Source organism: Pezoporus occidentalis, unplaced genomic scaffold (genome assembly GCF_034315485.1).
Source record: "Pezoporus occidentalis ecotype Australia unplaced genomic scaffold, CSIRO_AGI_Poc_V1 ctg330, whole genome shotgun sequence".
In the NCBI taxonomy this organism is placed as follows: domain Eukaryota; kingdom Metazoa; phylum Chordata; class Aves; order Psittaciformes; family Psittacidae; genus Pezoporus; species Pezoporus occidentalis.
The window spans coordinates 80,639-219,119 of NW_026915269.1; the positions used below are offsets into that span (position 1 = coordinate 80,639).

Here is a 138,481-nt window from a genome sequence, read left to right on the forward strand (position 1 = left end):
GCAGAAGGTCACTTTCTGCTGCTTTCCTTAGCGATTCCCTGACGGGAGCATCCATAAAACACCTCTAACGCCATTAAGCAGAGATTTCCGAGGTACAGAAGAGCACACAAGGGGAAAACCCAGCGTACAGAAGAGTTCCCTGCGCTGGATGCTCTGTCAGGCAGCAGAGCGGCTCAGGGAGCAGCGTTCCCCAGGGATCTGAGCCGAAGCATGTTCTTCACCCCCGCGGTGCCCCGCAGCACGCCAAGGTTAAGTGCTTTGCCCAGGGCCATGGGCTAAGCCACACACGGAGCCTGCCCGAGCTTTCGGGAGCTCCTGGCTCCCTCCCTGCATTCAATTACGGCTCCGTCCGCAGAGGCTCAGTTACCGGGGGCCGGCTCGGGGGAGAGCCGGTTTCAAAGTCAGCTTTCGGCTGCCTCCTCCCGTGCAGAACGCGGCTGGTTCCTCCACGGGACCCCGACTGCTGCTCTACGAGCACCGCCTGATGAGCGGGCAGCCCCCAAGCCGCTTTCCTCATCTGGGGGTAGGGGAGGAGGAAGAAGCCAGCAGCAGAACTAGCCCAAGGCGACAGAAGCAAAGGACTGCCCGACACCCAGCCCCATCCGGACCCTCCCAGCTGAGAACCCCTTCCCCCTGCCAGGGTTTCAGCCACAGAGGAATCGGCTCCTCGCTCGGGCTAAGCGTGGGGATCAGCTGAGCCCCATCTTCATGGCGTGGGGGGGAGAGGCGAGGCAGGGCCCCACATCTCTGCCGGGGCTCGGAGCCTCCTGGGCACGGCGCCGCCAAGAGCCCCGTGCGCCGGAGCCGAGCACAAGCGAAGGCCTCACCTGCCCCTGCCCGCCGCTCCCGCCGCTACCGGGGCTGCGCCTGCCCCCGGGACGCCGCCATCGCCGCCCTCGCAGCGCCGAGGTCCCGCGGGGGAAGCGCCCTCCGGGCCCGCCCCGCCGCCGCTCGCTCAGGGCCCTCTCATCCCCGCGGCGGCCCCGAGCCCGCCCCGCGGGAGCCGCCGTCAGACCGGACAAACGGGTTCCCCCGCTCGCCAGGGCCAGGGGAGAGGCCGCGCCGGGCCCGGACACAGCCACGGCCGCGCCGTCGGGGGGAGGCGGCGGCGGAGCCGCTCACGCACGGTGCCCCCCCCCCGGGGGGAGGCTGCCCCGGCTCGGCCCCGCCGTTACCGGGGGCGGGGGGCGGCAGCGGGGACAGCCCCGGCCTCGGCAACGGCCCCGCCATGGGCCGGAGGAGCGGGGCTCAGCAGCGCCTCGGGGCCGGCGCCATCCCCGGCTCCATCCCTGTGTACCCGGCTCCATCCCCGGCGCCATCCCCGGCTCCATCCCTGTGTACCCGGCTCCATCCCCAGCTCCATCCCTGTGTACCCGGCTCCGTTGCCGGCTCCATCCCCGGCTCCATCCCTGTGTACCCGGCTCCATCCCCGGCTCCATCCCTGTGTACCCGGCTCCATCCCCAGCTCCATCCCTGTGTACCCGGCTCCGTTGCCGGCTCCATCCCCGGCTCCATCCCCGGCTCCATCCCTGTGTACCCGGCTCCATCCCCGGCTCCATCCCTGTGTACCCGGCTCCATCCCCAGCTCCATCCCCGGCTCCATCCCCAGCTCCATCCCTGTGTACCCGGCTCCATTCCCTGCTCCATCCCTGTGTACCCGGCTCCATCGCCGGCTCCATTCCCGGCTCCATCCCTGTGTCCCCGGCTCCATCCCCGGCTCCATCCCTGTGTACCCGGCTCCATTCCCGGCTCCATCCCTGTGTCCCCGGCTCCATCCCCGGCTCCATCCCTGTGTCCCCGGCTCCATTCCCGGCTCCATTCCCGGCTCCATCCCTGTGTCCCCAGCTCCATCCCCAGCTCCATCCCCAGCTCCATCCCCGGCTCCATCCCTGTGTACCCGGCTCCATCCCCGGCTCCATCCCTGTGTACCCGGCTCCATCGCCGGTTCCATCCCTGTGTACCCGGCTCCCTCCCCAGCTCCATCCCGGCTCCATCCCTGTGTACCTGGCTCCATCACCGGCTCCATTCCTGGCTCCATCCCTGTGTCCCCGGCTCCATCCCCAGCTCCATCCCCGGCTCCATCCCTGTGTCCCCGGCTCCATCCCCAGCTCCATCACCGGCTCCATCCCTGTGTACCCGACTCCATCCCCGTGTCCCCGGCTCCATCCCTGTGTCCCCGGCTCCGTTGCCGGCTCCATCCCTGTGTCCCCAGCTCCATCCCCAGCTCCATTCCCGGCTCCATCCCTGTGTACCCGGCTCCATCGGCGGCTCCATTCCCGGTTCCATCCCTGTGTCCCCAGCTCCATGCCCAGCTCCATCCCTGTGCTGAGGGACCCCGGCTGTGGCACAAACCAAGCCCACATCAATGGCGGTTGTGGCAATGGCCACCACCATCGGTGTCTTGGGATAGGTAGGACCACCCTCCTTGTGTTTTAAGTGACAGGATTTCTGTATCCCATTTTACTTACTTTATTCCACCTTCATAATGTGCTTACTGTGTAGTGTGACAGAGGAAACTGTGTGAGGTTTTGTAGCCTTTAACCGTAGGAGGGATTTTAACCCATTGGCCTTTGTAAAGGCTCAGAGTGGACTCATGGCTCCCAAGCCCTTTGAGGGAAGGGGATGCTCAGCCATTGAGACCAATGACTATCCATTTGCAATCCTTTTCACTGTGTTCTTCTTCTTCTTCCAGGCATGTAAAGACCTCAAGGACCTGATGGGGACGGATGTGACCAGCTCCAACTGTAAGTGTTTATCCAGTGAGCAGACACCCAAACACAGACATGGACCCACCCCATGTCTGCAGCCCTGGGGTCATCCTGCAGGTGCAGCACGAGCAGCCTCATCCTGCTGGTCCCTCACCCTCCACCCGTGCAGGATGGATGCTGAACAGTGCACAGTGCGGTGCTGAATGCACCCCGAGCACGGCTTTGGGGTCTGGGGGCTTTGGGGTCCTGCTTTTGCTGTTTGCAGGGTTTCTTTCTCCTCCAGAAGCAGCCCAACTCCGCTTCATACACACAGAATAGGGGCAAGGCATTGACTGGGGTGTGCAGGGTTGTCCAACACTGTCATCACTTGAAACCAGCCTCCACCTGAGCTCAAACTGTCCCGATTGAGCAATCCAAATGGGAAGGGAAAGCTTCTTCCTGGCCCAAAATGCCAATTGAAATGAGAAACGTAGTTTCTGCCTTCCCCGATGCTCTCAGTTTGGCCTAAATCAAACGTTATTATTGAGCAGGGGCAAGGGGAAGCAGGGGCTAGGGGAAGCAGGGGCTAAAAATCAGCTCAGCTGCGTGGCGTCGTGCGGGTTTGAATCAATCCACGTCAGATCCCTGCTCCCTTGCTGCAGGCTGAGCCGATCAAAGTGTGTTTGATCCGGCTGAGAGCGCTGGGGAGCCAGAACCCGCTCCCTGGTGGCTGCTGCTCCGCGTCCAAGTGCTCTTGGTCTGGCCCTCACAGGCAGGGAAGCGACGCCTTGGTGCGTCCTGCACTAGCAGCAGTGCTCCTTGAGCCGTGCTCCAGCAGCCTTTTCTATCCCTACACCTGAATGCAGCGCTGGACTTGGTGCCTTTCAGCTCCTGCCTCTTTCCCTGCCTGCCTCAGTTCCTCACACGGGATAATGAAACGCTTGGGCTTACGAAGCAGCAACTTCCTTCACTTCAGGCCCAGTTCTGGCCAGGGCTTTGCTCCATCACTTGTCACCTTTCAGGATGAGGATTATTAGGGCTAAAGAAGCCTTTAACAGTGATGATTTGCCATAGTCAGTGCCCTAAATATTCCTTTGGACACAAAGTGCTGGTCCATGCTGGAGGGGGATGCAGCTCTTCCATGAACGGTGTGATGGAGGAGCTGCCGCTGCACACACACCGTGCTCAGGTACCTCCAGTTCTCCTCCTGGATCTTTCTCTCCTTGGATTTCTTGCCACCGAATCTGTCCCCAGGTCTGGCACAGGAATAGTTGTTATTCCACAAGCTGACAGTTGGGCTTTGTTTCATCAGCCCAAAGTAAGCTGAGCACACGCTGGGATGGCATAACTTCACCGCAGGCTTAATACCCTGATGGGAGTTAATACCCTGATGGGTATCTCAGCCCCCCCGCCCGAAAGAGCTCTTCTACTTGAAAGGGGGATTCAAACAGAGTTATGCATAAAACATGGACAGGAAGAGGAGATGGGATATTGGGAAGTTCTTCCCTGGGAGAGCGGTGGGACACTGGCATGGGTTGAAAGGAGAAGCTGGGGCTGCCCCCGTGCTCAAGGCCAGCTTGGAGCAACCTGCTCTAGTGGAAGGTGTCCCTGTTGGAACAGGAGGAGTTTAAGGTCCCCTCCAAGCCAGCCCGCTCTGGAACTCCGTGGCTCTCTGCTCGCCCGCTTTCAGGACCGCTGTTGCTCCTCCCTCCGGCCAACAGATGGAGAACCACACCACCGCGTGGCCTCCAGCAGCTCCGCGCAGCACCCATTGCCTTGCTTGCTGGCTCTGAGGTGGCTGGGGTTCCTTCCCGAGCCTGTCTGCTCTAAAGGCAAGGTTCCTCCGTCCTTCCAACGCGTCGCAAGCCTGCCCTCTTCTCATCCCTGTTCAAGGCCAGCGTGGACGGGGCTTGGAGCAAGCCGCTCTAGGGGAAGGCACCCCTGGGTGAGCTTTAAGGTCCCTTCCATGCCACCCGCTCTGGGATTCCGTGTTTTCTGCCTGTTCCTGCCTTGGTGATGGGATGCTTCTTGCCCGAAGGGAGCATCCTTCTGGTTCAGCTCACGCCTCATGTGCTCCATTGGGCATCTCCGGCTGGGAGGGCTGGCCTCGGACGGATTCGGTCTCCTCTCGCATGGGTGCGTGCACTGAAGGGCACGTTTGGGCTGAGCTGCTGCTTTCAGGCACCCTGGGAGAAGGGAATTGGGCTTGGCTTGACTGGAGCAGCAGCAAAACCTCCTGTGCCCCAAGGGATCCGTGCTGTGCTTCCCTGCAGCTACTCGTGTGATCAGAACTCGCTTTGCGTTCCTTAGGACCATGAGCCCCGCTTGTGTACGGTGGTATCAGCCTACTCCTGATTTGCTACCCTGCTAAAAGGGGGAGAAACTACTCTGCCAGGCAGCTGTAGCAGGAATTCCATCCCATAATGGATCCCACAGGAGAAGGGAAGGTATCAAAGCTGCATCTGCATCCCTGGCAGTGTCCAAGGCCAGGCTGGACGAGACTTGGAGCAACCTGGTGCAGTGGAAGGTGTCCCTCTTGGAACTGGATGAGCTTTAGTGTCCCTTCCACCCACACCTTTCGTGAGCCTGTGAGAGGATTCAGCTTTATTCCTATCCCTCCATAACAAGAATTCCTGCAGGAACACTGCAGCAGCAGGATAAGTAGGAAGGGCTGGAGATGGTTTATCCATCACTTTGGTTTCTGAGCCAGCAGAAGGCTCTCACACAGGGAGCCCCAGTTCCCATTCCGGGTCTGGAAGCGGAATGGCACAGTCCTGGAATGAGACAAGAAAGTCCTCACTTGTCCCAGAGCATTCCCAAATGGCTGCAAGGAGAGGGATCAGTGCGTGCAGCAGTGGGGTGTGATGGAGCTGTTTGAAACGGCCCCTTTTGCTTCCTGGAGCCCCATCGAAAGGGGGTTGCCTTTGCAGGCCCGGATCTTCTGCCTTATATCCCATCTCCAGCTCCCCTCTGGCAGGTTAAAGCCATTCCCAACGTCCTGTCCCTACATCCCTTGTCCAAAGCCCCCCTCCAGGTCTCTTGGAGCCCCTTTAGGCACTGGAGCTGCTCTCAGCCTGCCTCCAGCGCAGCAGCTCCGTGGCCTCCTCTGGAATTGCTCCAGCCGGAGATCAAGTTCCCAGTCCTCAGGTGTGTGCAGGTCCCTGCTCCCAGGGACACAGACAGGTCTGGGAAGGGTAATTCTATCTCCTAAAGAGCTGGTTTCAGTGTGTGGACCTGTGGGATCGTGGCAGGACCCTGGAATAAGGGACAAGGGGATGATCCATGCTCATTCCTGCTCTTCCATGTGCAGTGTGACCCCCCGGCAGCACTCAGACTCACAGCCATCAGTGTGAGTGCCTCTTCAAGCACCCCTGTGAACAGGGGCTGTGCCTCCCTCTGGCAAAGGGAGCTGTTTGCGGGAGGCCGGGAATGTGGGACAGCCTCTGGAGCGTGTTCCGTGCTCCGGGATCATCTCCTGGCTCTGTGCACCTCTCGCCCACCTCCACCTCGCGTTGATTCACCTCCTGCTCACCCGTGGCTTCAGCTCCTCCAAGGAATCCCTTCAGCTCCCGTTCCTCTTTGCCTTGCTCATTCCCTCTCCTCCAGCCCTGCACGCCTGGATGTGGGTTTCCAGCCCCGAGGGAAGACATGGAATGCGTTGGGATGGAAGGGACTCGTCTCCTACCTTCCGCTCTCCCAGGTTGCTCCGACCTGGCCTTGAGCACAGTGCCAGCTTCGAGCTTAGAAGCCAAGGAACGCGTTAGCCTAGAGATAAAGCTGTCCTTCTGCTTCCAAACCTCTTGGGAATGGGACACGGGCATGTCCCGGCTTTTCCATAGCTCCCATGCTGCCACTTTGCATCTGGAATGGGAGCAGGCATTCAGTGCCCTGGAGCCAGAGCGGGAGGGAGGGATGCTCATCAGCTGCACCCCAAACAGGGTGTTGAAACGCCAAGCAGAGGCAGGGCTCCCAGCCTCCCACAGCGATATGCATGCCGGCCTTGGAATTCCAATGGATGGGGGGGGTTGCTGAGTGCTCCTTGGGGCTGGAATGATTTGAGCTTGGACACAGGGACGTGGCCTTCAGGAGAGGGGAAGCCGGCGGCAGGGAGCGTGTCCCTCTGTGCGTCCAGAAGGTGCTGCTGTGGATGCACAGCTCCAGGACATGCCGTTTGGGATGCGGGCTCGCGCTCCTCATGCTCTTTGGGAAGCGGGAAGCTCCCCTCTCCTTTCCTAAAGAGCATTTGGGGCTTAGGCTGAGGTTCCACTAATCCAAGTCAAGGCGATTCCAGGCAGCCCAAAGCATCTGCCTGCGGGAAGCTGGTGGTTTCTATGGCAGTGGGGGTTAACGGAGGAGGGATTTACACCGGGAATGCTCTCCAGTGTTACTGTGCCCTTCCGAGCACCTTCACCCAGTGTTTGAGTACAGTTAAGGCCGGCTGGAAAGCAAACAATGGGATCAGCAAAGGGTAGAATGGATACAGGCAGGGAAAAGAGTTTCAACCCCTTCCCTGTTTTGGCTGACAACACACAGCAGTGTCCAGTGAAGGTTTCTGTATCCCTGCGGATGCTATTCCTAGGAAAATGGGGAGGAAATCCCAAAGGATCTGACCCAGAGAGGATTTGTGTTAAGGCATTAACTTAGCTCCTTTGGCTGATGTGCTCTTCGTGGTCCGGTCACTACTTACTCCTAGTTTTAACGTCAGGATGAGGGATGAAGCCATCCCCAAGCTCCCAGTGCTCCCCACTGGGGATTTAAGGCCCAGCGAGGAGAAGCCCATCCTTGTGTCCGTACCAACGGGACTTGGGAAAGGAGCAGCAGTGAAACGTGGAGCTGCAGGCACTGCGATGACGGGAGCAGCCCCCTCTTAGGGAGGAGGACGAGGGAATGAGGAGGGATACAACCCTCTGTTGGGGGGATTCCAGAGGGAACCTTTCCGGGACACCGGTGTGACGGGGAGCACACGCAGTGGGGCGAGGAAGGCCCCGTGAGTGACCCCATCGCTTGTAGCTTACAACCACATGCTTTACGGCATAACCACACCAGGCAGAGCCGCCGATGGGAGACATCCGTGAGGACAAAGGCCTCCCACGCTGTACTTTAGCAGCCCGCCATTTTGGCTCCCGGCTGGGCAGAGGTCAAACCCACCCTTCCTTCCTGCCTTGCCTCCTTTTCCTCCCTTTCTCTCCAGGAAGAGGGCTCTCCCCTTCCCTTTGCCTCTGTGGGGCAGGCGCCAGGCCCAAAGATACCCGGACGGAGCTTGGAACCGGAGGAGCTTTAAGGTCCCCTCCAACCCAAAGCACCGCACGGGTGACTCGCGGAGCTCGCTGAGCAGGAGGTGTGGGTGCCAGGGGAGGCCACAGCTCAGCCCCCCCATAGCAGGGCCGCTCTCTGGGCGCGCCGAGGGCTTTGTGTCGGGGGGCGCTGGCACCGGCTGCGTCCCGTGCCGCTGCCTCCACGTGGCTTCGCCAACGCAAGCGCCGCAGGGATCAATGGGGGCCCTGGAGAGGCGTAAACGGGGCTGAGAGCAGCGGCAGCGCGGGCGGGCGGCGGGGGGAGCGCCCGGCCGGGGTCCCCCAGGCACGGGCCCGAGCACAGCGCGGCCCCGGGGCCCTCCGCGCCGCTCCCGCAGTGCGCTGCGACCGGGGCACGGCCACCGGGACCCCGCGGCAGCACCACGGCTGCCGGGCCGAGCCGGGTAGAACCGAGCCCAGCCGATCGGAGCCGATCGGAGCCGAACCGAGCCGGGCTGGGCTGGGCCAATCGGATCCGAGCCGGGCCGAACCGAGCCGGGCTGGGCCAATCGGATCCGAACCGAGCCCAGCCGATCGGAGCCGAACCGAGCCGGGCTGGGCTGGGCCAATCGGATCCGAGCCGGGCCGAACCGAGCCGGGCTGGGCCAATCGGATCCGAGCCGAGCCCAGCCGATCGGAGCCGAACCGAGCCGGGCTGGGCTGGGCCAATCGGATCCGAACCGATCGGAGCCGAGCCGAGCTGGGCCAATCGGATCCGAGCCGAGCCGAGCCGATCGGGGCCGATAAGAGCCGATCTCCCCCCGCCTCCCCTCCCCTCCCCTCCGCACAGCGCCCCCAGGCCCGGCGGTGCCCGCGCGGGGCGGGGCGGGCCCTGAGGCGGCTCCGCCCCGCCGCTTTGTGCCGTGCTCGCGCTGCCGGTGCCTCCCGCGCCCCAGCCCGCTCCGGCCGCCGCCGCCTCAGGGCCCGCCGGGAGCGCGCGTTCCCGTGGCCGCGCTGCGCCTCGGCCGCTGCCGGCGGGAGCGCGGGCGGGCCCCAGCGCCGCCCCTGAGCGGCGGCCCCGGGCAGCGCCGCCCCCGGCCGCAGCCTTCTTCCCCCCAACCCCCCCCCCCGCGGGCCAGCAGGCGGCGGCGGCGGCGGCAGGAGGAGGAGGAGGAGGCGGTGGCGGGCGGCGCACCTGGGCCGGGCCGGCCCCGCGGAGCCCCCGGTGGGGAGCGGCTCCATGGCGACCGCGGCGGTGGAACCGGTCTACGGGCTCTCGGAGGACGAGGTGAGGCGCGGCGGGGGCGCGCTCGTGTCCCTTCGTGTTTGTTTGTGTGCGGTTTTGTGCGTTCGTGTGTGTTCGTGTGCGCTCGTGTGCGCTCGTGTTTGTTCGTGTGCGTTCGTGTGTGTTCGTGTGCGCTCGTGTGTGTTCGTGTGCGCTCGTGTGCGCTCGTGTGCGCTCGTGTGTGTTCGTGCACGCACGTGACGCGCCCGGGAGCAGCGCCGGGCCGGGCCCGCCCGCGCTCGCCGCCGCCGCCATGGCGGGGTTGGGGTCCGCGGTTCTCCCCCCCCCCCCGCCACTTCCCGGTGCGGGCGAAGGTCGAGGGTCGGTCCGGGCCCTGCTCGCCCCGCCCCGGCCCGTGCCCGGCCGCAGCCGCGGGCGGGGGGAGCCGCTGGCCCCGCAGGTGCGGGGCGCGGTGCCCGGGGCCTGCGCCGGTCTCCGTTCAGGTCCGTTCGATGCCGTTGCCCGGCGGGGGCATGGCCGTGCGGGGCAGAGCCCCGCGGGAGGCCCGGGCTTTGTTTCGGGCTGCGCTTTGCGTGTGTTCGCTGTTAGCATCAGGTTGTGGTCACGAATCCCAGTGGGAGATGGCGGGGGTAAGGACGCAGGCTTCCTGTGGGATCCGCGGTCAGGATGGGGAGCAGCAGATCCTAGCCCAGAGGACGGTGGAAGCTGCCAGACGATCTGATTGCCTGTTGTGTTTGAGCAGCGCCGAATGTGGCTCTGCCATCGAATTCCTATTGGGAAGGAGGTTCTCTGCTTGGAGTGGGTGTTTTCCTGCGGGGGGGGGGGGCGGTGTTCGTTCTGCTTCTGTTGGTTTCTGAGAGCTGCTTTAAAGGAGGGGAGAGGAGAGGAGAATCCGTGAAGCCTTCCCTCCCTGCTTGTTCCCTGCCTGGCGGCTCGCTCTGGCCAGCTTCCATGGGCAGGAATGCTGCAGGTAGCCTGGGAATGCTGCCCGGGGCTGAAGGAGCAGCAGGTCCTGTGCTATGGCCCAGCGCTGGGGCACCCACCCTGGGAGCTGTGGCTGTCCCTCGGGGGGGGGGGCTGCTGGCTCTGAGTGTGCTCCCGGGTATCTTTTGTCCCTGCCTCCTTCCTCAGCATCTGCTGCTGCCCGCACGGAATGTTAAGGAGCAGGCAGGGCTGCAGAGCAGGGAGTTGGTGTCTCCACCGTGGTTCCATGGCGTGAATGCAGCCGTGAGCACCCTTCCCCTGAGGAGCAATTGGGGGGGGGGGTGTCCTTGTTCTCCCTGTGGCTCCCCGGGGGTGCTGGAAGCATCCCGGAGCAGAGCAGAGCCAGCTACAGACACAGCAGGAAGAGGGTGGAAGGGAGGGGAAAGAGGAGGGCAGGGTGTGGGGAAGCGCAGAGGTGGCACCGGCGCTGTTGTTTCAGTACAGCAACACCCTGAAACCCTGTTGAAAGATGCAGCGAAGGAGGGGAGTCCCTGGGGAAGGTGTTCAAGGGGGACACGGAGAGCAAGGCAGGTCCATTGCACCCCAGTGGAGCTCGGCATTCCCAAGGGACACCTTCAGTGGGGACGTGTGCCCTGCTGTCGGGTGATGGGCGCTGTGGGCCTTCCTGACCCAGCCGTGCATTGACTGCTGCCAGTTACAGCAGGCAGGTCCTCCAGAGCCTTCACGTGGCGCCGGGGTCCCCATCCTTGAGGATGGGTAGCGTTGGACACGTGGGATGTGGTGGGAGCAGATCCTGAGGTCATTTTTAGCCTGGGATGCAGCTCTCCTTGACATCAGTGGGGGATTTTTGGGAATCCAAGGTGGAAGATTCCCTTCCTGTGCCTTTGGAAGATGCTTTCCAGCCTGGAAGCTGGAGCACAGCTCTGGCTGCGGAAGAGCTCTCTCCAGTTCCAGTTCTCTTTCTGAGCTCCATTCACCTGCCAGGCCTTGCACTTGGATCCCCTGGAATTCCCAGCTTCCTCCCGAGTCGTGCTTCCATTCAGTCGAGCTATCCCGAAGGAGCAGGAGGGAGGATTGCACCTGCCTTCAAAGAGGGAGCTCTGCAGGCCCTCCCTGCAGCTTAACCTCCTTTGGCAGCCTCGCTCCTGCGTGCGTTGGAGATGGGAGGTGAATCCTGGAGGATCCCATCCCTCTGCCTGCGGCTTTGGGGCACCAAGAGGGCAAGGGGGAACGGCTTTCACGTGCCACAGGGGATACAAGGACCTGGGGCTTCCCGTCCCGGGCAGGGCTTGGAGCAGCGGGCTCCAGTGGAAGCAGTTCCCCAGGGATTCCTCGCTCCTGGACGTTGTCTCCTCCTCAGGACCCGGCGCTCGCGTTCCCGAGCTCTCCCGCGTGCCTTTGGGTGCGTCCAGGCCCAGTTATCCCTGTGCTTCCTGATGGACTGGGACTGGGGCTCCGGGAGCTCCTCCTGCCCGGCTGGCGCAGCCGTAGCGCCGGGTCTGCGTGCTTGGGAAGCAGGGAGAGGGGAAGTGATGGGTGGCATCGCCCCGCGGGGCAGAGCCGGGCGCTTCTGCTTCGGTGCTGCGATGGCAACCCACGGGAGTTCCGGGTTTGGAGTGCGCTGGCTTCCAGCACGGGAGCCTGGGAATGAGGCTCAGAAGGTGGAACCGGGGGAGCTTTAAGGTTCCTTCAACCCAGGGCCGTGATCCGACAGCGTTTTGGCCGCTGTTCCTGGCGCTCGGCATTCCCAGGATCCGTGTTTCGGGCTGGCCGTTGGAGGGCACTGTGTGATGGTGAATGCAAGCGCCGGGTTAGCGTGCTTCTGCAGGGATACCATTTTCCTGGGAAGGAGGCGTGGAACGAGCCCCGCATCCGCTGAGCAGAGCCCTTGCGCGGCTGCAGTCGCCTCCGTGCCCGGGCTTTGGTTTGCAAACAGGAGCGGGCGGGAGGGGAATGCCGGCTGAGCTCACCTGGGAATGCCGGAGGAGGGGAATGCCGACTGAGCTCACCTGGGAATGCCGGAGGAGGGGAATGCCGACTGAGCTCACCTGGGAATGCCGGAGGAGGGCTGCTCGCAAGGGACGCGGCGCCGGGCCGGGGGGGGGATGGCTTTAACCTGCTAGAGTGGAGGCTGAGGTGCAGAGCCCCGATCCCAGAGGAGCAGCTGGGGTTGGGAGCGCTTGGTTGCTTCAGCCCCGAGCTGGAATCCTCCGGGCTGTGAAGAGCAGGAGGGATGGAGCAGCCGTCCCCTTCGGAGGCGTTGGCCTGCTCACGGCTGCGGAGTTCCGACCTCCTGGGATCCCTTCGGTTCAAGGATCCCATAGGGCCCCATGCACGAGCCCAGGTTGCTCCAGGCCACATCCCAGCTGGTGGCTGCGCCTCCAGGGCTATTCGTGCTTGCCCACAGCCCTGCGTGCGGGCAGGACGTTGAGGGTTTGCCTCCCCTTTCTAGGACCGGGGGACCTTGCGTCTCCGGAGCTCCCAGCAGGACGGGAGGAGTTGCTCCGGGCCTTGGTGTGGGGCAGGGGTTGGTGTTCAAAGGCAGGCGGGAGCAGGCGGCTCTAGGGGAGGTGTTCCCATTGGAATTGGCTGAGTCCCTGCGGGAAGGCCCAGGGCCTTCCCACCCATCAGTGAGCGGCTCAGAGGCTGGTGGGTTCTCCTGGGCTTGCTGAGCCTGGAGCGGGGCTGGAGCTGCTGCTCAATACTGGTCCTAAAGGGATTCTTCTTCCTGAGCAGTCTTCCAGTCGTCTGGAATGATGTGGATTCAGTGAAGGGAAGCAGGGAAGAGTTTTCTGCCCGCACTGAATGGGTTTTAGGAGGGAAGGCCAGGATCCCACCTTGATGCTGGGAGGAGATTGCATCCGTCAGCACTGAGGTATCGAAGCCTTCCCGTCGGTGGGAATGCAGCAGGAGGCCTGCGTGCCAGGGAAGCTGGGATGGAGACACCATTAAGTACAATTGCCTCTTGGCATTCGAGGAATGACTCGGGAATACTGCTCATGAGAGCTTTCCTTGTGCTTCAGCTCAGCCGTTAGCGCCGCTGGGCAGTAGAGCGGCTTCCTTGGGGGTGAACAGAGTGGAAGAAGGCAAAGTCATTCCCAAAGGTGGGAAGCTTCAGTGGTTGACGTTCATTGGGCCCTCTTTGCTCCACCTTTGAGCCTACCCGTCGCACTGGGAGGGGATCCCTCCCCATCGCTTGGCTGGGAATGGTTCATCCCCGAGGCTGGAATCCTTTGGGATGGGAGCTTAGGGTCAGGGCTGCCTCCGGAGGTGCTGCTGAGGAGCTCATCCGGAGCCGGGAGGCTGCGGCAGCGTGGTCGCCCTGGAAGGCTGGAACTGCGGCAGGACCATGGATTCTTAACGGTCCCTGGGAGGTCTGGCGTCACTTCTGCCTGCGTAACGGGGTCATTCATGCACCAGAGCACGGAGAACGTGGAGCCGCGCATCCAGCTTCATGGTGGCCTGGTTTTGCTGGTGCGTGGACAGCAGAGGAAAGCCCCAGCCGCAAGGCTGCCGCGGGTGCTGGGGATGCTCGTGGTCCACAGGCACTGCAGCTCTGACGAGGGATGGATTGCGGTTACATAAAGATGCTCCTGGCAGCAGCTGACACGCCGTTGGCAGCCGGGGGAAGAGGAGGCTCCGTAAAGGGAGCCCTTTAGAGCAGCTCCGGTGCCGAAAGGGGCTGCGGGAGAGCTGGAGAGGAGCTTTGGCCAAGGGCCCGTGGGGTTTGGGCTTTGGCTTTGTCCACGTAAGAGTCCCTTTATGGTCCCAGCCCTGGGCACGTGCGCCAGGATCTCCTCGACAAAGCTTTGTTCCTGTGCTCAGCAGCCACACAGGAGATGCTTTCCCTGCTGCCAGGCAGGATTAAAGCCTTCCCTCGGCTTCTCCGGAGGGAGGCAGGTGGAGTTTGCCTTCAGGAAGAGCATCTCCTATAGGATCCCAGCCTGCTGGGCCTTGGAGGAGGCGGCTTCCCGTGGTGCTGGTGCTGCGGTGAGCGCTCCGGGTGAAGGCGCTTGGGCCCCGCTGTCCTTCCCTCGTGCTTTGCCTCCTGTGGGCAGTGTCCCAGAGGGAGATGTGGGCTGGCCCCTCGGAGCAGGTTAAAGCCATTGCCCTTGGCCTGGCCCTGCATCCCTTGCCCACGTTTCCCATCGCTCCTTCGGGCGCTGGAGCTGCTCTAAGCTCTCCCCTTGAGCTTCTCCTCACCCAGCACCCCAGGTCCTGCTCCTCGGGCTGCTCCATCCCATCCCATGTCCGGCGCACCGGGAGCTCTGTGTGCCTGCAGTCCATGGGTATCCGTGACCTGTTGGCCCTCCCCTTCCAGGCTCTTTGCACCCAAAGCACTGCCTCCGAGCTCCCTGCGGCGTTCCCACCACCCTGGCAGTGGAAAGTTACCTGTGGGGCCTATCTGGGGCTGCCATCAGAGCGGCAGGGCAGGGCCATGGGGCTGCCCTCCCACCCCAGCCTTGGGCTTCCGCGTCCCGGGCTCCGTGTGCGGTGCTGGGCCCCCCGCAGCGTGGGTGCTGAACCCCTTCGTGCGGCTCTAAACCGGCCAGGGGGGTCCTGTCCTGGTGCCTGCGGAATTCCCGGTGGGAATGTGGAGTTAGGAGGCGGAGGTGTGAGTTGCAGGCCTGGGGTTGGAGCACAGCTCTTGTGGGTTGGGGGGTGTGGAGTGAGTGAGCTGCTGCTGCCGGGTTTAGGGGGGGCTTTGGGCGAGGCATGGAGCAAGGGGGAATGGCTTTAATCTCCAGAGGGGAGGTTGAGGTGGGATACCGGGAAGCTGCAGTGGGAGATGCCCCATCCCCGGCAGTGTTCAGGGGGCTCGGAGCAAGCTGCTCGAGTGGAAGGTGTCCCTGTTGGAACCGGATGAGCTTCCAGGTCCCTTCATCCCAGACCATCCCGTGGCTCTACGGTGCTCGTGCTTTGTCACCCCTCAGACCCACTGCTGGCTCTCTGGGGAAGGAATCCCACGTTCCCCCGTGGGAAACCCCTTTGGACCACGTGAAGGAATAGCAGCTCTTCCAGGGAGGATTTCTGTGTCGTTTCTGACCCTCCCCATCTCAACCCCCTCGGATGCAGGCACCAAACCCGTGGCCCCATTCCCGCTACCTGGAGCGCAGGGCTGCAGGAGAAAGCTGGGGGGGAAAGGGAGTTGTTCCTGACACGGCTCCAAGGAGCAGGCTCAGGTTACTGGAACTCAACCTCACCTCTTGCACTTACCAGGGTGGAACCGGCGCCGGTGACTGCAGAACCTGTTCCTGGGCTTGGGGGCTGCTTTGTGGAGCAGAAAGAAACGGGCTGGAGGGGGGGAAAAAAGGGGGTGAAAGCAGCGTTTATGGTGTTAGAACGTGGGGGTCCGGTTGGTGTCCCTTACCGGGGTGTCGGTACCATTAGCTCTGGTGTCCTTCACCCTGAGGGGAGCTGGATGCTCTTCACGGTCGGGTTCAGGCTGTACTTCGGCAGCTGAAGTGAGCATCTCCTTCCAGGAGGTTTTCCTTCAGGCAGGAATGCTGTCTGAAGGCTGCGACTCGTCCTTCTGGTGCCCACAATGAAGGGGAGAATGGATCTTAACCCCCTTTTCCTTCTCGTTGGCAGGAGGAGTCTCGTATCCTGAGGGTGAAGGTGGTGTCCGGCATTGACCTGGCCAAAAAGGACATCTTTGGAGCCAGGTAGGTGTTACCCATGGGCTCCTCCATGTACACAACCAGAGCAAGGATGCTCTGGAATGGCTCGGTCACAAAGGTGATGAGAGGCCCTGGGCTTGCTTACAGGGACATTGTGTATGGGCAGCGGGTGGGCTCCAGGCCTGCCCTGTCCCTGCACCGCGAGCCCTTCTCCATCTGCCTTGGCTCCACAAGGCAGTGAGGAGCAGCTCAAGCTTTGGCAGTGCCCAAAACGCCCCCCCCACCTCCCCATGCAGGACCAGGCTGGGAGCCCTCCTGCTCCCGGGCGCATCCCAGGGCTGCATCCATAGGGTGGTACCTTGAGGAGGGCGTTTTGTGGTGCCCTGGGCAAGAGGACTGGTTTTAATGGGCTGATGGAAGGTGCGGGCACTTGGGCTGTGCCATTCCTGCTCCGTGTCGAGGGGCAGGAGCTGCTCCCGCCTTCCTCGGGGGTTCCTGTCCGCTCGCAACGCCGCGGTATCCAGCGTAGCTGTGTCTGAAAGCACTCATTTCTGCGTGCTGGAGCGGGCTCCCTCTTCATCTTCCCTTGGTGCTGCTTCCCAACCCGTCATTAGCTCAAAGCCGCAATTAAAACCTTAATTGGGGGGGGGAATTGGCACCAGAGCAGTGAATTTGGCAGCAAACCCACGTGCAGTGTATGGGAACACAAAGGCTTTGGGTTTCGCTCCCCACGTTTGCTGCTGACCCTAAGCAGGGGAGGAAGCAGCTTGGATGGAGGTGGCAGCGTCCCAGGGCAGGCTGGAGGGGGGCTCGGAGCAAGCTGCCCTGGTGGGAGGTGTCCCTGTTGGACCTGGATGGGGTTTTAAGGTCCCTCCAAGCCAGCTGGTTCCGTGATTCCATGACTTGGGTTGCTTTGTTCCCACTTGGGACCAAGGAAAGCTGCTGCTCTGCTGCCCTCGCCTTCCAGCCCAGGGAGCCAGTGCCCGTCGTGGCTGGAGGGTGAACAAAGCTGGAGTCGCGTTAGCAGGAAGCTGCACTTGTCATGACATCAGAGCATATTATGGGTTGCCTCCGGGGTTGTGGCTTTCACCTGCTCTTGCCCTGGAGCCTGCAAGGCACAGATCCTCTCTGTTCCCATCGCCTGGCTCCCCCGGGCACCGGGGGCTGTTCTCAGTCCCAGCTGCACTGCCTGGGGAGCAGGGCTGCTGGAAACGGGGCTCCCTGCTGGGATGCACGTGGATTCTGAGCCCGGGCATCGGCAGGGGCTGGCGTCCCCGGCAGCAGTGTCCGTGTGTCCCGGGAGGTGGAGACCCCTCCGGTGCCTGCATCCCGCGGAGCCTCGGGACGGGATGGCCGCGGCTCAAGTAGGAGAGAGGTCGGGTCCCTGCTGGGCTGCTTTGTGGCGGTCAGGGCAGTGCAGCCCTGCAGTGCCATTGGGCAGCGCCGCGCCTGCTCCGTCCCTCCTCCGTGTAGCTGCTCCCTCCGCTCGGATCCCGTGTGCTTGGGATGCTTTGGGTGAGCCCCGGGGTGGGCGTCCCTGCAAACCCGGGATGTGTGAGGGGAAAACGGGCTTTTATTGCTGTGAGCCTGGCCGGGCGATCCCATAGGCTTTGGGGTGACCCCCCCCCCCCGTGGGTTCCTGTGGCCCCAGGTAGCCGGTGATGGATGGGGAATGCCAGCCCCGTTTGCAGGGAAGAGAGGAGAGGGTTGGGGACGGGAAGGAGCCCCCCTGGGAGCTGCCTCAGCTCCAGGCCGAGCTGTTCCCTGCTGCCCCGAAGGAGGGCTCCCTTTGGGGTGGCTTCCGCGGCACTTTGCGCTTCAACGCGAGCTCCAGGGCAGTGGGAGCAGCCTCGGGCAGGTGTTGGGGTGAGCGGGTATCCAGCCTGGGTAACCCCTGCGGGTAGCAGCTTGGATGGGGGGATAGGAGCCTGGCGAGCAGCGCTCGGGGCGGGCAGCAGAGGGCCCCGGAGGAGGGGTGGCTGCACCTCCCACCCCGGCCTCCTTCGGCTGGGAAGCGCCGGGCTCCGGGCCGGGGCTCCCCCGGTCCCGAGGGATGCGTTGGGCTTGCAATGGAGTCGCCACGGGGGGAGCTGGGGACGGGGCTGCGCCCGCAGGTACCCGGGTGCAGGGGGTGCCTAAGGGGGGGTGAGGAAGGAGGAAAAGCCGCGGCTTCCTGCCTGCTTTTCCCTGCCCTGGCTACCGTGAAGCTGTCCCAGGAGGGACGGGGGGGATGTGGGGGATGCTGTGGGTGCCTTGGGGGATGTGGGTGACGCTGTGGGTGATGTGGGTGACGCTGTGGGTGATGTGGGTGACGCTGTGGGTGATGTGGGTGATGTGGGTGACGCTGTGGGTGATGCGGGTGACGCTGTGGGGGATGCGGGTGACGCTGTGGGGGATGCGGGTGACGCTGTGGGGGATGCGGGTGACGCTGTGGGGGATGCGGGTGACGCTGTGGGGGATGCGGGTGACGCTGTGGGGGATGCGGGTGACGCTGTGGGGGATGCGGGTGACGCTGTGGGGGATGCGGGTGACGCTGTGGGTGATGCTGTGGGTGTTTATGTGGGTGATGCTGTGGGTGACTTGGGTGATGTGGGTGATGCTGTGGTTGATGTGGGTGATGCTGTGGATGACTTGGGTGATGTGGGTGATGCTGTGGGTGACTTGGGTGATGTGGGTGACACTGTGGGTGATGTGGGTGACGCTGTGGGTGATGTGGGTGATGCTGTGGGTGCCATCGCAGTGCAGCTCCCTGGGGTGCTGTGTCCCAGGCCCCAGACCGCCAGGATGCTGCTGCTGTTGATGGGAAGAGGAGCAGCAAGGAGCAGGAACCCTTCCGTGGGTGAGCCCGGTTTATGTGGGGCAGGACAAAGGGCCCGGCTCCGAGGCGGTGCAGTACCGGGGCTGCGGTGGGTGTCTGGGTAACCAAAGGGCAGGAATGGGGCGGAAAGGGACAACATGGGGTGTGTTCCAAGGAGCAGGCAAGGAGGAAGGGGCTGAGCAGCAGTGACCCCCGGGGCAGCCCGGCCTGTTCGGTGCCGGGAGCAGCGCAGGCCCCGGGGTGCTGAGGGCAGGGTGCGAGCCCTCCATGGGGGTTCTTTCCCCCCCTCCAGCCCTGCGGGAGCCCAGCACCTCAGGCTTGAGGGCAGAGTGCAGGATTGCAGCCCTGGGATGCTCCCGTTGGCACCCTGACACCAGGCTTCCTTTGCTGCCTGCCCTATTGTCTGATCCTGTGGTGGGAGCCATGGGGAGTTCCTGCTCCGTTCCCAAACTGGGGCTGGGGACCAGCTGCGTTGGGTTGGCTTCGGGCTGGCTTGTAGGGCTTCAGGCGCTGGGGGGAGTGGGAAACAGCGGGACGTAGGGAACGATGCCCAGAGAGCCTCTGTCAGGGCGTTCCCTACACAGCAGCCTCCGGGAAGAGCATTTGGAAGGAGCGAGCGGGACAATGGACCGCAAGGGAAGGGGTTTGGGGCTCCTGGGGTACAGCCGGGAAGGTGGAGCCTACTGGGATAACCCCAGCGTTCCCTGCGGCTGATTCCTGCCTCTTTTCCCTCTTGCAGCAGCAGGAATCGGGAATTCCGCCAGGGAAAGCGGCTGTAGGGCTTGTTACTTGCAGCAGCGTGTTACTGCTCTTCACGCAGCTGTTTTCAAGCGTCCCATCCTAACCTTATTCAGTGGGATTGGGGGCTTTGTTTCCATCGTCGCTTTGGATCCGTACATCCCTGGGATTCCTTAGTGCCGGGGGCTGGAGCTGGAGGAGCTCGAAGTCCCTTCCCACCCAAACCAGGCTGGGATTCCATGAGTCAGCTCCCTATAGCTCGGGAGTAGAGGGAGGCCCGTGCCTTAGGGGAGGGGGGCTGGCTTCAGCTTGGAGCAGCACTGGAATGAAGGGGGTTGAAGGGTGTTTTCTGTTTCAGTCCTGTTCTGTTTCAGTCCCGGGGTTAAGGCAGGGCTTTTCTGGTGTCCTCCACCAGATCCCAGAGGGAAAAGGGATTTCACGGCCGCCCCTCGTTGCGTTCACTTGTGGTTTATGACGTTGGTGCCTTGTAGGAGGCCAGTTCAAGGGGGTCACTCCTAGCAGTGGGCGTTGTACAATGACTCCTCGTGCCTCTACAGGGAGGCTGAGTCCGTGCATCCCTTTCAGCGGACGCCCTCTTGGCCCCGGTGACCTCACTCACACTGGGTTCCTTCTCCGTCCCCCATGCAGGAAGCCTTTGGAGCTTGCCTCCTCCTGGCTGTAAGCCCTTGGGCTCCTCGTGGTGTAACCGGGCTGTCCCGGGAGGTGGCTGGGGGTTAAGGGCCAGGCATAGCAGCGGCCGCCCAGCTCGGTCCTCTTGAGTCCGATTGGAAGTGCTTCCCCGGGACAGTAGCCTTGGGAACACCGCAGGGCGGGCTCCTGTTCCCTGGCGTTGCACCCTAACCACCGCCTTGTCTCTTGCAGCGACCCGTACGTGAAGCTCTCCCTGTACGTAGCGGATGAGAACAGGGAGCTGGCTCTCGTGCAGACTAAAACCATCAAGAAGGTAGGTGTGGAACTCCTTTTTATGTCCCCTTCCTTTGGGAACGGGAGGGGTCAGCAGCATCCTAGAACCTAACACCGCCCTCGCTCTCAGTATCGGGGCTCCAAGGGGTTTATAGAGGGTTTACCTTGTTCTGCTTCAGTTGAATGTAGTGGCAGGGAGGAGGGGGTTGAGGCCTCACAGAAGTGCCTTCCGGAAGGCCGAAGGAGCTGCACTTTCCCCTTTTCCCCTCCTTTTGCATCGCTGGCACAGCTCTCCGATGGCTGTCCTGCTGTCCATCCGGATGGAGTGCTTCCTTGCAGCCAAAGGCCTTGAACGGCACTATCGGGGAACTGAGAGTCACTTTAAAGCAGCATCCTGGGCACGAGGAGGAGTCCCCTGTGGCCACGTCGGGGTGCTCAGCTGACAGCCAAGGCTCTCCCTTGCTGCTCGAGCACCCCAGAGCCAGCGTGTGCTGTCAGCTCTGCCAGAGGATGAGGGAAGGATCTGGCACGCAACCAGGGAGGACGTAGCAGAGTTGGGTTTAAACTGGCCCACGGCTGAATCGCCCCATTGCTCATCGGGGCTGTAATCTCTTTGCTTTATCAAGGTACCATTTCATGCCTCAGCTCCCTGCAGATTGCAGTCTGGCTGCAGGTTTTGGGCAGGTTGTTAATACCTTCCGCAGGAGAGAAGGAAGAGGAAATCACCTTTCCTTTCCTTCTCTTTCCTGGTCCATTTACACTATAGATACGTCCTCCTCGTCCTCACCTTGCCCGGGGGTTTCCCCCCTTTCACGTGGCTCCAGATGAGCCTTGAGAATGCAAAGTCTTCAGGTTTGCTTTGTGTCACTTCTCAGGGATGTGCCTTTTGCTCACAGAATCCTATTTATACTGAGCAGCTATTTTGGGCTCCGCTGACTCAAGTGGCCTCCTACATTTGGTTTACTCAGTAGAGAGTTTCTCCCTAACTTAGTGGCAGTTCCCCCCCCCCCCCCCCCAGGTCTTCATGCCACGCTCCTCTCTCCCTTTTCTCCCTAAGGAGTCAGCACTTGGAGCAGATCTAACGGCATCAGGGTATATAAACGTGTTGATTTCCCTTTGCAGACCCTGAATCCAAAATGGAATGAAGAATTCTACTTCCGAGTGAGTTGCCTTTTCCTTTACCATCATTAACCCGAGTCCTCACTACTTAACCTGAAAGGTGCTCGTCCTGATGCCATTGCTCTGCTGGAAGCAGAAATCAGCATCAGGCTAAGCAGGAATGGGCCGTTCCTCTTACTTAGGGTTAACTCATCTGCCAAATACCACATTCCCTTCACTGGGCAATGTGGTTTTAGCAGAGCATCGTTTGCTGGGCCTTGGAAATGTTAATGCCATGGCAAATAACGAGGGGTCGTTCCAGAGCTCTGTGGAATTAGCATGGCAGGAACGAATAAAACCCAAATGGAGAGAGGGAGGCCAGGAAAAGCCGTTCCTCTTGGCCTTTTACGTGCTCAAAAGGTCAAAATGGGCCCTTTTGGAGCTTCTCTCTACTCTTGCTTCAAGTGAAACCCCTGTTTAGAGCATCCTGACCCTGTTTCTGTGTCCCCCCAGGTGAACCCAACCAACCATCGGCTCCTGTTCGAGGTGTTTGATGAGAACAGGCTGGTGAGTGCTTGTCCTGCATGGATCTGGTGAGAGCAGCGCATGGAAAAGTGGCTTTGGGGCCGTGAGGGAAGAAGTGCAGGTGGAGGCATGAAAAGGCTCTGCTTGGGGCCTGGCAGGCATGAACCAACGTTAACCCATCTGTTCTGAGGTGGAAACCTCATCATGTTGGTCCTGGGGCTTCACTCCAAGCAAGTCCCAACCTTTGGTCCCTTAGGAAGCAGCTCCCTCAGTGTCTCCTGGTCCCTTCTGCATCCCTTTTTCGGGATGTGCTGGCCAGAGCTGCTCCTTGGACTCACGGAGGGAGGTTTAAGGTGATGACAGCGCTCTCTGTTAGCGGTTTCGGCTCTCTGCCATGCACATCGGTGGTGGTTTCAGCCTGGAACTTCATTGGGTGGTGCAGGAGCTCTTGTAGGGAGCTCTACCAACATCTTCCCGCTTCTTGCTTGTGCTGTGCTTCGCTACGTAAGGTTTGCACCCAGGCACACGTGGAGTGAGTAGCGCTGGCAGGTTATATATACCCCATGCTGGTGGCTGGCTCTGCAGGACTTGGTGTGGGTTTCAGCACAAGAGCTTCGGTTCTTCTTCCCCTTCCCAAAGAAGCAAGGCACTCGCAAGCCTTTGCCATCCATCTGCATGGTCAGATAGGGAATACGTGATGCCGGAGGGTCTGTGTCCTTGGATTTGTCTGGGAAAGAAGGAGAAACTACTCGCAGCGCCTGTGCTTCTGGAAGGGAGCGCCCCAGTGCTGGTGCTGTGGGGCAGCCAGTCGTGCTTCTCCTCTTGCTGGCCCGTAATCCACCTCACACAATAGGGAATTGTGCTGGCTCTTGGCAGCTCCATGGAGCTTTGGGCTCCCAATCCTCTGCTGGCGTTGGAAAAGCACCTGCTTCCAAAGGGAGCCCGCAATGAGCTTAAAGCCTCGGAGCCGCTGGGGAGCGTGACGGCCGTGAAGCCCCCTCGGAGCGCCGAGTCTGCTCGTGCCGGCCGTCGCAGCCCTGCTTCCAGCCCTCAATTCCCCCCTGGAGCCAGGCCAGGAGCGGGCAGGGCTTCCTGCACGGTGTTAAAGAGCAACGAGGGCAGCAGCCGTCCCTGCCTTGCCCGGAGGAACCTGGAGCAGCCCCTTCTTCCCCCAGCCTCTTCCGCCCTGCTGCTGGGGTGAGGAAGCTTTGCCGGGCATCCCAGCGCGCTCCGTGCTGGAATTCTGCAGGATTCGAGGCCGCTGGAGCCCGCGGGGGAGCTGTGGCTGAATCGCGTCCGGAGCGCAGCGCACGCTGGAAGCAGAGCCCTGCTCTCCGCATCCCAAAGCACGGAGCTCGGAGGGACTTCTCCTCGTCTGCATGGAAAGGCTCAAGTTGAGCGTGGAACCGAAGGGCTTTGGGTGTCGCTGAGCCCCAGGGAAGGAGGGGCGGGGGCTTGGGTTGGCCAGCAGCTGCTTCCCTGATGGAAAAGCAGCAGCTGGGAAGGGGCCGGCCTCATCCCGAGCGCAGCAGGGAAAACAAACCCCCCCCAGCAGCTTAGCTGGGCGCGGGGCACGCAGCCCCACGTGACAGCCCCCGTCCTACCCCGTGGGCCGCTCTGCCCCCCGGAATGCCGCCGGCCGCCGGGGCTATGCGTGCTCTCCGCCGCTCGCGGGGCTGCAGTGCTCCGGGGGCAAGCGGCCGGGCAGATGGGCCCCCCGCTTCTCGCCTTGCCTTGTAGCCGGGGCCCCCGCCGGCGCGGGCACCGAGCATGGCCCAGCGCCTCCGCTTCCACTTCGCCTCGGCCCGCAGCAGCACGGCCCCCGAGGCGGAGGCGCCGGGGACGGGAGCGGATCCCTTCACGGCATCGCGGAGGAGCATCCCGCAGCTCCCGGGCGCCGCCGCGCCGCCCACCCGGAGCTCCTCCGTGCGCATCTCCCTGCAGCGCGCGGCTGCCAGCGGCCCCGGGGAGTCGCTTCCCTGCAAAGCCCCTGTGGGAAGCCGCCCTTCTTCTCCGGAGGGTTCCCCGCCCCGGCTGCTGGAGGCCGTGGGGCGAGGGATTAATGGAAGCCTTTGCTGCCCTCGCCGGGGGCTCCATCCTCTTCCTCGCGAGCAGCAGGGCGAGGATGCTTCGGCTCTAACCGTCGGCGGCGTGAGGATCCGGCATCGGGCTTCCAGCGCGGATGCGCCTCAGGTCACCCTGCTCCCCTTCGGGCCTGAGCCTGGAAGCGCCATTCCCGAACGGCGGCGCTGGTCCCTGCAGCACGTGCCCGACGCGGGAGCGACGGCGGGGAAGCAGCGCTTTGTGCTCCAGTTGCAGCAGCCCCCCACGAGCGGGCCGGGAGGGGAGCACAGCTTTGGCTTTGCTGGCACGAAAGGGGACAGGCTGGTGCGGTACCCGCGGATCCGGCTGGAGAGGAGCCCTGCCCACCCCATCCTGCCCGCGGAAGGGAAGCCTGGCAATGACGGCTCCGCTTCGGAAGCGCGCGGGGACGGCCCCGCTGCCTCTCCCGGCCCGAAGGAGCGGCTTCCTCAGGGATGCCTCTTCAGGATCCGGCCGGAGCAGAAGCACTTCCGCATCCTTGTCAGCCGGGGTCCTGAGGAGCAGGAGGCTCCCGGCCCGGCCACCACCGCAGTAAGTACAAGGCGGAGTAGTGTGCGAGTGGAGAGGGGCGGCGGGCGCTCCGTGCCCAGTGCTGGAATGTTCTCCATTGCCCGGGAGCAAGGCAGGAATCCTCTCCGCTTCCAGCGTCCCGTAACGTCGCTCCCGTTCCTGCTTACGTCCAGTGGAGTATTTCGAGATGCTCATGTCACCCCCCCGGGGCTGGATTCAGGCTTACATCAGCTGGAAAGACTCTGGCAACTCGGATGGCAACTGGAGCGGTGGGCATGGAGCTGGTGGGAACGGGCACGGAATTGCCTGCGAGCTGCTGCAGCCTCCGGCGGGATGCGTGCGTGTGCTCCTCGTGGCGCTGCAGCACGGAGGCCCTGCCGTGACTCTGCAGCTTTCCCAGGGAAAAGCTGCTTGGCGCCCTGTTACTCCAGCGTATCCGTGTGCTTAGCGTGCAGTGGATCCCTAAGGATTCGGGTTTCGGGGGTCAAAGGAGCAGTCGGTCCCTCCCCAGGCCTCCCGTTAGGCTCTGTGGCGGAAGGAGTGGGTAGCGCCTTTCCTGCCAGCAGGAAAAGCTGGAATATGGGAATTCCGTGGCTGCGGCCTCCCGCCGCTCCCAGGTGTTCGTGAGCTTTCCCATAGCTCCTGTGTGCCACTGGAGCAGGATGTATTCCATGACAGAGCCGGAGGAAATCCGCCGGGAAGCCCAAGCTCCCCCCCAGGAGGGAAGGATTTTATGTGGGAGCCCTCCTTGCAGGCGCTTTTGGCTGCGATCGGCCACGGAGCGTGTGCGTGCTGTGGCCCCGAACAAGCGCTCCCATTGTTTGGGAGCTGGGAGCCGGAGCCTTGGGAGCCACTTCCAAACTCTCGTGTGTCACCCCGGCGCGGGAGGGAGCCGACAACGGCCTCTTTGTGCTCAGGGGATTAGAGAGGGCCCTAACAAACTGCTGGGGCTGCGTTCAGGGAGCGCGCAGCTCTCAGCCTGGGGCTCGCCCTGCTCAGTCCCTCCCTTAGGAATGCTGGCTCCAAGCGATCCGCTGGGAGGGAAAGCACTGGGATAAGTGGGGTTCGGGTGGAACTCGCCGTGTCCCAGAGTAGTTTGAGTTGGAAAGGACCTTAAAGCTCATGCAGATCCGTAGGGATACCTTCCACTAGAGCAGGCTGCTCTAACGTGGCCTTGAAGCAGTGTCCCAGGAATGGCTTCATCCGCTTCCGTGTTGCTTGGCGTCGATGCTTGTGCCTTTCTGAAGCCAGGGCAGGGCAGGGTTGGAGCTTCCAGAAACGCGGGGAGCGCAGGGTGGGATTCTTTGGGATACAGGGTGCTGCTGTTCCGTGTCTGCCACGGGGAAGGCAGTGCAGGTTGCTGCGGTTCAGAAGGGAAGGAGCAGGAGCAGGAGCGCATCTGTGGTGGCTCGCTGATACTTGAGGTTAGGCAGAAGCAGGTCAAGGTGGATGGGATGCAGGTAACCGTGGAGTCCCCGAGGTGCTGGGAGCACTGAAGGCATTCCTGCTCGGCTGCGAGCTTCCTGGCTGCATAGGGTACTCACAGCATCTCTCCTCGCGGGATACATCGGGTCCCTCAGGCTCGGGGCTTGCGTGGGGCTCCTCGGTGCAGCTGCGCTCTGTTTGTCCATGGGGATGCCCTGGGCATCCCTTGATGGTTTTTTGCACGGGAAGCAGGGTTCTTGGGGTGCTGTAATCCCAGGAAGGCTGGGGTTTGATGTTACGCTTCGTGCCGTGCCATGAGGAACACGTAGGCTTGGCCTGGGAGCCGCAGGATGCGCGTCCTGGCATTCCCGGCGTGGCAGGGCTGCAAACAGGCAGCAGGTTCTTTGGGAATCACTGGAGTCATCCCTGACCTCTTCTCCCTGGCACACACTTGGCTTTGGGCTGCTTTAGGACATGGCTCATCAGGTACATGCTGAGCAAAGCCATGGCTGCTGTTGAGTCCTTCATACCTCATCTGCTGCCAAAACGGCATTCCCTTGGCTTTCCAATGCATTCCCAGTCCAGGTGAGTCACAGACTCCATCGTGTTTGGGTGAGATGAGCGCAGGATAGGTACTATGGCATCATGTGGGGTGAGTAACCATCCCATGCATCTTGATCCCATGGATTAGCAAACAGGGTGGTGGTTCCTCCCCTGGTGTGGGGCTGGTGCCATGGATGAGGGCAGGGACCGTGGCCTGCGTCCGTGTGACTGTATCCGTGTGTGCTATGGGGCTAACTCCCGTATGGGACCTGTTCCTTTGGAGGCTTTGTTGAGCTCCTGCTCCTGGCAGGCTTCATCTCTGCTCATCTCTCCTGTTCCTTCTGTTCCGTGGTGGCCAGGAGGTGTCACGTGTAGGTCCCTGTGCCCCTCAAGGTGGCAGGGACGCATGGGTGACGAGGCCACCGCACCCACCTTCAAGCTCCCATAGATCTTCGGGACCTGAAGGGCTCTCTTTACGCTGCCACCTCCGTGGCTGTGCAGTGGGCATGGGCTGCAGTTACGGGTGGAGCTCGTCCCTTGCTTGCCCCCGTGGGAGGTGGATCCCTCCCTCCAAGGGAAGGGGATGGGGAAGACCCCGCAGGCGAGTGGCGGACGTGGGCTGGGGTGGTGCTGGGCCAGCGGGGCCCTCCTGGGGCAGCGTTCAGCCCTGCTGGCTCACGACTCCTTTCTGCCTTCTTTGACAGACCAGAGACGACTTCCTGGGTCAGGTGGATGTGCCCCTCAGTCACCTCCCGGTAAGGCGCTGCCCTGGCCTCATCTCCCTCCTCCTCTTAGATCCCGTTTTCCCATAGGAAGTCCACTTGCGTATTCCTAAAGCGTTGCCTTAGAGCTGAAGGCGAAACAGCAGGGGTTGGGAGGGATGGGATTCCTTTAGCAGGAGGGCTGGTCAGTTGGTTTGAGGGGGGGGAGATGTTTCCTCTCTTTGCTTTTGTGTCCGGAGCAATGGAGGGATTCCAGGCGTGACGCTTGTCCTGGGGCGCCGCTTGTCCGGTTTTCCTGGCAGCTGGAAGCGCGGTGGCAGCCTGGATTCATGGGGATGGGGCTCCCTGCTTCCATAGCTGCGTGGTGGCACTGGTGGGCACGGCTCTCAGCATTGCCACCCCATCTGTGGTGTGAACGTTCCTCAGGTGTCTCCATCCTTTAATGTCCCGTTCCTTTCTGTGCTTCCAGACGGAAGACCCCACCATGGAAAGGCCCTACACCTTCAAGGACTTCCTGCTCAGGCCGAGAAGGTGAGGAAGGGGAGAACTGTGTGCTTTAAACTGGGTCTGACTTAAGGTTTGCTCTCTGCTGCTGTGGAGGGGCCGCTGCCTGAGCTGGGTCCCCTTGTCTCCTAGCCACAAGTCCCGCGTAAAGGGCTTCTTGAGGCTGAAGATGGCCTACATGCCCAAAAACGGTGGCCAGGAGGATGACAGCAGCGAGCCAAGGGATGACTCTGAGGTAAGGCTTAATCCTGGGGTAGCGTCCCCCTTACGAGAGGTTGAAGGAGGGTTGTAGCAGAGGAGTTTGTCCTGTTTGGGGGGGGGTTATACTGCAGTACTTGCGAGCTTCAGAACCAGCAGCTCCCCGCTCAGGGAAGCGGCAGAGACCTCCTTTAAGTGCTTTTCCTTCTCTCCCAAGCACGGATGGGATGTGGTGGATTCCAGTGAGTCGGCCTCTCAGCGCCAGGAGGAGCTGCCGCCGCCGCCGCTGCCTCCGGGCTGGGAGGAGAAGGTGGACAACCTGGGCAGGACTTACTACGTCAACCACAACAACAGGACTACTCAGTGGCATCGCCCGAGCTTGATGTAAGTGGGAAAAGCCTGCCTTGGGGTTCCGTGGAGCGCTGTTAAAGGCACGCTGCTCGCTCGGGAAGGCGTGGAGCCCGGGTTTGGTGCCGTGCCGTGGATCCGAAGGTAGACTTCCGTCATGGAAGAGCTTCCTCAGACGTGTCCAAGTCCGGATAGCTTCAGGGAAGAGCGACCGAGGCTCCCCCAGCCCCGTGTACGCGTGGATGCTCTGGGAAATTCCAGGAAGTCTGAGGGGGTGGGAGGGAGTTCAGTGCAAGAGAGGACTTCTTCCCCAGGAGAGCAGCCAGCCATTGGAATCATCTCCCCAGGGAGGTGGTGGCTGCCCAGTAGTGGGGCATCTAGTCTAAGTAATGCCTTGCCTTAGAAAGGCTGGAGCAGGTGATCCTTGAGGTCTTCCCAACCTGGGATTCCGGAATTCCGTGACATTTGCGAGGGGTTTCCAGTTCTGTTGACTTTGGATCGAGGGATTAAGCTACGTCCTGTAGGAAGCCGGGCAGGGGTGGATGGGAAGGCCGGGTTAGATGGGGCTTGGAGCAGCCGGCTCTAGTGGAAGGTGGCCCTGGTTGGAGCTAGATGACCTTAAGGTCCCTTCCAGCCCAAACCGTTCCATGATCCCCTGGTTTTTATCATCACCGAGGTTTGGAAAGCAGCAAAGTAGAGGGTTGGGTTGAACCTTCATGGTCTCCTTCTCCTTTCCTCCTTCCCATGCTTCCATGGCCCCCGTGCAGTGATGTGGGCTCCGAGTCAGACAACAACATCCGGCAGATCAACCAGGAAGCCGCCCATCGGCGGTTCCGCTCCCGGAGGCACATCAGTGAGGACCTGGAACCGGAGCCCATGGAGAGCGGAGACATTCCTGAGGTACGGAGTGGTCTTGGGTTGAAGACCTAAACTCCGAGCCGCCGTTTCATACTGGAAGTGAATGACTGTAGTAGTAACGTGTGTGAGAGTTACACACAGTAATGCGTGTAGGAGTTACCTATAGTAACACTTCCCGTGTTCCGCTTGGGGTAAGAGCGGGGTCAGTCACACAAAGAAGGGGACCACGCTGCCTGGAGCCCGTTCCCCTCAGTGCCTTGGTCTAGAGGAGGGAGAAGCAGAAGCTGTTGGGTTTATCCCAACTGAAGAGGAGCACTTGAGTCCCCCAAGCTTTTAGTCAGCCTCAGAGAGCCGTTGAGCAGCATCCCCCGGGGCCGGCGTAAGGAGAGCCCCGTTCCCTGCCTCCCTCCGTCCCCCTCGTTCTCTGTTTGGAATCGTACCGCGTTGTGTCCTCCACGTGAAGGCTCTTTGCAGTGAGGCCGACCCCCGTGCCCGCTCCTCGGCGGGCAGTGTGTGTTTGTGTGTTGTACAGGGCCCGGCTTCAGCGCCTCGCTGCCGAGCCTCCCCGCCAGGACGGGAAGGAAGGAGCCTGGTGTCGTGCTGAAGCCTTAACGGAGTTTCTTCTCTTTTGGTAGCCTTGGGAAACCATTTCAGAGGAGGCAAGTGCAAGCGGAGATTCCCTAAGCTTGTCATTGCCACCTCCTCCTGCATCTCCAGTGGCCCGGCCCAGTCCTCAGGAGCTATCTGAGGAACTGAGCAGAAGACTGCAGGTCACTCCTGATTCCAATGGGGAACAGCTCAGTTCTTTGCTTGTACGTGCCACGCTGCTCTTTCTACCTCACCCTCTCGTCTGCTGCTGGCGGGAAGCACGGGAAGCGCACCCACGGGGCTGGGAATTCCTGCGAGCAGGAAAACCGGAGCGTACGCTTCCGATGCTCTGGCACCACAGCCCAGCAGAAGGGGCTGGGGTTAACGTGGTCTGGGGGAGTTTAACCTCAGGCGCTGCTGCCGTTCCACCTCTGGTAAAAGGGAGCGTTAACAGAGAGCATCAGGCCTCGAGTTCCCAAAGGAAAGAGGAAAATCCGCTACTGCCCTTTCCCGTCTCACCCCTGGTCGGTGTTTAACTGTACATGGCTGTATGGAAGCATGTACTTAGAGCAGGATCTTCACCTCCTCATCTATAACAAGGGGTTAGAGCTGGAAGCAAGCCCTAGCTGGGAGAAGCCGTTAAAGTGGCAGCATCCCAAAGGCTTGTGAGGTGAGCTCCATGGCTAAGCATGGAGGAAACATGGGTGCAGGCTTCTTCCCAAGCCCCCCAGCTCTAAACTGGCTTTACACAGGGAGCTGATGCTAGAAGCCCCTCTGGTGGCTCTCCATCCGTCCATAGTAAACCTACCCCCCCCCGGGTTGCCAGCAGGTAGCAGAGGGGTGATTGTATGTGTGTTGAAGTGTTTTGTCACTCTCCTCATGTATCTCTGTAACACCAGACAACACTTCAGGCTTGCTCGTGGGTCTGTTTGTCAGCCAGCCCCTTTCCCGTTAGGGCAGAAGCAGGGGGTAGTTCCCTCTCTTTTGTATCTATCATCTCCTCCTCGTGTGAAGCACTGATCTGGAGCAGAGTGTGCTCCTGGCTCTGATGTCCTCACCTAGGAGGTGGAGTTTGACTCTCCCGCTGGTGTTGCCTTGTTACCTTGCAGCAGATAAGAGCACCCATAGGAGGGGTATAAACAGGCTGGGTCGTTTCCCTGTTTGAGGCTCTGATTCAAGACATCACTTATGCAACATAAGACACTTCAGAACAAGCTCAGAGGCAGATTTAGGACTGTGTATATTTTAGGACATGGGTATATTTTCATGCCCTGTTTCCTCCTTTTTGTATTATTTGTAGTCTGTTCATAGGTGCCCTATTGATCATTCCACCATGGAGCTCCACCTCTAGCAGTCAAACCTCCGTGGCATTGTAACACCCCGTTACGTCTTCAGTTAATCCTCCCCTTTCCCACTCGTTCCACAACTGAATTTCCCTGTTTCCCCCACATGGGCTGGCCTCTAACGCATAGAACAGGTTGTAGCTTGGGTACTAAAGATGAGTGCAAGATGTGTGTCCCAGTCCCAGTGCTTTTCCCTGTTAACCTGAACCACTCCAGGAGGGAATGCTGAGTTTTACCTTGCTGGAGAAGGACTAAAGCTAAAGACACTGCAGCACCCACATGAGTTTTTAAGGGGGTTGGATTGAATGACAGTGAAATCAGTGAGTAAGCCCCATGGGTTAAGGCACCTGAACTCAAATCCGTCTTTTCCTCTCCTTTCCTTCCAGCAAAGGGATCCCACTTCGAGGTTAAGATCCTGCAGCGTCACGGATGCAGTCGCCGAACAGTCTCAGCTCTCCTTGGTAAAGCAAAGCTGACTTCTTCCTTCCTTGTGGTTGAGTAATCTCTGCTGCTGAATAACACCTTTTCCTAGGGCAGTTCTGCAGGCCTAGGAAGGACCTATAGATCCAGGCAAGATCTGTAGGTCCCTCTCACATCCTAACCATGCACATCCTTGGTGTCAGTGGCAGAAGGTTCCACGTGTTTTGGCCTACAACCCAATAGTGCCTGGTTACAGCAACCACACAGTGGTTGCCTCTTGGTCGAGTTTAATAGCTGGTGCTCAGAGAGCTGCTCCTGAAGTGGTGTCTGTCTCTCCCTGCTCTCTGCTGGGCTTTCCAGCACAAACACTCCCTTGCTGTCTTCCTGCTCTTCCACACCAAGCTGACTCCCAGTGCAGCCTGCTCTAGGGGTGTTCTCCCTCATTCGCTGTCGCTTGGTGGATGTGGGGTGCTGTCGCTGGGATGTCTTTCTCTTCATTCCCAGCACTGCTTTCCCTGGCAGAGCTGCTCTAAACCGAGGGTGTTCCCAGGTCTGCAGCACATTTCACCCTTACTGAGCTAACGATAAGTTCCCTTCCAGCACTAAGGGCATGCTCGCGTTCTACACGCAGTGCTGCTCTTGACTCTTAATCCTTCCTGAAAATCCCCTCTATCCGTTCAGCCTTTTCCATCTGGCTTCATTGATGACCAGAACGTACCATTTTGGTGCAAAATACCACCTTTCTGGGCAGAACATGTAAATTCTGAGTATGTGCTGGGGGGGAAATCATGTTCCGTTTAGACTAAATTCTCTTATAATCATCATTAGGGTAAAGCACTTGGAGAGCTGAGTGCAAGCCCTCTGGAAGTCCGATCTCTGGGTGGGTTTTGTGTGAGCTCCTGGCTTCCTTCTCGGGGGCTGATGACTCCAGGGGCTTTGCTAGGGTCTTAAAGGTGCTTTCCATCCGCGTGCCTGCTTCCTCGCTGCCAGCGCGTGGCTCTCCATCGCTCCGTGTGCTTACTGTGCCCTGCCTTGTCGTTTCCCAGGAGAGTGGGCCAGCGAGGAGAGCTCGGTCCTCAACTGTCACAGGGGGTGAGGAGCCAACGGTAACCAGCCTCTTTATCAAGCCCTTGGAATCCCATGGTGGGGTGCAGGGGGGGGGGACGGGATTCACCCAAATCCTGGCGTGTTTTGTGGGTGTGGGAGTGCTTTTCTGCAAGGGAAGGGGGTTGAATTCATACGGAAGCATCCCGTTTCCGTGCAGCAGCCTGCGCCCTTCAGGTTAAAAACCACTCCTCTTCCCCAAGCAGAGAGCTCAGGGATCTTCTTGGAAGCAGCAGAGAGGTGGGGGTGGAGGGAGCAGCTCCGTTCCCCGTGTCAGCATTTAACCCTGGGACTCTTCAAGGAGCCGCAGATTCCCATGTTGCATCCGTAAGGAAAGCGCCCTGGGCCTTCCTGCAGCCTCTTCAGGGCAGGCAGGCAGATGGAGGCGGTTTGGTTCATGTTCTGAGCACTGCAGATTCCTTCTGCTGTTCCTAAAGGATTCCTAAAGGGATTCACGCTCTCGTGCCGTGCTTTAATTCACCACATCCCGAGTCTTTGATGCCATCGGTAATACACGGGCAGAGTTTAGCCCTTTGCTTCCAGCTGCTGGGAAGGAGAAATCCCTGGAGCTCTTTGTGCTTCCATCACTTCCTAGTGCAGAACCCCGAGCACTCCCATTGCTTCCCTGGCAGCCAGGACACCTCTTAGCAAAGCAGGTGGGGTCTCCAGACCAGAAAGGGACTTAAACTCATCTCCGTGTGGCTTGGTGTGGAGTGTAACTCCCTGAGCATCCTCCCCTCTGAAGCAGTAGGAACAGAATCTTTCCATGCTGGAGCTGGGGCTCCGGTCTGTGTCTTCAGGACACCAAACCCTTGTGACTGTGACAGAATGGCTCAGCTCCAGGTTTTACACCCACTTGCAACCGCTTCAAGGACACGCTGCGGAGAGCGTGGGAGATCTTGACTTCATGCGGTGTTATCCGTACTAAGGATAGGGAAAAGCATCCTCCTTTTCGTGGGAGAGTCAAGGAAACACAAGGCTCGATGTTTAATCTACAAAGGGAAAGGTTGGGGGGATGTGAAGGTGGCAACCTGGATCACAAGTTCCGTGGGCAAAAAAGACCCCCGAAGAGCTGATGCTAAAACCAGGCACCATACGTTGGGCTGTGAGCTCCTGAACAGCAGGCATCTGAAGGATGCTTTTGGCTGTTCGAAGGCACCAATGCAGTCACTCCTTGCTTCCACAGCCCTCCGTGGCCTACATCCACACCACCCCCGGCCTCCCCTCGGGCTGGGAAGAGCGGAAGGATGCCAAGGGCAGGACCTACTACGTCAACCACAACAACCGCACCACCACGTGGACACGGCCCATCATGCAGGTAGGGAGCGTGGAACGGGTTGGGTTGAGGGGATCCTAAAGCTCCTGTGTATAACAGGGAGCGATCCCATCGTTCTGGGTGCCCTAACTGTGTTCCTCCCGCTTGGCTAACGGGTTTTGCTTCCGGTGCAGCTGGCAGAAGATGGGATGGTGGGGTCAGGAGCCAACAGCAGCAACCACCTCAGTGAGCCCCAGATCAGGCGGCCTCGCAGCCTCAGCTCGCCCACCGTGACCCTCTCTGCTCCCCTGGAGGTGAGGAACACCCAGGCCAAGTTAGGATCACCTCTGTCTGGGCTCATCCTCCTCTGGCCTTGCAGCTCAGGCTCGTGGAATGGGATGGGATGGCTTGGGAAACACATGAAGGTCATGGAGTTGGGATCTCCCCAGGAGTAACTTGTGCCCATCAGCCCCTGTCTTTCCCATGGCATTCCTTGTAATGGAAGTGCAGCCTCCACCCAAATGAGGTTCAAACCAATCCATAGATAAGGCTTGGATTAAGTCCTAAGTATCTGGATAGTTAGATACTATTACCTGTTCTCTAATGGAATACTCAAGCCCTAGCAACTAAACGTGGGCTCAGTTAGGGAAGCGCCGCGACAGGAGCAGAATTGAGCTAGGGAAGTCCTAGGAAACCAGGCCCAGCCCTTACTCCTGGTGATAATTCCTTAATTCCTAGTGTTAATTCCTTAATTCTTAGTGTCAATTCCTTACTCCTAGTGTTAATTCCTCAGTTCTGGTATCAGCTCCGTGCGGGATGCAGAGCTCCTCGCACGGAGCCCAGGTGGGACTGCTGTGGCAGTGCCGCGTGCCACCCGCGGCTCCCTCTTCCCCTGCAGGGCATGAAGGAGTCCCTGGTGCGCCGGGCGGTGAAGGACACCCTCTCGAACCCGCAGTCTCCTCAGCCCTCCCCTTACAACTCCCCGAAGCCCCAGCATAAAGTGGCTCAGAGCTTCCTGCCTCCCGGCTGGGAGATGCGCATCGCGCCCAACGGCCGGCCCTTCTTCATCGACCACAACACCAAAACCACCACGTGGGTAAGGGCAGCTCGGCGCCGTCACTTGGCGTCCCTTCGCCTCGTTTGCCTCTGGGGTTCGCCTTTAAAGGGGATGTGGCAGCCCAGCTTGGCCTAGATGGGGTGTAGGGATGGCTCCCAGTCTGCTCCGTGGTTCCGTGCCGGAGCAGCTCATTTCCTGGCTGGTGCTGCCGTTGCTGCTCATGGGGAAGGGAGATTTGTTTGGGTTTGGGTTTGGGTTTGGGTTAAGGGAACCTTCAAAGCTCCTGCTGTTCCAATAGGGAGCAGCTTGCTCCAGCCTGGCCTCGAGCGCTGCCACGGATGGGGCAGCCCCAGCTTCTCCATTCAACCCATTCCGGTGTCCCACCGCCCTCATGGTAAAGAACTTCTGCCTAAGCCCCAGATCCCATGTGTTCCATCTGTTGTGTGTGGCTTCCTTCATTCCCAGCAAATAATAACTGCGGTGTAGGAAGGCTTCCAGCTAATTCTCATCAACCCGGTGTGTTAGATCCAGGCTGAGCTGTTGGATTTACTCTTCCCTGTTTCTATTGCAGGAGGACCCGAGGCTGAAATTCCCAGTGCATTTGAGATCAAAAACCTCTCTGAACCCAAACGATTTGGGCCCTCTTCCTGTAAGTGCTGTTGCCTGTGTCTTTTCTGTACGTGCTCGGCAGCATGTGGTCCAGGGCCGCAGTCCCACGTTGTGTGTGGGCTCACACACTGCTCTCATCCCCTGTCTGACAGCGCCAAAGCACCAAAAGCTTGATGGTGATGCAGGCATCGGGCTCATTCCTGCAGGGACTGCATGTGTCTGTGCTCGTCTGAGGCTTTGAGCTTGGAAGGAACTCACCTTGGGTGTATTTCTGTGGGCTGTTGCTTCAGGACAAAGCCGAGCCTTTGGAATGGGGTGGGAGCCTCCTCCAAAGCATCCTGAAGTGGAATCGGGAGGGCCTGGCACGTGTCTGTGGGCATCCTGTCACAGGTCTCAGCTCAGTTACACGCTCCATTTATGAGTGAGGGAAGAAGGACCGTGAGTTCCTCACAACAGATTGAAAGGAAATCGTTCCTCATCTATATTTTATAGAGGTCTGAAGCTCCTGGACACCGTAGAGGTGGAATGAGGCCAGACCCAGGAGGCTGGAGAGCACGGCGTTTCCTAACAGCGTGCCGTGTAGTCTCCTTTCTCTGCTGCAGGCATGTGGAAGATGAGGAAAGGGAATGGAGAAAAGGAAGGAATTGAGGGCTGGGACTGTTGTCCCACTGTGCTGGGGTCCTGGTGTCCCTGCTTACTGCATCCACGTACGATTCACAAGTAGAAACCCTCAGTCCTAAGCAGTGATGGACAGGATTTCCTTGTAGCAGGCGAGGAGTATAAACCCCAAAGCAAGCAGTTTCCGAGCTTTAAAGGGCACTGCGTTGGATTTGAGTCTTCCAAGGTGCTTGGCCTCAGCACAAAGCCTCTGGGAGCATTTGTGGTTTCTGTCTGACAAGCAGCACCCATGAGCTGCTTTCTGTCCGTGGGGGGGATGCTTCGAGCTGCGGCAGTGGTTCACTTGGTTTCTCCCTTTGTTTCCCACTTCCAGCCTGGTTGGGAGGAAAGAATCCACCTGGACGGAAGGACCTTCTATATAGACCATAGTAAGTAAGCCCTCGGGTCCTAGAGCAAGTAGACCAAGGGAGCTACTAAAGCTTGAAGTGAAAGCTTTGTAATTTTACTCTTCATTTAGGAAGCCAGGTGTTGATTTGTGGAGACATTGATACCAGAGACTTAGTGCCCTCGTACGGTACTGTATCCTACCTGGAAGCTTGCTTTTAATCGGCTCATCAAGCTTTGTCCCCCTCTGACTTGTGAAGCATTAACATCCCTTCTCTGTGGTTTCTTTTGTTCTCGTTGATATTTTGGGTTCGTTGTTGGTGTTGTTGATGATCCCATGGCTTATTTTGCGCTGAATCGGCGACACTTTACTCTAGGAATAGAAAATAAGATGAGAAGAGCTCACAGAGCCACGTCTCCACGTGCAGGCAGTGGAGGGGTGAGCCCTCGGGAGTACTCGGACCTCTCCTTGAGGAAGGTCTTGTGGCAGCGCTGGTTCTGATCTTATTTCCTATTTCCAGCATGTCAAACCGCACCCAGCCCGTTGGCGTTCCTCAGTCCTGTTAGTGGAGTTCTAGTGTTAAGTGATGTTTCATTGTAGCCCTGTCTGACTCCAGCATCTCACAACTCCCGCGTGAGTTTTCGTCGCTGTTTGGAAGCAGAGCCAGCCCCGAGAGGCTGGCGTGGTCCTGTTGCTTTACTCGGCTTTCAGTCAGGCTTCAGCTGGCTTTGGTAGCAAGGGGTCAGTGCTGGTGGCCTCATCTGCACAGCCTGTAGTGTCTTTGGGCTTTAACCAGAGGCAGGTCTAACTTCTGCAGGCCCCATAGCCCCTCCGTCGTCCTCGGGCTGTCGGTAACACCAGTCCCCGTCCCTGACTGAAGCAGGGTTCCCTGTCCTTGCAGGATGCATGTACTCCTGCTTTTCCCAGGAGCCTGGTAGGAAACGTGACCTGCCTGTTGGAAGGTGTCGTGAAGGGGAACAGCGTTTCCCAAGCAGATCCACAGCAGTTCTCAGTGACTGGCAGAGGGATGGATGCGTTCCGTGGGTTCCCCTCAACGCCCTTCGTGGCTCCGCCGTGCCTCGGTGTACTCACTAGCGCTCTAAGGGGGGTTTACTCATCGGCGCAGAAAGCAGGATGAGCCTGGCAGGCGGCTGCTGGAGTGGGAAGCAGGGGGCTGTTGGAGCAATAGGAGTTGCAAAGAGTTGCTCAGAAGGGGAAGCGTAAGCAGCGTTTTGGTTGACAAGGGCATGGCTATGAGTTAACTCAGCCCGTGGTGGAGTAGGAGCTGTAGTAACCTCAGTGTCCTTGGCCCCGGTGAGGGTCCCACGCTGCAAGAACGGGCGGCAGGGGACCAGAGGAGAAGGAAGCTGGACAAAGATGGGTCCATGGCACCATAAACACACCTGTAAGGGCTGTAAGGCAAGGAAGAGCTGAGCTGCAGGTTGCAGACTACATAGGCAGCACCTCTGGGATTGAAGCAGGGCTGAGGAGTGAGTCGCTATAGAGCAGAGCGCTCTGTTGAAGGAAGGTGAAGGGAGAAGAGGCAGGAGGAGGGATCTCCCTTTGCTCTCGGGGGGGTTTGGAGCTGCCATTCCAGTGGCCTTCCCCCAGGATTTCCATCAGCACTAAGCTGGAAAGGGGGTTGATAGTGGCTTAACCGCTAGCTCCAGTTCCTTGTGATCCTGATGGATTTCCTTCGGTTAGCACTTGGGAATCCCACCTCACATCCCAGCCCATCCTAAAAGCACCTCGGGATCCTCCAAACGTAGGGGTCTCTTCCCGCTGTCGTAACGCGGTGGTTAAAGACAAAGGGGTTTGCTCTGTGCTCGCACCTCCGATACCCAGGAATGCACCAGCCAAGGGTGGTTAATCCCAGCCCCAGCAGCGACAGGACGTAGCAGGTGAAGCAGAGCAGCGTGTCCCAGGGGCAGGCGTAGCCTTACCTCCCCTATCCCCCTCGCAGAGCAGGAGCTGGATGAGCTGAGCTTGCCCTTGCAGGTGGCCCCTCCTTTGGTTTTCTGGAGCTTTGTCTTCTTGTTGCAACCCCATCGTGTCGTTGTGGTCCTGTGGTGTACCAGAATCCGGTGAGGAGCGCTCGGCCCACGGCTCCGCACAGCCTCTCGCCTCCCTTAGGGCGCTCGAGCAGGCTCGAGGGCTTTGTGTTCCTAAAAGAGCTGCTCTCCCCTCCAAATTCAACCGCAGATTGTCTTCTCCAAGCATGACATTTGGCTCTCTTCATGCAAAGAGTAACCTTGAGCCCCATCCTTCACCCACGCGGTTGGGTCCCTTCGCCTTGCAGGAGTTGAATCCAAGGCCTTGTCCACGTAGCACGTGGTTCCTCTCCAGATGTTGAGCTCAAAGCAGTGGGAAGCCACTGGATCCAGCTGTAGTGCGGTGCTTTCCAAGGAGGGTTTCCAACCCAAAAGAGTGTGCTGGGGCTTTGGAGGTGGGGAATGCACCTTCTCCAGCCCGGGAGTACTGAGTGCTCCAGAGTGGGAATGGCAGGGAGGCAGCTGCAGGGGGGAAGAGCAGCATCGGTTCCCAGTGTGGCCGCAGAGGAGTAATGATGCTATTGCTTTTCTTGCTACAGATAATAAGATCACCCAGTGGGAAGACCCCAGGCTGCAGAACCCAGCCATTACTGGTCCAGTAAGTACTGCGGTGCGACGGCCCATTACACACCGGGACTCCTGGGGTTGTGCCTCTCGGGTCGGGAGCAGGCCAGGAAGCAGGGATTTGGGATGGCTACGGGAGGAGCGGTCCTGTTTACCCATCCCCGTGGTTGTGACTGCCAGGAAGCAGGGATTTGGGATGGCTACGGGAGGAACGGTCCTGTTTACCCATCCCCATGGTCGTGACTGCCAGGAAGCAGGGATTTGGGATGGCTACGGGAGGAACGGTCCTGTTTACCCATCCCCGTGATTGTGACTGCCAGGAAGCAGGGATTTGGGATGGCTACGGGAGGAACGGTCCTGTTTACCCATCCCTGTGGTGGTGACTGCCAGGAAGCAGGGATTTGGGATGGCTACGGGAGGAACGGTCCTGTTTACCCATCCCTGTGGTGGTGACTGCCAGGAAGCAGGGATTTGGGATGGCTACGGGAGGAACGGTCCTGTTTACCCATCCCCGTGGTGGTGACTGCCAGGAAGCAGGGATTTGGGATGGCTACGGGAGGAGCGGTCCTGTTTACCCATCCCCGTGGTCGTGACTGCCAGGAAGCAGGGATTTGGGATGGCTACGGGAGGAGCGGTCCTGTTTACCCATCCCCGTGGTCGTGACTGCCAGGAAGCAGGGATTTGGGATGGCTGCTTAGTGCAGGTGAACCCCGAGGCTGCAGAGCAGCAGCCTCAGGGAATGTCAGTGCTGGCATACCCACGTTCAGGCGTCCAGGACACGGGGCGAGCGACCTTCGTAGGCTGCTTCAGGGCATTCTCTGCTGGTCCCTTGCTGTTAGGGGTGGATCCTCGGGGATTTTAAGGGCAAGGGTGTCGTTCCAGTGGCTCTGGGATGAAAACCAGTGGCTTGCTGGAGCAGAGCTGCTCTGGAGGGAGGTACCATGCACTTGATGCTTGAGGCGCTGCTCTACCCAGGGTACAGATCCTTTGGATTCCCAGAAATGTTAAGCTGAAATGAGTAAGTCCAGCTGGGAAATGAGAAATAACCCTCCATTGTGGGTGGTTTAGGAGGGTTTTAAAGCCAAAACAAGATCCAGACCCATTTTGCAGCCACTTAAACGTTCAGGACCTGTCTTAATGCTTTTAATAGTACTTTTGGTGCAGTGGCAATGCTCGAATGGCCTTTCACATTGCACTTAAACAGTGCAGACATGCTGCGAGGTGACTTAATGGCTGTTGTAAAGTGGTGCTGTCATCAGAGGGGGATGACTGAGAGTGATGCTGTATATATGCACTTCATTCCTCCTGGTTCAGCATCCTGTAGCAGCTGCACTTGGAGCTTTGTGGCTTTGGGGGACAGGATGGAGCCTGCTGTTTGCGACCCCAAATCGGTCTCATCCTCCCCACAATCACGTCTAAGTTGTTGAGTGAGTGGATTCCTAAGTCTGCTCCTCATCTTGGACAGGGAGTAAGGATGTAGTTGGAGCCAGGGTCAAGGCCAGGAAGCCTTCTCTTGAGGTCTGTTTCCAGGTGATGCTGTCTGAGTGAGGTGGTTTAGATCCGGATTAAAGACGTAACAAGGTGGATGTTGACTCCAAGCCGTTCAAAACACACTTTGCACCTGGTTTGAGAACTGTGCAGTGTTAGATCCGCTCACACTGGGCTGCAAAGGTGATGTCTGCCCGTGGCCGTGCCTCAGGGAGCAGCTGCAGAGCCTGCGCTGCTCGGAGGCCAAACCATGTTTGCTGCTGCTGTGGCTTTACTGGAGCCTTGTAGCTCCCCAAGCAAGGGCCTGAAGCTCCTCTTGAGGTCCTTCTGGTGCATACCTACCTGGTGAGCTTGTCACTTGTTCTTAGGTTCAAACTGCTGTGGACTTTGTGGAGTAGCACCCACAATTCCTGCCGTGCACATCCATATTCCATGGATGTTGGGTTCAAATCCAGTGTCACAGCCACCCCCGTGTTCCTCTCCTAGTGAGACACACGGAGGGCAGCAGTACCCACCAAATCCTTACTGTCTCTGGTGGAGGTTGGGTTTGCTCTGCCCTGTTCCTAAAGAAGAGGGTAAGTAGGCGATGAGCGCATGTGAGCAGTGGGCACGTTTTGGCTGGCGGGGTTCGGATGAAGCCAGCTGTAGGCAGCAGCTCTTTGGCTCCATGGTGTTCAGGTATGGGTGTATCCATGTGTGCGGGTGCTGGAGCGCTGGAATGATGGGGGGTTGTGGTTCTCTCCAACAGGCAGTTCCCTACTCCAGGGAGTTCAAGCAGAAGTATGACTATTTCCGGAAGAAGCTGAAGAAACCAGTGAGTAGAACCGGGCTCTGGGCTGGGATCAGTGGCCCTGAGGCTGGCAGCAAGCAGAGCAGAGCCAGGCAGCGCTGGTGGAACTCCCTGGAGCACCCTTGCCCTTCCTCCTGCTCCCCAAGGGCTTGAGCAGGGATGGGAAGGCAAGGCCGAGCCGGAGCGCAGCGGGGATGAGGCAGCGGTGACTGACATCCCCGTTGCACCTGGGACCAGTGGCTGTGTTACTTACAAGGCCTCGGGTTTCAGCAAGGGTTGAGGGGTTCCCCCTCACCCCAGGGGACTGTGAAGGGCAGAGCAGAGCCCGCAGGGATGGGGTCACCGTCCTTGGTCCTGTTCTCAAGCCGTATGGACCAGGCCCTTGGGGCCGTGGGTTAGTGGTGGCCTTGAGCTGGGTGATCTTGAAGGCCTTGTCCAGCCTGCTCTGGTTCCCCGCCTGCCATCAGCCTGTAGCCTCAGGGGGCACTGGAGAACAGCAGGAAAGGGGGAAGCTCCACACGTCAGAGGCTCACCTACCACTGGGTGGGTGAGCAGCTCACCTAAGGGCTCGCGTGTCACCGCTAACAGCGGGACCCCGTGCTCTGCCCGCAGGCCGACATCCCGAACCGCTTCGAGATGAAGCTGCACAGAAACAACATCTTTGAGGAGTCCTACCGCAGAATCATGTCTGTGAAGAGACCCGACGTGCTCAAAGCCAGGCTCTGGATTGAGTTTGAGTCCGAGAAAGGACTCGACTATGGCGGGGTGGCCAGAGAGTGGTTTTTCCTCTTGTCCAAGGAGATGTTTAACCCTTATTACGGTCTCTTTGAGTATTCAGCAACGTAAGTGGCCATTAAGAGCCTTCCGTTTATGAGGGATGTGGTGCACGGGAGGCAGAGTTGCTCCCCCCAGGGCAGGGGCTCCTCCCTTGCTCTTCAGAGAGCCTTTCAGATGGGCCCTGGGAGCTCCTAAAGCATCTCTTGGTCCCTGGGGCGCTGCTCGGCCTTGCCTTGCTTGCAGCCAGGCTGGGATTGCAGAGCTCCAGGCAGGAGCTGCCGTGGTTGATGTCCCTGTCAGGCCCACGCAGCTGAAGCTGTTAGCAAGGGGATGCTCTTTAGCGTGGGTTGGGTGAAGTGGCGGCGGCCACGGTGGCTCTGCCGGGTCGGTACCGGCCCACGGGTGCAGGCGGTTACTGGGATGCGCGTGGCCCCGGCGGCGGTGGTTGCTGAGCTCTTCCTTTTCTCTCCCCAACCAAGGGACAACTACACACTTCAGATTAATCCTAATTCAGGTCTCTGTAACGAAGACCACTTGTCCTACTTCACCTTCATCGGCCGCGTGGCCGGGCTGGCCGTGTACCACGGCAAGCTCCTGGACGGTGAGTGAGGGAGGGGGGAGCCCCATGAGCAGTCACTTGGAGTGGGGTATTGCAGGTGCTCGGGGCCAGGCCGAGCTCAGCTGCACCTCTCTCTTGCAGGCTTCTTCATCAGACCTTTCTACAAGATGATGCTGGGGAAGCCCATCACCCTGAAGGACATGGAGTCAGTGGTAAGGCCACGGCCCGGAGCCCGTCCCCATGGACACGTTCTGTTGCTCTGGGCAGGGGCAGGAGAGCTCCGGGTTCCGTGAGCTGCAGCAGCCTCTGGAGGGTCTGGATGGACTTGGTTCATCACCCGTGGCCCCGGCTAGGCCGGTACAAAGGGGCGTGCAGCGAGTGGGGAGGACGACACTGGGGCTTCTCCTTTAACCTGTCAGGGCCTGTCCACGGGGTCCATGACCAGAAAGACCCTTACAGGGCGTTCAGGCCCTTGTATTCCTGCAAGTAGCTGGGAAACCTTTTCCCCTTCCTCTCAGCTCTGCCATAGCTGCCTTTGGTCCTATTAAAAGTAGACTCTGAGTAGGCAGTGTAAGCATAAACCCCTCCTCGTGGTACCCGTGTGTGAAGGCAGGAGTCCTCCTCCTCCTCCCAGCCCCTGTTAGGGGTCCCCTGTGGTTTTACTGCTTCAGGTTTCCCGTGCACTGACTACTGGTGTTTAATCCGCAGGACAGCGAATACTACAACTCCTTGAAGTGGATCCTGGAGAACGACCCCACGGAGCTGGATCTCATGTTCTGCATCGACGAGGAGAACTTCGGCCAGGTACGGCAGCGGCGCCCCAGAGCTGCAGTTCAAGGCTGAGGGGGAGCACGGCTCCGACCCTCCCCAGGATCCCTTCCGGGGGGGCCCAGAGGAGGTCCCAGCTTTGGGAAGCCGCGGGCGTCACGCAGGGAACGCGCTCAGCCTGCTCCCGGCTTCCCTTTAACCTTGTCCCTGTTCGCTCCGCCCTGCCCTTTGCGGAGGGACCGAGGGATCCCCTTTTCCCCCCGGGAATGCCGCCTGCCCTGCTGCTGCTGGAGGGGCCGCGCTCCCGGCTCACGCCGCGTTCTGCTCGCCTTCCTTTCCATGCCCGTGCCAGACCTACCAGGTGGACCTGAAGCCCAACGGCTCCGAGATCACGGTGACGAACGACAACAAGCGGGAGTACATTGAGTACGTGCGGGCGGGGGGTGCGGGGGGTGAAACCCTGCGGGAGGAACTGGAGCCAGGAGGATGGGTAAGACCCACACTAATGAGGACCCGTGTCCCTCTCTCTGTCCCCTTGTCCCTCTGTCCCCTTGTCCCTCTGTCCCCTTGTCCCTCTGTCCCCATGTCCCTCTGTCCCCATGTCCCTCTGTCTGGGCGTCCACCCGTTTTGCTGTGTGTCCGTCTCTCTGTCCCTCTGTCTTTCCATGTCTCCATCTCTCTGTCCCTTTGTCTGTCCCTTCTCTGTCCGCCTTGCCACGTGTCTGTCTCTCCATCTCTCTGTCCTTGTCTCCCTCTCTCTATCCCTTTGTCCCTCTGTCTGTCCCTTCCTACATCTGTCTGTCCCCTTGTCCCTCTGTCTGTCCACTTGTCCCTCTGTCCCCGTGTCCCTCTGTCTGTCCCCCTGTCCCTCTCTCTGTCCCCTTTGTCCCTCTGTCCCCTTGTCCCTCTGTCTGTTCGCTTGTCCCTCTGTCCCCTTTGTCCCTCTGTCCCCCTGTCCCTCTCTCTGTCCCCTTTGTCCCTCTGTCCCTTTCTGTGTCCCTCTGTCTGTCCCCCTGTCCCTCTGTCCTCCTGTCCCTCTGTCCCCCTGTCCCTCTGTCTGTCCCCGTGTCCCTCTGTCCCCGTGTCCCTCTGTCCCCGTGTCCCTCTGTCCCCTTGTCCCTCTGTCCCCTTGTCCCTCTCTCTGTCCCCTTTGTCCCTCTGTCCCTTTCTGTGTCCCTCTGTCTGTCCCTCTGTCCCCCTGTCCCTCTGTCTGTCCCCTTGTCCCTCTGTCCCCGTGTCCCTCTGTCCCCTTGTCCCTCTCTGTCCCCTTTGTCCATCCCTCTGTCCCCTTGTCTCTCTGTCCCCGTGTCCCTCTGTCTGTCCCCTTTGTCCCTCTGTCCCCTTGTCCCTCTCTGTCCCTTTCTATGTCCCTCTCTCTGTCCCCTTTGTCCATCCCTCTCTCCCCTTGTCTCTCTGTCCCCATGTCCCTCTGTCTGTCCCCTTTGTCCCTCTGTCCCCTTGTCCCTCTGTCTGTTCGCTTGTCCCTCTGTCCCCTTTGTCCCTCTGTCTGTCCCCTTTGTCCCTCTGTCCCCTTTGTCCCTCTGTCTGTCCCCTTTGTCCCTCTGTCCCCTTTGTCCCTCTCTCTGTCCCCTTTGTCCCTCTGTCCCTTTGTCCCTCTGTCCCCTTGTCCCTCTGTCTGTTCGCTTGTCCCTCTGTCCCCTTGTCCCCCTGTCCCTCTCTCTGTCCCCTTTGTCCCTCTGTCCCTTTCTGTGTCCCTCTGTCTGTCCCCCTGTCCCTCTGTCCTCCTGTCCCTCTGTCCCCCTGTCCCTCTGTCTGTCCCCTTGTCCCTCTGTCCCCTTTGTCCCTCTGTCCCTTTGTCCCTCTGTCTGTCCCCTTTGTCCCTCTGTCCCCTTGTCCCTCTCTGTCCCTTTCTATGTCCCTCTCTCTGTCCCCTTTGTCCCTCTCTCTGTCCCCTTGTCCCTCTGTCCCCTTGTCCCTCTGTCTGTCCCCTTGTCCCTCTGTCCCCTTGTCCCTCTGTCCCCTTGTCCCTCTGTCTGTCCCCTTGTCCCTCTGTCCCCGTGTCCCTCTGTCCCCTTTGTCCCTCTGTCTGTCCCCTTGTCCCTCTCTGTCCCCCTGTCCCTCTGTCTGTCCCCTTTTCCCTCTCTGTCCCTTTCTATGTCCCTCTCTCTGTCCCTTTGTCCCTCTGTCCCCTTTGTCCCTCTCTCTGTCCCCTTGTCCCTCTCTGTCCCTTTCTATGTCCCTCACTCTGTCCCCTTGTCCCTCTGTCCCCTTGTCCCTCTGTCCCCTTGTCCCTCTGTCCCCTTTGTCCCTCTGTCCCCTTGTCCCTCTCTCTGTCCCCTTGTCCCTCTCTCTGTCCCCTTGTCCCTCTCTGTCCCTTTCTATGTCCCTCTCTCTGTCCCCTTTGTCCCTCTCTCTGTCCCCTTGTCTCTCTGTCCCCTTGTCCCTCTCTGTCCCCCTGTCCCTCTGTCTGTCCCCTTTTCCCTCTCTGTCCCTTTCTATGTCCCTCTCTCTGTCCCCTTGTCCCTCTGTCCCCTTGTCCCTCTGTCTGTCCCCTTGTCCCTCTGTCCCCTTGTCCCTCTGTCCCCGTGTCCCTGTCTGTCCGCTTGTCCCTCTCTGTCCCCTTTGTCCCTCTGTCCCCTTGTCCCTCTGTCTGTCCCCTTTGTCCCTCTGTCCCCTTGTCCCTCTGTCTGTCCCCTTGTCCCTCTGTCCCCGTGTCCCTCTGTCCCCTTTGTCCCTCTGTCCCCTTGTCCCTCTGTCTGTCCCCTTGTCCCTCTCTGTCCCCCTGTCCCTCTGTCTGTCCCCTTTTCCCTCTCTGTCCCTTTCTATGTCCCTCTCTCTGTCCCCTTTGTCCCTCTGTCCCCTTGTCCCTCTGTCCCTCTGTCTGTCCCCTTGTCCCTCTCTGTCCCTTTCTATGTCCCTCCCTCTGTCCCCTTGTCCCTCTGTCCCCTTGTCCCTCTGTCCCCTTTGTCCCTCTGTCCCCTTGTCCCTCTCTCTGTCCCCTTGTCCCTCTCTCTGTCCCCTTGTCCCTCTCTCTGTCCCCTTGTCCCTCTCTGTCCCTTTCTATGTCCCTCTGTCCCCTTGTCCCTCTGTCCCCTTTGTCCCTCTGTCCCCTTTGTCCCTCTGTCCCCTTGTCCCTCTGTCCCCTTGTCCCTCTGTCCCCTTTGTCCCTCTGTCCCCTTGTCCCTCTCTCTGTCCCCTTGTCCCTCTCTCTGTCCCCTTGTCCCTCTCTCTGTCCCCTTGTCCCTCTCTCTGTCCCCTTGTCCCTCTGTCACCTTTGTCCCTCTGTCTATCCCCTTTGTCCCTCTGTCCCCTTTGTCCCTCTGTCCCCGTGTCCCTCTGTCTGTCCCCTTTGTCCCTCTGTCCCCGTGTCCCTCTGTCTGTCCCCTTTGTCCCTCTCTCTGTCCCCTTGTCCCTCTCTCTGTCCCCTTGTCCCTCTCTCTGTCCCCTTGTCCCTCTGTCACCTTTGTCCCTCTGTCTGTCCCCTTTGTCCCTCTGTCCCCTTTGTCCCTCTGTCCCCTTGTCCCTCTCTCTGTCCCCTTGTCCCTCTGTCTGTCCCCTTTGTCCCTCTGTCTGTCCCCTTTGTCCCTCCCTCTGTCCCCGTGTCCCTCTGTCTGTCCCCTTTGTCCCTCTGTCCCCTTGTCCCTCTGTCCCCTTGTCCCTCTGTCTGTCCCCTTGTCCCTCTCTGTCCCTTTCTATGTCCCTCTGTCTGTCCCCTTGTCCCTCTGTCCCTCTCTCTGTCCCCTTGTCCCTCTCTGTTCCCGTCCCTCTCTCTGTCCCCTTGTCCCCCTGTCTGTCCATGTCCCCCTGTCTGTGCCCGTGTTTGTGTATGTGTTCACCTGTCTCCTGCAGCCTGGTGATCCAGTGGAGGTTTGTGAACAGGGTTCAGAAGCAGATGAACGCCTTCCTCGAGGTAAGGGCATCCCTTCTTCCCCCCCCCGCTGCATCCCCTCTCCCCCGCTGAAGCCGAGGATCCTCAGCTACCACCGGGCTCTGCCCTGGAATCACACGGGCTTTGCCCTGGCCTCTCCGCAGGGATTCACCGAGCTGCTGCCCATTGATCTGATCAAGATTTTTGATGAAAACGAGCTCGAGGTGAGTTCAAGGCCCAGGGCCGGGCTCCTGCCCGCGCCTCACCCCTGCCTGCCTCTTTGTGAGGGGATGTGCACACAGGGTCCTTTGCTTGCAGAGGGGTTTGTCTCCCCGGTACTGTACTGCCACCCGAAAGCACAGCGGTGTGTAATCGGTGAGGGTTGGGTATGTGCATACAAGGGCCTGCGAGTCTCTTGTAGCTTCCCAGGTTGATGCCATCGTGCCCTTACCTGTCCCTTCTGAGCAGAACACTGGCCCACAGCACAGTGTCGCTCCAGGAGCCTGGAATTCTCCAGACTCTCCTAAGGGAAAGCTCCACCTCCCCTTTGCGTTTCCATTCGCGCTGGGCGAAGACGGCGGAGGTTACACGAGTAACACCGTAACCGTGTAATTCCCTCCCTGGGTAGCTGCTGATGTGTGGCCTCGGCGACGTGGACGTCAACGACTGGAGGCAGCACACCATCTACAAGAACGGCTACTGCCCCAACCACCCCGTCATCCAGTGGTTCTGGAAGGTAAAGGCAGGAGGCCGCAGCCCCGCCACCCCCCCCGCTGAGGCCGGGTACGGCAGGGTGCAGAGCTGTGCCCCTTGTGCGTTTCCAACAGGCCGTGCTGCTGATGGATGCCGAGAAACGGATCCGGCTGCTGCAGTTCGTCACGGGGACCTCACGCGTGCCTATGAATGGATTTGCTGAACTCTATGGTGAGCAGAGCTGGTAACGGGGGCTGTCATGGTAAAGGGCAGTAGCTGGTTACTACTGCTGCGTTACACGTCCTCTGCACAAAGGCAGATCATCTGCGCTGCAGAAAGAACCAACCACACTCCTATTTGCTTTAATGGAATTGTAACTGAGAGCTCGATCCAACCACCACAAAATAGCTGTACAGTTCGTGGCAACATAAACCTTCAGTGGTACAGACAGCGGTGAGGAGATCCCTGTGGTGCCCGGCTACTCACGCTCCATGTGATGATGTTCCATTTTCACCCAGGTTCAAATGGTCCTCAGCTGTTTACAATAGAGCAATGGGGAAGTCCTGATAAGCTGCCCAGAGCTCACACATGGTAAGTCATAAAACCGGAACATGAAATACCTTTGCTGTGCTGTTTTGCTGCCAGGGAAGGGGAGAGGTTTAGCAAGTGGGATACTCCGAAACTGTGACTGCGTGTGTCCGTGGCCGTGTTTAAAAGGCAAAGACGTGGACACGTGAAAGGCCAAGTCAATAAAGCAAGTGTAGGAGTAGGCTCTTCTGCTAAGGACTTTTTACTGCTATTAAAAAGTCACAACTCGGAGTCCTCACACCTCAGGACTTCTGTGTGTTAAAATGGGTGTCAGATAGAACAGGCTTTATTTTACAGCTGTTCTGGGAGGAGCAGGAGGAAAACCAGCAGGAGGAACTGCAGTTTATGGTGTACTTGGTGTAATACGAGTGTGAAAACATCAGCTCTGTTCTGGGCTCTGTAAGGAAGCTGTGCTACGTAAAGGCCCTGAATCCTGGGACAGCTCACTAAAAATGAGAGGTTACGAACTGTCCTCATTTAATCCTAATGTAGAGAGCTTGTAAGTGGTTAAAGTGTTCAATACCAGCCTTGTCTTACCTTAAATCCATGTTGTTGGTGTGCAGCAGAGTAACTTAACTAGTGCTGTGGAGGGAAACCAGCTTTCAGCCCATGCTCCTGCCATAAGCATCATCAGGCCCCAGCGAATAACAAGTTTTATTTAACACAAACACAGCCCCACACATTCCAAAGCCAACTCATCCATTGACTCCTCAGTTACCTGTTCGATCTCACAGGACCATTTCAAGACCTCCTTTCGGGTGGTTCTTTTCTCCTGAGGTTAGAGAACGTGGCCTGGGAATTCAGAGCATCTTTCCGAGCGTTACTGCCTTTTAGCAAAGAGGGAATGTTTCCCATCAGGTGCTTCCTTTGCTCAGGAATCGCCGTGTCCGGCTCTGGACAGCAGCAGGCAGGAGGCAGGCCCGGCCTCGGGGGTACCTGCGAGAACACAGGTGTTAGGTGCGTGAAGGACACGGCGGCGGTGGCACCGTTAGGACAACGAGATGTTCTCCGTGACCTTTCCTAGCTCTTTAAGAGGATGTGTCGTTTTCCATGGATTACCGAGTGATTCTTTCCCTTCTCCCCCCCTCCCCAGCTTTAATCGCCTCGATTTACCTCTCTACGAGTCCTTCGAAGACCTGCGGGAGAAGCTCCTGATGGCGGTGGAGAACGCGCAAGGCTTTGAAGGAGTGGATTAGCCGCCCCACCTCTCCCTGCGCACACTCTGCTTGGCCCCAGGGCCCGTGGTGACTCTGGCACAGCCGTGCCCGGCGCTGCCTCACGGAGCAAACCCCACTGGCTCCCACTCCAGGAGTTGAACTGTGCCCTAGGGGCGCCGGCCCCGTGCCATGGACTGAGGCTGGTCCAGCAGGACTTGCTCTATTTATGTTGTGCCTCTGTAGGCAAAGCCCTTAATAAACATTTTACCTAATTTCTAATGGCAATGAATGGGATTAATCCTTTTCCAGGTATAGTATTCCAGCTCATGTTTACTTTTCCATTGATTTAGCCAGTTTCAGATTTTATTTCCTTACAATTAAATATCATCTACTTGGACAACTGAGCATTTTTCTTAATTTCGTACCAGACTGGAGGCCAGTGGCATTCTCTCAAAGCACACTTTGAGCCTCGTGTTCCCCAACCATGAAGGAGGTAGGAAGAGGCTGGGAAGCTCCTCGACGTGGCTGCGTGGCGAGAACAACTCCTCACTGAGCACAGCAGTGTTTTCCTGGCTCCAGAAGCACGGACTGGACGTTGCATTGTGTATAAATACGGGGCTGGTTCCAGGCAGGGGAGCACCACACACCCCATAGCATGCCAAATCTCATGTCCAGTAACCAAACTGCTAATACCTACATGTACCATAACTACTGCGTGGGCTAGGGTTGGCATCCAGCGTTTCACGTGCTGAACCCTGGCCTTACCTTTGTATCTCCCTTCCCTCTTTGGCGGCACCGGATGGATCCTGGCGCCGTGGGATTTGGCACTATGGAGAGCCAGCCCATTTGGCTCAGCTCTGCACGTGTTCGCTCCCAGCAGCTAACCGCCACCGGGGCTGGGTTGGTTTGGAACTGCACCGACTCTAAAGGCACTTTATGTAACCCATGGAAAGTCGTATCTGGTTTTATCAGCACATTAATGTGATTCTGTTCCTCCTCACTGCACATGTCTCTCTGGTGCAATATCTATCACTTGTGAACTTGGCTGCTGCTGCTGCTGTATAAAGGAAACCCCCAGCTGTAGAGCTGAGCCTGCAGACATGGTTTTGTGATTTCTTTTTTACTTAATCACAAAGATTTATTTCCTACCCTCTGCTCTCTCTCTCCATTTTGTTACCTCTGCCATGTTGCATGCCTGAACGATACTGTCTGAGTTGCATCTCTTTTGTGACGGATTAAAAGTGACAATTCCTACTTGATGTGCCCAAGTTCAGTGGTTGCCGCGCTGCAAGGGCAGACCTGAGCTTTGCCCTCGCTTACCTGCACTCAGGGGTTTACCCCAGGAACCCAGAACTGCCTGTGAAGGACAAGACATGCCAGAGACGGTGTCACCACGCTGCCACCGGCCCTGAGCCCTGTCCTCACCATCCCCTGCACTGCTGCAGTACAGCCCCTCTGGCTGAGAACTGGAAAGAAACCTTCCTGCTGTGACAGTCAGCACACACGTGTGCTCACAACACGTTCAAAGAGCCGATAGATCACGTTCTTTGAACGCAGGTTAACAGTAATTCCCTATTAAACATTTGCTGCCATTCCTTTCTGACCTTTTACATGAAAAATGAGACGATCCAAACAGGTACATGGGATTTTGGGGTGGCTGGAGGCTCCCTTCCTGTCCAGTGCCATCAGTTGGAACCGTACGAACTCTTGGTTGTGAACTGAAATGTAATCTCACATATGGCTCAAGGTTGTGACCCTTCGGAACGGGTTTACTAGCACTTCCATACATCAGAGCCCTTCCAGCTGTCTGGAGTTACACAACAACATCAGACTGGAAGGGAAATTGTTACTGCTTGTATTTGAAAGAACACAGAACATCTTTATGAGCCACTCCCCTCACTAACTGGCACCCAAAAGTATTTCCCAGGTACCAAAACAGACAAAGTCCACCCCATGAACTGTGGATAGTGTGCAGTTGGACTGCTGTGCTTTATTGGAGAGAAGGGGGTTAATTCTTAGGAAGCAGCTTGATACCGAGCTTAATATTAAAGTGAAGGAGCCCTTGACTTCTAAGGTGTGCCACTAAAGTGGCAGCTTTGGGCTCACCTGTACAGATGTGCTACAGCTCCCTTTGCTGTGGTGCCCAGCACTAAACCAGATGTGGTATTCACAAGACCACTTATGGGATACGGCGAGGGGAACTGCTCTGCCCAGCCCCATTCCTGTGTGAAGCTGGTTTTGTGGCTATCCAAAACCCAGCTGTCACTGTCCTTACAGGGACACAAGCCCCTACTGGCACACAGTATATCTCCCAACTTAGATTCCATTCCTGGTGCCTGCATCAGTGGCTAAACCCCTTTTCACCAGCCGGAGCTGGGGTCCTCTGTGCTGTGACACAGCCCAGGAAGTGCCCTTCAGTTTGCACCAAACCATATGAGACTACACGCAGAGCCTGGCTGTGCAAAGGGGCAGCTCAGAGGACCTTTGCTACTTATTTAACGGATCTAACCTGACTTCCAGCCTTTCCACCCGAAATCTACATTTGAAGGCATCTTTCTGGGAACAAGATGTCCTTTACTTAAAACATGCAAACCACAAAGCAGCGAGCACGCCGGTGGGATTCATACCTCAGCCCTGTGCCTGTGTTAACATAACAGCCCTACAAGTGCCCATACGATACGGTTACCAGTATGTGAGGTAGAATACAGGTACAATACCAGATTGGACTTCTGAAGGTGCACATTCATCTCCTCACCTTTCCAATGAAAGCCTTCCCTTTTCTATGTAGCATTACAACAAGAAACCCACCAACCTTCACCCCTCTGCTGCGATCTTACACTAGGAATAACACATACGTGAAACACGTGGGAAGCTTCTAGACCTGGAATCCAGGCAGGTGACTGTCACATACCTCTCCCTATCACAGCGCACCTCACGCCCGCCAGGGACCATCAGTGCAAACCACGCTTGGGCACATGTCCATCAGCACTCACTGCCATCACCTCGTCTGCCCACACTGCTCCACACTTCCATGCTGGGCTCCCGGCCTTTCCTGGCCTGTTTCCACAGGGACTTCGCTGGTTTCCCCCGGGTTGTTAACGGGAAGCTGTAAACCCCAGCCTGCACCCACCCACAACGGCATCCCTGCTGCAGTTTCAGACTTCAGCCCACTGCTCAGACTTGATACACTCTGGGGAATGGATTTATGGACAAAATCCTCCACTTGTTTTCTGAGGAGCAGTGAAAGAAGCTGCAGTTTGGGTTCCTGACAGCAAAACCTCAGTGTAATAAAACCAACTTGCAATGAAATGATGCAACTTCATCAAATACTTAATAAAGAGCTATGGAAGCCGCAGCATCTTATGCTTAAACTCTATTTCTTTGGCTTTGTTAAAACAGCAAGTGCCTGGAGGTCGCAGCTGGATGGGGCTGGGGAGCCCCTGCTCTATCGCACATGCACCAGTCACTGTTATGTAATTAAACACACCCTCCACACGCTCAGCTTCTGTCAAGTGGTTCCCAAATTGTTCCCCACGATCCCCATGGCACAATAACACCTATGGCCTTCCCAGCCGTGTGAGATCTTGAGGTTCACAGGGGTCATTGTGCACAGCCTCCTTCATACTGAGGGAGGCTCTTCCCCACCAGAAGTGGCACAACTGAAGTGAGGTCAGTGGCTATGCAGTGCTCTCCAAAGAGCTATGGGCAGGTAGAACACACACCCCCCCCGTCTCTCCCAGCTTCCCACTGGCATCACCTCTGTTCCAGTGCAACACTCCACCAGGCTCCCATGAGCAGCTCTCTCAAGTTCCCCAACCCCACAGAGACCACACAGCAGCACCTTCTCCTGTTTAAGCCATTCCCAAAATCCATGTGAATTGTCCATCCTTTTTCTTGTGTGTTTTGTGTCACGGCAAAGTTCTCTGCAGCCCACAATAACATGCATGCCACAAACTAGACACCCCTCCTGCTGCTCCAGACCCAAGTTTCTGTTTAACCATACAAGTCAATGCATTCTAGTAAAGCTGTTTTCATCCTCAGTGGTACAATCCTAATGCTGTTGCACTGTGAACAACTTCTTAGTAACAGCAGTGGAACTAAGGTTGCTTTTCTGTGATGGACTGTGAATGCCTAACTTAAAACCACACACAAACCAAAACCAGTGACAAAACCCCCACAAAACTCTCCAAACCTAACCAAAACCAGACAAACCACACTGTAAGTCACTTCTGATTTAACAGCTCACTTCACAAATACAGTAGGCTCCTCTTCAGCTAATACCAGTGCTTAAGAGAGTTGCAGATGGAATACATAATCTGTCAGCCTTAACCACAGGATACGTAATAAATCATATCCTGGCTTCTAAGCTTCAAACCAAGCACAGCCTACACACAGCACTGATGTGATTTGCATGAATACACAGCAAGTTACCTGTCAAAGGAGTGCTTTAGGATCAAGGACTCACCGAAAGTAGTAGCAAAAGTAGTTTTAATGTGAATGTATAAAAGTGTGACTTTCAAGTTCAATGGTTCACTCTGGTACCGAGTGCATGGGTGAAGCATACCAAGGAAAAGAGGTAGAACTGATTTAGAATGAGACTGAAGAAACAAAAGGGAAAGGGAGACCCTCCCTTTGAGTCAAGCTTCAGACTAGACCCCTGCCTAGCCCAGGTGAGGCTGGACCTAGTCCTAGTCTCAGACCTGGTCAATGATTTCTGTCTAAAGGGTTACATATGTAAGATACCAGTAGAAGGTGATTTTAACATGATGTTGCAGAAGCACCAGGTCACCAGGGGTGGGATTTTGCACAGCTTTTGGCCTAGCAGCACTCTGCAGTTCAATGTGGATCACAAGGTGTAGCAGCACTTTGTAAATGCTAAATTAATCATCTGGATTTACTGTAGTCACAACAGTGACTTAGTTACAGATGCGAGGTGACAACACCCACGCTGCCCTTGCTGCACAGTACCTAAATCACGCACACAGACACTGGGACACATGCATGAAGACATACCCGGTAAAATCCCCTGAATTCGGTGGAATGCTCCCTTCAGACACCTCAGCATGTCCCAGCAGATGAGGGCTGAGGAGTGTTCAGCCAGGCCCCAGCAGCAGCTTTCACTTTGGTCTTCCAAAGTTCCCAAACTTGGCTGGGAGAGGCTTGGTTTAAGCTGAGTACTGCACAGGCACTTCCTCCCTGCCCTCTTCCCAGTGGGACGGCGAGGAGAATCAGAAAAAAAAGGGAAAAAAGTGGGTTAAGAGCAGTTTAATAATTAAAATATAATAATAATGCAACAATAATAATGAGCGAGGAAGGAATAAATCCCACCCCCCCAAAAATAAAGCCAGTACAACTGCTCAGCACCCAGCCTGTGTGCCTCCAGCAGCAATCAGCCCCTCCTAACACTACCTTTTCCAGTCTGGAATATCCCTTAGTCTGCTTCAGGTGGCTCCTCCTGGTGCCCCTCCTCACTGGAAGATGATGGGAAACTGGGAAGTCCTCGATTAGGGTTAGTACTGCTCAGCAACAACTAACATCAGCCTCTTCTCAGTGCTGTTCTCAGACTAAAGCCAGCACACAACTGTCTACCAGCTACTAGGAAGAAAACCAACTGTATCCCAGCAAAAAACCAGGACAGGGGCATCCCACTCAGGGAGATGCTGGTGGCAGCCTGCTGCAAAATCCAGAGGGCTCAAAGTACCCCTGGAATTTTCCAAGTTCCAGTAACAATTCCGCTCGGGCCATGACCAAGGTGAGGAACGTTCCCAGGCAGCCAGGGGATGACTGATTATTCCCACCATCACTTCCCTCCTTAGCCATCAAGTGTCACCCACCTCATTACACCAAGGCCAAGGCCTGATGGGAATTCCAAAGATCCCAGAGCAGCCCCAAGGGAGGGAATGACCCACCACAATACTTTCAGCTGCAATCTGAGAGGAAGAAAGGAAGAAGACAGCACAACATCACACATACCCCACCACCATCTGCTTCAGCAAGTGTCCAGGAGCCCAGGGGAGAAGAGGAACAAGGGCTGCCAAGGCAACTGAGAATAAAGGAATCTCTTGCTATGACCCAGAAACACCATCCAAAATCCTGTTCAGCTTCCCAATAGATGGGAATACCTGCTATTAATCAAGTTACGAGAGCTCACTAATGCTGCCACATAGCTTCTTAGAGACACCAGCCCCCTAAATGACTCTGATTACTTGACTCTAGCAGCTACTATTGTGCTGGAGTAACTCAGCTGTGTTGCTGACTGACATGAGCAAACATCTTCGGGCTATAAGGGAGCAAGCTCCGGGTGATGCTGAAACATCAGATTAACCAGCTCTCTTTACAACAAAAGACTGCAATCAAAACCCACCTTGACATACACATCCTTACTGTGTGCCATTTGCATGTGGCTAGTAAGGGTTTGTTGCCCTTGAGAAACAAGCAACCAACCCCCATACCAGCATGTTCAAATCCCAGATCAATACCTACACAGCCACACTACTCCATAGCCACCCACAGGAGACGCTGCAGGAAGTAATGAATAGAGGTTTCGTTTCTAATTCCAGCCCTGGAACCTGGTTGCTTCATATCCCGACAAGGGAAAAGTCCTACACTATCCCAATGGATTCCTTTTCTGGCTGTCATTAATCACAGCAACCATCCCAGCTGAAGGTCCAGCTGGACAAATACCTGATTTGCAGATGCTGCCAAAGCAGCTTAAGGAGAAGCAAATAGTAGTGCTTACAGCAAATGCACTTGAAAACCCAAGTGATGTGCAGCTCAGGGACCTGTACAGAGGTGATGCCTTCTGGTTTGTTGCACATGAATAGCCAAACAATTTATATCTAGTTAAAAATAAATAGCATCCAGTGCCGTGGGAAATTGTGGTTGGAATTCCGGTGCAAAAGGGATTCCAGGCTGTAGCTAGGGAAAAAAAAATAGACTAGAAAGAACACAGGAGTGCCCAAGCCAGGATCAGGCACCCACTGACACTGGAACATTCCCTCTTTGTGCCCTGCTTTTGACTATACTTCATCCACTTCACACAACGCCAGCACAGACAGACCTTCCAGCTTGTAGATGTTAATGACGCCAAATCCATGACGTATATTAGGACATGATTTAGGGACAGCACAGCAGAGCACTTGTGCACATGAGAATGACAGTTCTAGCTATACTCAATGAGTATTTGGGCACCAAAAACCTACTGGCCATCACAAAAGGCTGAAATGCCTTCAAAAACCTGCCCAACCCCTTTGCTTCAGCAATCTTGAGGACTTTAAATCCAGCTGAATGGGAGGCTGAATTTCCTGCTTTCCTTTCATTCCAGGGTTGACTCCACATAAACCCCAGTCACTGACACTTCTACATAATACCATCAGGAGAAAGGCACCGGGGGTTTGCTATGGCAACCCAACAGGAACTGCTCCTGTTTCCAGCATCTCCAACACAAGGATCCCAAAGATAAATCATCTCTTCATGATTCCACTGATTATTTGCCCAGCTTTTGATTGAGAGCCCTGTTCAAATTCAATTTCTTCTTGCTCAAATGCATCTGCCTTTTTTCCCCTCAATTTCCTTTCTGCCATTTGCTGTGCGTGTTTCATTACCCTGACAGACTGAAGTGCAATACAACATAAACCCAAGACACATCATGACAAATACACTGCTCTGGATCTGGTTTCTGTCATATCTCAACCTTACCAACGCAAGGTTTTGGCTTTAACCTTCAGTGCCCTTCCCTCTCTGCTAATGCTCTCTCAGTGATGTACAACTAGCTCTTACTAAGACCTTCACTTCATCAGGAGCTGGACATGTGGTGGGTTTGCAGGTCTGACCATCTGGGAAACTGAAGCCTTGGATGATGGGTACTGGTGGTTCAGTCAGTTGTTGAAGCCAAGGGAGCCTGGTTTCTGAGGCAGGTGTCAGAAACAGGACTCTGGGAATATAAAGTATGGAACTACATATATTAACAGGGAGAGCAATCAGGTTAACCCTGCAATGTAGTCTTTGCCTAGCTTTTAGATGCTCAAACTGCAATTACCCTTTGGTCAAAGGAGGGGATCTCCTGCTATGCTCTGCTCTGGCGAGACTCCCCCCTGCAATCCTGCATCCAACTCTGGGGTCCTCAGTACAAGAGGGACATGGAGCTGCTGGAGCATGTCAAGAGAAGGCCACAGAGCTGCTGCAAGGGCTGGAGCAGCTCTGCTCTGGAGCCAGGCTGAGAGAGCTGGGCTGGGGCAGCCTGGAGAAGAGAAGGCTCCAGAGAGACCTTAAAGGAAGCTTATGGGAAAGAAGGTGAGAGACTTTTTACGAGGGCCTGTAATATCAGGACAAGCACAGCATCGGTTTTGCCGCATACCTGCGGGAACAGTGGCACAAAGGTAAGGCCTCTGCTCGCTCTGCTAATTCTGACTCATTACTTGCTGCATGCTTTCGCCTTTTCAGGCTCAGTGCACACTGTGTGTTTGTGGGTGCACGTCTGTCCTGGAAAACTGGCCACCCCAGTTCCCATTTCATAGAGCTGCCAATCCTGGAGCGGACAGAGGACACAACCGCTGCGAAATCAGTTCTTAAACAAAAGCAAACTTTGCCCCTCGGCCTGAAGTTAAAGGGTAACAGAGATGGACACGAGGTCCATGCTTGGCAAATACGGGTCGCATGCAGCGGGCAGACTCTGCTGTGCCTCTGAGGATTCTGGTTTGCTGCTGCACAGCTTCAGCTTTAAGGGCTTCTTTACACAGAACAAAACCAAAAGCACCCTTGGAAGCAACCAGAGGTAAATATTTTGCGCTAGTACAGGAATTCCCTCCCTCTGGAGTTCAGGGAACTGGGGAGGTTCTTGTCCCCACAGCTGACAACATTTTCCCTACCAGCCAGTCATTTCCTTTGCTCCAGTGCTCCAGAACAACAGCTTGTAAGAAAAATGTCAAGTTTTAACCAGTTCTGTGTCCTCATCCAGCACCCAGGTGGTTCAGTCTCTAATAGCAATGTCAATAGGAATGTGATTCCACGTTATCTCAATGCCTGTTACAACATGCAGCTCTTGGACTCACTGTTTCCCAATTGTGCCCCAGGCTTTTAAAGATAAAAAGGAGCATCCAGTCCGGATTATGAATTCTCTTTCCTCCCCTTGTATAAAGGGCTTTGTTATTTGAGAGCGAGGCAGGAAACACCTCCCTGGTGCTCCTTTCTTCTACTTGTCACAACAGTGCTGACCCCAACACCCCCAAGGCAGACATCCCATTAATCCCATGACAAGAAGCAGCCCAAGCCAAACCAAAGTGCTCCTCAGCAACAAGCCACGCTGACAACTGCTCTCCTGGCCTAAATGGGGGCAGTGACACTGTGCCAGAAGAATATGGACCAGAGCAAGGGCAAAAGCTCTGTGTTGACGTGCTGTTAACAAGTACAAGCTTGGCGGCACACCAGCATAGGGAAGAAGTGGTAACAGCTCCAAATGCAACCAAAATGCAGATGTCTTTAATGGTTTTGGACTCTGAATTCTCACAGTAATGGAGATGCTGAGGTACTGTTTGCTAAGAAAACCTCTTACAGCTTTTAGAACACAAATTAATCAGGCCTTAAGCATAGGCACAAACACTAAGGAGAGTCAGTATCAGCTCTTCTAAACCAGAGGTTTGGACCAGAACTTGCATCTTCCCCACTGTGGACTCCTGGAAACAAGATCTTGCTTCATCTCTAACTTAAAGCCAAACGACAAGGGCCTCCAGCTTCCAAGGACACCCCTTCTCCTCTGAACGTTTAACAGCTGCCTTTGTGTCTGCTTTCTTCAGCCTTGAATGCAGGATCCAGGAATCTCAGATCAGAGCCAGTTCCCAAATCTCTGCTGCCTTCACGAGCACATCAAACCCCTGGATTACATCTGGTGCTACACACCCAGTACATAAGGATAGTTTTACCATAAACAACTCTAGCATCACCTTGCACTGCTTTCCTGTGCCTCTACAAGAAAAAGAAGGGAAGAAAAGGGATGAAGCCTCTGTGCTACATCCACTCCCAGGCTCCTTCAGCTCTTGCTCACAAAGCCTGAACCACCACATTCCCTTACTCCCGCTCCTTTTGTCAGAGGACAAGTAGCTATCAAACCCAAGCCTACCACCAGTATCTGAACTCACAGTAAGAAGAATGGATGGAAGCAACTGAAGGCACTCTGAGGACATTACCGACTATTCACCACAGTTCAGGAAGTGACAGTTTCTTGCATTTCATATGGAACAACATGGAAACAAACACGACCTTCAGGGAAGTCAGAGGCTTTTCAATGCTTATGGCATGCACAAGTAAGGGTTTCCTAGGAAGTCCAGAGCACAAACTCAGTAATATCCAACAACAGAACATGAATGGCATCTGACAGAGAGAGGCGAGGCTCATTTGACTGCCTCAACTTGGTCAATCTGCAGAAAGGATTGCCACTGGGTTTGCTTGTTGTACTCATGAAAAACGCCTTTTTCTTCCCCGTTTCCCTTTTTGCTCCAAGACTGATGTATATATACACATACATATCCTCCCCACACTGTACCTGTGCCCTGGCATGTGTTTAAATGGCTTTGTTTGAGCACACTTGCCCACATGCTGAAGGCCAGGAGTCCAATGACCCAGCAGTCACTTCTGGGGGTCACCTACAGGCATCCTGTTTGTTCATGGCTGCTGGCTCCTGCTGGCAGAGCAGGAGGGGGCAGGAGGTGACACCCCCCACTCCCCCCAAGAACTCAAAACAGGGGCTCAGCAAAACCTTTCACAGTGCAAATGGGAATGACAGCCTAAACACATTGGAAATGCAACTACAGACCCTTGAGAAACTCCTGGGGACTGAGGGACTCCATTCGATTGCCTCTCCTATAGCTTCATACTTGGTTATATGGGATGTGTATATATATATATATATCTCCCCTTCTACCCCATCAGCTTCAGTGCTTTAAGAACCCATTGGATGTCTTGCAAATGCAAAAGCTCATATCAAGCAGATTCCCTTCTCTGAATGCCACAGCATCCTTCGGATTTGGAAGGCCTGCTATTCTCCATACAGAAGCATTCCAACTCATTCCCAGTATCACACTTACTCCAATACCCATCACTTGAAGAGGTGCTGGAGCAGAGAACCCCAATAAGCACTTTGCAACGGCCTGTGCTCGGTTCCCTCCTGCTCTCATGCTCCCAAGCACAGTATCTGAAAGCTGGGATCACACTCCATGTGCTCTGTGGTTACATGGCCACATCCCATCTCAGCTGCATTAGGGCAGAAAGCTGGGATCACACTCCATGTGCTCTGTGGTTACATGGCCAGATCCCATCTCAGCTGCATTAGGTCAGAAAGCTGGGATCACACTCCATGTGCTCTGTGGTTACATGGCCACATCCAATCTCAGCTGCATTAGGTCAGAAAGCTGGGATCACACTCCATGTGCTCTGGTTACATGGCCAGATCCCATCTCAGCTGCATTAGGACAGGAAGCTGGGATCACACTCCATGTGCTCTGTGGTTACATGGCCAGATCCCATCTCAGCTGCATTAGGGCAGAAAGCTGGGATCACACTCCATGTGCTCTGTGGTTACATGGCCAGATCCCATCTCAGCTGCATTAGGACAGGAAGCTGGGATCACACTCCATGTGCTCTGTGGTTACATGGCCACATCCCATCTCAGCTGCATTAGGGCAGAAAGCTGGGATCACACTCCATGTGCTCTGTGGTTACATGGCCAGATCCCATCTCAGCTGCATTAGGGCAGAAAGCTGGGATCACACTCCATGTGCTCTGTGGTTACATGGCCAGATCCCATCTCAGCTGCATTAGGGCAGAAAGCTGGGATCACACTCTATGTGCTCTGGTTACATGGCCAGATCCCATCTCAGCTGCATTAGGGCAGAAAGTGGGATCACACTCCATGTGCTCTGTGGTTACATGGCCAGATCCCATCTCAGCTGCATTAGGACAGTCTCTGGTTGATCCCCCAGAGCCCCTGGCACTTCCCTGTTCCGATTTATGAACCCTCCTGCACTACCTGTTACCCTCAAAGAACCACTGTAAACTAAAGCAATGCAGAGGGGCTTTCAGAAAAAGCCTTGGACAGGCCAAGACGTTCCCCCCCACCTTGGAACTGTACAAGTCTGGAAGCCCTGGGAAGGACAGGGATCGCCTGCTCCTAGAGTTGCTTTAAAAAGCTGGTTCTTAAAGCCCAAGCAACACTCATGGACCTCAGAGCCTTCACAAGCAGTTTCTCAGGGACACTGCCCCCAGCTCCCGGGTGTTTGCTCTCCTGCTACCAGGGCAGCAGCTCTGCCGACCTTTAATCTCACGGCACCAACACATTTAAACTCCACCACTTCAGGCCCAGCGTGGCCAAGGCAGCCACCAACCATCACACCTCCCACTGCCAAGTCCACATCCCTATGTGCTGCATCCATGTCTTTTAGATACACCCTGGGATGGTGACTCCAGCTGGGCAGCCTGTTCCAGAGCTTGACAACCTTTCTGGTGCACAAGTTGTTCCTAATATCCAGTCTGAACCTCCCCTGGTGCAACCTGAGCCCATCTCCTCTTGTCCTATTGCTTGTTTCTTGGGAGAAGAGACCAACAAATCACCCCAGAGGGTTTGTTCATTTACCTAAAGTTAAAGCAGAGCTCAATGCTTACAGAGGGCTGATAAGAAGGGTTAATATTTAATATGCTCAAGTTCATGTATGTGAAATAGCTGTGAGCAGCAGGAAGCCCTGAGAATACACCACCTCACTCCACCACGGGGAACGCATGTGCTTTTCCCCACCAGAAGGCTATTTCACAACATTCAAACCTAGGTTCCTCTCTGCCTATCTCGGGGGCTTGTAAAGCCCCACAGCCCCCAACAGGAGAACAGGCTCCCAGTGCCCAAACCTGGGCACGGGGGTTGAAGCCTCAATGAATGGCATCCTGAGAAACGAAGCCCTATCTCTCCCGGGGCAAACACAGTCCAGGCTAAGTGCTAGAGAAGCAGCACTGCTCAGACCCAAGAGCAGGCTGGTGCTCGAGTAATCTTTAACACAGCCAGCCCTGTGGCTGGGACACAGAGGCACAAGTGCCACCTTTGCACAGTGCCAGTCCCACCACACACCGCTCGGGCAGCTGGGGTGGAAGCCATCAGCTCACACCTGGAGGAAATAACCCTCTTTCCACGGGGGAGAAAGGCCTGTGTATGTGGTGCTTTGAGTCCTCCAGTCACAATAAACTGCCTCAGAAGAAACCCAAGGTTTCAGGAGTGCTCTAGGAAGAGCAGGTGAGTTCCATGTTTCCTTTCATACAGCATTTATCCTGTAAGCATAGCTCTGATTTGTAACTTGCTAAGCAGAGAAAGATCTGAGTGAACCTTGAAAGCAAACCCTGCTGAAATGACTGCACATTACAGAAAGAGGTGTTACTTGGACAAGAAAACAACTGATTTTTACTTGATCTTTAAATGAAGAGATCACTGAACCAAGAATTGAATTGACTGCCAATACAAGAGGTTGGAAAGTGTCATTTCTCTTTAGTGCCAGTACCAAGTTTTAGCTTTTAAAATTAAACCTCCATAAAATCCAGACTCCTTCAGCTGAAGCTGACTCCTCTGAGGCTAAACACATGCTCTAAAGGTGCAGAGATTAGATACACGCTTTGTGTTCTGAGATGCTATCAGTGATTCAGCAATACAGGGTGTCCTGAGGCATTATGGGGTTATACAGTGGCCTATAAACCCCCATAGGGACCATTAGAGACTGATACAGCAGATACCTTGCTCCAAAAGCACTGAAATATCTTAGTGTCTCCAAATAAACCTGTTTTCAGGCAATAGATATTAAAACAAGCATTTGTCACAAAGCAAACAGCATTTCCCTCCCCCACCTTGGGGCTGTTTTCTCCTTTAAAAAGCTCACGTGGGTTTTCATTTCTCCATTAAAAAATACAGAAAGAAAAAGGGTTTGACCAGCAACTACTTCCTTTTGCAGACACTAATACCAATACAATATTAAGAATCGAAGCACAGAAAAAAGAAAGCCTCAAATTCATTCTTTTAACTGAATTCTACAACATAGTCTAACCTGGAAACCCAGTGGCAATAGGGGAGCTGAACTGGTATATGGTTACGCAGGCAGCTAATTCCCATCATTGGCATCCAGCTCCCAAGAGTTTAGAAAGAATTCAGGGATTCCTTAAGGAGCTCCTGCATGCAGTCACTTCCCCATCCAGCAGGAGGATGAGCAGCTCCTCCCTCTTACACTGAGCTCAAGCTCCTTTTGCAAACGCAACCAGATGTCAATGTTATTATGGATTGCATGAACACACAGAAGGAACAACCCCATTATTGAACGTTTTTGCTTTCACAGCAGCTATTTCATGGTGAGGTAGAGGATGGGATGTTCTTTGATCTCAAACAGCAGCACAAGCATGTCCTGAAGCTTTGCTGAGCGTACTCACATCAAATATCAATGTAAAGAACCTCAGAGTTGTAGGGCGCTGCACCAATAGAGAATTCCACACACAGCATCCACCATTGCCTGCTGGACAAGGCAACCAGTCCTGGGGACCACAGGGGGCACCATGGACCTCAGGACCTCAATGTGCCTCACCACGTGTGACAAACCAGCTCTGCCTCAGCCAGAGCAATGCTCAGCCATGGGCTGCACCTCCAAACACAGCAGCTCCTCAGCAACACCCACCTAGATCCAGACTCTCACCCAGCTCCACAACATGACAGAGCGTGTTCTGCCTGACAATCCCTCAATGCCTGCATGAGGTCTGGCACTCCGTAGCTGCCTTCTAACCCCTCCATGAAAGGGAAGCCTCCAGTCAAGAAGGCACAAGTGAGGAGATCATCACCTTTTATCTCAGCTGCTGGGACTCCAGTGCCAACATTCCTGTTCCACACACAGTTAAGTTCTATCAACGCATACGCTGCGGCTGCTCACACAAACATCAAACAGATATTTAGCAAAACCCAGACCTTCTAAACTGCTGGGACATGAATGCCTTAGCCCAGTCCATCAGCACTGCCTTTGGGAGTTCTGTGCCACACAGCTTAGTCAGTGCAAAACCCCAATTCCAAGAGCTGACTTTGAAAAGCACATTTCATTGGGTCCTTTTCCTCCAGAAAGCTCCCTCCACCCAGAGCACAAACCCCACAGCAGCAGCATGGACCCAGGCACCATCACACGTGCCCAGGCCACCCAGAGCCCCAGGCACAAGGCCACCTCCGGTTCCATTAACAATACCTTCAAGACAACACAAAGATTGGAGGGACACAAGTTGCCTGGCGATTTACTGCTGATCCAGCTCATTTCCCACCAATGCCCCCTCCGTAAAGGGCATCAAGCTTAATCCATACCAAAGGAACACCACCTCCTGTTTTAAGTGCTGAGCCCTCAGAGCCATCCCATTACAACCAAGGATTAGAAGTCTACTTACTTGTCAGTGGCAGTCACTCCCTCCAGCTGAGTCAGTCCTGAAGAGCAGCTTCCAGAAGCCCAGAGCTGTTGCTGTCCAGTACATCCAGGCCCCTGCGCCTCCCCAGAGGCTATTGTGAGGGTCCAGCCACATGGCTATCACTTTGCCGACTGAACACTCCAGAAAGATCCCCTCACACCTGATCTTGATGAAGCCTTAATTGATTGCCTGCTTGCCCAATCACCTGGGGCACTCCCTTCTCTGCCTCTGCAGCCTCAATGAGCAATTCCTCTTTCAGTGTTAATGCTGCAGTCCCCAGTGCTAGGCCAGGACCTGCTGCTGCTCCGGTGTACGCTGAGCTCAGGATCCATGTTTCACTCGCCGCCCGTTTCTATGTGCCAGTTGCCTGCAACGCGTGAGCTGCTCATAGCTGACAGATGCTATAGCCATTGAGGTGTCCAGCTGAGAGCCAGCTCCTGCTCACTGAATCCTCCCCACAGCATTCTTCAGCCTTAGAACAAAGAGGAACACTTGAGAGCTCCCCAGTGCTTTAGCAGGAGCTGTTTCCTCCCTTTTCTCCCTGCTTCAATCCTTTCTTTTTACACTGCAGAAATCCTTCTGACACACAGAGACCCGAGGGTGCCTCATGCTCAGCACCTGCATTAATCTCAGCAAATGCAGACCAGCTGTGCTGCCCATACCCTGCCCCAGGACACGTTCTGCCCGTGGGATCACCCACCACCCATAGCGACAGGCAAGGAAGAGAAACAAACAGCAGATTCGTTATCATTGAGGTCTTGAAATGGGGATTTTGGGAGAGCTGTGGCATCCAGGGCGGGAAAAGCCACATGAAATCCAATGTCATGCTGCATAGGGTGGTAGGTGTTAACTGTTAGGTTAAGTAACAGTTATTTAGCCTAATAGTACACACTTTATCTGTGCAAAGTTGATGCTTAGCAAGGAAACCATCTGCAATGTCACCTAAAACACTGAGGCCTTTTTGTCCCCACGCCGTCGCTATCACCCTTACACTGCCCTGTTTGAGAGGGAAGAGGTGCAGAGGAGCACAGGCAAGAAAAACCCAGCACAAAGCCTACCAAGGCACATCGAACCGCCCGTCTCCTGGCTATTCCTTGGCTGTTACTTCACGCCCATGGCTCTTTTCCCAGGTCAAGGCGGCAGAGGAGGGAAAGGTTTAAAGCACCAACACGGCCTTAGAAACCCATCACTTTTCACCCCGCTTTCACACCTGCACTCCTCATCCGAGCAGCAAAACCAAGGAGAAGGGTGTGAAAATCTCCCCCGAATCCTTTTTGGCTGCGCAACCTGGAGGCTGTACCTGCAGCACGGGGAAGGGAGGGAGGCGGCGGGGCCGAAGCCCCCATTCCCCCCTGCCCTCGCAGCTCTCACTCACTGCCGCGGTGCAGTGCTCCCCAGCACCCCGCTGCACCCCGCACGGGGCCCCTCCTCTCCTTCCCGCTGTGGGGCGGCCATCGCCTCAGGCAGAGCCGCCTCAGCACCTGCCCGGCCCCTTCCAGAAGGTTCCAGAGCGCCCCCTGGGCCCCGCCCCTCGGGCAGCGCCAGGGCCCCTCCGGCTGCCGTAGGCACATGGGGATGCTGCACGCGCCTGTCCTGGGGATGGGGATGGGAACGGGAACGGGAATGGGAATAGGGAATGGCAATGGGAACGGGAATGGGAATGGGAATAGGGAATGGCAATGGGAATGGGAATAGGGAATGGCAATGGGAATGGGAATAGGGAATGGCAATGGGAATGGGGAATAGGGAATGGCAATGGGAATGGCAATGGGAATGGGAATAGGGAATGGCAATGGGAATGGGGAATAGGGAATGGCAATGGGAATGGCAATGGGAATGGGGAATAGGGAATGGCAATGGGAATGGGGAATAGGGAATGGCAATAGGAATGGCAATGGGAATGGCGGCAGCGTTTCTGACCACTAAAGTCTTACCAAGCCCATAAAGAGGATTTAAAAGGGGTTTTTACCTGTAAATCCATGAGGTTGCTTGTCCTCGTCGGCACCAAAGCCCTTCACGCTGCGCTGAGCCTGCTCCATGGGCAGCTCCTGCTCAGGGTGGTGGCTGTGCCGCGGCTGCGGTGTGTAACCCCCCTGTGCCGAGAGGAGAGGGGGTACAGAACACCCATGAGCAGAGGGCCCGGGGACATCCAAGTGACTCAGTGCATAGACCGGAGGAGGCAGCGGATGCTGAGAGGGGCTTCTTGTCTTCCTGAGGCACGGGCCACTGCTGAGCCAAGCGAGTGATCCCACTGGGATTTGGATTCCAAAAGTAAACGGCCGGCCTTTAGCTGCGATTCTGAGCTTAAACCTTGTGTATCCCCTGCGTGCAGCGTGTCAGCGCCTGATGGGGTTCAGAGGGAAGTGACGGATGAGGCAGAAGTTGGCTTATGTTTCTGTGATCATGGACCTTTGTGGCGCGTTGACTAAACCCCTTGCATTTAACGGCTGCAGAGCAAGAGAGCTCGCTATGCAGCAGGACAGGGTGCTGCTATCCCCTGTAGTACGTACATCAACACCGGGCTGAGCTGTTAGCCCACATCAGGATCGCTTCAATCCTACCCCCTGGGGAACAGCACTGTGATGGATGGACGCTGCCAGTCAGACTTGACCCCCGCCATCTGCACGTGATCCTCAGCCCCAGCGCTGCGTGCGGGATGTGCCCCGTGGCGAGTGGTTACGATCGGGAACTGATGTCCCGAGTTCCACGATTGGGAAACTCCAATCGATCCCGTTTACTGAGCCCCAGTGGCAAGCAGAAGGGATCACGGTTGCCAGGTTAAACACCTTTGCTCTACTTTATGCTGCTCCGAGTTAATCTTTCGCCATCGAGTAGCCACAATGACCAGAACAGGTAATCTTTAACTGCTGGCCATTGACTTACAAGGGTCACAGCATCCCCCCTTCCATGATCTCCACTGGCCCAGCACTAGATATGCCTCGCCTTTGTCGATCACATTGTGGCATTAGCAGTGGTAAAGAGGCTTCCTTGAGTGCTTGATGCCCCTTGAATACTGCAGTAATCTGGGATAAACACCAGCTCTGCCCATTTGAACTCCCGATGCAATTCCCTCTAAAAGCTCCGTGGTTATTGCCCTAAACTGATGTAAGTCAGCATGGATTCACTGAAACCAACAGCTCACAGTGAAGGGACGAATTCAGTTACAATGCTGAGTATGTGGCAGGATGCAGCCTGGACCTCCAGCCCAGCTCTGTCTGGACGTCTGGATCCAAGGAAGCCATCCCACCACGGGCAGGCTGACACGGGATTTTTCCACAGATGAAACAGCCAAACCAAATCAGTTCAAGAGTATTGATTCTGTGCTCAATACCGCTAGAGCTGGAGGAAAGCCACATGGATACGAGTTCTCATTTGGGAATGGCCATCAGTGCAACAGTTCTGAGGCTGGAATCCTGGGAAGGAGAACTGTTAAATATCAGGGTTCCAGAGGATGGCAGGATCAGGGCTCCCTTGGCTGGGGATTTTACTCTTCCACAGGGATTTATAGCGCTCACAACCCTTACAGCTTCTCCCTGATTGTAATGAAAAGCTTCCTAACATAGCCCCTGTGGGAAGCAGCTTGGGAGCTGTGCTCTCCCTCTTGGCACACAGAACTGGCTCCATTCCTCAGGTTTCTGTTTCACTCTTTCTATCCTCCACATTTTACGTAAGAAAACGACCAGAGGGAACTCTCCTATAGATGAAATTTCACCCTCTGGATAGTGACACCTTGGTCACCAGGAGCTATGCTCATAAAATGGAACCACGGCACCATTTAGGGCCCTTTGGAGGCCTCTGCCAGCTTCTAAGTCAGACTGAGCTTCCAAGTCAGATCATTCCACTTGGGCTCATATCTATGGATTTCAAAGGAAGCACTTGGTGCTGGGATGCCTGTGCAACGTGTGTTGCGCTATCTGTCCTTGTGTCACCTTTCGTAACATTTCAACAAACCAGTTCCCTTCTCTTTTTTTTTTTTTTCAGGAATTTCCAAATCCTTTGGCATTCAATTGCAAAGAACTGGAGCCAAACTGCAGCAGGACCCAGTGTCGCAAGGCTGTTGAGCCCCAGCTCCAGGGCAGTGCTTCACCTACCCGTTGCCATTTTGTCCTGAAGCACAACCCAGAAGTAAGTGGTGTTGCCTCTGCCATTCAAAGGAGCACATTTTAGCCTTTCTCGGCTGATTTTGGGCAACTGCTACTAGTAATTCTGTCAGCTTTACACTGTGTGAATGCACAGGTCCCTAATGGGAGACTTTTCCCCCAAACCCACAGTGCCAACTGCAAAGCAGGGCCTGCTTCAGGAGGAATTCTAAGGAGATCCATGGCAGCATTATTCATCTGTGCTTTGGGCTAATGCAAGTCTTTCTGCATCAGAATTGGAAAGGGTACAGTCCTGTCATCTACAGTAGCCGCTGACATGGCTTTTACAACTAAGGTTATGAAATTGTGCCATTAAATCCCTGAGAATTGTAAAGTATGGAGGTTTTCTAAGGGGAAAAGCTGCTCTTGAACCGGATGTGCAGTGATAAGACTGTTAAGAACCTACAAATACAGGTCCTGAAACGTGTGTGTAATACCTGGTTTGCCATCGGTGTCCAGATCAGCTCAGCTAAAGCCAGATTTTTCCCCCATCTCACAGCTGGAAAGTGAACCACACTAAAAACACGACAGCCTCTTTGGGTTCTAAAAGTTCCTGGGCAGAAAAGGCAGTAAATCAGCATTAACAATGGGAAACAGATTGGTAAAGCCCAGCATGGACAGTAAGTTAGCCCTGTGATCTGAGGTGCTGATGAAATCATCTCCCTGGAAGAGGTAAGCATCTAAGCTGAAGACTAACCATGCTCCATCAGGGTTAAGCACAACAGGCAGCTGGAAATACCCTGGGTTTTGCAGTTTTCCCTACCCTCCTATGCTCTCTCTGAGGGGACAGAGCAGATGGGGATTGCAGAGCTCTTTCCCCTGCTCAGTGTGACTAAAGGTGACTCTGGCCCTTGCAGTGAGGGCCGTCTCCCTCCCCCAGATCAATATTTTAATAGGACTTATCAGAGAGAGAAGGAAATGTTTACTTTCAAAGCTCAGGATCCCATAAAGGGAAGGGAAAAGTGGCCCCTGGGAGCAGAGCTTTCCACAGCTCCCCACTGCTGGTGACTCCCAAAAGGAACCCAGTTCCTCCAAGGACCCCCCAAAGCTGCAACAGCACCTCAGTCCTGCCAAGCCCTAAGGACACACCAGAGAATCACTCGGCAGCTGGCTCAGGTAAGTGCTTCCTGTGCTCAATTCCTGTGAGGAGAGGGAAATGCTAAATGGAGGAACAAAAATCAGCAGTGCAGGTGAATTGTGACTGCTGAGCTGACCGCAAGTGTGGTCACACTTCAGCAGGGATACAGGAATCTTCCACGTCTGGATATACAGAAGGGACAGGTTCTGGGATCCATCAAGATGCTTCTTGAAAAACCTCCTTGTTCTTCACAGCTATCTGCTCAACAAGAACATTCCAGTCACCCTCTTTATACCAATGAGTAGCAGAAGAGAAGGAAAAGCGGATTTAGTTCCTCTTCTCTGATGTTTCTGCTTTCTCCCTGCACCAGCCTGTAACTTCCCCATTGTGCCAGGGTTTTTTCTCCACTGCAGTACTAAAAACTAGTGGCCATTCCCTTTCTTTTATTACCTTTTGTCTTGGGAAGATTCCTGTTGAATTGCTGGAAGCGTCCATGCAGTTGCAGAACTAGAAAGGTGCCTGCTTGCAGCTGCACCATACCTGCTGTCACACACATTTCCCAGTGAAGCTTCTCACACTGTACCTGCCAAGACCTGTCAGGCTGCTCCTCAGGGATTAAGTAGCATCTTACCTGATCACTGCTCTGCTGAAGAGAGGAAGCTGAGTAAAACGTGTCTGAGGAAAAGTAAGGGGAAAGAACACTGATGTTGGGATGAATTAGAGAGCGGTGTACTGTACTTGTGCTCCTTTGGCTTCTGATGCTGAAGAACAGAGTGAGCTGAATCTCTGTGTGACACAGCACCAGGGCAGCTTCCTTTAAGAGAGCAGGCTTCAAGACAGCAGGCTTCGTTACAGCTATCAGTTAGTTACCAAAACTCCTTTGCTATTCCTATTAGTGAACACTCACTAGCTGACTTGCACCTTCCCAAAGCTACATTCTCCCTGCACAGGTCAGTGTTTCTTCCACTTAATATCCAGTGTGATCTTGCACGGATGCTCACACTGGCTGACAGTCTTTATAGACTGAGGGAGAAGGGGATACATGGTGGAGTAAGATACAAAGGCCACTACTCTCACCCAAGCTCTGGTTTCTATTCTCCTGCCTTCCCTGTGCTCCTGTTTCTCTTCTCTGCTTCCCTGCAGTACTCAGACGTGGTGGTGACACATAACTGAATACCCATAGCTCTGAAATGCTGGTAAAAACAAGTATAGGGAGAACAAATACAAACTCTAGCATCAGGATTCCTCCCTGATGAGGCTCCTGCTGTACCGGGTGTAAATCTGCATAACCATGGTCTTTATGCTCTGCAGGTCTCTGAAGCCCCCCGCTGAGGTCTGCCATGTACCTATAGCACTCCTTCCATGGCCTAAGGATCTCCTACCTCCAGAGCTGTGGAGTGTGACAATGGTGTTTGTGTCCAGTCTATCAAACGCCATTATCACACTAAATAGCTACTGGTGGACAAGACATCAGTTCAGAGCAGGGCGTGAGCAGCAGCAATGGGCTCTCCACCACTACGAGGAATAAATGACCTTCCTACGTGCATGTCAACATGACTTAGCCCTTTCCTTTCTGAGCAAAGCTGCAAAGCACACAAGTAACACAAGGAATCACCATGGGAATCAGTGGGGTTCTGGTTACCTCTGGAACCATGGGAATCAGTGGGGTTCTGGTTACCTCTGGAACACAAGGCCAGCTTGGGAATGCTCACAGTTTCTCATAGAAGTCCTCCTGAAAACACTGCAAAGAGTAGGAAGCATCTGTAGGAGCTTACAAGGGGTTTAATGAAAGCCAAGCACCAGCACTGCCCTGGGAAGCCAAAATCCCATTGAATAAGCCAAGGTTTAGGCTCACAGAACACTGTGCTCTGATTTGCAGTGAGGGGGAACCTCCTAGACTCCACCTTTCTTCTGCCTTGCAGTGCTTGTCACTTTGCAGAGCAGCTCTTGCCAAAGGAAGAAGATAAAGCTTCCTCCCCACAGGAAGAAGAAAGACTTGTTGCTTTCTTCCCTCTTCCAAGCCTGCTGTCCCAGGCAAACACCAGCCACAGAGACAGCTGTCCTTCTCTAAGTGGGAGGACAGAAGAGAGCACCACATGCTCCTGGTCCCTCTAACATCATTCCAAGGGATATAAAGTCTTTTTTGAGAGAGACTGCTGTCCCCTCTCCCTGACACCATCCTTCCAGTACACACTGACCCGCTGGCCTCCTCCTTCCTGCCCCAGTTTTGCTGTCAGGAGCAATAAATACTGATCTTGGATGGACAGATGGATAGGAATATCCTGGTGTTAGTAAATTCTCTTCATATCACGACTCAGACACATCAGTAGGGAACTGAGGGTGTTTTAAGAGGGGCCTGCACTGCCATGGAGCTCCTGGCTGTGGAAGCAGACAGACAGGAGGACAGGACAGACAGGGGTGACAGGGGACAGGGTAACAAGCAAACAAGTAAGAGGCAAAGACTTGCTTCTCCACTTGCCTTACACACACCAAAGCACAACCCTATGAGAACCCTAATGGAGCAAGGTTTTGCAGCCTGTGGAGATGGCTCTGACCTGAGTTAATCAGTGAAGCACCTTCTGCTTGTGGGAGCTACTAATGTGTAGTTGTCCCGGTGTAATTGCACATGTAGCTGAACTCCAGGGCAAAGGCTGAATCTTAACAGCACCACATGACATTGTTGGAGCTGAAGCTTTTGTTCTAGAACAGAGAAATGGCAGCTTTAAAGCAGCCTATTGCCAGGGGTTCCTATTTGCCTTCGCCATTATCACCATTTAGGCTTCACACTGACAGGAATCCAGGGATGGTGACTCACACAGTGGTTTAACACATCAGTAATGCAGCATGTCTACTCCCAGCATTCAATAAAGTCCTGAGCACCCATTTTGTCTGGGTGTGTGACTATTTAATCCAAACATGATGGCTTGTCATTAGATAGGGCTCCACTTCCACACCTGCTCTCCAAGATCAATAATAGAGGATGAAGATCAGCTTCTGAGTACACATGTCAAGTCTAGTTGGAAGAGAAACAACAGACATCCAATCCCTCAAACCAGAAACACAACCAGAATGTGGTCTGGGTTCAGAATCACAGAACCATGCCAACGCCCAGTGTTTGTGTGCTCTGTTACACACGGCATCTTCTATAGCCACCTCCAGTGTACTCACTGCATCCTCTGATGTGCATCCTTCCCTCCTCTGCCTGCAAATCTCCATGTAAGCTACACTCAGGTCAATGGGGTTCAGTATCCTTCTCCAGCTCTGGCCTAGGCATCCTGGATGAATCATTTCTCTTCAGCAGAGAGGTTCTGTCTCTAAGCCACACAGAGAAGCCATGGTACTTCTAGTTGGAAGTGCTGTGAGGTGAAATACCCCCGTGGGTAAAGGTTTATTTCAGCTGGTAGCTGTGTGACAATATGCAGAGTCCATACCTCTGCCCTACAGCAGTGCTGTCATGGGGTTAACTTGGACTCAAGGAAGCTTGAAGGGAAAGCAAGGAATTCTCTGGAGAATCACACAAGTTGCCCATCTTTAAACTGATGAAACCATTTAGTGAGGACCTTAAATATGCTAACTAATGGGGAATGGGAAAGAAGACAGATACCTCTGGTCATGAATGGCTTTGTCTTGTATTAAAAGACATGTAAGTGGGAGAAACAATTACAAGGGGGGGATTAAAGTGGGATTACAATACACAAAGATCTGGGAAAGAAAACAAATTCTCCATAGCAGCCTGAGCAACAACACTGTGCAAAACTTGGAGTAAGTGGCAGCTGAAACACGTGGATGTTTTCAAGCAGCTGAACCCACAGGCTCACAGACACAGACACAAGGAAGGGAAGATGTTCTCCAGTGACACGTCCAGTCTCAAAATGTGCAGACACCAAGTCATAGAAGGGCTGTATGATACTCCAGGCGGATGGCTTAGTGTGTCTTCAAAACCTTGCCTGGTGTTAAATCCCCAGTGCCACGACCATGGAATCAGCTCCTTCCTTTGCTGCTGGCATCAGCATGAGGGTGACTCCAGGATTACATCAGGAGGCAAAAGCCTGAAGCTGTCCCCCCCAGGTCATTGGTGCCCATCACTACTACAGGTCCTCAGGAGGAGGTTCCAGAGTGTGGGACAGTGCAACTCAGTGCTCTGAAGCAATGAAGTCTCTAGGTTCTCGGGCTTTCTTGGGCACTATTTTCTTCATAGATGATGAGTTTGGAAGGGTTTTGCTTTTCATGGCTGTTGCTTTCCTCTGTTTCTGGTGAGAGGCTCGGAGGGATTTCAAGCCCAGCATCTCACAGTACTTATTGCACTGGTGGAGGGCTCTGAACTGCTCAATGAAGGAAAAGGAGCAGTTGCCTTTAAACCCTTTGTATCTGTAGCAACAAAGAAAAGAAAAAGCCAGATGGGATTTCAGAGGTCATTTTCTGCATAGGGAGGCAAAGCATGCCTGATGGTCATGAGCAACGGGAGAACACCAAGCACTGCTGTTTCTGCCACAGAGAAACAAACCAAGCCATTGCAAGGGGAAGGAAACCAGGCAACAAGCAGCGGCAGAGAGGGAAAAGGATTAAAGAGCCGAAGTCCTGTACTCCCTGGCTACTGTTCTTCATTCCAGCTAGCTGGGAATGCAGCTGTCTGCTGGCTAGCTTTGTCTCAGTAACATAGAAATGAATTCTATAACTAGAAGCAGTTCTCTTGACCACCATGAAGTGACAAAGCTGCTGCACGAGGTGTTGTCAGAACCGCAAGCTGTTTCCATCCAAGCATGTACCTACCCCGTGTGCCATGCTCCTCTCTCACAGACTTGACTACCAGGATCCCTTTCCAGTGCATGTTCGACCCTATTCTCCTGGTCCACTGGACACACAATGCCCTCAGATGTGAGCTGTGAGTTATCACTGCACAAACCCAACAAGCTTTAGCACTGAAATAAACACAACCTGCTCACTGCAGCATTCCAGAGACCTTCCTTCCTCCTGCAGGCTGCAGAGTGCTAAAGAAAACGCTGCTGCTCTGAGAAGGTGAAGCTCTTTCTCAGAGCTAAGGATGGTGCCAACGGGGAAAAGATAACAAAATACCTTGCAAAAGGGAATGGTGTCTGCCTCCATTTATATCTAACTGCCCTATTCTGCATCTCTAACAACCAGGTTGTGAGCCTGCTCCAGAGAAACTACTCAGCCAACTGCCATAGGCAGCCAGATGAACCCCAAAGGGCTAAGAGGTTATTTTCCTCTCCTCTCCAAGTAAGGTTTGTGCTGGTTTACCCGAAGGATGCTGAAGTGGGGAGCTACTGCTGAGCTCAGCAGGGCATGAACTGTTCTCTCCCTCCTTTGGAGAAATAATAGACTTGAGGCTTTATCCTTGAGCTCCTTTACCAGAGGAGCTTCAGGTATGTATGCTCCTAAGCTCCAGGGGCAAACCTGGCTGTGCTCAGCAAGAAAACCTCTTGATACCACTGCTCCTGGCTCCAGGAACCAGCTAAAGCAGAGCTGGTGGCTTCTTCATGTGCTTTTCCCATGCTGTTACATTCTGAGAATACTCATTTCCTTGTGGAAATCATCTTGGAATGAAAAGGTTGAGCTTTTCTCATGCAGTGAATACAAGTCTTTCTAAATGCCTTTCCTACCTGTATTTGGAACTTCCTGTGTGTCTTTGGAGGAACATTTTAACCAGGAGCAGAAACAGTAGCTGAGAGGGTACTCTGAGTAGGAGACACTTTAAACGTACAATTGAAGGCTCTGCTAAACTAACCACAGCTTTAGAACTCAACAAGTGCAAAAAATAGCTGCAGTAAGGGCACAACAATCTTGTGAGCAAGACACAGACCATGTGAGGGGTTTTATTCCCTAGCTTTGCTCCTCAGTGAGCCATCCCCACTTCCCTTCTCTTAACACAAGTTTGCATCTGTCCTTGCGGCTCCAGATGTGCCCCAGGTAATACTCCTGCCCTTTGGGAGCTGAGAGGATGAATGAGCCTGCTTTGACTCTGCAGGGTGCAGGCACCCCAAGGAAATCCAGCCTACAGATGTGAGACCAGGGGCTGGAACAGCGCTTCCAGGGCTTCCACAGACCCCTCCAGATGTGCTTTGTCCTCACAGACCTGGTGCCCACAGCCTGTTGTAATCTGGCAGGACCTGTGAGCTTGATTCAAAGCACCCTATAGCTTGTGGTATGTGTAAGTGGGGAAGGTCTCCATTCTACCCACCCTTCCAAGCCTTGAGACACATGAGTGTGTTATTTTGCACAGCACACACTATTACTCACTGACTAGATGACTGATAATAAAACCTGGACAGAATTCCATCCCCTAAACCTGACCCAAACCAAATCTTCCTTAAACCTGAAGTGTTGGATTTGGCCCCAGGCTCAGCCTCTGCGTTCAATGGCTCTTGGTGCCATGTGGAGTTCAACTAAATTCACCAGTGCCCTCAAAGCAGCCTGTCAGGTCCCCATGTGGTAAACACCACTCCCACCAAACACCATGACCGTGGGTCACCGTGCTCCTGAGTTCCTCCTCTTTGTGCCTGGATAAATACCCGGGCACTTCTTGCTTGCCAGAGCCAAAGCCTCTACCACAGACCTCGTTCAAAGGAGTGCCGCTTGTCCCAGCGCTCCACTGAAATCCCTGCCAGGCTGTGCGGTTCCTGGTGAGGCTTTGCCCTCTGCTGACAGAAGCTGTATTGCAGCTCCTGCAGTGCAGGAATCACTGACCCTTCGCTCCGGGTTCTTTCGGTTTTCAGCTCACTGGTAAAACACACATAGGAAGGGTAAAAGAGCAGAATAACTTGGGAGAGCTCCTCAAGGACCACAGAAGCATCCCCCAAGGATATTGCTGCTTTGCCTTGATGGGACTGGCCGGGTTTAGAAGAACTGGAGGTAAGAACCTGGCTGTGATCACTGAGGTTCTTCCCCTGCAAAGTGGGTAATTCCTGGTAATTTCTATAGCAATTACACCAAAAATCACTTGGAGATCTTAAAATCACACCAGTATCACACTGTATTTTGTGGCTAAGTAGGACTCTGCCTGTTCTCCCAACAGCGCCAGGAAATATCTGCTGTCTTGCAGCAATGTCATCAGCTAAACGACAGCCAAAATGACACTCATTTTAAGAGGTTGCTCAGGAAGGGAAATGATATTCCCTTATAGATGATCATAGAATCCTTCCTACAGCTTGCACTGCATAGTCATTTCTAACTGCACCTCCTCTTCCCTAGCCAATATGTGTTTCTGTAGGAGGAATTGCCCACAGTGAGCTGGACAACCTCATCCATTAAAGCACTTCCATAAATCTGATCCCAGGCAAGTGTTGCCTAGATAAAACTTTCATGGCTTGTGTTTTATAAGTGGATGATGCAACTTCATTTAACCTGCTTTCACTTTGGCTCCACAGCTCAATGGAAGGATTGAATGGATGCCAGCTGCAAACATTAAGGATTTTCCCAGATTAATAATGTAACAAATACTGTGAGGTTCTTCTCCTTTAGTATAAATACTAAACTGGAATCAGTTTCTCAAAGCAGAACATGAATTTGAAGGCATTGACCCCCCTCCTCTGCCCCTTTCCAGCAGCACTGCCTGTTCCTGTCAATGGCTCCTTTGGCCTGTGGTGTAACTAAAGCTTTAATCAACAGACTTAAGAGAAAGTTAGAAGATTAAAGGGCTATAGGTTTACACAAAGGCTTAAATCACCCATAAAGACCTGAAGCCATTGTAAAACTACCAGGAAACAGATCTGCTTAAGTATCCTGAGCTGGAGCCAGTGCTGGCCCTGCTTTTCCAGCCCTGCCTCCCTCCAGCCAATGGACCACCAAGCAAAGTGCCTCACCTCCTTGTAAGCCAGCAGAGACCTCGATTTCATGCATGAAGCACCCTTTGAACAAGCATATTTTGAGGGAGGCACGGAGCAAAAGAAAAGCCCAACCTACAGTGCAGCCCTTTTAGAACAACATGAATGTGTTTCCCCCATAGGTGGTTCCCACAAATATGATCCAAAAGGAGTTAAAAGAGTCAGATGAGGATGCTTTTCTTCCACAACGAAGCAAGAATAGCTTTCAGTGCAGCCTCCCCCAGCACGCACTGAGAAGAGATTGATGTGCAAAGCAAAGCCATGCTGTGAAGAAAGCATTTTGCACTCACCCTTTGGCCAGTGTTGCTATGCCAACGTCGGTTAACTTCATTCCTACACCTACAAGCAGCAAGGAAACAGAGAACTTGTGTTACACTGGAACAGCACCAAATCTAGAGGCATTAAATATTGCTCATTGATTCATGGCTTGCATTATTTGTCACCATTTTGCCTAAGCATCTGAAGGTACCCCAGTAAAACCAGGATCTCTGTGCTCTGTAGCACTTGCAGTTCCTAGAGGTCAGTCTCAGACCAACAGTTCACAGACAGTAGGTGATAAGTAGAGTGCAACTTGTGCTCTGTGCAGGCAGTCCGTGGGGTAAGGAGGATTACACTTTGGTTTTAAGGAACAGACACAATCTCTGCTGACACCTGCCCTGTGTATATTTATTTATGGGCTTTGTGTGTTTGATGTTTGCAAACTCAGACTAAAATGTTCTCAACTGCTTATTTGTTTTGCCAATCAAATAGCAATAGTCAGGCAACCTGATTTTCACTTTCTGGATGCAAGAGCCCAAACCCTTTCTCATTCATTATCTCCAAACACTTGGGGTTTTAAACCTGTCCCTTTGTTGACTTGTTTCTAGGTGAAACCCAGTGCTGAAGATGCAGCTTTCTGTGCAGGAAAATGATGATCTCAAGACCATTAAGCATTAAGAAATGTGAGGAAGCCATTTCTTCTCCTTCCTTCTCTCTTTGAAGGCTGGAAAAGAAACCATCCTCCCTCTGCCTCCTATCTTTTGTTCCAACCTGCATGAGATGCTGCATTAAACAGGCACAGACACACTGCAGTGACAGGCATTGCCTCGGAGAGGTCACCAGCCTGTACCATGCACTCACGTAGCTCACCTTGCAGGTCAGTGACAAGCAAGCTCCCATTGGTCTTCTCATAGACCCAGTGCTGGAAGGTGCAGCACTTCTGGCCAGCCTCGGAGTCCCTCCTCAGGAAGTTCACTTCCTTGCCATCCCTGACGGAGTACTTCACAAACTCCCCAACCAGCTCCTCCTCCACTGTCGCGTAGGGGATGTTGTTGGCAGGGCGATGGACAAGGAAAATAGGAATGATCCTGAAAGCAAGGGATAAGACTAGTAAAATCCAGAGAGTTCTGTCAATGAAGGAGTAAGAGACAGAGTAGCCAGGCATCTCAGAGAGGGAGTAACAGCTAAGTCTAAACCACAACAGGAGACGTCTGGGTAGGGCTGGTACCTCCAGAACATAATCATGTTATCCTCTATGGGCTTATTTCTCTTGGTTACCAAAGTCTTATGTCTTGGATCAACAGTGCCAAAGGGGTAACCGCTGCCACACTACCACAAATACCCTCCTCTAAATGTATATCAAAACAGGCCTTTTGCCTGCTACTTATTGTCTGTGCTCCTTATTACCCTTCTCTCATGGGAATGGAACCTCTCTCAGCACCCTGATACTCGGTATTATGCAGGTCATGACTCCAGCTGTAACACTGTCCTCAGAATTCCTCTTTCTTCTTTAGGACTTACAGGGGGCAGCTGCGGCCCAGGACAATACATATGTGTAGATGTATATAAAATAGATATATACTCACTCTGGTACTTCTCCAAAGCCTTCCAAGGGTTCAGCTTCAGCTGCATAGATCTTTGCATATTCTCTTGCAGTATTCTGGACATAGCACTCCTATGTTACAAAGAGATACATCTATGGAATATTACTCCACACATTAACAGATGAGCTGTTTGAATATTTGAAGACTGCTTTCCCCACGATTCCTGCTGCCAAAGGAGAGCTTACCTGCAGTGCAAGGTTGTAGTTCTTTTCCACCAGATCATCCTGACTCTTGGTCCCATAGGTGATGGCATTGTGCACTTTGAGCACACAGGGGTGCCCAGGGCTGAACACTGGCACAAGCCCCTGCATCACTCTGCTTCGGAAGGCTTTCCTGTGCATGCCTTCTCCAAAGTGAAGCTCTTCTGTGGCTATCACTCCACGCAGGTTCCCTCCAAAATAGCTGTCACTGATGAAATCCTCTCTGAACATGAGCTGCATGAACTCAATTTCCTCCATACCTACAACACAAAGCCACTGTGATCTGCACAGCATCCTCCTTACAGCCACAGGGTGGGCATGGAAGAACAAACACAGCCCTCCATAGCAGGAGGAAAATGCTCAATGGAAATAGAGCACATGGCCTAACCTGTGCTAGTAAGGGCTTGGAACCCTGCTCTACACGTACCTTGTTGCTTCTACCATCTAAAGCCAGCATGGAGAAAGGTGGCTCAGAAGGAGAGAATACAGTGTAGCAAAGGGTTCAGATGACAAAAGCTGCCAACATGTTCACTCAGCTGAAAGAGTCTTGTCCTTATCCAGTATGGCCATAATGGGAACACCTTTCCCAGTACCAGCCACACTCACTGCATCAGCTCCAGTGCTGCAGGCTGGCATTTAAAGTGGCTCTTTTCAAGGAACATCAGTGAAGAAGCTGAATAAGACAGCAAAGGTGTGTGCTACCCAGCAGTGAAGGCTTTGCAGCTCCCTCTGGTTTGGATTCCCTACACTACTGCACATTGTTGAGAAATGATAAACTCAGTTGCAATGCACAGTCTTTAGCTGCAGCACAGCAAGACATTAAACACAAGTTAACATAGAGGGAAAGCATTCCAAAGCTTTATGCCCATCTTTCTCTTGGAGTATAGTTACAGAGCAGGTGAGCATGTGTCCTCATGTACTTGGTGTGTGTCTGCATGACATGAGGGGATGCTATTGCACTGCTTGCTGCACTAACTGAAGCTCCACGGCTAAGTGCAAGCCAACAGCTTGTCATGGTGGGTGCTCCAGCACCTGCACAAGCCACTGCATCCTACATGAGGGTCTTTCCCCTCCAAAAGTACCATGAATTCAAGTGACTTACCTTCACAGCTCTGGAAACTTGAGAGATGTTCCAATACTACAAGGAAACAATGAAACACGTTTTGTAGTAATATTATGAATGAGAACTGCCACTGTCATTATTATTCCTTACAATGATAAATGGGATTTACCTTCTGAAGTCAGATTAAACTCAGCAGTCACCTTCCCATACATATTGTTCAAGCAGCAGTAATACATTCCCTGGTCTTTGTTACTGGCTTTAGCTATTGCCAATGAGACAGGAGAGTCATCCTGGGCACTGGAACAGAACATGGTCATTTCCCACATCAATGCTTCTAGAAGAGCTTCCCTGATTATCCCATGTATATTTCCCAAAGAAGGAACAGTGCTTGGGTCCACACCAGTTAGTCAGATTGTGGTTGGGATGGAGGGAGACCTCCATGGAACAATACTGAATATCTTAGAAGTAAGAACTGTGGCTAGAAATGGCTTTAAATCTCTGTTATGTATTTCATGTTATTCCCAACAGTCTGAGATACACTTATCCCATGAAGTCACATGGAATGCAAACTAGGACCAATACTAATGCTCTGTGTGAAGAGCACCTAGCACACTAATCCTCTTAGGAGGCACAAGAGTAAATCACTGGCACGTGTACCCAAAAGCTACTCAGAAACTACTCAGGACCATCCACTCACCTCCTCTGCAGCCGAGCCAGTAACTTGGAATCTTTAGTCCAGGTAATAGTGGAGTCACTGTGAATGTCACCAAACTGACAGCACAGCTTAATATTCCCAGAGCAGTCAGGGAAGAGTTCTGCCTGGATTCCCTTCAGCAGCTTGGGAGCTTGGAACAGAAGAGCCACAGTTTAGGATTAGGAGATGTTGCTTTGGTATTAAAAAGGAATTCCAGAGTGATTGGCAGATGTTAAGAATGTGAATCTGGCAACACTGGTAACTAAACATGAGTTATCTGATGCAGAAAGCAACACTTTAAAATACAGAGGTTTTAAGACTCATTCAGTGCCCCACTTTGAATTGATAGAATGGGACCCAAGGGAGGTTCTAGACTGAAAAGGCTTTGACATAAAATCATTTCCTCTCCAAAACACACTCTCTCTGCCTATGGGACCGGCTAAAAAAGCCTTTGAGAGAAAAGCCTTGAAACCCCAAGAGATGCTCAGTCTCAAGGTGTTCTTGTATCACACCTTGCCAGGATGAGGCTCTCAGAGGTGCAGTGATGTTCCCTAAAGCCCAGCTGGAGGGAGGACCCCACCACTATAAGATATCTGCATCTGGTACTGTCAGTGGCCTTTGCCACTTCAGTTGCAAAGGATTAGCTTCCCACCTGAAGGAAAGTCCCTACCTTTCCAGCCACAGGGCATCTGGCTCTTTGGCTGACAAATCCAAGCCCTCAGGTTCCTGGCAGTCTTGGTGGCCTTGGCAGTCCTGGGGTAAGGGTTGGACTTGATGATCTTACAGGTCTTTTCCAACCCAGTTGATTCTATGATTCTAGGTTAGGGGAGGAGAAGCCTCTGCCTGGGCTGAGGTTGATCCTCACAACCTGGTTCTCTGCTGGGACTTCTTACCAGCTCCCAGCACGTGGGCATGGCGTGAGCAGAAGGATGGAGGCTACTCGGAAAGAAAGTGAATCAACATATACTTAAGGAAGGGTTTTGGGATCATGACACATCCCTGTGCTCCAGTGAGCCACCCCTGCTAGATGTAAGGGACGTACAATGCAAGACGTTCTGTTTCCTCCTGTGTTAATCCTGTGAATGAGCTGGCGTGACACAAGGCCCCTGGGGGGGATCCCATTCCTGCAGTCTAGCTTCCCCCAGCTAATGCTGAAGGAATGCTGGATCCAGCGTGAGGGGTCAGGCACCTGGAATTCACTGCTATGTTTAACCTGTAGTCACTTAAGTCCTTAAGCCTATGGATCTTGCTGAATCAGGGCTAAAATGACACAGGCAGTATGTGACACAACTGCAAATAGAACTACCACTGTCCTGACACCAAGTCCTGCCTCCTCCAGCTGTAAATAACACAAAGGAGAACACTGAGCATGTACCAGAGGAGCCATTGCAACCTCCCCACAATGTTGGGGCAGGGCCAGCATGACTCTGAGGTACAGACACTGATTTCAGTCTGAACTGAAGCACATCAGGAGCAGGTGAAGGAGAATCAGCCTCATCTGCTGCAGGCCTGAATGCTTAAAACCTTTCCAAGCACAGCCTCAGGTACATTGCAAGAGCTCAGGCACATCCCTGTGCCTGCAGCCTGCTTACTGTGCTGTGCAGAATGTGTCTCTCCTCCCACACATTTGGCTCTAGGCAAAGGACTCATCTTCCAACAGAGAAAAGATTGGAGGTTTTAAATGGGATTTGAGCAGCAGAACTCTCCCCAGAGCACACTCTAATGAGAATCTCTCACAGTTGTGCAGCTTTAGTCCCTGTTCAGTGTTGCTCTGATTATTTTATGTCAAAAGTCCTTGCACAGCATCCATGGAAACCACAAACATCTGTCCATCTGTGCTGCTCCTGTCTGTATCTTGGTTGACCTGGCAGCAACCTGAATCTCCTTTCACTTGTATGCTGTTCCAGTTTAATATTGCTGACTTCAGCAGTGTCATTCGCAACAGTGATAAGAGGAATGCAGACCCAGCAGCAGTCACCAGTCAGGACTGCACAACATGTGGCACTGCTAATAACACTACTACTTGGCTAGTAATAAAACCAGCTGGTAACCAAGGCAGGGTGACTGCGTTTGGGAGCCACAGTGTAGCAGCTCACAGAGCTGGAGGTTAAAACCAGTGAGGGCAGGACATGGTTTACACCAAAGGAGGCTTGCAGAGTGTTTGAATTTGAATGTCAAAGTGCAGCCAGAACACGGGAAAGAACAGAAATGAACCTCAACCTTCTCTTACCTTTGCTCTCCTTCTTCACAGTGAGTTTCCTTTGCTCGTTTCTATCTTCCCTCTGACTCACTCCTGCCTCATTCCTCACAGGCTTTGTGGCAAGGGCAGGATTGCTGCAGGCATCTCCTCTCTCCTCCAGACGGGGCTTTTTGGACAGTGACGCTGGAGGTAACTTCTTCTTAGCCCCAGCAGCTACGTGCCCACTCTTTGCTGTGCTGTGTTTCCACTTGACGGGCTCAGCTTTTAATTCTCCATCAGACTTGAAGGGGCTGTTACCAAAGCCCAGATGTTCTGCTGTACTGCGAGGGGCAGCTGCAGCCTGGCTCCTTGAGGCATGCCCAGCTCCTGAGGCACAGGGAGCTCCAGCCCTGCCAATCTGCCTCTGTTCTCCTCCTGCTTTACACAATTCTAAGCTCAAATCCCTTAAAACCGCATCCCCAGGAGAGGGGGTGAATGCCACTCCTTGGGTTTCTACTTCTGGCAGTTGGTCTGCGGTTTGGGGTGGATTCTTATGTGTGATGCTTTCAGGAGTCTCAATTACAGTAACATTTTCCTGTGCATTAGAAATAACTTGGGAATCGTGACAGTCATTCCCTGAAGGGAGATCACTGTCAGGATCAGTGTTGCTCTGGGCATTCAGGGCTGAGTGGTTTCCTTTCTCTGGTGAACCCACTCCATAACTTTCAGGTAAGGTGTTGACAGAAGAGGGTTCCTCAGGTGGCAGCTGGTTGGGGTTTCCACTGGGGAAAAAGGCTTTATCCTCAGGGAAATCAGGCAGCTCTTCCCTTGCTGGGTAACAGTCTCTAAAATTACACCTTTCACCAGTTCCAGTCTCATCCATCAAGGCTATGTTGTGCTCAGTGGGAAGTAACTGACCAACTGTCCCGTGTGACTTATCTGGAGTTTCTTTGTCACGATCGCCACTCTGAGCACCCTTTAATCTTCCAGGAGAACCTGTATCACATGCTTGGGAAGCATGACTAATGGGAAGCTCTCCTTCCCCACCAACAGCCATCTGAATGGATCCGCTGCTGTTAGGTAACATGGGATTTGGCTCCTGCTCCAAGCACTCCCCTGGATTTAAGATGATGCTATTTGCTGTAACACAAATGGATGGTGCTGCTTCTGGTTTATTTCCAGTGTTAGAATCTAGACACACACCATCTGCTTCTACCACTTTTGCAAGACAAGTGTTTCCTATGGACTCTCCATCTGCTTTAAGTAGGATATTAGAGTCGGTGCAGACACCTTCCTCTGTTCTTTGTCTACTATCTGGCTGTGTAACAAGTTCCTGCTCCTCTGGCAAAGGAGGATCAGAAGAGATCTTCTGTGCACAGCGCAATTCTGGGACTTTGGTACCTGCCAGCCTGATTTCTAAACTTGTGATGCCCCTGGTTTCACATGGGATTTGACAGTCCAACTCCTCATCTTCATGAAGAAGCTGCCACAGCTTGTCATGCACTGTAGATACATCAGCATCTCCTCTGCACGCAGGTTCTCCACATTCCAGGCCTGACTTGGTCTGAGCTTCAAGCACAGATTCATCAGAGGAGAGACTGCAAAAAGTATCTGTGTCATTGCTACCATGTGAGTCAAAGCTGCACTGTTGCCCTCCCTTCCTTGGCTCATCACAGAGCTTTGCAGAAGAGAGAACAGCACACAAACATTCTTGTTTGTCAGGAGCAGAGCCCGTGTCCTGTGGAGGGAAAGGTGAAACACCACCACTAACAACATTCATTCCTTGCTCACAGAAGACTTGGTGGTGACAACTTCCTCCCTTCTCACTGTGAGCATGGTGTTGAGAGTCAGTCTGTACACTGTCACTCTTTGCTTGTGATGTCCTTGCAGTGCAGAGAACTTCTGGAGCTGGTTGGATGGCTCCTGCACTCTCACGAGTCCCAAAGATGCCTTCCTTTTCCATCTGGGGCTCCATGCACAGCCTTTCACAGGTCTGAGCAGAGATCTGAACATCAGCACCTTGACTCTACAAAGAAGAAAAGAGAAATGTAAGTCAAAACCAGAACTGCTGCTTGACACAGGCCTGGACTGGAGTCCTGGCTTGGAATGTCCCTTCTTTGGGGTTTTAGTAGCTGTCAGCAGTCAAACTACCAACTTAATGGGTGAAATCGGAATCCTGGATTTTGATACAGATTTAGAACCTGTATCAAAATGTTCCAAACAGTCACTTTATGCAGGAACAATCCATTCCTCAACTAAACTGAGCCAAATTGCCTGACACAAATCCTGTTCAAACTGCTCCCCATTCCCCTCAGCACTGAGCTTTCACTCTAAATTCCTGTCCCGGAGTCCCTGCCAAGCTTTTGTTGCCAGGGTTTTCCCTAGTTCTCAACAGCACTACATCAATTCTATGGAGGTGATGAGCATCTTCCACCCACAGCAAAGCTGTAGCTTTTACCCAGCTACAAACTCAACACCATAACTGCTCTGGGTTGGGATTTTCCTTTGGGAGTCCCAGTTTCACCCATGGGTGTTTGTTAACATGTAAGGGTGTGCTGGATGATGGCAGAAATGAGCCCCTGTGACACCCAGTGGGTGAGTCCTCTGGGGTGCAGCATTGCTGTGTGTGTGTGTGCAGTGAGTGCTGGCAGGCACACAGCTCAGAAGTGCTGCTCCTTAGGGAGGGACATGGAATGAAGGATTCCATGAGCTGCTGTGTGCAGCAGAGGCACAGGCTGCTCAGATACCAGGTCCTTTACCAGTGCATGCTTATCTTGAACCCCTGAGCCTGGGACGCTGAGCTCCACGACTGCTGTCCCTCTGGTGCCCAATGGTGCCCCCTGCTCAAGTCAGGAAAGAGGCCTGGATCTATCCATCTGGAATTGGGTTTTGTTCCCTGTTCTCTCAGGTGTCTAGGGTTTGATACCACACATGCAGCCTCTGGGGCGGCTTGTTTATGATTTCTAAGAGGAATCACCCTGGGGATGGTGAATGGCTAGTCTGAGACCCACATGTATAAAAGAGGAAACCAGCACAGGAAGCCTGACTGGGAAGGGTTGGTGCTGGTGTTCATAGGGAAGCTTAGGCCAAAAACATCTGCAGAGAGGCCAAACAGAACCAGAGACTGGGGCAGCTCAAGAGCCTGAACATACCTTTAGTGCCGTATCTGGGAGGGTTTCATTAGACAAACACGTGATTCTGAAGGAGAGTTTCAAGGGAAATATTTCTCTCTCCTAAAATAACACTCTGGTTTAAATGGCTCATCTGCCTTTACTGCTAAAGAACTCAATACCTGCAGGTATTCCTAGTGCTTTAGGTGGAACAAAAGACATGAGCTGCAGCTTTTACTGCAGATGCTCACTGACATCCTGCCAGCATCCTGCTATTCCTGCTGGAGAGGCAGAAAAAGAGGATGTTAAGAAAGAATATAGGATTTCAAAGGACAGAAAGAGGCCTCTGCCTTTGACAGCAACACAGAGCAATGGGCTCACAGCACAGCTCTGAAGTGGTACAGATGATGGATTTGTGTGGCTCCCAGGAAAGGCTGGAGCCAACTACAACCCAGGTGACCAAACAAGATGTTACCTGCCACCAACCCCTCCAGCCTGTTAGAAAGGATGAGCTGTAGCCTCTCAGACTCTCTTGTGAGATCTGTGGCACATGGTATGAATATAATACTCAGAAATGAAGCATGCGAACCACTTACAGCGAGTTATTCTGCACACAAGAACTACTGAAGGGGTTTATACAGGGTAAAACTTAGCAGTGAAGTGGAAAACCCTGAGACATTAGAAAGACTCAGGCTGGATTTCAATGGGTTTCATTCCCTAGGTTTCAAGCTAACTCCTCATGGGCAGAGTTAACCAGCTGTAACTGCTGTGACACCCTTTCAAATAATTTCCTTTTGCTTTTCCTTTGTCACTGACCCAGCTCCCTCCTTCCCTCTTACCTTTCCACCCTCTTCCCATGTCTTTCTGCCTGTCTGCTTCTCTCCTTGGGTACAGTAACAGCTAAAATAACCTGAAAGTGACACCGGTTTATGCCAGGAAGGCCAAACCAATTCTGTCTCACATCTTATGACACGAGTGACATCCAGATAACAGCAGGATGAAGAGTAAAGCTCATTAGCAGGAAGAAAAATGCCCCATGTGCCATTCTTCTGGGTATCAGCATGAGTATGTTGCTTCAGGCCTGGGGCCCCTCTGAACCTGCTGGTTCCAGGAGCACCTCACCAGCATCACTGGCATTCAACAGGCCATAGGCATGGGCTCTGGAATTCGGGACTGACACCAGTACCTTCTGAACTGACCACTATAGCCCAGCTCTTGAATGACACACCTCAGACTGGCAGCTTCCTGGCTCTCCTCATGGGATGTAATATCACACCATACCACTGGCACAGTTGGCTTTGAGGAACTATCATTAATTAAACTGCTTTGAAGCATTAGGTACATACAGAGTTTCACCAGGAGCCCAGGAGAGGAGCCAGGAGCCTCCCACCTCCACCAGCTAATGGCAGCAGAAGTCACCCAGTCCAGCACTTGCAAAGGTTGTTCCAGTCGGAGGCAGCTTGGCTCCAAGGGGAAGTGTAAATCCCTGGGCACTGAGTGCTGTGGTGCACCCTCAGCAGACCTGCTCACCACATGCAGAGGGAAACCCAAAAGCAGTCACTGTGGTTTGTGTGAATCCCCCACCCTGCTCCTGGCAGAGGGGGCTCCAGTGCTGGGCTCCAGCTCACACCACAGCCCACATAAACCTCTGTGCAGCAACGGGAGGTACATTTTGTTCTTGCCTGTCTTAGGTTACCCAAACGGATTGCTGAGGAGCTCCTGGCTTATGACGTGGGAGCTCTGAGAAGCTGGCCGTGCTTTTCCTGTGCTAGAAAGAGCAGATTCCACACAGGATGCTTTTGCCTCATTTTCAACACCACCTGATTTTGAACCTACACCTAAATTCCATCTTCATTCATAAATGTAGAACCAGAGGTTTGGCTCGTGCTCACCTCCAGCCCTTTTGCGCACACAGATACTGCTTTCCTATTTGATTTGTGTTTCTTTGTCATAGATGTTTTGTTTCCTGTACAATCAGCCACAAACCTTCCAATCAGTAAAGTCAGTGAGAGATTATTCATGATTTAATACCCATACATCCACATTTATGTATCTCAAGTCTTTACTACGAGACACAAAAGCATGAGCCAGTTCTCCCCACTTAGGAAAACTGTTGGCACATTGTATGAGTCTGTATAACCATGCTGATTTCCTACCAATAGCATGAAACATGGAGAGCACCATGTTGGGGTTTCATGTTTAACTGGATTTTACACTTCAGCTGGAGTATTTGGCTCTTATATTGTTTGATTTTAAAGCAAAGCTCCATCCACCTTTGTAACAGGACCTCTCTGGACTAAACTCTCCCCCATGTCAGACCCTCAGCAGAGCCCTGCTGATCTGTTGTAGCACAATCCTATTCTTTGAGTACAAACTGAGATGAAAGTGACTCAAAAGACTCTGTGCTCACAAGAGGTATTTGAGGAACTCTGTAGGTTGAAGACAACATTGCTCTGGTAAGACCTGGGCAGCAGCCTGGGTTTCACGTTTCCCTGCCCAGCTGTCCACAGTCCCATTAGTGCCTCTCACTATTATCTGTCTCACTCTATAATTAGAACAGCTTATGGTTTATTTGGGCCTTTTTCAACACCAGATTTCCTCCCAGCCAGAGCTGTCATTCAGGAGTACATGAATAGTGTCTTTCACAGTAATTCCCATTTCCCATGATTTTGTGACAAACAGGAATAAAGTGCATTTAAATCAGCAGAGCAGCTCTTTCTATTCAATGAGAAACACTGTACTTACCCTGGGTGGGTCGGTTTCAGCTGGCATTTGGTTGTGCTCAGACAGGCCCCAAGTCCTTTTCCTTTCCCCCTCTTCTGCAGGACACACACCAGGCTGCATCTGGGAGCTTTCTGCCTCCCCAGGTCTCCCTGGTGCAGTGACACCTTCTTGACCCAGAGCACTGGATTCCCTGACCTCCGCTGCAGCCTGCAGAGACTGTCCTATAGCAGTTACGTATCTGCAGAGCTCTTTGGGGTTCAGGAACTTGAAGAGGTTTATCCGCAGACTCTCTGTCAAGGTGCACACAGCACGCCTGGGGTTTTCTTCTGGCACGGCTCCTCCCTCCTCCTCCAGCAGCAAGGAGCTTGCCCCCAGCAAGTCCTTGTCCGTGCTTTCTGCCATCGTGGTGTCTGGAGCCTGCTTTGTCAGAGCAGCACCTCTGCCACCAGCAGAGTCTGTCTCAGCAGGTACATTATCCTTGTGCTTTGATGTGTCCCTTGGGAATCCTGCAGCTGAGGGGCTACTTCCATTATTTCCTTCTTCAGCCCTGGGATGGTCATTTCCAATGGCTGCGGATGCTTCAGGCACATTACTTTTCTCTTTGTCCTGCAGGCTGGAACTGCTGTCCCGGTGGTGCCCAACAGTGAGAGTCATCTCTGGCTGCAGAGTTGACTGGCTGGACGTAGAGGGGTCTCTCCTTACATTTACTCCTTTGAGTTTTGAGTGATGACCACAGAAGCCAATGGTGGTATCCATAGGCGTAGTGTCATCTGACACTTGAATCAGGCAAGGCATTTCACCGAGGAAGTAAGCACACCCATCACAATCCTTGCTCAGCTTTAAGTCATCTTCATCATCACTTTCTAATAAGAATTGTAGTTTCTTTTTCCAGATTTCATCCTCCTGCACTGTCAGCACGTCTGAACATTCAAAATATTCCAGGTCGTCATCAAAGTCATCACATACGCTTGGAATCTGCTCTGGACAACCCCCCCCAACAGTGGCAGGGTTGTCAGAGCCATCTTTGGCACAGTACCTGTGGTCTCCTGTGGGAGGAGCATCTGCCTGCTCACAGATGGGGGTATCAGTGGGGAGAGGTGTAGAGGGGGTATCACCCGCGTGGACATCAGCCAGAGACTGAGCAGACACAGAGTCCTCCCTGTGACAGCAGCAGTTGTCTGTGTAAGAAGTGATCACATTTGCAGGGCAGGAACCCACCTCCCTGCTGCTGCATTCCTCTGCTTCTCCAGCAGTGACCCTGGCCATAAAATGAGTGAGACCATCCTCATTCTCTGACAAACCCCTTAGGCAGGAACTGTCTTCCTGGGGTTTAAATACATCTCTTACATCCATCTTGTCTTCCATGTTAGGAAAGCCAGTGGGGTTTCTCAAGAGGGACAACACTTCAGCTTTCCTGAGCTTTTCACCTCTGATTTCTGAGGAGTCAGAATCTGTGGGATCAACATGGGGTCACCCTAATGGGGTAACTCTTGTGTTGTGCAAAATGTTCCTCTTTCTGCTCATTTTACCCTCAAGTCCCCCACATGGTCATTTAGGTCACCAGCCAACTCCAGGGAAGTCTTGAGGTCTGTATGTGATTCCAGCTCAAGCCAAGCTGCAGAGCAGGACATTCTGCTGTCAAACTGTGTCCAGGTCCTGTTCAAAGTGTAGACCCTGCTTTGTGCACCTGCAAAGAGGAGAAACCTGCAGTTTAAAACCCTTCTAACATGGGAATATAGACTCGGTATTTAAGAATCACGGTCAAACATTAAAGCAGGAACTACAACCCATCAATCTACTCACTGACACTTCCTGCAACACATTGTAGCTGTCTGGAGTGACCCGTGCTTGGAAAGCACGCATTCCTAAGCACGAATGCACACACACATAGCACCACAAAATAGGCTTTAGCACATCTTACTTAGACATGTCTAAATGCAAACAGTAACCTGCACACAGTGTGAATATTCACTGGGCATGACTCCTAGCAAGTAGCTGCTATGTTGGTAGCCACATTGGCGCAGCAGCAGGCTACTCCTGGCATCACAGGGACACAAAGTCCCAGATGTGTTTGTAGGAATACCTGGAGCAAGCATTCTGGTTAGGTTTTACAGGGGTATTTCTGTTTAAGGCAATTCTATTCCACTTTGGTTTGTTGTTTATAACATCTGTGGTTAGACGACAATGACATAAGGGTGGGTAGTTTCACTTGAGCCTTATTTTCAAAGAGCTGTGCAGTTGCAGCCTGGTGTGCCAATGGAGAATGCACATCAAACCAAGGTGCAAGATGCCAGAAGCCTCCCATTAGCTGATTCCAAAGAGATATGGAATCATCTCTTTCCTCTTGTAAATAAAACATGTTTCCTAAGCATTCCCCAATCCAAAGAGACTTGAGGTGTTTCTGTGTAGCACAAGAGGGACTCTGGGTCATTCTTCACCACAGAGCACCCACACTAATGACAGCAGGACTATTCCACCATCCTGGATCCTCTCCTCAGGGAAAGCAGTGAAGCAGAACTGAGCTTCCAGTAACTGTGATCTCATGAAGGATGCAAGAAAAAGTGACCTACTTTTACTCTCAGAACTGGTGTGACAAGGAGAACAGGAGGAAAAACTTTCTTCCCATCCTGCTGATTGAAAGACCTCTATTCATTCTCCTTTTTCTTCTCTCTGCTTTCCCCATTGTGACCTCTTTAGCTGCTGTCTCTCTCCTGGCTGCAAGCTCACACCATAACCTTTCCCAAGTGCTCTGCAGTGCTCCTGCTCTCCGCAGGGCCACAGCAGAGCAGGCACTGGACCTGTCAGCACCCAGCTCCGTGTGACAGGCCACTGCACGCACTGATCAAAGGCAGCTAGCAAGAAGCAATGGGAGAGCCAGATTAGACCTTGGTGGCTAAATAGCAAGGGGCTTGCATGGCTTGCTTGGAATCTGCTCTGGTGCGAAGAGCCCAAAGCAGCTAGGTGTAATTTCATCTCCTTTGGGCAAACGCCCACAGACACCTTTTCCACAGAGTTACCTGGGAGGCAAAAGCTGGAAGAGAAGGTGGTTGATGGGAATGGTACTTACAAAGGACAATATCAGGGTGTGCAACAAAACTGACCCCCCCCCCACAAAGGAGTATGAACAACAGTAGATGGGGTAACCAGACCAGCATGTAACACATATGTGCGTCGTACACACGCATGTGTGTGCCTGAGGAGAGGAGAGGAAGAGAGAGCTCAGTAGCTTTGCTACGAGAAGTAAGACAGGGGACAGAGGGAAGGCTGTTGACATGCTTTGTCAACTCAGCTTTGGAATAAATGGGCAAAGGTCCAGCATGCAATGAAGTAGAGGCTGACAGGAAAGGATGGTGTGAAGAGCAAACATGATGTGCTACAAAGGTATATTGCACACACTGCCAGAAGACACAGAAGACGACAAAGCAGCCTGCTGGTGGTGCAAGCCAGCCTGGTCCCAGGGACTTGGCTAGAGATGCTTTCTGAGCTGAAATTTTTCAGCTAAAACAAGGTAGATTCAGACCAAATAGGCAGAATAAATGGTTTCCAATAAGGGGGGTGAGGCTCTGGCACAGGCTGCCCAGAGAGGTGGTAGAAGCCCCATCCCTGGCAACACTGAAGGTCAGGTTGGACATGGCTCTGAGCAACCTGATCTAGTGGAAGATGTCCCTGCTCACTGTAGCGGGTTGGACTCGGTGACCTTTAAAGGTCCCTTCAAGCCAAACCACTCTGTGGTTCTGCGATTACCCACACAGGAGGGCAGGGCAGAGAGCTGGTGCGCAGGTACCTCTGAGCCTGAGAAGCAGTCTGGTTCCAAATCCATCACAAGATGGGCTTCCCATAGGAAGAGGACAATCAGTGCACATTTGTAGTGGGTTTAAATGATGCAGACACCTGTCAGCTGGCCCTGGGCCAATTCAGTTGCTTCATGCAGGCCTTTGAACTGCAATCTAGATGCTGCCTGAAGAAAACAGGCATCAGCTCCCATTATGTTCAGCTTTTCAGCTCTCTGATCACGTTTTGTTTTCCATTTCAACCCTACGAAATATAAATATTTAACAGAAGAAATAAAAATGGAGCAGTAGAGATGAATCTTTTCCTCCTCAGTTTCATTACAGTGCATGGAACTACCCCCCAAGCATTCACCCATCCCTGAAATATGTATCTGCCTAATGCTCCCTGTTGCATTCTTTCAAAGCTGCTTTCAGCTCTGCTTTTCAGGAGAGCAGATGCCTCTCTCCTCTGTTTGGAGGGGATAAGCTATTTTAAAAGCATGGCAATTTTCCCAGCTGAAAAGAGACTTGGCAAGAGTTTTGCATGCAGATTGCCTCATGAATAGCCTTCACTAAAGCAATTGTACTGTACAGACATGAGCTTGGCTCCTGCATGTTGACATTGAGGGGGAAGAGCTGTCAGGTTTCTTGATACGAGAATTAGATTTGATTGCTGAGCACTGCAGCTCCAGCAATGGCAAGGAAAGCACAACCCTGCTCCAGGGGTAACACTGCAGTAAATGTTGTGGTTCCACCCCAAACAGACTTTTAGGTTTTTGTAAAGCTGGGGAGAAAACAGAAGATTTAAGCTAAAACTGTTATTTCAGTTACTGAATTTAGATAGAAATTAGAAAGAGAAGTGTTGGATAAAACCATCTCAGCTCCTCAGTAACACTTGTGACAGAGGAAAGATGAAAGATGAGGTGGAAGTTTGTCATCAGCTGACTTGTAACCTGAAAACAAGCTCAATTCCTACGAAACTGGGTTTGTACATGAGATGAAAAGAGGACAAGAGAATATTTAGATGTGGAAGGGTGCTGTGGCTGCTGGTCTCAAGTCTTGCTCTGGAAACCAGTGATGGCAGTGGCTGAATCAGATAGTAGCTAAGGACACGAGGGCAGGGAAGCAGAACCATGCAGGAGAAATCAACACCACCAGGTCTGAGCAGGTAATGGTAAGAAAGATGCCAATTGTAACTGCCAGAAATACACACATTTGATGACATTGAGAAAATGGCCCTTAATTCTCCTCTTACATCACATTTTTTCCTACTTTATTTAGTTACAACCAGAATTGCAATCTTCCTTTGTAAGCAGTTTACACTCACAGAAGTTAGTTCTACACAAAGCTGATGTGATTTCCAAGTCCGGGAGGGAATCTGCGTCTTCCTGTGGGGTTCCTGTCCTTTGTAGGCAGCAGAAAAAGTGCCTTTCTGAAGCTGTTTTCTCTCATTTACTACCTATTCATCACACAGTCTCTGTTCTCTGCACAGTCCTGCTCAGCCCGTGACTCATCCAGTAGGATTTATTCCTATCTTTCAGATGCATTCACTCCTCCTCTCATGGGACCTGCAGTCCATACCCATGTGTTGTCTCTCTCCTTATCATGGGGCAGGAACCACTCTCACCTTCACGTGCTGCCTGGCACACCTAAACCTGCTATAGTGCTGCATTACAACACACGGACAACCAAAGCATTGTCTGGGGTGAGTGCTTTGAAGTCCCACATCAGAGCATAAATACCCCTGCGTGGCTCTGTTCTGCTTCACACCCACGTCAGCACAAAGGAGTGGGCAAGAAGAGCCTGCACAAAGGGTTATCTTAGCTAAACACACAGGAGGAATGAGACTGATAATCCCCCTGGCTCATATTAAGACATATCCTTCCATCAGCTAATATTCTGGTCTCTTTATACCAAGCTGACACTAGGTCTGGGATACCTGAAAACACAGGAAAAATGGATAGCTACATAAATAACATGTGTAACAGCCTCAGATGACAGACTGTGCCTGTAGTAACTTATCTGCTGCTGCCCACGCTGGCAGGTCCCTTGTGGATTGACTTCCCCCAAACCTACACACAGAAAGCAGGACTGATTCTCTGATACGAGGAGGACGTGGGTGCATGCATCATACAGGCTGCTCACCTACTCTTTAACACTCTTTTGTCACACTGATCTTTAGAAAGTCACCAGAGCGGTTGTTGATGTGATTCCTTCTTTATTCTGAGATAGCTGGTCTGAGGCAACAAATTCCCCAAATCCTACTGTCACCTCCAATCCATTAGGGCAAACTTTGGGATCTGTATTTGCCCTTCTGGAAAACAATTATTATCCTACTAAACTTTGGCTTTATACATCTCTTTATAGAGCTATTATATTGGCAGGCTTAACCACAAAGCAAGCTAGGGGCTATAATTAGACTTCATTTAAGAGAAACATGGAAAAGCTCCAAACCAAGCCACTAACAGAGGCAAAACTTTTCTTTGTGACGAACGGAAACAGTCATCATATACCACACATATCATATATCATATCATACATATATCATACACCATACAGATCCCACCAGAAAGCAAGCTGGCACGGCCAGCAGTATGTTATTAGGCTGAGTAAAGAAAGCAGCAAAAGCAGAACAGAAACAACAACAAAAGCAGAAAGGAATCTCCACTAACCACACAACCCCAAGGAAAACCTAAAAGGGGCAGTGTCTGAAATGTGGGACTAGGAGGAGCTTCCCACTGGCTGGGTCAGGATCCATGCCGTGCCTGACGCTGGCATCCCGCTGGAACGAGTGTTGCATACACGCTATTCCTGCCTTACCCTGGTTTTGGCACAGACAGAACATACAAGCACATGGGATATAAGGGAGTCCTGCTGCAGCCTGGCTGGGTTCTCACTCCCCACTCTCAGCCTGACGATGCTTTTCCAGTTGGGAACATGCACATTTTTTCACTTCCTCATCTTTTCTTTAACAGAAATCCAGGCTTTTACTACAAGCTTTCCTTTAAAAGTTTCATCAACACTGGTGTGTTTCTGCGACGCTCTTCTGTGCACCCAGAAGTGCTGATGGAACCAAATTCTACTTTCCCCCACTCCGAGCCCAGACAAGCTTTCCCAAGTGATTGCTCCAGACAGCCACAAAACCACTTCCAAAGGTGCTGTATTTAAATGTTGTTATCAAAGCCTCCAAGACAACAGAAACTGGGATTCAAGAATTCAATGATAACTCTGTGAGCTCTGTTCAACAGGGCTACACAGTAAGTATTTACCCAGCAGTTTGCTTACTACAGAGTCTAACATTTGATGGAGTAGGAGTAGCAAGTGGTACTCAGTTGCCAGCTGGATTAAACCACAACAAGCTCTCATCCACACGAGGATTTACAACTGCATTTCCTATTTGCTTCTGTATCTCACAGCAGTTCTGTCTGGAACTCCTAATACTGGAATACCAACAATAATTGTAATATTACTCTTCTATAATCCTAGAACAGCTACTTGTCAAAGAGTGTGTAATGTCAGAAAGTACCAAAATACCGCATTATCTAACCCAATTCTCACATCTATGGCATGAACAAGGTTTGGATAAGGAACACATCAGGGAAATTTTGCTGTTCAAAAAGCAGATGTCTGGAAAACATATCCTTGCCAAATATTCTGGGATGTTTTGTGTTTCTTCATTTGCCAACATGCAAAGCTTTTTGACAGCTTTTCTATTAGTGTGCTACCTGTTGTAAACAGCACCAGGGCATAAAGAAAACACCCAGCTATAAACCATTGACTAAATGCAAGAACTGACTGGCTCTGCACATATCTAATGAAGACCTTAATATTGAGTAATTAAAACACAGCACCACTCTTAACACTGATCTGTCTTCATCTATTTTTAACACTTGCCAAGCATCTGACACTGTCAGCATGAGCAATTCATGCAGCCAAGAATCCCAAGCAACCAGGTTTTTCCTCAGGAACGGAGGAAATCCTTACCTGATAAGGCTTAGGCCATGCAATATGGATTTAGGAAGTGAACTTCAGGATGCCTTGCATCACTTACACATTCTTTAGAGCAAGAAGCTTGCTTTCACACAAGTTTTGTCCTCCTGACGCTCAGTGGACATAGTGCCAGCGTCGCATTTCAAAACAGTCAGAAGAATTCTGAAGGCAGTGTGTTTAGAAACAACAATCTCTCAAGTTGAGCAAAAACGACCATACTTTAGCAGAAGCACATCAGAACTCCTATTTCCCGTGCAATCACGAAACAAATCACTGCAATCATGTAATGCATTAAGAATAAAGCAACTTGCTCTTCTTCATTTATTTTTCTTCCACAATACACAGTCGACCCGCACGCAGGAGAACAAGCAGACAAGTACTCTGAAAACCAGAAACAACCTGACCTCTCAAAGCACAGACGTGCACTTACCCAAGTGCTCTTCCTTTAAGCTCTACAAGCAGGCCAGGCCTGCGGTTTCATCCGTGCTATAAGACAAAAGACGTTAAAGTGGTGCACGTTGTCTCAGAGCTCAGAAGCTGGCTGGGAGCTTCAGTGTTGTGTGACCTTAGTGTAGAGAGTCTGCTTACAGAACAGGTTGACTTTTAAGAGAGACTATTTCGTTACATGCAGCAGATGGCTGTTCCTGGGAAAACCGCTGCCAGGCAGAGGGAGAGCTGGCAGGGATGGGATGGCACATCCTACTTCCATAGAAGTCCAGGGGAATTTCCTCATGGCCTTGAAAGAGAGGAAGTGTTGGCCTTAGCTTTGCAGAATAAAGCACCGGGGTGTTTTTCAGTGTGCTTAACTGCGCTGGGAATCTCTCGCTTGCAGTTAAGCACACCAAAGCTCTGCTGACCAGGAGCAACTGCAATCCCTAACAAGCACTTGAAGAACTAAGGTGGAGAGTGAGCTTTTACCAACCGCTTCATAAAAATCCACCTCATGCCTCAAAGGTGAGTGAATCCTGCGGTCAGAAAGTTCCCCAAGTCTCACACAGGAGGAACTTGAATGAATTGCACAGACTGCTCTGAGCACAAGAAAAGGCTGAAAAGCAAGTTTTGTGACATTCTTGCAGCTGAAAGCACAGCTAAAAGTGGTTATGAGAGCCTACTGTGCTAAATACTTGTTGCTCCCACTGTTATCTAGACGCAGATAGGAAAGCGGTGTGTTCTGCAATAAACACAGCACCTCATTCAGGAATAGCAGCAGGGATATCTGTGTTTTATGTAATAGCCTCAAAATAATCCCCACTGGAATGGGAGCCCAGGGTTAAAACCCGTGGTCACCGGGAGGCAGTTTAACTGCTTGGTGCTGCAGGAAGACACCCACAAAGCACAGACCCGGCCGAGGGGGGTGAACGGCTCCTTCCTGCCTGGTTTCCCAGGGGCTGAGCCGTCCGCTGCTGCGGGTACCTGTTGTGTATCACAATGAAGTCAGTTTCACTGTCACCCACACCTGCATGGGCTGTGCATTGAAATGATGAGAAATAGACAGTTGACACTCAGTGGCATCAATTTCATCAGGGTAAGTCTAACTACAGGGCTTGTTGCTCATCGATTCTGGACCGCACAGAGCTCAGGACTGGTGCTAGCCTGGCAGGTGCACAAAGCCTGCTCTGAGTGGGGCAGTGCCCCATGAGACACGTGAAAACCACTTCAGCAACACAGGCAGCCACATTTGAGTGCTTCATCACCGATCAAACCGCTGGTAACGTTACCTCCTGAGGCACTTTGGGCAAGCTGTAAATGCGGAGAGCGAGAATCCCCCTGAGATCACGGCTGTGCTCATGGGTCCCTGAGGAGCGATGGAGCAGAACGACTCCTTGGGAGACCCTTCCCAAGCCGCACGTCCTTTACCTCAACGGGAGACACTTCAAGGCTGTGACCCTTGAAGCTGGGCACTTGTTCGCCTGCGAACGACAGCAGGCGGCGAAGCGGCGCCGCAGAGGGGCCCACGGCTGCGGTGGAAGCCGTCTCTCCTGCCCCGCTGCGGCACCATTCCTGCCTGCTGTGCCCCCTCCTGGCCCCGCTCTCTGGCCACATCCCGCCCCGCGGTTTGCCCTCCGGTCACACCTCCAACGGCCCCCGTTCAGACCGGGGAACCCCATCCCGGCCCGGTTCCCTCGCACCATCCCCGGTTCCCTCGCACCATCCCCGGCCCGGTTCCCTCGCACCATCCCGGCCCGGTTCCCTCGCACCACCCCCGGTTCCCTCGCACCATCCCCGGTTCCCTCGCACCACCCCCGGTTCCCTCGCACCATCCCGGCCCGGTTCCCTCGCACCATCCCCGGTTCCCTCGCACCATCCCCGGCCCGGTTCCCTCGCACCATCCCGGCCCGGTTCCCTTGCACCATCCCCGGCCCGGTTCCCTTGCACCATCCCCGGTTCCCTCGCACCATCCCCGGTTCCCTCGCACCATCCCGGCCCGGTTCCCTCGCACCATCCCCGGTTCCCTCGCACCATCCCCGGCCCGGTTCCCTCGCACCATCCCGGCCCGGTTCCCTCGCACCATCCCCGGTTCCCTCGCACCATCCCCGGTTCCCTCGCACCATCCCGGCCCGGTTCCCTCGCACCATCCCCGGTTCCCTCGCACCATCCCCGGTTCCCTCGCACCATCCCGGCCCGGTTCCCTCGCACCATCCCCGGTTCCCTCGCACCATCCCCGGCCCGGTTCCCTCGCACCATCCCCGGTTCCCTCGCACCATCCCCGGTTCCCTCGCACCATCCCGGCCCGGTTCCCTCGCACCATCCCCAGTTCCCTCGCACCATCCCCGGTTCCCTCGCACCATCCCCGGCCCGGTTCCCTCGCACCATCCCCGGTTCCCTCGCACCACCCCCGGTTCCCTCGCACCACCCCGGCCCGGTTCCCTCGCACCATCCCCGGTTCCCTCGCACCATCCCGGCCCGGTTCCCTCGCACCATCCCCGGTTCCCTCAGCACCATCCCCGGTTCCCTCGCACCATCCCCGGTTCCCTCGCACCACCCCGGCCCGGTTCCCTCGCACCATCCCCGGTTCCCTCGCACCATCCCCGGTTCCCTCGCACCATCCCCGGTTCCCTCGCACCATCCCCGGCCCGGTTCCCTCGCACCACCCCCGGTTCCCTCGCACCATCCCCGGCCCGGTTCCCTCGCACCATCCCCGGTTCCCTCGCACCACCCCCGGCCGCCTTCCCCACTCCGGGGCTCCCCTCAGGAAAGGGCGGGAAGCGGCGCGGCGCGTGGCGGCTGCGCGCGGCGGGGCCTTCCGGGCGGGCGGAGGCGGAGGCGGAGGCGGCGGCGGCGGCGGCGATGGCGGAGCCGGGCCGGGGCTCGCTGCCCCTCAGCGGCCTGGCCCCGCCGCTGCTCCGCAGGCTCAGCGAGCTCCTGGACCGAGCGGCGCCCGGCAAGGGCTGGCGGGACCTGGCGCAGCGGGCGGGGAGCAGCGGCAGGGTCCGGCTGAGGTGAGGGGGCCGGGCCGGGCGGGGAAGCCGCGGGGTCCCTCCGGAGCCGAAAGCAGCAGGGCCGTGGGTGATGCGGCCGCCCGGGGCAGGGCTCTGCTGCCCGGTGCCTGTGGGGCTGTGCTCGGGCGAGGAACGGCGGCTGCTGCCGCTGCTGCCCGGGACCGTGGCTGTCCGGGCCGTGCTGTCCCTCGCAGAGCCCCAGACCTCCATCCTGCGGCAGCGGGAGCATCCTTGACCGGCGCTGGGCAAGGGGGGGGGTGGAGGGGATGCGAGGTAAAGTCATGGCCCGTCCCTGGGAGGTGTTTGATGGAGGGCTTCCAGTGAAGAAATAGCAGAGTAGGAGCAGCGTAGCATCCTGCTTTGCCCTCTTGGAGCTGGGAAGCATCCCTGTCCCTCCGCGGGAAGGCAGCCGGACAGAGAACACGTCCATTCTCTTCAGCTCCTTCTTCCCAGGTCGCATTCTGTAGGTCGCTTCCCGTGGCTTTTCGGGTTTGGTTTAGAGGGTGGTACCTCAAAACCATGAGGTGTTTCAAGTGCAGCGCTGGATATACGCTGTGTCCTTCCTCTGTTACAACTGTATTTGTTAATATAGAGAAGTAGAACCCGAGGGCTACAACCCGACCCCTCTGTGAGGCCTGGGGCTGTGTGTTCCTGTATTACCTAGTGAAATACAATGAAGTGCTTGGTAAGTGGAAATCTCTCATCTCCATGTGAGCCAATGCAAGAAACATTGATTAATGTGGGAATACATAAACTGGCATTCCCTTCTATAGCTTTATTCATGTCCTTATTACCTGTGCTATTTTAATCTGCTCTGATTGAAAGAAGGCTTAACACCCAGATTCCAGACTCTGCATATTTATACCCAGAGAGGAACGTGTGGAAGCAGATAACTGCACTCTGTGTATCAGTTAAGCTGCAGCAGTCGCTTGTTTTAATAACTTCTCTGAAAATCAAAGTCTTCCTGGGCTTTCAAGTTGGTTTCTAACTCACTCTTTACTGCTTCTGAATTAGGCACATGAGAGTGAAAGGTGCTGCTCTCGTTTTTGTGCTGTCAGAAGTGAAAAAGTGAAGATCTCTCAGTACACTGGGTCAGAACTGTTAGGTGCAAGCATCACTTGCAGCACGCGGCTCACTAATACCGCCCTCAGTCTGTGGAGGTGTTGCTGAACTCCCAGAGCTTGCAGGAAATACTGCAGATACCTTCAGACCAACTGGGAATTTCCCACCTGTGGGTTTCACTCTGCTCCTTTGTGAGGAAGAAGCACTAAAGAGGTCTGTTACGTGTCTTTCTCCCCTTACTTTGCAGCCCTCTGGATTTGGAGCAGTGTTCCCTCAAAGTGCTGGAGCCAGAAGGAAGTCCCAGTTGGAGTCTCCTCAAGCTCCTGGGAGATCGTGGCTGCACTGTGGTGGAGCTCATGCAGTTCCTGCAGGCCCTGGAGCACACAGAGGCTCTCCAGTGCCTCAGCCATTCAGGTCAGTTCCGGTTTGTGCTTTCCTGCAACTGGAAACACTGGAGTATTCCTTCTGGGGACACGACTTCGGTACCTTTGTGGCAGAGATGGATTGTTACAAGCTGCGACACGCTTTGTTTGCAGCAATACAAAGCATCTCTTGAAGAATCAGCAACTCCCAGAACCAAGTCCCAGCCCTTGTTTGTCTCTCAGAGCTTAGAGACTTTCCTGTCACATTGAATTCACTCCATGGAAAAGCTTCTTCCTATAAAGACATGAAATAGTGGTAATAATAACTCTAAAGCTTCTCCTTTTTGGCAGTGAGAAAGCTGTGGCATCTTGGGTCACCTCTCTGGCCTTTCCTTCCCTTTTTTATCTTGTTTCTTACTGGAAATGAATGAAATAGAGCGAGCTTTCTCCCAGGCTAAGGAGGCAAAAGGGTTACTGTGCAGTTTGTGGTATTACAGCCTGGCCCTTGTGCCGCCTTCAGGAGTTGTGGTGATTGAGACGAGAGCAGAGAGGTGCTTTTCCTCTGCAGGCAGGTCTGAGCACTTCAACCTCAATGAGAGTAACTGAGGCTGAATTTCCAGAGATGACTGCAGATGTTTACTGGTGTGTGAGCCAAGAACATAGCAGTTGGATTATAGTGAAGATTAGGAGCTCAGAACTTGAGCTTTGCCTTTTCCAAGGCAAATGAAGAAGTATTTGTGTATCTCTGTAACCTTTCCAAAAATGGAGCCAGGAGGTTTTCGTCCTGAACCATTACATTGTGCGATGCTTTGCAGGAAGTAGCTGTAGAGTATTGAATGAATGGTAGGAAGATAAACTGTGAAGAAACTATGAATCAGGTTCTTAGAACTGGTTTGTAATGCTTCCAAGGAGTGCAGAATACTGATCTTTCAGAGAACTTGTTTTGCTCATCTGCTTTCCTAGGAGGTGTTAGTTGTGTGGATGAGGAGGGATTGAACCAAAGTGGAAGCCTTTGGAAAAAGCAGCTCATCTTCGTTTTTCTGTCCATTCAAATGAAGTAGTATCATTCCTGTCTGTCTTGGCTAATGTTAGGTGATGGTCATGCTCAAAGCTGGTGCTTAACACACTCCCTTTATGAAAAACAGCAGAGGAAGTGTTCAGTGAGGAACTGAGGTTGTCATCTTCAGGGCTAGGGTATAGAGGGAAGTTGTTTTAGAGAGAGACAAGGAATTTTCAGGTCTTATGGATGCTTTGGAGTAGCTGCCTGTGTGACCAATGACTTCAGAATAGGATTGTGTGTGGAGGAGGTTAGCAGAGCCCATTTCCCTGCTAGACAAAGTGTGTGATTAACAAAGACCACAGGGGTTTCTGCTCAGGTTTCAGCCATTGATCACATTGTTACAGTTTCTTTCCTCAAGAATTCTCTGTTAGGAAAATATCCTCTTCTGATGACCTTGGTTGTACCAGTGGATCTGGTTTTGGGTCATGCTGTAACAAGATCTCTGGGATGGTCGAGGTTAAGAAAATAACTGGATGATATCAAACCGGTGTCAGAATTTCACTCATGCTCCTTCCTGGCAGTTCAAATCTGAAGTGGAAAGTTTTACCTTGCACGTGGGCAACAGAAAACCCCAGCCCTGTGCTCTACAGAAGCCAGATGCAACACTGAAAGCAGTGTTTTGGCTAGGGAGGCTGCATGAGGAATAACAGAAACCCATACTGCGTTGTAGTTAAACTCTTACTCGTCTGATCCATCCTCAGGCTGTGCCTAATCTTAATCTGAAGCCTAACAACTGAATGTCTCAAAGCCATATAACAAGTAGGAACTGTATGCATACACAGTACAAACTAATTCTTTTCCAAATCTGTTTAATGACAGAAACTCTTTGCTCAAAGAACAGCTTAAATGCACATTTCAGTAGTGGGATTGGTTTTGTTAATAACCTTCCTGTATGTAAATTCTTCTTTAAAGCGATAAAGATTGTTGTGCAGCCAGACTCTCAATCAGTGCTCCCTGGACAGATGGTCAAGCTGTCTTGCTGGGCAACAGGACACCCATTTGTGCATTACCAGTGGTTCAAGCAGGAGAAAGAGGTAATAGTTGATACAGAATACAGGGGGGTTAATGGTGGAAATAATAGGGAATGATTTGGGATGATACCTTTTTAAAGACTTACTTGCAGTGAGAGGAGATTGATCTATATACTAATAAAATAGAAGTGTAAGAAATGCTGCGTAAGAACCCTAGCAATATGTAAAACAATAAGGTGGTTCCTTATATTCAGACCATCCTTGGAGGCTAATCTTGGAATGTGACAGGAAGTATAGAGGTAGTAAAAAATTCTTTGTCTGTGAAAGACTGTTGCAGTTCCCTGATCATAGTTGAATATATCCTAAGACTAGAGCTGAATGTAACACACACTCGGGTTGGAACGCTGCTTAAGAAATCATTCCAAGTTACTTGTGGAGAAAGGTAAAAATTCTTGATTTCAGGAAGAGCTTTTTGGCAGGCTTCAAAGCTCAGAAGTGTCTTAAATAGAGGCATCTGAATGGTTTTTATAAGGAAGCCTATCTCCAAGCTACTTAAAGACACAGAACAAGACTTCCTCATCCCAAAGTTTTCATCAAGGGAAGGTGCTGAGGCTGGTGCTATGGGCATTGAAATAAGCATTCCAGGTTTGATCCAGGTTTAGATTAAACCTCTTCCTTGGTTCACCTGTACCTCAGGTTCCCAATGGCAATTCCCCAGAGTTGGTTTTTAATCCAGTGAGTGTGAACGACTCCGGCTTCTACATCTGCCGAGTGAACAGTGCATCCTCCTTCGTGTTCAGTCGCTGGGCACACCTGGAAGTCTGTCATCTCCAGGGAACACCTGATGGTGAGTGGCCAACCCCCTGTCTGTTGAAAGTCTGTGTAGGACTAGGCTCCCTGTTGCTGTCTTGCACAGATGGGAAAGAGGCCTGATGAAAACCATACACAGCCTAATGCACTCTTTACAACTTCATATAACCAACCCAGCTAACAGTGAAGGCAGGCCAACAAGTTACTGAAATAAATTTACGAGAGGAAGAAACACTTGAGTGAAACTGAGTCTTTTTGGTGGGAATTGCATTTCATGAGGTTTATCAACAGTCAGCTAACAGTCAGGTGTGTGTAACCTGCCTAAAGAGCCCTAGTAATTGAGCTGCACTGTGTAAGTCCATAGGAATTTATGGCACTGGCTTGAAGACAGCTCTGCTTCCATTGTGGGTTTTCTGGTGTGTGTATTCTTTGTTGTTTGCTTTACAGAATGCTCAGGAGTATTACACAGGCATTGACTCCTGCACTTTCTAGACTCCCTCATTAAGCAGCCTGGACTTGCTTGCTATTGGCCTGAAGATGCGTGAGCTAGAACTCAACTGCAGTGCCTTCAGGCTGTGAAGAGTACTTATTTCATCTCTTGTCATGAGTCAAAGGTGTTTTCTACTTGCATCCCACATAGAAAAATTACTCATGTCAGGAAAAGAGACAGAGAGAACTGTTCTTCTGGTAAAAGATAAAAAGCTATTGCAGTGTCACTTAGGGTGACCTTTTCACATCTTCCCAGTCCCTTATCTAAGCAATGATTTCTTCTGCTTTTCCTGCTTCTACTCCAGGCTCTACTCAGTTAGAAACCTGCAGGTTTAAATGTTGCTGCTTGCACCAGGAAGCTGAGATGAATAACCTTATAATGACTACTTCCAAAGAATCTCTGAGGAAAACCAGCAGTATATTGTTTCACACGTGTGACAGGAGTTTTGGAGCCTAAAGGGCAGCAGATATCCACAGCCTAGTGCCTTGATTTATGTTCCATGACTCTTGGCCAGCCAGGAACTATAGTGGGAGTGAATTTTACTGTGTTTAGGCCTTGGTAATGGGTGAAAGGATGAGCGGCAGGATGGATTGCTCCTTCCTGTAATTTCCCCTCTTGGAGTCCTACCAAGGAGACTTAAAGGGGGGCACGTAGTGCTTGCACTGAGTGAACACTCTCCGTCTCCTGGAACATTTGGCCTGGGATTGCTGGTTTTTCAGTTGAACTAGACAATACTGACAATACCACTGCTGTAAGTGATGGCTAGGTATGAAATCTTCCATTTCAGCTGCTTACTGTCTGTCTTTCCCCTTTTCCTGCTCCCTTTTGGTTGCTTTCTTTTTTCAGATACTCTTCTCCTCCTCTTCTTTCATTGCTTTCTATTTGAGCACTCAGTCGTGCTCCATTCTGCCAAAGCTGTCTTGTGAGCTTGGGACCACTGAGGCAGCCAGACACGATCCCAAAAGATACAGGGACAAGCTGGTTAGTGTGTGTTGAGAGTGGTACAACAGGATGTACCAACAAGGGCCTGTAAATGGCAGGTAAGGGAGACAGAAACCATGTTATCTTTCAATCTCATGTTATCTTTCACTACCTGTAACTTTTGTGTTCCTGTCCTTAAAGACTAATCCTGTTTGACTACAACTTCTGAAACACAAGTTTATGATGCACCAAGCATCTCAGCCACTGGTAGAACAGAGATACTTGGATCACTGCCTCCCTTTATTTCACTGTGCAAAGGAAAATGTCATCACCCTCTGGCTGTCAGTCACGAACAGCCCTGATGACAAAGCATGTGTCTGCACATGTAGTCTAACAGCAGAGATGAGTGACCTTGCAGCTGAGAGAAAAGATCACTGGTGGGACCTTTACAAGTGGGGCTGGGCTTGCTGGAGTGTGTGTCACTTAAACTGATACGTGGATACCACAAATCTCAGTGCAGCACTCCTCTGTGTGGGGGATGTCCTAAAGATGAATTTTATCATGTATGGAAACTTACATCACAGCAGCTGGATGAGTCTTCAGTGCATTTAAGGTGTTCTGAATAGCTTTGTTCCCCAAGACATTTCTATTTGGGTCATGGCAGTGGCTGATGTTTTTAGTGTACTCCTCAGGGACAAGTAGCTGAATTTCATTGCTATTAAACCAGCCTGTTGGAGTTACAGGAAGATGTGACCATACATCATCAATTCTTATTAGCCTATATGGTGTCTCACCCTTTCTTTCCTGTTTTCTTCTCTCTTTTTTCACTTTTTAAGGGAGTTTAACTGGTTTGCCTGGGAACAAGCTGCGCATTTGTGTCCAGCCTCAGGCACAAAGCCTGGCAGTGGGGGGTGCTTTGGTGCTGGAGTGCGGAGCTGTTGGAAACCCAATTCCTCAGTACCAGTGGTTCAGAAATGGATTTCCCTTGGCAAATGGGAGCAAAAATGTCTATATGGTAAGTTACTAGGGGCCAGTCCTGGGGACTAGTGCATAACCGCTTAACACCACATAAAGCTTCCCTGAGGAAAACAAGTTAATGGATAGCCTTGGCTACCTGGTATGGGAGTGCTCACTGGAGGTTCTTAGTCCCTTTCCTATAATGTTCTGAGGCTCTTGGGTGCATGGTTTTAATCCTGAGCATATTCCAGGTTGTAGTCATGGGATATAAGGCTATAGTGTACTTTGGATTGCTGGGACATGACACAGATGAAGTATGGGTAGAGTGAAAGCCCTGCAGAGCACTCTGATTTGTATGAGCTCTTGCATTCAGTGCTTAAGGCATCTCAAGCAACTGAGGTGGATTGCTAGGAGGCATGTGCTGTTCTGCTCACTGAGGAATGAGGGTGTCAGCAGTTTTGGATTAGGTCAGGCTTTGCTTTTAGATTTTACCCTTTCTTGCAAGTGGGATTAAATGAAACTGAGACAGGAATTCTCCTGGGGTCTGGTGGAATGACTGTGACAATGCTTGTGCAGGTCACTTATGTGGATGTGGAGCATCAAGGGACGTACTGGTGTCACGTGTTCAATGACCAGGAAGATGAGGACAGCGACAAGATAGAAGTTGTTATAGGTAAGGAGTTTTTGTGCTTGATGCAGGTTACCTGATGTATCAGTTCCTTCCCTAAGCCTATAAACCCTTGTTGGAGGTACAAATTGTGTTACACTGAGTCCTTCAGCAATGAGGACAGGTGAGGTTATTCACAGCAAGCAGAACAAGTGAATATAACATGATCTAGTGTGAGTGCCTGTATTTGAAGTAAGCTAACGAGGCAAAGATCTGTTTGTGCAGCTTCCAGATCATCCTATTGCATAATTCATAGGGAAAATTCTTGCATATCCTAAGAAATAGCCTAGTTTAGTACTCCTGGGGCTTAGTAATACTACACAGTGTTGTGGTCAGTGCTGATTGCTGCTGCTGTGAAATGAGGCAGACTGCAGAGAAGCTCAGAAGTGACTTTCTGTCCCACTTTGTGTGCTCACTCTCACAACTGAGAGCAATTGTCTTCCAATTTTTCCCCCCTTGAACCCAAGGAAGGAAAGCTATGGCAGTGGAGTGCTCAGAAGGTAAATACATCTTCAGCTGTGAATCAGTTGCAAGACTAAATGATGGGGATGATGGCATGTTGCTGAAAAGCATGCGTGGGTTAAGAGCTTCAGTCTGTTTGAAATCACTAACGTGTGATGCAGTGTTCCTTCTGCATGTGCTTCTCTCTTCTTGCCTTAATACCACGATCTAAAGCACACGGGATGAAAACCAAGCTGCTTTCTTCTTCTGTAGTATTTCAAGTTGATTTTTTTGCACTGGGTTTGTGTCCTGTTTCTAGTGGCACGGGAAGATGTTGAGATTTCTTTGGCTGGGCTCAGGAGGCAACATCCTGGCAGGAAAGGCTGAAGGTATTTAGGAACCTGGATGACTTTAGAGAGCTGGATAGAGCAGTTCCACTGTCAGCTCTGTCTGTGAGAGCTGTTTCCAGCACCCTTATTGGGACAATTTCTCTTTTCCTTTGCACTGCTGTAATAGGGAGGAAGAATTTAGTGCTGACACCATCCCTTTGAGCATCTTAAAGCGAGTATTTACATCACAGGGGATCATATATAAAGATGTCAGGCTGCTTAGAGCATCCCCCCTGGCCATACCCTGCCTGTGGTAGCTCAGAGTGTTTGACAATTGTATCTGGAATCTGGGCTTTACAAAGATTTCTTGCTTAGGATGTTGCTGTCCTTCACACATCTGGGTGCTTCTGTTCCTTATTCATTCAAGCTGCTTGCATGCCTGTGGGACTGAGGCACAGAATGGGTTTCTCCCTTTTCTGTTGAGATCTACTGTATTAGAAGGCTGTAGAGAGCTTAGTAGATTGATGTAGGGCTTTCTCTTCTCTGCATGTGGAATAATCATATGAAAGCTTTAGATTTGCAGAAATGCAAAGCCAGAAGTATTTTAGAAAGGTACTTTGGCTTCTGTTAATAATCCCTCATATTTTTATTAATGAAATAATTGGTTCTTCTTGTTTAAACTGATGTTGTTGGTGTGTTTCTTCACAGAAGACCTCAGCGATCTTCAGAAACCAGGTGAGTGATAAGCTTGGAAAAGAGGGTGAAGGAAACCAGGTAAAACCCCACCAAAACAAAAAGAAAGAGCATTTTCTTGTCTTAAGCCAGTAATATATGAGGCATAGCAGTGCCAATAGCCTGTGGCTGTACAGGACATGCAGTTCATTTCTGACACTCCAGCTATGACTGTAGTTACTGATGATCTGCTCTTCCCATCTCTTTCAAGCAGAGCTGCAAGAGCAGGCAGATCACAGACCTGTTGGTAAGTAGTTTGTAGCTGTAAGGAACATACATGTTTCACATCTAGGAAATAGCTTTTTCTTCAGAACATGACTTTTTCTGCCACTGCTGGTGAAATAATTGTGACTAACACATAAATATCTGCAGGGAGAGAGACTTCTGTGTATTTTTATAGCCTTTTCTAATGCTTGCATGCCCTTTCAGGAGTAAAATGTGGTGAGGGCACCAGTATTTTTAGTGACTCGGTGGAGTGTCTACAACTTCTGATCTGTTTCAGTTTACTGTTTCAGATTCCTCTGGCCAGGGCCTTAGCCAGCATGTTCCTCCCTTACTTTGAATACTTGGACAGTTGGAGGTGGTGGTATTGGGGTGGGGTGATAGAAAGGATTGGTAGGCAGTCTGCTGAGGGGATGTGTCGCTGCAAGCTCAGCTCTTCCTCAGCATGGATGCTTTGATGCTGAGCTGAAGCTGATAAAGATAGATGGGTAACATATGTATGTTGGGAAGAATAGCTGCTGGGGTTTTTAACTGAATTCTTGCATGGTAGACTCAAGTGTGCTCAGGCATATTGTTCTGGATGCTGAACCAGGTGGAGAGGCTGCTGGCCTCTGTCAGAGCTGTACCACTTTCACGTTCCTCAGTGTGAGAGGAGCGTAAGTGAAAAGAAGCCTTAACAAACAGGGAAAAGACTTTTTACTTGTGACCTGTAAAAGTTTCCCCCTAATTGTACCATGTTAGAGAGAGATGGGACATGGAAGATGGAGATGTGAAAGTGGTGCTTTGTGTGTGGTGGATCCTTGTCTGTGTTTTAAGAAGCAGAAGAAAATGTGAGGGTTTGGGGAAGGTTTAGTGGCCATCAGAACTTTCATGTGCATGAAATGTCTTCTTGCGTGGGGGAATTCAGGAGCTGTGCTTTAAAATTGTATAAAATAATTGTGCCTGAATTGAGCAACTTCAGTTTAAAGGAGTTGAACCCATGGAATATATAAACCTGATGTTGTTTTGGTTTTGTTTTCTCTCTGCAGCAACAGACAAGGTAGCCCTGTTAATAGGGAATATGAGCTACTGGAACCATCCCCAGCTCAAGGCTCCCATGGTGGATGTCTATGAACTGACCAACTTGCTGAGGCAGCTGGATTTCAAAGTTGTCTCCTTGCTGGATCTCACTGAGCCCGAGATGAGAAATGCAGTGGATGAGTTTCTGCTCCTCTTGGACAAAGGAGTGTACGGTAAGAACATGTGATACCCCCCAGAAGCAGGTCAGGTTTGGGATGCATCAAGTACACACACATCTGGTGTGTACCTCTGCCAGCTCACTCTGAGTGATAGCAAGACAGACTTCATGATAAATAGCATGTATGTAGAATAGGAAAAGTTAAAAACACCCACCAGCATGCCCTTTGACTGTACTGGTGTATTATGGAAACAAGCTAGTAGTAGAGTGGTTGTACACTGCAGTTACACAGCTTTCAAGACTAGGTGTAGTCCTGGGCAGTAGTCCTTGCTGCCTTTAGGAGAGCTTTTCAACATCATCTTCCTCCTTGTCCTCCTCCCTTCCCATGCCTGCAGATGATGGTTTGGGTAGGGCTGACTAATTCCTTGGCATCCTTGGATGGCTGGGTTACTTTTCTGGTGGGGAACAGCATGGAATATACGGAATATGTTCTGGGCTTGCTGGTGGCACTCAGCCCCTGCCATTCTGCTGGGAAGCCTGCAGAATGCTCTTTCCTTCTGGATTTCTTCTCTCTGGGAAGTGCTGCTCTGCTCTCAGTCCTTGCTCTGTAAAGAACAGAGGCAGAGGGAGGCTTTTCTCTGCCTTTACAGTGAGCTGCATTCTGATACGAGGTGTGTTAGGGCAGGAGAACAGGACGTCTTTTAACCCTCTTCCTTTGTGCCAAGGTTTGAGGTTAATCCTTCCTGTGATTCCAGCCTGGCAAGCACAGACTTATCCATGATGCCCTTGACAGGGAGTTGTACGAACCTGGATTTCTGCTTCACAAAGCAAACTGAGAAGAAATTTGTTTATGTAAATGACAGTGTAGTTCCTGTAAGTTGTGGCTGTGCACTTCAAAGAAGTAGAATAAACCAGAGAAGAACTCACATTATCCCTTACAGACTATTTGAGAGTCAAAGCACAAGACAGAGCTTGTGGGGTTGATGCTCAGAGCAGAAACCTTCATGTCTTCCTTGGAAAGGCCTTGAATGACCTGGCTTGGAGTGCAAGGGAAGTTCTGGTGTGGGCTTTGAGGAGGGTGCTGCTGGCTGCCACTGGTTGGTCATTAAGTTGCATAAATGCCACCCGAAATGATGTAGAACAGAGACCCCAAAGTTGTGCCACCTGTCCTGCTTCACCAGCACGATTCCTGCAGCAGCGCCCTCCCAAGACAACACGAGTTGATTCTGTTGTGGAACACAAGGTCAGATCGTTTCTCAGTGAGCCTTTCTCACTGCAGTGTTACCTGATGCTCTGCCTGAGCAGAACTGGCTGAGCTGACATTTGGGTATTTATGTCAGAGCCAAAACTCGCACGACACGAAGGCTAAGTAGGGCGGTGAGGTTTAGCAGGCGCTCTGATAGCCGTTGTCTCTCTCTGTGCCCTGGCAAGAGGTGTGCTTATGCATTGGGGTGAGCTTTTAGGGTCTTGCACCTTCCAAGTTGTTTTCTCTAACAATTGTCTCTAATGGACATGAGTTTAGTACTGACAGGCTTTGAGTTTCTCACCAGCCCCATAGCAAAGCTCTTCTAAGGCTTATGTTTGCAGTTGTGTTTTTCCAGCAGGCTGGCATTTCTGGAAGGTAAGGAGAGCATTCTTTGAGTAGTGTTTTCAGTGTAAATGGTCTTTGTTCTTCCTGGATATTAATGGCTTCAGGCGTATAAAAGATGCTGTCGGTGCACAAATAGAGGATGATTTATTGCTTTTTTAGTGGGCACAGCTCCAAATAGAAGAGGCATAGTGGCTACTTCTATTTAGTGCCTATTACACATATTCCTGATGCTCGACAGGACATTGTAATTCCTGCTAACTGCCAGGAAAGTGGCATTTCAGATAAGAAATGTTCCAGAAGAGACAAAGTGATGATGGTTTTCGCCTCTGATGTCTTAGTTTATGTTCCTCTAAAGGTAAAGAGCAATAAATATTGTATTCCACAAAGGGTAAAAGCACAGACCCATCTATTTAAGGGCTAAAAATAGCTGTTAGGCTGCTTTCTTTAAGAGAGAGGCAGATACCACTTAGATGCTGACGTCTGTGAGGAACTTGAGCCTACTTAAAATCATGGTGTCGAAGTGTCTAATGAGTTCCTCCAAACATGTTTACTGTGCTTGCCTTGGGTATGCAGAGATTTATTTCTGATCTTGAGCTCAGCAGCTTAACTGTTGCAGGTACTCATCAGATAAGCACAGCACAGTCACCTGCCAAGGATATGGAAGAAGTGTGGTGGTTATTTCTGAGCTATTTCTGTTCATTGAGGAAATACTCATGACTTATATTAGAGGCTTATTTTCTTCAGTCAGTCCAATCACTAATCTAACGTAAACCTGATCTGTAGAATCTCAAATACAACCTTGATTTGGGTCCAGATCGAAACTCTGTGGACATCACATTTGTTTCCTTTTAACTTAGGACCTGACATCCCTCATGCACTTGGTGCTTACCTTCATTTTTTTAACTCTCTTGAATTTACCTAGTCTCAGGTAACCATTTGAACCTTATAAATAGCCCAATAGTACCTTTATTTGTTCAGGTTATTCACAGGGTCAGACTGGTTTGGGTTGGAAGGGACCTTAAAGCTCATCCAGTTCCAATAGGGACACCTTCCGCTAGACCAGGTTGTTCCAACCCCATCCAACCTTGAACACCTCCAGGTAATGATACACTTTCAATTCTGTGCCCTTTAAAAACCTGACTTTTAACTGAATAAAGCTGTTGCCATTTCCCAAGCCTCTGGTAGCTGGATTGAGGCTCTTTGTTCAAGTGAAGCCTTGCATCCCACCACTTCCCTTGCATGGACTTGCTGCCCGCTTGTCTTGCCTGTGCCTGTTTCCCATAAACAGGAATTCAGCCCTGTTGATTGAATGGAGCAGTTTGCAAGGTCCTGGCATAGCTGTTAATGACTTGAGGGCTTAAGTAAAAGTAAAAGTAAAGTGAAGAATTGAAGTGAAGGAAAAGAGAACCAAAGGCTTGGTCTGCAGAGCTGTAGTTCTGGGTTGGTTTCCTTTACAAAGCACAGGGCTGAATACTCAGGTTTTGTAGGGACATACATATTGATGCCAATATCTCATTTATCCTATTGCATGAGGTTTTTGCTTGGTATCTTTTAATTTGTTGTGTCTTTGTGTTGCGAAGTTGATGTTAATGTGGTTCCCCTTCTTTCCTGTATTAACAAAGGCATTAAACACCCTGCTTGGAGTAGCTTGAATGAAGTTAATCTCCCTCAGACACATATGCATGAAGTGTTTGACATGCTAAAATATTCAATGTACTCTTGAGCTGTGTTTTTAGTCACGTGTGTTTTGAACTCTCAGGTCTGTTATACTATGCTGGCCACGGCTATGAAAACTATGGGAACAGCTTCATGGTTCCTATTGATGCACCAAATCCCTATCGCTCTGCAAACTGCCTGTGTGTGCAGAACATCCTCAAACGGATGCAGGAGAAGGAGACAGGACTGAATGTGTTCCTGCTGGATATGTGTCGGAAAAGGTACAGTCCCATCATACAGGAATAGTGAGGACTGACACTGGGTGCTTGAGGGATGGTTTTGCCTCGTGAAAGGGTGTAATGACTGTAGTTTGGGAACCAACTGTGAAGCTCAGTTCACTGCAGCAGCACGTTAAAACCAAGTGTTCTTAAAGTCAGTGGGATTCATTCATAGGCTTATTTTGCCTTTGGCCTTGGATGGAAGCATGAAGCTGGTGATTAGGCTTTGTTTGCATGGGTAGACGCTTGCTTCTTGATCTGAAGGACATTTATTTCATCTTCGTTTGTTGTTCTTTAAAGGTTAGAAAGCATCAGTCTTATCTAATAAAACTGAGATCATAGAATCGGGCATCTTGAAGAAGAATCAGACTGTCCCCTTGCACCATTAACCATCTTCATCATTACAGGGAGGAAGGAGAATCCGTATCATCAAAGGCACATCAATTTGACAGAAGGGCTCGAATGAAGCGCTTATTTTTAGATCTCTTCAGAGGCATTGATTCTGTGCCCTGGTTTTATGCTGGGGATGCTGTATCTTTCTTTAGAGCTTCAAACCCAACTGGGTTATTGGATTTTTCTAAACAAAGCACTGTTTTCTTTCCAGATGAAGAAACTACTTCAACTTGCACTTGAAATCACTCTTCACTCAGCACTTCTGCAAATTGGTCCCTGAGGAATGTTTAGCAAGAGAAAATTGCTGCAGCTTTAATGTTTTAATGTTTTAAATGTCATTGCTAATGAAATGCCAATGGCCCAATTCAGCTTCCCAGTCTGCTGTGAAAGTATGGCTACATAAGCCTTATGTTATGCTGTGTTTGTGGGGGGAAAACCCCAAAACCCAAGTAAAACTAAGAACTCCTATAGGTTTTGTTACACCCTAAACTGCCTGGTTATCAGAAATCACTTTTGAAGCCATTTTAGCCAAACTCGATTGGTTAGTGCAGCCTGCCCTCATCTGGGTAGTGTGTGATACCCAACTGTGTCTGCACATTGTCTCCATGAAGATCTCTGTGTGTTAGCTGTCAGGATTCACTGCAGAACTGTAGAAGAGAAAGAGAAGTACTGTTCTGAACTCTGCTGGCTGGTGTTTGAATAACTGCAGTCTGCTACATGGTATTTTCCTGTCTTGCCATTTGTTGCAGAAATGAATACGACGACACGATTCTCATCTTGGATGCTCTGAAGGTTACAGCCAACATTGTCTTTGGATATGCCACGTAAGGAAATCTTTCTCTTGCTGTGCCACAGAGGTTTGAAGCCAGAAGTGATTGTACAGCTAATCTGTCACAGGAAAACACTAACTGTGGTGTTAAAGACCACTCATTTATATCCCTATCTGTGACTTTCTCTTTCCTTTCTTTGAATCATTCCACAGTCTAACTGACTGTGGAAATGCATATGCAATGATTCCCAGTGTTCCCATGCAGATCCAGGGTGACACCAGTGCATTCAGCAAACCAGGAACAGCTGGGCAGGTTTCCTGATCTTTTGCTCATGGTTACCTGTAGGAGTTCTCTACTAATCTGAGTAGTTTGACATCAGCTCTGGTCTGTGGTCTGATTGTAAGTGAATTCTCCTCACGATGCGTTGCTTGCAAATGGACATGCAGAGCAGATTGGCCTTAGACACAACCTGGGTTTCAAACTGTGGGGTTTCTTTCCCCCATTCCCAACATAACTACTCCCGTAGTCCTCATGTTGATCTTACTCATGCAGATGTTGCAGTGTTTTCCCTTGTCTGACACTGCTGATCTCACAGGTGCCAGGGAGCAGAAGCTTTTGAAATCCAGCAGTCAGGATTGGCCAATGGAATCTTCATGAAGTTCCTGAAGGATCGCTTGTTGGAAGACAAGAAGATTACTGTGCTGCTCGATGAGGTGGCAGAAGGTGAGCTCCTCCAGCTTCCTGCACTCTTCTCAGCCTCCATTTACTAACAGCTTAAGTGTCTGCTTTAAGCTCTTTTGTTAAACAGCAGCTTTTATCAAGAAGCGAGTGCTGCTGGGCAGCACATTAACAAAGATCATGATATTATAAAGGGATTTGAGCTTCTTTAATACTGATCAATTTTATCCTCTGCTTTTTAGTGAACCTTCTTTGTTCTGAGTGTCCTTCTGCATTTAGATTTAAATTGCCCATCCATAAAAATCACTCTTTTAGTGTCCAGTCACTTCCATTTCATTTAAACAACTGAGTCCTACCTACCAAAGAGTGCTCTAGTGATGATGATAATCAAAGGTACAAGTGCACTATAAAGGGCAATGCACTGTTTTAATATGCCTGCTTCAGTAATTGTCTTGTATAGCTGATGGGAGAAGCGCTGAGGTGAAAACTGTTGAGGGGAGATGTATTGCTTCTGTGCAAACATGTGCTCAAAGCATGGAATAGCTGCAGCATTAACAAAGAGCTGTGTGTGTAAGGTTCTGTTCTTTGTGGGTGATGTTCTGCTGTGGTTTCCCTGCAATCCCATCATCTTAGCATCAGTAGTAAATGTATATACTACATCCTTAGTTTTTATCCCACGTTCTCCTTGTCAGCCTATTCAAAGCAGGAGTAAAATCCAGCTGCCTCTTGCTTTGTCCATACTGCCAGGCTAATGTCACATGCTGGAGATGTTCTGTGTGACCTATTGCTTATCTCATCCTTGACCTCAAAGTGGAAAGACAGATTTATCTGTCAGGCAGTGTGACAACCACTGCTGTCACTATTACCAGATATTGGGTGTTGGGAGTGTGCTGATGCCATTTGAAAGTGTTCCAGAGGACTGTTCACAATCAGTGTTCCATGTAAAGAGCCTTCATGTGAATGGTCAGTGCTTGCTGGCAGTGCTGTTCTTGCTAGGTGCCTTTGGCATAAGAATCATCAGTGGTGATGTTAAATAACTGATATTGACCCCTAAATCATAGAATGGGTTGGGAGGGACCTTAAAGACCATCTGGTTCCAACCTCCAAAAATACCCTGCTTGCCTCCAGATCTTTAGAAATGCTCTCCAATGGGTTTATTCACATGCTTGAAATGAGTCACTTGAACTGGGACCTTACTGAATCAGAGCTGGGATACCGCTGGGGCTGGTTTTGAAGAACATGTGAGCACGCTGAGTAGGACACATACAAATCCTCTGCAGGCACCTGGCACACTGCTATATCCTGAAGTGATGAATAGCTGAGCAATGAATGCTTCTAAAACGACATGGTTTTATGGATGTGCTGACACTGGCATAACCACAGCAGTGTATTCAATAGTTAGAGTTTCAGCAGTGTTCGTTTTGAAACTAACTATGTGCATCTCATTTTAGATATGGGCAAGTGTCACCTTACCAAAGGCAAGCAGGCTCTGGAGATCCGCAGCAGTCTGTCTGAGAAGAGGGCACTGACTGATCCCATCCAACAGACTGGATCTTCTGCAGAGAGCCAGGCACGGAACCTCCAGTGGGCCAAAGCTCATGGTATGGGACAGTCTGCTTTTGGGTGCTGGTGGGAAGAGGAAGAGAGACGTGTATGACGTCTCCTCCTGGGATAAGCTCCCAGTAGTCTCCTTGTGAACTGGTGATGGAGGCAGCATCTATCACAGATGGAGGCTTTCATTTGTGGTCTCAGCCCTTAATTCTTCTGTGTTACGTGACTGGAATGCAAAGCAAAGATTACCAAGACGTAATGTTGTGGTTTGTTTTAAGCCATGCATAGGAGAGAATGTATGTGGAATTTGGGAAGAGAATAACCTTTGTATTTGTATAAAGGTATGTCTACGATGAGGCAGCTCTCTGATGAAGGTGAGGCAGCTCTCTGGCAGTGTCTGTAGTGACAGGCAGAGGAGGGCAAGAGGAGGTCTACACTTTGAAACCCATCGTAAATAGGAAACACACGGGTTAAGTTTTGTGTTATTTACTTGCAGAGCTTCCAGAAAGCATGTACCTGGAATTCAAGTGTGGAGTTCAGATCCAGCTGGGGTTTGCAGCCGAGTTTTCCAACGTCATGATCATCTACACACGGATAGTAAAGCAACCACCTGAGATAGTGGTTTGCAGAGCCTACGTTACAGACTTTGCACTAGTAAGTGCTCCCTCTTGCTGTCTTGGTGATCTCCCTCCCGTGGTTTGTCCGTGTCAAACTGCATCTTTTCTTCCCTGCAAAAGGACCTGGATGTGGATCCTAAAGAGGCCAACAGAGGAACTCCTGAGGAAACTGGAAGCTATTTAGTCTCAAAGGACCTTCCCAAGCACTGCCTCTACACCAGGCTAAGCTCACTGCAGAAACTAAGGGTTAGTATAGATTATTCATCAATGCCTGTGCAATCCTGACACTGTTGTACAGAGCACTTTGTATTTCCTAGGCCTATACTTTGGCAAGGTGATTAGTTTTGTGAGGATCATCTGTTGCCCTCTGTGGGGATGTTACTGTGCCCTGTAGGATGATGATCTGAAGCAGAGCAGCATCTTACATGTCATTAGTAGGAGATGAATATATTACGTATCATCTCCTTCCATTACAGCTTGTGCTCTTGGGCATGAGGTTCTCCTCAGGACACTGTGGCACTGTTGAGTTTATCTCTGTATCTGTGTCATGAACACCTTTGCTGGACATCACTTGGTATTTCACTGCTAGTGCTTTTGGCAGCTGGTATAATCAAAGTGCCTCTATAAATAAACCCTATCAGGTGAGCCAACACCCCAAAGAGGTCCTCAGTAAACAAGTCTTGCCCAATACGTGTCTTTAGCTCCTGCAAAGGTTAGTCTTCTTCTGCAGAAGACTGTGCTGCTCTAAGTGTTTCCTGTGTTGTCTATCTGGGGAAGAAGTGTAACTTTTTCTTCCCTCCTTCCTCTTTTGCAGGAGCACTTGATCTTCACCGTTTGCTTGCACTATGAGTACCCAGGAACAGAATATACAATGGATGAAAGAAAGGAAGTTAATGTTGGGAAGCCCCTTATTGCTAAACTGGGCCTTCATCATGGATTCAAAACCAACAACTGCCTCCAGACCTGTTGCCTGGCCAATAATCGTTTTCCTAATCACATGGAATCGAGTCCAGTGGCAACTGAATACTTCCTCCCTAGTCACTGCCAGCCAAATTCCTGCCCAGGCATTTACCTTCCAAACCATGTTTGCTCAGACAGCATCAGACAACCAGAGGCGTGTTCCTGCAATGGGATATTAGCTTCAAGGCATGAAGTAGGGAACTGCCAACCCCCTGTGGAAGAGAGTAATGTACCAGTAGAGACCACTGATGATACTGTTGAACTGGAATTCCTTCTCTCTGACAAGCTCAGGTTCTCTAAGCAGCAATATCTGTGATGTGACATGGAAAATGAATTTCCGTGTCTTCTGACATATAACATGACTAAAAACTCCATTAGCCCCAGAGTGATAAACATGCCTTTCTCCTTTCAGCCTCAGTTGTTCAGTGTCATGGATTTCTTCTTACATCCTGCACTCAAGTAAGGTCTTATGTGTTCATACGTGTTGTAGCAGCCTCCTGTTGAGTATATGACACGTAATGTAAATGAACTGAGCAGAGGGGGCTTTTACAGAGGTTGAAGATATCATGGTTTAATATTCCAGTGTTAAGAATATGTCTCCTTCAAGCCTCAGTTTCTTTCCTTCCTCATGTATGTATTAGGATCAGTCACTGACATTCCAGTCCCTTGGATGCAGCTGACAGTCAGCTTTGCCTGCATTCTCCTCTCCCATGGTCAGAGGTCCAGAGTGGCAGCAGCTGACAAATGGATGAAGAGCTGTGCAAGGAAAACCAAACCTGAGCTGAGTTGCTTCTTGTCTTTTAGAGAACTACAATGGTCAGAGGGAGCAAAGTCCCAGGTTCATGCTGTGGTGGATTGTTCTTGGTAGGATAATGTTTCCCATAGGAAAGACACTGAAGATTTTACTGCTCTGAGTTCTGGAAAGGTGGTTTTTCAGGTTTTGGAAGAACACTAAGTGGAGATGTGAGGAAAAGGGCCTGTTCACAGCACGTGAAGCGTTGGATAGGTAGTCACACAGCAAGGCATGAGGAAGGCTGAAAGTGAATAGGCCAGGTGAGTGGAAACTGGGGTTCTCCAGAGCTGGTGCTCCTGGACACAGCCCTTGCTTTTCTGTGGTGACTTTAGAGCTGACAACAAACCCTGCTCAGAAGGTCCAGGCACCTCCAGAGGAAGCTGATCCTCTATGGAAAGGCAGGTGACTTCCATACGGTGCTTTGATGAACAAGGGCAATGGATAGACCCAGGCTGGGCTGGCTGCCAGGCTCTTTACCTGCTGCAGAGTCTATTGATCTCTGTCAGTTCTGCTCAGCCAAACTGCTTTACATACCCAGGTTGCATGGTTTGGTCAGAACAGACACGTTAGGTTTGTTAATGTTTGCATCATTAACAAGATGTGTCAATCTTCAGGCTGAAGGTGCATTTAGGTGCATGGATATTAATGTAGTTACATCAGAGGGACAGCAATGCTTGAGGTAACCTGCAAAGGAGCTGGAGTTTGATTGTCTCCTTGCTCCTGCAGGGTACCAAGTAGTGAAGTATTTATTGATGACTGAAAGGTACCTGTGCATTAACTGTCCTGTGACTCACACCTGGTGCATTACAGCTTGACCCATGGCCTGGTACCGTAACGTTTAGCTACTACTTTGTCACAGTTTCCTGTTTTGTTTGAAAACTCATTGTGTAATAAACTGTTGTCCACAAAACAGTATATCTGTGCATGTGTGGTTGCTATGTTCTTGTTGCTATATTCTTCTACTCCTCCCAGTTCATAAAGCCCCAGACTTGATTAAAACAAAGCATAGAAGGGGAAATCTGAATCGTGACCTTCAGCCCGAGTCAAATACACCCTCACTCTGGGCACATGCAGGTATCTCAGCTATGCACTGCAAAGGTTTTATTTAACACTTTTGTATACCTTCTAGCTCTGCTACCCCAACTATGCTGCTGCCTGAGCACAGGGGATCCTCTCCATCACCTCATGGAGATAGCCAAAGGAGTCTCTATTTCCAGTTTCCTTGGGAAATGTGGCTAGAGAAAGACTCCAGTGGTTAAACTCACCCCTGTGTGTGCTGCTCTGTTTGCAGGTGCGCCCTTGGAGACACAAGCAGGCTCCTGGAGCAGTGCTGGTGTGAGAGCTGTCTCCTGGCAGGATGTAGAACTACCAGCAAGCAGCAGCTGGTGTCGACAGTGGAGTAGCTGCTCAGTGCTACCAGGGAGCTCCAACATCCCTTGATTAGTTCTCAGGCTTAGTACTTGCTCCGAGGATACACAGCCCTGTCAGTCTAGGTAGGAATTGAATAACCTTTGAGATGCTTGAAATGTGAACATAGAAAGATTTGGGTTGGAAGGGACCTTAAAGCTCATCCAGTTACAACCCTCTGCCACAGGCAGGGACACCTTCCACTAAACCAGGTTGCTCAAAGCTCCATGGTAAGAACATAGTAAAGGAAGAAGAAATCCTCACAGACTGGAGCTTGGAGAGGGACTTGTGCCAGCACCTGACAAAACTCTGCCTGTGGCAGTTGTGTGGGTGAACACTTTATCATTCTGAGCCCTTCCTGAAAGGGAATGGTGATGGAAAGGGATTTTCTTACTGCATCACTGCCTTTAGGAACTGCTTAAACTGCTGTAATCATTGGTGTTAAAGGTGAAATGCTCTGGTTCTTCAGGGCAGGCTGCAAGCCATTTCCTCTGGCTCATATCCAGTGGGGCACTGGGAAAGTTCAGTGTGCATAAATGAAGCCAACATTTAAATCCCAGTGAAATGTGTGATGAAAGCACGGGACTAAATGTGGGTGTTTGTCAAAGCTCTCTTTGCCTTGGGATGCCCTTTCTGAACTGGAGCCTGGGGGGGGGGGGGTCCTGAAGTGCAGTTCTTTGGGGATAACACTTTTTGATGGAAGTACCTGCTAGGCTGTTACTTTGCCTCTGCTTTACCCATTGCTGTAGGGTTTTGTGTAACTTGGCTGATTGTTATTTGGGTTTGGCCACTGTGAGCAGCACGGGGTATCTGAATAGGGGCATCTTCTGACTTGCTCAAGCCATTTCCACTTGCAGGCCAGCCAAAGCGCTGTTCTACTGGACAGAAAAGACATCTTGCACAGAGATGGCAGGAGTGAATTTGCCTTCTATATCTATAAAGCTGTGCAAGCTGCCTCCTCAGCTAAACAACCTTTGATCTTCAGCCTTTAAGCTATCTCTTTGGTTACAGAAGACCATCTGCACTTTGTAACTCTTCACTGAGCGATTTCAAGGCTGGGTTTGCTCTCGGGAGTTGCTGCTTTTGTTCATGCATCAATTACTTCTCCTCATCCTGTCAGCTAATGAACAGTTTTGGCAGCTCCCATACCTTAGGCTTCAGGGCTATGTTCACCTTGGCATATGCTCCTGACTCATGTAAGTATAATGCACCTCAGTGTTATTCCTTCCTTGCACAGTGTTTTAATTGAGGCAGAGGAAGACCTGCTCATGTCGTAGTGGGGCATCCTGAGATCCAAGGTGTTTGCTGTGATCTGGAGATAGGGTCAGGGTATCAAGTGTGGGAGGAGAGGTTGAGAGTTTGGAGGAGTCGGATTTGGGGGGTGGTTTATGTTTAAGTTTGGTCATCCTTTTAGTGTAGTAATTACAGGACTGGAGAGAGAAGTCCTCCATGTTCAGCAAACGAAGCAGTTATTCATTCCTGAGGTAGCACTGCTGCAGTTTAGTCATCTCAGGCTTATTTTAAGAGCCAGTAAGAAAAACGCTGTCTCCCATCCCTGCTGCTGGCACGCACGGAGAGCAGGATGCGTGTGGGCTGTGTGGTACCCAGCAAGCAGCCTCACATCTGCAGGAGGAAGTGACTAGGACTTCCCCATCCGCTCTTCAGGCAGCAGCAGTCTCAGCACCCTGCTTTCATTCCTCAGCCAACTGAAATCAGTGGCTAAAGCAAATGACTTCAGTGCTCTTGAGCTGGAACAGCTCCCAGATGTTTCCTGGGCTCTCTTACAGCTTCACTTGGTGGTTGGGATTTATTTCACCTCTCTTTGTACATCAGGCAGCCTGGAGGCCATCTGCCCAGCTCTGCAGAGCTGAAACTGCTCATCTTAACTCCCCCCTGTGCTGCTTCTAGTGCTGAAGTGTCCCAGGATTCTCCTCTCTTCACACCCCAACTTCTTCATGCCTGTCAGCTTCCGTGGTGCCCAGGTACCCAGCCACAGCTTTGCACCTAACACTTATCACAGGGATGATTTGCTGGTTAAAGGTTTTGCAGCACATAAATCAGAGGTAGGGCTTGTAGCACGTTACACTGGGAGACCCCCTGCTAATCCCTGCTCCTCTGTTTCACTAGCATAATCCTGCTTGGAACACAGCAGCCCCCTTGTGTTAAATCCCCCTTTCCTCTGATGGGATGTATGGGAGCAAATGAACTCTATGCACTGTTTTGTTTGCTCTTCTCTTTGGGGGAGTGTTTCTTGTTCCATGGGCTCAGCTGAGACAACAGAAGTTCAGAAATGTCAGTGAAGCCCACGTGGAGCTATTTTGTACTGTGTGAAGTGCAGAACAGGGAGAGAAAACTGTGTTTCTGTTCCCTTCAGGAACAGCAGCAACACCCAGCTGGCACAAAACGGGATGAACTCCGACCTGTGCCAGCTCCTACTCCTTGGCTCTGTTCCTGCCTCTCTGGAAACTGCCCAGGCCTTAGGCTGAGCTCAGCAAGTCCCAGCAGCTCCCAGGCAATTCCTGAGCGAGAAAGAGGTACTTGATACTTCCCTCACTGTAAATGCTGCTATGTGGTAAAGGGCTTCGGCTGATGAGCCAAAGAGATGGATTGAATCCCCTGGGACCAGCTAGAGCCACGAACTCTAAGGATGCTTTCTGAAGAACTCTGTTAATAAATAGAACATAATAGAATACAAAGGATGCTGCTGCATGTCTCTGGAACAACGGGATCCCTCAGGAGCCTGGATGCTGCGCTGCTTTTGTGCAGTCACACGCTCTCTAGTGGGTGAACACAAGCGCTCAGCTGCTGATGGAGGACACAGGCCCTGAGGGGCTTCCCTTCACCAGCTGCAATGCCAGATCCATTTTTTTCAGCCTTAGCAGGCACAAGGAAGCTCAGCTCTTCCCAAACCTGCTTGTTCTCTACAGGGAAGATCCCTGAGCTGGGCTGGATGTGTGGTTTGGGATGAGACTGTGCTGCGGGGAAGGGGGTGAAAGGCAGGGGAGGGAGAGGATGGAATGGCATGGGAACAGAACTGCAAAGGGAATGCTTCCAGGCCTGGCACTTGGCATGCAGGAGATCCCAATAGGGATCAGTGAGGGCAGGGGAGATGCAGGTTCTCCTGTTGGAGTGTGCCTGGTTCTTTATGGAGTAGTAACTGCCTGGGACATAGATTTAGGTTTGCCTTTGGCTCTAACTCTTCACCTCTGCTGCCGGCAATCATTTACAAACCCTGGTAAGTTCTGTGTGCTGTCCCGCCACAAACACGTCCCTTTCTTAACAGAATATGATGGAAAAGAAGGATGAACCCCAGGTTTGTATCTAAAGGTTCCCAAGAGAAATAACTGCCCTTTCTCAACTAACTCTAAAGTGATTTCCCTTTTAGCCTCATTAATTACAGTACTTTCTTATTGCTGTAGTCTCAGTGCTGGTCCACAGCTATAATAATAATAAAGTTAATATATAATAATAGCTGTCTTGAGAATGCTATTAGTGATATTTGCACATATTCAAGTGCTACTGAGTCATCGGTGACAGCAGCTTCTCAAATGGGCAGATGGTGGCTCCCTCAGAAAACATGTTTTCCTGCCTTCCCTCAGTTTCTGCCCTGTCTGAGCCGTGCTAACTAGGTAGGAGCATCTGTTGATGTAATAGTTCCCGTTAAACTCCATCTGCCTGCCTGGAGATGTTCAAACTATGGGATATATATAAGGTGCAAAAGGTATAATTGGAATGTTGCTGTATCACACATTGGAGTCGGTTTGTGTAAACCCTATTGTTGGGCAGCTCTGAGAAGCAGCAATAAGGGATGTGGTGAGTAGAGGGATGATGCGCAGTGGTTGGCTGTGCTCCCCAGGCTGTTCTTTGCATCATGCAGTGCAAAATGTACATTCTTGCCTTATCTGAAGCCACTTTCTTTCATACTGGGCTCATGGAATTGTTTATTATGGCCTAATCCTGGCCATACCCTGTTCTGGAATCTGGAATCCTTTAGCTGGCGTGGCTGCCCTAGAGGAGGCTTTGTAGGACTCCTTGGCAGGAGGCTGGACCCTCACCGCGGCCACTGGCCATCGCCCCAGCAGTTGGCTGAGCCAACCACCAGGTGTCAACGTTCTTCTGCACAGCGGCAGCCTCCTCCTCGCCATCATCCTTCTCCTCCTCCTCCTCCTCCCCAGCATCTCCTCTCCAGAGAGGTGCTCATTTCCTTTCCCTGGGGTTTCCATGTGTTTCCAGCTGTGCTGTTCTGTGATGTAAGGAGTGGTTTCGATAACTCAGCTCCGCTAGAACTGGGTGCAGAGGAGGTCTCTGTGCTGCCCCACGGGTGGCAGCACCTCCTGCCTGCCCTGGCTGACATCTGCCCCCCCCCCCGGCCACTCTGATGTGGGGCAGGAGGCAGTGGGGACGGTGGCACAGCGAGGTCCAGGCTGGAATGAAGCTGCAGATGTGGAGCCCATGGCACAGGCACGTGCTGGGGGGAGCAGCGGTTGCGTGGGAGCACTATCTCCAAGGCAGAGGTATCTTGGAGGCAAGGGGATGAGATACCCAGGCCTGGAGCAGAGGATTAGCCCCACGGACAATGTGATGCCCAGGATGTGGCTGTAATCAACCCGAGCAGCCTGCGTTGAGCACAATCTAATCAGGACTGCAGGAGGTTGGTGAGAGCCGCCATTGTCACGGGTGACAGCAGCGATGGATGCTTTTCAGCCCCATCTGCACTGGTTTTATGGGGAGGGAAGCACCTCACATCCCACAGGGAATAACTGTCAGGAGGGGCCCCTTCCAGCAGAACTCTCCATATCTGCTGCTGACTGAGGCTCACAAGCGACCAGCCTGGCAGAGCAGCTCAGTTCCCTTTGCCCACGTATCCCTCATAGCGGGAAGAGCAGATGGGCCAAGAGTGAGGGTGCAACAGGGGCCCGTGGTCAGACTCTGCTCCTGCAGCTGGCAGAATTTACTCAGCACAAAGGTTTTCTGGTGTGAGGCGGCTGTGTCAGAGTCTGTCTGAAATGAAGTCTCAGTGTTGCAAATGTAACTCCTCTTCTTCTTGCCTGGTTTGTAGGATTCCAGCCCTGAGAGAAGGAGGCCGCTTGGCAGGGAGTAAACCCGGAGTAATGGCTGTGCCTTGAGACTTGATGGATATCACAGGAAAAGCCATCTCCCAGCCTCGGCTCTGCCCTTCTGCTCCCAGTGTAAGTGCAGGTGAGCACCCAGCATCCGAGTAGCTGTTGACAGCACCATCTGCAACAGGCTAATGGCTCATTCATTAAGCAGTGGGAGCCAGCGCAGCCCGGGCCTCATCAGATACTGTCTGATGAATAATTCACAGATAATGCTCCTGTACTTGAATAAATATCAGGAGAAGGAAGGGAAGGAGCCCGAGCACACGCGCACGGCAGGGAACAAAGCAGGCATCCTTCAATGTCCCAGGCTGATGAGCTCCGTTCCACTGGATGTTAATCACGCAGGTGGCTGGTTCGTGCAGAGGAAGCTGATGGCCCACACTTGGGAGCAAGCAGAGAACACCACAGTGCTCACAGGAGAGCCCTCATCCCGCAGCCTGCACGTGGCCCTGTGTGGAACTCGCTGCTGGTGCAGGTGGAGGGCTCACATCCTGACAGGAGGTTTGTCACTCTTCATGCTTTTGGGGCATTATGCTCTCTTCCTGTCCTCCTCTTCCTCCTGTTTCTCTGACAGACACATGGTCTTCAAAGCTGGTTACAACAGGGAGAAGAGGCCAAGGAAGCTGTTTCACTGCCCACCACGCTAAACACCAGCTTGTAAATCATACTTATTACATAGTAAGACCTCTCTCATCAGACCAGAGCTGACACTTGAAGGCTTAGGGGTTAGAATACACGGGCTGCACATGTTCCTATCACCCATTACTGGTAATTCCAGGCTCTTTCTGAGCTGTTGTGGCAGCCCCGGTGCAGACCAGTGCCACGTGCAGGCATGAGACGGGGTTTAACGCACCCCCAAAGAGGAGTTTGGCAAATGGCAGATTAGCGCCAGGCATTTGGAGTGAGGATTCAGTGAGTTTTAACCCCTTGGCCATGGATCAGAGCTCTGGAGCCTCCCAGATGGCCACATCCAGCACCTGCAGAAGCACATTGTGTGACAAGCTCAGGTCTTAATGTGCTGCTGGGCCACGAGATGTCTTAACGGGCTGCACAGGTACATAGGAGTCCACAGATGTGGCTGCAGGTTGCTGTGTCTCATCTCTTTCTTTCTAAATGACATTTCCCAGTCAAAATCATCCCAGATTTCCCTTGACTCAATAGTAGTGAAGGTGTATTTAGAGCCTGGCTGCAGATTTCTCCCTGCCAAGGTCCTTATCTCATATAAGATCCCTTTCTTTTAATACCTCTCCTCTTTCTAAAAGCAATCCTGGAGCTTTTAATCCAAAACACAATGGGAAGCATATTTTAATAACCAGGAGAGGAAACTGGGGGTGTTTTGCCAAGAAACTATCAGTAATAGAAGCCTCTGCAAAGGGGAGGTCACGTTGTAAGATGGGTTTTTAACACTGACTGTTTCAGTACAGTGGTTAAAGGCCCATTGCATTCTAAACAGTTAAAGTATTCTACAAGAAGAAACAGGCTTTGCTCTGCTCTTGTGTGTATGGTGGTACAGGAAACGTGAAGGTGGAATGCTGAGATGGGATAAAGGGAGGGACTCCAGTTCCCACCTCTGGCAACGCCTGAGTAACCTAAACCCACCCACAGCCCCCACTGAGACAGCTGTACCTGCACTCACAACGCTCTGGAGATGACTTCACTAGCAAGAGGTAGGGTCAACATGTAAGAGCCTGCTGAAGCCTCACCAAGCAGAAGAGCCACGTGGCCCTTGTGTGCTCCTTTGTGTGCGCTGTCAGCCCGGCTCCACTTGGAAATGATGCTTACCTTCTGAAAGTCACATCCTGGGGTGAGAGACTTCCTGCCATGGGGATGTCAAGGCCACCTGCCTGGAACCTCAGGCTGTCTGCACAGGGCCTTCCTGCCATGGATCACCTGTGAAAGCAGTTAACATTTCAGATCCCAATGCCAGAGCAGCAGCAGCAGCAGCTGCCATCACCTTTACACGATCGTGCAAACCAGCCGCAGACACTAAGGAGCAGGCTCCACATCTCGCCTTCCTTCGTCAAACTGGTTATTAGTTAACTGGGAAGAACTGTTAGACACAATGGCCTAATTCTACATGGCACTTGCAGGATGAGCCCCAGGCTTGCGCAGGATGAGTTTCATGGCCCTTCTGTAACATTAAAATTAGTACACAACACGAATCCGTTTATTATATAAATAAATAACCAAATCAATGTATTCTGTTCAAACTTGCCAGGCTCACTCACTGCCAGGCTGGCAACGGAGCAGTTTGCTGTTGGTTTGATGGTCAGAGCAAGCTGGGATGTGTACATGGGGAAGTCCCATTGCAAGCAGCAGGAGCCTTCCCCACCCATGGCTGTGAGGTCAGGTCCTGCTGCAGCATCCTCCCACAGGGGTCTGTGCTGGCCTTTGGGACTTCACTGCGTGGCCTCCGGCCTTGGAAGAGTTGGTCATAGACCAGCATTATTTCAACCAGAATCTGTAGTCTCTGTACTTATTGACCACGTTGTCTGTAAAACCCAGGCTGATAGGATAAACCTGAAACGGGTGCTGTGTATTTAAAGCCTTTCTTTCATGCTACCCAATACAGTGATTCACACACAGAACTTTACATCCTGCAGCTTGCTTGTGACATATTCTGTGGCAGAAAGGGAGATATTTCCTATGGGAACGTGTAACGCTGGCATCAACGCCAGGCTGCTTCACGGCAAACAGACCCTCCTGGCGGTGCAGCTGCCAAAGCCACCGCGCTCCCCCCCCCCCCAGGTCGGCCAGGCTCGGCTCCCAGGCTCTGGTTTGGCAGCACCCGGCACGGCGCCCGGCCCTGAGGCCGTGGTGGAGCCGGTGACGGACACCCGGCCCCGCACCGCGCTGTCAGCCCCGCAGCGGGCCCGGAGCCGCGCCGGGGGTGGAACGCGGGCGCTGCCTCCTTTCCTGCCCTTTGCACCGGGGCCCGGCGGCGCCGCGGGAGGCCCGGGGCGCTCCGGCAAAGCGGGACCGGGCTGACACCGCCGGGCCCCGCGGCTCAGGGCCGGGCAGGGCCTTGCTCATCCCGCGCAGGGCCGCGGTGAAGGCCCCGGCCGGGCCCGCGGGCCGTGCTCCAGCGCCGCCGGCGCCACTTGCTCCCTGCCGGGGCGAGCTCCCGCGGCCGCCTGGGCTCGGAGCGGGGATTCCCCCCCCGGGCTGCGGGAGGCCGCGACCCGCCCGGCCGGGCCGCGGGTGGCCGCCGGTGCTGGGCGGCAGCGCAGCCTCCCCGCCCCCGGCACGCTCCAGGGAGCCGTTTCACACGGGAGCGTCTCCCCCATCTGTGCAGCCGAGGCACCCCCACCCGCACGGCTCCTCAGCCCGGCACAGCCTCTGCCGTTATGTTCACCGGCTCTTAGCCAGGCCGCGCCGCGGGCCGTAGCCGTGCCCGCCCGAGGCGCCGTGCCCGCAGCAGGTGTGTTGGTTTGCATGGGGTCGAGCTTGCATGCGGGGGGGTCCCCGTGCTCCGGCTCCCGCCCCGCCGGCGCGCAGGCCCCGCGCCGCCGACACGCTCTGGGCAGCGGCCTGCCGGGCCTGCTCGGCGCGGGGCCGGGGCCGGGGCCGGGGCCGGGGCGCTGCGAGGGCGGCGGCCGCCGGAGCCCCGCGGCCACCCGAGCGCCGGGGCTGCCGGGGCCAGCGGCCTCGGCGGGGATCGCTCGGCCGTGGCCTCCTGCTCTCCCCTTCCCCCGCCGCCGGAGGGGCCGCGGCCTCCCCTCCCAGGGCATCCCCCGCGCGTGGCGGGTCCGCTCCGCCGGGCCGGGCCGGGCTCGGCAGCGCCCGCTCGGGTAGGGCCGACCCCGGGCCGGGGAGCAAAGCGGGCCCGGCGCAGGGGGACGGGGACGGGGGGGGGGGACTGTGCGGCCGCCGCCGTCGCGCTAAGGGGAGGGGGCCGCGGTCCGGCAGCGAGGTGCCCGGGGCCACGTTGGGCCGCAGAGGAGGGAGCAGCCCACCCGGGCTGCGGGGCTGAGGGAGGGCCGGCTGCAGCCGCGGTGCGGGGAAGACAGGGCTGAGGCAGCGGAAGAACATGGTCGTTTTCCCCAGAATGGGGTGGGGATGAGGGATGTGGAGAAAGTGCCAGAGCCGAGCTCTCTCCGCAGGGGAAGGGGGGGTGAAGGGTTGTGCCCGAGACCTCTGCTAACAGTTACAGGTGCAGCCCGCAGAGCAGAGGGGCTGCTGGTGTCGCCTGGCGTGGCCGCTGGCTGCGAGGGAGCCGTGCCGAGGAGCCACCGCGGCACATCCCGGGAGGATGGGGCCTGGCGCGTAGGAGGAGGTGGTCACTGGTGGTACCAGTGCCGGGGTGAGTAGCCGAGCAGCAGCGGGGAGCACAAGGGCCGGGGCTGGGGTGACTGCGGGCCTGCAGGAGGAAGGCCCTGGGAGGCAGAGGAGAAGTGGGGAGTGGGCTCGGAGCAGGGCTGCCACGGGCAGAGGTGGGCGCAGAGCCCTGCTCCGGAGGGACCCGGGCACCGCAGGCAGCCGCGGCCCTGCTGCGGAGCTGCCCCGGGGCGGATGGGAGCGGGCAGCCGGAGCAGGGCCGCAGCCATCTTGCGGGGCGGGAGCGGCGCAGGCTGCAGAGCTCAGCCCCGGCCTCCCGCAGCCGGGCTGGGCAGGGGGCCCCGGCCGGGCGAGGGCTCCGCAGCCTCTGCTGCTCCCCGGGGCCGGCCGCCCAGCAGGGAAGAGAAAGCCCCTGAGCTCAGCAGCCAGCGCGGCGCTGCGAGGAGGGGGCAGCGGGGCTCCTGCGGGCATCTTGCTGCTGCGGAAATGGGTTTCTTGCGGGGAGGGAGGCGCGTGTGTGGGCTCCCCGTGCAGCAGCAGCAGCAGCAGCAGCGCTGTGCACAGCACACAAAATGCCATTCGAGCGGCCCCCGAGGAGCGGGGCGGGCGGGCGGGAGGGGAGCGTGTGCGGCCACCCCGCGGGCACGGGGCAGCGGTGCCGCGGGAGCCGAGCGGGGCTGGCGGGGCTGTGGCCGAGCCCTGCCTGGCGCTGCAGAGAGCTCCCGTGCGGGGTTTGGCTGCGGTCTCTTTGTTAGCTACAGACAGGCACGCACACACGCTCAGCTTTGAGCCGGGTTGTGGGAGGTAAGTGGGGAGGAGAGGAAGGGAGCGTGTGGGGCGGCCGTGGGGCGCAGGGGCCGCGTGTGGGGCGCAGGGCGAGAGGGGCCAGCGCGGCCCCGCCGCCCCAGCAGGAAGAGCCCCGCCATTCCAGGGACTTGCTGGCAACTCCGCGAGGGTTGCCATAGCTTTTTATGTAGGGTGACCAGAACCGGCTGGAACTGGTTTGAGGCAGATCAGCTCCTGAACACAATGCAGTCACTGAGCTACTACAGTGGGATAGCTTCCTCCCTTCATGGCAGCCAAAAGCAGAGGAGCTTGCAGAAAGATACCATCCCAAACCAGTATGTGAATGCACACTTTAGACACACAGCACTGGTATGTGGCTAATAGAGGCATAAAGGGTTCTGTATGTAAATGTACATATTTGCAGTAACTGAGATGACTTTGGCTTTTCGTGCCTTTTTATGCTTAAGGAATGGGCAAGAGCTGAGATTTATGACCCTTATTAAAATACTTGTGCTTTGCAAGGGTGGGACACTGGTTATGCATCTTATTTTAAAGCTGAACTGAATAAACCTGCTTGAATGACTTGTAATTGTAGCGATGTTTGTGACTGAAGAATGCTGTTTGCATGCTCTTTTCTTTACAGGGTGCTGTCTTGTGCTTTGCTGCTTTAGGGGACCTTAGGAGGGGGGGGGTGGGGGGTGCTGTGCCTTTCTGTAAGGCCAGAAGGAAACCGTGTTGTTGTGGAATTGTGCAGAAGGCATTGCAGAGGGGCTGTAAGGCATACTCGCTTTCCTTTTTGTCTCTTTCTTTCCCTTGTAGGCCTATTGATTGGGGCTGCCTTTAACCCTTTCATATTTGCAGAGGTAATGCGTCTGTGGCAGTCACTGAGCATTGGCTAAAATACCTTTCAAAGGTCAAGGTTCACAAGGTGAGCGGTGCTGTTTGGGTGTGAATGGAACAATAGCATGAAGGTACATGTATGTGCAAAGCGAATCTGGCTCCTGGCTGCACACATCAGCGAGGAGACAATTGTTTAAGTGTTACTAAAGAAATGCTATTAACGTCCTCCAGCTTTAATAGGATTAAAGCTATTATTTGTAAGTCTTACTGATATCTTGGGCTAAATACAGTGTTTTAACTGCAATATCTTGTCTTGTTTGTATAACAATGCGGGGGATAGGGAACAGGCCTCTGAGTGACAATCAGAAATTGCGGAGCACATGGCACTGAACTGGCTGTGCTGTGTTACAGCCCTCAGAATGTGCTCTCTGGTCGTTTAAAGGTTGCTTGTTTGGCCAAATCTGAGTAACCCAATACTGGCTTCTGAATTCAGGTCTTCAGTGTTAAACCTGTGCTTAATATAGCTACATAGAAAAAAATACCCGTATGAAACGAAGAGTATGGATGGTGTTTCTTAAGCTGTTGTAACCAGGGAGGATTTTGCAGGAGGCAAGTGGAAAGCTGGATTCAGGGGGTTGATGGAGTTCCAGCGGATTATTAGTAGCATGAATTATAATGTTGTGCAGTAATGAAATCAGCCTGGAAGCGGCTGGGCAGTGCAGCAGCTCCTGGGGGTGGCTGCTTTTAACTCAAAGCAATGGGTAATGGAGAGGGTATTTTTTTTCCCCTCTCATCTGAAAAATAGATGTGTACTTAGATTGGAGCCGGCGTTTGGGTCTTGTGGTGGAAGCTGAAGGCTTCAGAGACAGGGAGAGGGGGAGAGGGAAGCGAGCAGTGATGAATCTGGCAAAGGGAAGAACAAAGGCTGTTAGGGCTTACACATTGGAACACTAAACGTTTTGCCTTGGGGATTCTTTTGCTAGAACTGTTACTTCCTATAACAGGAAATCAGCAGCTCTAGAATCTGAACCAGGATGATTTTTAAGAGACCTCACCAGCCCTGCCTGTGCTGGCTCCAAGCAAGAGAAATATGGAGGCAATCCACTGAAAATGCTCTGTCCTAGTGGGAAACGAGGGTCTTTGCTAAAGCAGACAGGCTTAAAAGCCTTGAGAGGTTGTAGATCTTGGGTAAGTTGTGTGGAGGCTGGCAATAGGCAGGGTGCCTGCACCAGGGAGTGACAATACCAGGGAACCTTTTCCTTTCTGACTGCAGTAGATTACGTAAGGTATTGAGATATTAATTGTGGCAGAGTGAAAATAGCATGCTAATGTTCAGCCTGGAATGATGGTGTGCTGGGGTTTAATGCAGCTGCAGTGGGTTGTTTCTGAGATGTGGTGGGGCAGTAATAGCTTGTGTGGTGGAGCAAAATGCTGCACAGATCACTGTGCTGATTTCTGTGCCTCTTGTTCATAAGAGGGATGCAGAGGTTCTATATTTGCCTGTAGACATCTGTGGCAAAATGATGCTTGCAAACCTGAATCCTTGTTGCATGATAGGAATAGTGTCTATTGCTGATGATGATGCATGTTCTTTTCCACATGTCAGCTAAAATTCATGTGCTCCATGAGAACACCTTTTAGGTTGATTTTAGGTTGATTTAGAGTGATTTTTCTTTCTAAGCAGTGTTGAAAGTGTATGTCCTTGAGATGTGAGAAAATTGATTGGGGTTTTGAGCACGAGCTGTACCCTCATTCTGAGCAAAGGAGCTTTTGAATTGGAGAGATTTCTGCAGGCTGTAAGATGAGAAACCCGAATAGATGCTGGAGCCTGCAGTGGTGCTGGTGAGTTTCGTTTGTTTAGTCTCATGGTATTTGTAAATGCTCTTCACCAGGAGGTTCTGATTTGCACGGGTTCCAGCAGAAAATGCTGCTTCCTGCTGGAGGGCTGCTCCTCTGCATCAGCAATCATGATCTCTTTTTGCATTGAGCCTTGACTCGGGTAGCTCATCTTGGGAAGAAGGAGGATGATTTATCAAGCTCCAAGGCTCTTTTGAATGAATTAACTAACTTTGCTGTACTTAAAAGTATCAATGTATATGCATACAGGTTGCTGGGAATGTATGTTTAAAAGGAAAACAGAACACCCTAACGTTTTAGGGCCTGTTTGTTGCTAGTGGTGCAGAGGAGGGCCCTGCCTGACTTGGAGTGCTCTTACCATGACTGTCTGTGGCTGCTTCGTGCTGGTTTTGAGCAAGAATAGCCACCCACTTAACCAAAGTCCATTAAAGGAAACGGGCAGGAAGCAAGTGCTCTTTAGAATGTGATTCACATTCGTGTTAAATTGGGAATCTCAGCTTTCCATTCGTTACTGTTGTACATCTGAATTATTCATGCGTTACTGTTCTGCACATTTTACATACAGAAGTACAAAGTGAAGGCATCTTTATCATTCATTTTGACTAGATTGCAAAAGGAATGGTTTGGGGATTTACCTGCTTGTCATGAATTCATCTCTGTGTCAGGAAGAATCCAGGAAGTTGCTAGGCCCAAAACCATAACCGGATCTCTTGACAAGTACAGGTCATTTTCATCTGGCCAGCTGTGGATAGAGCAGATCAGTTCAGCCCCATGTGGTGTGGGAAAGGAGATGCCTTGTTCGTATACTGAAATATACCTATTCTTTTTGCCAGCCAAAGGCTGGTAATAGTGAGCTTTGGTCCAGCTGCATGTGGTAGTTCAGTGGTGGTGTGGGAAGAGCAAAGGGACAGGCTTCAGAAGATACCCCTTCCCCTCCCAGCCTGTTTTCTCCTGCCCGAAAAGAACTTGAGATACCCATGTTGCAAAAAACTAAGGAAGTTAAAAAATGGAGGAGTTAAAATACAAAATGAGGCTTCTGAGGAGTCGTGAACTACAAGGAATCTTATTTTGGCTGTCAAAAACCTCATGGGAGTTCACTTAAGAAAGCAAATTCTCAAAACCTGTCTTTACTTAATGATACCTATTGCAGAGACAGCCTTATAAACCATCACCACTGCTGAGCTTGGTGTAGCTGCTTACCCTGTCCCAGATCCAAGATGTTGTGTCTGCTCGTGGCGTGAGCTGGGGCTGTGCTCTGGGTCAGCAGTTGTAGCCCACGGGTTGATGAGCTTCCCCTGGATGGTGGCCTCCAGGAACCCAGTTGGATGTTGTCAGGAGTGGCTGGGAAGGGGAGTGAATGTGAGTGGGTCTGAGTGATGATTGCTGCTTTAAATACTTAACTGTGAGGGTGGTGGAACACGGGAATTGGTTGCCCTGCAAGGTTTTGGGGTCTCCATGTTTGGCAATACTCAACCTGATGTCCTGAGGGTCTTGCTGTGGCTGACCCTGCTTTGAGCAGAGACGCTGGAGTTCAGAGGTCCCTGTTCTCAGGTTCTGTGGAATGCCTCTTGGAAACCTTCTTGGCTTGGAGTTCCCTTTTCTTTCTAAGGCAGATAGATAAGGTGGTTAATGTTGGAATAGCAGATACATTTTAACCATAAAACACCCCGTACGAAGCCAAGATAAGGACTGGCGTGACGGTATTGATCCTTTGGATGGTCAATGAGGCCTTTATCCTACAAAATCAAAATGCTCTCTATTATGAAGGGAATCCCTGTTATTCCTGGAAGCAGGAATCTGAGTTTTGCACCAGTAACCAGCTGTGGGAGCTTTGATAAGGGAAAGGGAACCTGTATGTCATGTTCACATGACAGACATTGCTGATTGTGGTTAAAGTGGCCTCGTGCATATCCTACTGCCTGCTGAGCATTTAAACCACAGCAGGTTGTGATTTGAGATGTGGTTCTCGTTTCCTGAGGCAGGTTTGGGGGTCGCAGTAGCAGATCGCTTCTGTCTGTCTTTCACATATGAGCTGTCAAAGTAAATAATCAAGAGTATTAGTCAGTCATCATTACTAATATATCTCAAATAACTAATGAACTGCTCCTAAGCTGTGTATTAGGCTCCTGTTTGCCTAATGCTTGGATATATATTACTGTAATTCTCATTTAATCACTTAAGTCTTCTCTACCTGATGAGATTTCTTGGCATAACAATACAGAAACTTCATTAAAAACTGCTTTTATGCTGGTTAAGCTGGGATTGCTCCCTCTGTAGGCATTTTGTTCCAGAACGGACACCATGTTACTGAGGAATCCGTACTCGTGTTTGGAAGTGAAGTATTTAGTGGGTTATCAGAATTCAGTCCTGGAATAGTGCGTCTAACTGGGAATTCCCACCAGTGTAACTGTAACAGTTGTTGTCTGTGCTTATACCACAGATAGTAGACACTGAAAAGTGGTGGCTCGGTGATTGTGTTTTCACAGTCCTGAAAAGAACAGTGGGAAATGCCTGTAACAAGTAGCTTCTGTAGGAAAGCAGGACTTGAGAATGGTCTCTGGGACCCCTGATAACAGGACAGAACCTCCTGGATACATGATATCTTACAGGTGTTTTCCTCTTTTTGCTGGATATCAGCCTCTTAAAGTCTTTGGATAATACAGCCTTAGGCTAAAGGGCCAGGATGTGAAGGTGTAGCATCAAATTCCTGCCCTGCTTGCTGCTGCTGCTGTCAGTAGAGAGTTCTCATGGACTGGGTCTTGTTTTGATGTGATTACCCAAGTGAGTGCTTCCCTGGAATGTGTTACCAGATGAGCTGGAAGAAAAGGGCTGACTGGGAAAAGGCAGGCAGTGGAACAGTGAAAACCTGTGCCATTTTCTGCATGCTGTTCATGAGGTGTATCCAGAGCCTGCTGGTTTTAGAAACTAAAAGTGGAAGCAGTTCTGGTTTGGACAAAGACTTGGGGGTCTTGCAGGTTGTTCTTTCACATCTAATTTTGTTGTTCAGACTGAGGAACCTGTCCTTGACTACACACCTTGTGGGCTGTTTCTTGGTTCAGTGCTGAAGATCATCTTAATGGCAGCCCTGTGATGCTGGGTCTTCCACCTCTGTGTGTCTCTGGAGACACTGAGCTTTGCTCTCAGCACTTTTCAAAGCAGTTCCAGCTCCTGGATAATGGCCATTTCCAAGGGAACCAGGAACTTGCCTCATTTCCTGCTCTGGAGCATTTGCAGGCATCATGTTGGCCCAGAGAAGGAATAGGCTAACAGCTTGTCTGGCAGCGAGGGGATGAGCTGATTCTGATCTTGGATAAAAGGTGGAGTTTCATCCCTAAGGGAAGGAGTTACAGGAAGGTTTTCAGAGGAAAAAAAGGGAGGACTCTGGCTTCAGAAGCCACACTGTGGCAGTTGTGATGGAAACATAGTTTATATACTGCACCTTAACATGATACACTACAACAGTGAGGAAGAGATGAAT

General features: G+C 52.7%; 4 protein-coding genes and 2 long non-coding RNA genes across 30 annotated transcripts in view; 5 read left to right on the plus strand and 1 right to left on the minus strand.

Annotated features, from left to right (window-relative positions):
• The first annotated feature begins 9,069 nt into the window (after positions 1–9,069).
• NEDD4L (NEDD4 like E3 ubiquitin protein ligase) lies at positions 9,070–49,969 on the plus strand. Of its 5 annotated transcripts, XM_062629327.1 has the most exons (32): positions 9,070–9,209; positions 15,705–15,778; positions 20,172–20,253; positions 21,336–21,374; positions 21,825–21,878; positions 27,122–27,172; positions 27,609–27,670; positions 27,776–27,878; positions 28,059–28,225; positions 28,957–29,089; positions 29,683–29,859; positions 31,365–31,439; positions 32,445–32,504; positions 33,689–33,820; positions 33,952–34,071; positions 34,656–34,853; positions 35,386–35,463; positions 36,415–36,469; positions 36,559–36,615; positions 39,017–39,075; positions 41,278–41,343; positions 41,932–42,161; positions 42,576–42,697; positions 42,797–42,867; positions 43,364–43,459; positions 43,776–43,849; positions 47,234–47,294; positions 47,417–47,476; positions 47,881–47,988; positions 48,080–48,176; positions 48,464–48,536; positions 49,627–49,969. In XM_062629327.1, exons 1-32 carry the CDS (start codon positions 9,162–9,164, stop codon positions 49,727–49,729), a joined length of 2,985 nt encoding a protein of 994 aa, XP_062485311.1. In that variant the 5' UTR covers positions 9,070–9,161; the 3' UTR covers positions 49,730–49,969. The 5 variants fall into 5 exon arrangements, with proteins under 5 accessions (XP_062485311.1, XP_062485312.1, XP_062485313.1 ...); XM_062629328.1 differs by lacking the exon at positions 36,559–36,615; XM_062629329.1 differs by lacking the exon at positions 32,445–32,504.
• Positions 49,970–55,670: 5,701 nt separating this feature from the next.
• On the minus strand, positions 55,671–98,599 carry ALPK2 (alpha kinase 2). Of its 2 annotated transcripts, none has more exons than XM_062629333.1 (11): positions 98,218–98,599; positions 90,049–91,714; positions 84,245–86,219; positions 82,018–82,165; positions 81,490–81,617; positions 81,360–81,395; positions 80,243–80,517; positions 80,040–80,128; positions 79,324–79,541; positions 78,486–78,534; positions 55,671–57,623 (listed from the first exon to the last, which is right to left on the minus strand). In XM_062629333.1, exons 2-11 carry the CDS (start codon positions 91,390–91,392, stop codon positions 57,434–57,436), a joined length of 4,452 nt encoding a protein of 1,483 aa, XP_062485317.1. In that variant the 5' UTR covers positions 91,393–91,714; positions 98,218–98,599; the 3' UTR covers positions 55,671–57,433. The 2 variants fall into 2 exon arrangements, with proteins under 2 accessions (XP_062485317.1, XP_062485316.1); XM_062629332.1 differs by lacking the exon at positions 55,671–57,623 and adding an exon at positions 73,960–74,722 and having other exon boundaries at positions 98,218–98,585.
• Positions 68,933–71,900, plus strand: LOC134169108 (uncharacterized). Its single transcript, XR_009966770.1, has 2 exons — positions 68,933–70,392; positions 71,666–71,900. It is a non-coding gene; the product is annotated as an uncharacterized LOC134169108 (long non-coding RNA).
• Positions 98,600–101,053: 2,454 nt separating the features above from the next.
• MALT1 (MALT1 paracaspase) lies at positions 101,054–121,630 on the plus strand. Of its 6 annotated transcripts, XM_062629334.1 has the most exons (17): positions 101,054–101,227; positions 102,537–102,703; positions 104,624–104,745; positions 105,379–105,529; positions 107,740–107,918; positions 108,437–108,533; positions 108,995–109,027; positions 110,006–110,032; positions 110,244–110,276; positions 111,280–111,483; positions 114,779–114,956; positions 116,096–116,170; positions 116,712–116,839; positions 118,246–118,395; positions 118,842–118,999; positions 119,083–119,208; positions 119,777–121,630. In XM_062629334.1, exons 1-17 carry the CDS (start codon positions 101,076–101,078, stop codon positions 120,236–120,238), a joined length of 2,442 nt encoding a protein of 813 aa, XP_062485318.1. In that variant the 5' UTR covers positions 101,054–101,075; the 3' UTR covers positions 120,239–121,630. The 6 variants fall into 6 exon arrangements, with proteins under 6 accessions (XP_062485318.1, XP_062485320.1, XP_062485319.1 ...); XM_062629336.1 differs by lacking the exon at positions 110,244–110,276; XM_062629335.1 differs by lacking the exon at positions 108,995–109,027.
• A 5,574-nt stretch (positions 121,631–127,204) lies between these two features.
• Positions 127,205–128,987, plus strand: LOC134169098 (uncharacterized). The gene is made up of 3 exons (XR_009966766.1): positions 127,205–127,321; positions 127,588–127,743; positions 128,756–128,987. It is a non-coding gene; the product is annotated as an uncharacterized LOC134169098 (long non-coding RNA).
• Positions 128,988–131,126: 2,139 nt separating this feature from the next.
• Positions 131,127–138,481, plus strand: part of ZNF532 (zinc finger protein 532) — a 34,167-nt gene continuing 26,812 nt past the window's right edge. For 3 of the 15 annotated variants that reach the window (XM_062629340.1, XM_062629341.1, XM_062629355.1), the window contains exon 1: positions 131,127–131,545. In XM_062629340.1, the coding sequence (XP_062485324.1) occupies positions 131,302–131,545 (244 nt within the window). In that variant the 5' untranslated portion in view covers positions 131,127–131,301. Of the gene's footprint in view, positions 131,546–132,172; positions 132,325–132,344; positions 132,676–133,125; positions 133,235–134,964; positions 134,989–138,481 lie in introns of those variants that run through there. The other 12 variants (XM_062629351.1, XM_062629348.1, XM_062629352.1 and 9 more) reach the window with 9 other exon arrangements.

What these genes read in the sequence shown, in the direction of transcription:
- NEDD4L (XM_062629327.1), top strand. Translation starts at nt 9,162, where the DNA reads ATGGCGACCGCGGCGGTGGAACCGGTCTACGGGCTCTCGGAGGACGAG. An exon ending in AACAGCTCAGTTCTTTGCTT is followed by an intron (nt 29,860 to 31,364) that starts GTACGTGCCACG and finishes CTTTCCTTCCAG; the next exon opens with CAAAGGGATCCCACTTCGAG. An exon ending in ACGATTTGGGCCCTCTTCCT is followed by an intron (nt 35,464 to 36,414) that starts GTAAGTGCTGTT and finishes TCCCACTTCCAG; the next exon opens with CCTGGTTGGGAGGAAAGAAT.
- ALPK2 (XM_062629332.1), bottom strand. Translation starts at nt 91,392, where the DNA reads ATGGAAGACAAGATGGATGTAAGAGATGTATTTAAACCCCAGGAAGAC. An exon ending in CTGGCTCGGCTGCAGAGGAG is followed by an intron (nt 81,618 to 82,017) that starts GTGAGTGGATGG and finishes GTTCTGTTCCAG; the next exon opens with TGCCCAGGATGACTCTCCTG. An exon ending in ACTACAACCTTGCACTGCAG is followed by an intron (nt 80,129 to 80,242) that starts GTAAGCTCTCCT and finishes TTTGTAACATAG; the next exon opens with GAGTGCTATGTCCAGAATAC.
- MALT1 (XM_062629334.1), top strand. Translation starts at nt 101,076, where the DNA reads ATGGCGGAGCCGGGCCGGGGCTCGCTGCCCCTCAGCGGCCTGGCCCCG. An exon ending in GGTTCAAGCAGGAGAAAGAG is followed by an intron (nt 104,746 to 105,378) that starts GTAATAGTTGAT and finishes CCTGTACCTCAG; the next exon opens with GTTCCCAATGGCAATTCCCC. An exon ending in GGCAGATCACAGACCTGTTG is followed by an intron (nt 110,277 to 111,279) that starts GTAAGTAGTTTG and finishes TTCTCTCTGCAG; the next exon opens with CAACAGACAAGGTAGCCCTG.